Source organism: Populus trichocarpa, chromosome 10, assembly GCF_000002775.5.
Source record: "Populus trichocarpa isolate Nisqually-1 chromosome 10, P.trichocarpa_v4.1, whole genome shotgun sequence".
Lineage (NCBI taxonomy): Eukaryota > Viridiplantae > Streptophyta > Magnoliopsida > Malpighiales > Salicaceae > Populus > Populus trichocarpa.
This window is the reverse complement of record NC_037294.2, coordinates 17,119,715-17,256,277: the sequence shown is the minus strand read 5'-3', so window position 1 is coordinate 17,256,277 and position 136,563 is coordinate 17,119,715. Positions and strand designations below refer to the sequence as shown.

Sequence of the window (136,563 nt, the reverse complement as noted above, 5' to 3'; positions counted from 1 at the left end):
CTGTGTGTCTCTAAACTTTTTTTTTTTGTTTATCTCTCTCCTTGTAATTTATGGATATAGAGAAAAAAAAAACTTCAGAGATACACCAAAACTATGATAATGATACCACTAGTAAAGTTTGAAAGATCTTTACGAGACTAATCCAAAAACATCAAGGAATGTCATCAACGATGACTGGAGTATACCACACAAGCTATTCGAATGCAAATGAGTTCTGGTACATTTGGATAACTCATGTGGCCTACTCTGGTCACCGTTTATGACATTTCTTGGTGTTATTGAATTTGTCTTGTTGATATTTTTTTAACTGTATCGGTGGTGTCATTATCAGAGTTTTGATGTGTCTTCGGGCTTTCCCCCCTTGTTTTTCCCTCTGCTCTCTTGTTTTTTTTTATTGTAAATTATGTCAGTTTATTTTTGAAATTGAAGTAAATTGTATATGACACTTACGACCATCTACGACTCTTTAAATTATATTATTTTTTTAAATATTTTTTGTAATGTGTTATTTTATTTATTTTAATGCTTCATTTTAGGCGAACATCATTTTGGTTACACTGTCAAACACCTCCCTAAAATATAATCTAAAGTTTGAATATTTAATTTATGTTTTTGTTTCAAGGGTTTTTTTTTAATTTGTGATTTTTTATTTATTTTAAGTAATGGTTGTCGTTGTTGCGTGATTTGGAATATGTTTGTTTTTTCAAGTGTTTTTAAATTTTTTTAAATTTAAATTTTTTATATTTTTAGATTATTTAAAAAGTGTTATTGAAAATTTTTGAAATTAATAGTTTTTATGTTTTAAAATTATACTAGTATAGAAAAATAAAATTTTAAAAATAAAAAATATTATTTTAATATATTTATAGATAAAAAATACATTAAAAACAATTGTTATAATCACCAATTATTTGAATTACTGGGAAAGCGTAGGAAGTGCATGATGGGTTGTTGGGTCAGGTGAGTGGCTAATCTGGGTAATTGAGTTTTCGGACAAGGGAAGGAAAGGGGAGAACGACATGGTCTAGTCACTTCCGTATCTCTTGTCGGATTAGACACGTTATTTCGGTGGAGGAGGACGCAGGTGATTTTCGAGACCATCTCAGGACATTTTTGTCATTTTGTTTTTATTATAGTAGCTGTTACGATGGTAGTCTGATAAAATGATGACCAGGTGTTTAGCTGCACCTTTTTCTACTGGCTTCTAGATGCTTCTATCACGTACGCCGGCTCATTAATTATTATCTTTGGATAATAATTTATCCAAATTACTTGCTTTAAATCCAATGCTATATTGTTCTTGACAATTGTATTTATCTATGTATCCACTGGGGATCGGAGATCATTTTGAAGATGTCAATGGGGTATTTTACCATTAGAAAAAAAATATCAATTATCCTAATCAATTAACGTGCTTTTATTTATTTTGTTCTGAATGCAATGATTTATCTGATCAGTGGGCCGCTAGACGGCATGTGTTTGAAGTCAGCTCTTCCTTTTAAAGGCCCAAAAATGCCAGGCCATAGGCCCTTGCAAAATATATGTATTTTTTTTTGTTATTATTATTATCTTTTTTAAATGAATCTGGTTGAGTTTTTGAGTTTATGAACTGGATCGCAAGTTTGATGGGTTAGGTCACTATTTTTTTATGTGTTTAATGCAATTTTGTTTTTTAATTTTAAAAAAAGTAATTTCACTTTTTTTTTTATTAATGATTTATTTTTTATTTAAATTTAAAAAATACAACTCATTATTATCAATGATTTACTTTTTCTATTTCAATATCAGGTGCCTGTATGGTTTTTTTCTTTCTTAAAAAATATTTCACATAAAAGAATTGTCACACACTTTATTGTCTTATAATTAAATAAAAAACTAATATCGAGATTACCTTTTCAAATTCATTGTTAAACTCTATTTTCGCGGGAGATGTGTTAGTAATTGCTTGATTATATTTTTTAAGCTTGAATTTTTTTTTAAAATCTTAATCCGAAACATATAACGGGTACGTAATATAGAGTAAGGTTGGGAAGAGTAATACCATTACAGGGTTCAACGGTACTGCTATCCAACAACTCCAAGATGCTAACAAGGTAATCTCTGGAAAATCAGCAGGCTTCTATTGGAGCATGATATTGATCCAGCTAAATGCCGGACTCTTCCTCGCACGTGCAGCTGCACCCCACTTTCGACGTGCATGTGTGAAACCTGATAACAAGTCGCCACCATTTTACCCTCTCGCAAATTCAAGGCTTGGTGAATCACGGCGGCGCCAAACAGAGCTCGCCCGTGTAGTTTGCATTTAAGAGCGAAGGTAGATGTTATTTAGAATTGCGTTTCCAACCATGTTTCATATAAATTTTAAATTTTATTTTTAAATTTCTTGAATTATTTTGATGTGTTAATGTAAAAAATAACTTTTTAAAAAATAAAAAGATATTATTTTAATATATTTTTTTTAAAAAAAATATTTGCTCAGTATATTAAATGAATGTATTTTCTGCAGCAATGGCGATGGCCACCTACATGCAATATCTAATTAAATTGCATAAAAAGGAGAGAATTACGTGGTAAACGTATAGGATAATGCATGAGTAGAGGCCATATTCAATGAATCTGACGATGAGCCAAGATCCGGAGAGCTAGGGCAGGGTTGTGGAGAAGAGTCTTGGAACGTCCAAAGCGGCGTGTTACAATGACCAAACTTGATTAACTATCTTTGCTCGACTCTACGGTCTTGAGAATTCTTGTGCTAGTTTCATGTCAAATAAAATTAGATTTATTTTTTTCCTTTGATTCTAAGAATATATAAATTTTTAGAATAGACTGAAATGTTCGTGAAAATAACCATTTCTAGAAGTTGACCTCAAGATTTAAATTTTAAAAAAGAAAAGAGCAAATCTCCCTGGACACCAATATTAATATCTCAAGAAATTAAGCACATCAACTACAAAGCGATCCGCATGTGCTTCATCAATTGAGAGAATTTACGCCCTCATCCTCAAGACCCCCGCAGAAGCACAAAGGACACCGAAGATACGACCGGTGAAGTTCACAAGACAGTCGCGTGATTAACCAGTGGATTTTTTTTTTTGTTTGTTTTTTTTCCTGTGGCCAAGACTACAGAGAGTGATAATTGAGCTGTAAAGACGCAAGTTGGTGATGTTTGAGTTACACGAGACCAAAGCATGAGTTTATGACAATCTTAAGTAGGTGCTCTGTTTCTTACGGTGGTGTTTCAGCTCGTTAATCAGTGAATGCGATCACGGGATTGCTAATCTTGACGATACCTCATCTGTCTCTGTAAGATATATAATATATGTACAGTAATACACAGACAAACCACCACCAAGAACTTGCTAAGCCAACTGTTTTGAAAAGGACCACAAACTACCACTAGTGGTTTATGAGTTCTGATCGTATCGTATCTTTCCATTACCAGAAGTTAAGGAGATGCATTTTTTCCTGGGCCATCTTGCGTTGTGACAATTCTGTCCAGAGAATGCATCAACAAGGACATCCATGAGCGAATCAGTGCTTGTGGGCTCCTTTCTCCACTTCCTATCGAACAAGGAAACGAAGACGTTTGTCTGTTTCTAAGATGAGAAGCCTGAATGAATTCAATAAATCTGGGTTTAATTTCATGAACACTGAGTTATTTTTTAAAATGTTTCTCTTTTTGGAAATATATCAAATTCTCAAAAAAAATTCTAGGCGCCCGTGAACCAGAAAAAAGAGAGAAGGAAAAAACATGCTGCGCATCGTAGTCTATACGCAACAACTCTACTAATCAAACAGAAAACCACTTTCCAGCTTCTCTTTGTTTTATTTCTTGCAACTTCCTTTTACTGTGATTCAAAAACCAGCAATATAAAGTTACAGTTACGTAGAGATCTCAATTGCATTGAGAATTCTTGTTCACCAGTAATACAGGAATTTACTAAAATAACTAAAAAATCAGTAATAATTCCTCAAATTTAGATTTTTATCAAAACATCAAATCAGGCTGTAATTAAAGTCTTTATTTGATATCCGTGGATGATATACATGTATCCCTGGTCTTACTTTTGTGAGAGAGAAGGAGAGGTTTAAGTTCAACATAGTCTAGGAAAAGGTGATCTACTGTAATTATAAGGGGGAGTACTACTCATGACATTGACATCGTGCCTAACAACCTTTGAGATCCGACCCTTCATCTCCCTACATGCGTTCTCCAACTCCATCACCCTACATTGCATCCTCTGTATGTTCATTCTCATTTCTTGGGTCTCCTGTGAAAGCCTCTCAACGTTATCACTGTGCAAGACCATGTGGCCGGAGGAACTGCTCGTGCTTGGACCCTCAACGTCTTTGACAGAGAAAGGGCAATCACTTAGTGGTATTTTAGAATGTTGTGACTTGAGTGCCTGAACTGCAATATTTGGAGGGATTCTTGGATTCTTGGCAAGGTCTTTGCATGCTTCAAAGCTCATCTTCCCGAAGTTTAGGCAGCTGCATAATCTTGATCGCTCCTCAAATGAAAGTGTTGGGTGAGACTGCAAATTCCCACAAATAGAATGAATCAAAAGATTTATATTTACACAATCGGGTCACACTGACTTCAAGATTCATCGTAATCAATCAAGGAACAAATTACTATATATTTTGCTCAATCCCAACCATTAGGTATATGGGGCGATTCACTCATAAAATAGATGAGGATTTTCCAGAAATGATTTTTTCTCGGTACAATTAGCATCACAAATGTTCAAAACAAATTCTCTTGTTTATGGGATTATTTGCTAGCCTATATAGCTTTGAAGTGAAAGAATAGCGAAAACTCCTTAGACAAGCTAGCAAACCAGTAAGCCATACCATACCAGGTTCAAGTGACTTAGACTTCAATTTATCAATTTGGCACAAGGTAAAGAATTTGGGGTCCATAATGTACCAGGCAAGCATTTCTACGTTCCTGAACACTAAACTATGAGTAGCATGGCCCTTGGAGAAGTAAGAGATTAGATTGTTCGTTGCCAGTCCATTGTTTGAAAAATCTGTGAGTTCTTGTCTGTTTAAGTACACGACAAATGATCTTGATGGTAAGCAGAAAGAGTCGCCGTGAGTTACACGGAATTGAAAAGGGAAAGAAACAAAAGATTTACAGCTGAGAAGAAGAACGTGCACAAACTTATATGTGGTCGGCCGGGCCATAAATAATTAAGTTATCATCCATTAATTCTGGATTGGACAACCATAGGTCGGCCCGTCCCTATGTGACAAACCACCTTTATTATGGAAAAGAACACATTTAGCCACTGGTTAGAAATCTTTTCACAGAAATAGCAGAGTTTGTGCTGTGTTTTTTTCCTAGTAAACTGGGTTTCGTGTAGGTAAGATGTTTTGTTCATGGCATGAATGGTTCATTTCATCCAGTCTAGCAGTGCTAATGCCTTAGTTGCTACAAAAAAATTTAACACACACACACTACCTGAGTCTGGCTTGAAATGACAAGTTACGGATTTATTTTTCGATGTTATTGAAGGGGTAAAATGCTGTATTTCTCCCCAGATGATCAGCTAAGGGAAAAAACTCAAGAAATTAAAGCATGATTTTAATTAAATTAAACTAATGACGACACTAATTACAGATTATTGGGCGATTTTGTCTCAGCTGTTAAATTTTTCTTTGTTGTTTCACTCCTTTTTATCCGAACCATCAATTTTTTGGCCATCTTCGTTAAGAAAGACAAAAAAGGAAGAAAGGGTTTTCAATTCTTACCTCTAGGTAGATATCAATGGCTCTGTAGACCCCATCAAAGCAATCTCTTGCAGAATCGGGTAAGCTTTCTGCAACTCCTAGAAGTTTTGAGGTCTCGAGGTTTTGATCAGGAGATATTTCACACAAGTACTTATCAATCAATCTGCCAACCTTCTTCAACTTCTGTGAGGACAGAAAATCACTATTAACAAATATTCTCATCAATCTTATTACCAGATTAACATCAAAAACACCCCTATCATCATGCCCAGAGATCAGCAAGTCATCCAATGTTGCTTGGTCAAGCATCCCACCAATCAATCTCTCCAGCTTGGCTCTGCAATCTCTGCTCAGACCACATCCAGACACTATCCTCAATACTGAAAACAGGCCTCTGCAAGAAAATGAATTTCTGCTCACCCCATGGACAGCTGTGCCTGCAAGACCAGCGTAGTCTGCTCTTGAATACAAAACAGTGCTTTTTGCTCCACCTTTGCATTGAAGTACGGCATTTTTCAGGTAATGGAGTAGGAACTTTGTGAGGATAAAGCTATTGTTATCAGTTCCACAAGCCCCCATATTTGCTATTATCTTTTCAATAATCATTGGGGGTAATATGATCAAATCATCAAACCACCATTGTTTGCTCGATGAACCTGGCTTAGTTGACTCAGGAGTGGTTTTAGCTGAGGAAGAAAACCTGAACCTAGATGCAGTTTCGGGAGAAGATGAAGAGGAAGAAGAGGAAGCAATAAGAGTTGCAATATCTGAATTCTGTGCAAGCTTTTCCAATAGTGAACGAATGAGCTTTTCTACAAGTCCAGATGTATCTGTACATGTGAAGAATGACTCACAGCTTTTGAGACTGGCAATTATATCATGCCAAGACCAGTGAATCATTCCATCAAGAAATGTCTCTGTCTGTTTCAATAGATTGCCCGGGGATAAATTCTCAGTCATGCCAAGAAAGACTGCACAGCAATGGAGAAGAGCCACATTTGAAACTGTGATTTTGATCTTGCCATGATTGTAACAGAATCTTGAAACCATCTCAAACCCATCTGGGCCTCCGGGGAAGTTATCAATTCCAATACTCAAATTCTTAATCTGGGATTTTCTCTTTTCTTTCCCGATGATCTTCTTTAGCTTTCCTGAATAGGCTGATAGAATCTTCTGCAAGATTGAACTGTGAACAATCAGAAAATTTTGCCTAGAAAGTTTCAAAGAAGAAAAGAAACTAGCAGTTACTTAACAAGATTTTGTATGCATTACCTGATTTAGAAAGAATATTTGTTGACCATTAACATGAATTACAAGATCACACAGCTGCGGCATTGTTGCTTTGCATTGGATGTAACCAAGAAACTTGTGTTTGTCTGACGGTGAGAAGTGCTCAAAGGATATGCGATTACAGTAGACAAGGAAAGACACACAGCATATATATAGCATACAATTATCTCATGGAATAATTTTATGATACCCCTAATTAGGAGCTTCACGGTTGATAAATATTGCAGTAATTTAAGCTCCATTTGACAGTACAGTTGGTTTTCACTGTGACGTGGTTGAGAATAGAATTGTGACGGTGAAAGATGTTTATATATGCAAGCAGTTGAAAGTGATTTTCATGCCATTACAAAAAAAAATCCAATATTTACTCAGAAAAAAACCAACATAAATAGAATTGAGGAATAATATATATATATATAGGAGCATAACTTGTTGCAAGAATAATGAAATTATAGTCCTTTTTGCTCCAAGTAGCGGATGATTCTTCTTTAAAAATAATTAGAGGCAAAGATGGGAAAAAAAACTTGGAATTTACGAAGCTAGCTAACAAAAAACATGTTGGTACTATAAGCAAAAAAGAAACACCATGTTGGTACGCCGAAGGGAAGAGAAGACACGAAACTTTGTCCGTTAAACGTAGTTAGAAGACAAGAGTAGTTGTCTGCAGGTCAATAAGATTTCTCTTTATTATTGTATTGTGCTGTTACCCTCTTGTCTCACGCATGCATATGCAATCTGTTGGTTTCTGTATTTGGCTCTGGCTTGGTACTCCCACGGGAGTTTTTAGGCTTTTGGGACATGCAGAGAGGGGCCCGGCAGAGACGTCTGACCTAATAATAATAACAATTCATGTGAAAAGAAGATGAAATATATATATATATATATATATATATATATATATATATATAGAAGAAGCAACACAACTATGTCTTGTAACTAGCTATTTATGGATAAGGCGTGTAGTAGAATTGCTTGAAGCCAAAAGGGGCTCTCAAATTGCGTTAATAACAGCACCCCCACCCTCCTCTCTGTGCGAAGAAATTATTATGGACCAGAAAGAAAAGGAGGTGTGAAAGGCTAGCAAAAAGTTGCGAAGAAATACTGAGAGACACGAGAGGAAAAGGAAAGGGTGGAAGCGGAAAGAGGAGGAAAGGTTATCAGATGCTGCAGCGGAGTGCTAGAGCCCGTATGTGTTGTTGCAGTACCAATTTGGACACTTCACTGCTTGACCTTTGAACGTTAAGATGTTGGTAATTCAAATCTAATCTTTCATTTATTTTAGCTCTCTTACCAAAGAATTGGTAATCTTTTTATTTTTCTATGATGGCTTATTTTTTATTTACACTATAAAAAACATTTTATTTTATAGCTAATATCATGGTGATCATGAAGGTCTTGTAAATCTCTTAATACATGTAAAAGCCAAGGATTAATGTGATATATATATATATATATATAAATATAAAGACTTGACAACCTTTAAACGAGTATAATTGAAGGTGTGCACCAGTAAGTCAAGAGTCCACTGTGGACTTGCTAATATTTGATGAGCGATAAGGTATGATGAAACACATTTGATGGTGGTAAATATAAAATTTCGGTATTGATGGTTTTCACTTTATTTTATTCATGAAATTTATTATTTTCTATTTTCTACATAAAATATATTTATTTATTAAGATATTTATTTGTCTTTTGAAATAAAATTAAGAAATTAGCTATCAAACATTAAAATAGCCATCAAGAATATATATAAAATGACATAAAACCTCACTGTGGTATTGGCTTAGTGGTGGTAGGGGCTTGTTCACTTTCTCTGTATCCGGGTTCGAACCTCACTATGCACGCCTGTCACCCCCGCGGTGCTTTACATGCTCACTGAGTTTGCAGGATGTTCAATGGGTCGTGGGATTAGTCGTGGTGCGCGTAAGCTGGCCCGGACACCCACGTAAATAAAAAAAAATGACATAAAACCTTTAATCAATTTTTTAATATTTTTTACTTTTTAAAATAAAGTTTAATTTTTTGATAGTGTAAATAAAAAGAAAAAAAGAAAACAATAGCCAGCATGAAATATTTTTTTAGTAAATTATTTGGGATTTTTTTTTTAATTTTTTGAACTATTGTTTTTTTAATTTTTCAATAATTTTTTTAATCAGAACCAATAAAAAAAGAGAGTCATGTATCCTCTTGGAACTCGAAATTAATAAAATATAAGATTGATTTGAATGAAGGGACAACAATACTTTCGAAATATCAAATGCCAAACTGGGATTAAGTATAATTAAACCTAGAGATTAGAAATTATAGTTATAAGTTGATCCGAGAAACCTGAAAGTTGAACTCGTCTAATCTCATGGGTTGCTTCGAGAAACCCAGTATTCATAGCCCAACTACAATACTGTTGCTACTTAAACCAACCCAACTTTGACTTTACAAAATTTATTCCACCCGGGCGTTCGTTATTTGTAAAGCCTGAGCCACCGATTATCGAACTTATATAAATAATAAAATTTTACAGTTTTTTTGTTTTTTATTTTAAAAGTATTTTTTATTTAAAATATTTTTAGATCATTTTAATATATTTATATTAAAAATAAATTTAAAAAAATAAAAAATATATTGTTTTAATTGTTTTTTTTTAAAAAGACACTTTTAAAAATTATTAATATCACACCTTTTTTAGATCGAAAAATATTCAGTCCCAGGAGCTTAAAAATTGCAACGTAGGAGGCAAGAACTCTTGAAGACGGAGAACCAAATGCAAGTTACAGTCAGCAAGAGTCCTGCCATTCTCGAGGTGCTTTCCTGCAAGTATTAAAGTCTGGTTACTTCTTAGATTATATCTTGTACAAATTATGAAATTTTTTATATAGAAATTATAATGTTATAAACCCATTTAAAAAACTATGATATTTAGATATAAAGATACAATAAATTAAATTTTAGAATATAATATATCACTCTTGTCTGTAAGAATATTTTTATAAAATAAAAATTTTCAAAGTTATTTTTTATAATAGATAATTTTTTATTTGTTAGGAAAGAAAAGGTTTAAACAAGACTATATTTCTTTTATTTTTACACTATTGATGCTATTGATCGAAGAAAGAATCAATGAATATAAATGATTGTGAGGCATGTATTAGTGAATAAATACAAGGGTATGCAATGAAGAAAATAAGAACTGAAAATTCGAAAGTATTGTAAAATTGTATATATAATTTTACCTAATTTTACATGATTTCAATCTAATTTTATTTTTTTTTAACATAATTTTATATAATAAATATATATTAACTCGTAATCATGTATAGTATCCTAGCCTTCCACCTCCAAAGTGATGGTTTTTCCTGGTAGCGTCTTCATAAAAAATTTGCATTTCACCTCGGAGGCGAAAGACCAAGTGAAGAGTGGGACTCCTTTTGGATACGGGCCGCTTTCAAGCTGTTTCCCTGCGAAGATAAGCCTTTGCTGATCCGGTGGGATCCCTTCCTTGTCCCAGATCTTGGCCTTGACATTATCAGAGCTTTCGACCCCCAACATTATAAAAATAGACAGAACGAGTGAGAGAATCATCGACGAAGCCAAAATCGAAAATCCATAGAAGAAAAGAGCTGGGATGAAATTGGATGAAGGGATCTGAGAAGATCCGATGTGTTTATCGGAGGCAAGAGGCAGATAAATTTGTTGGCTTCTTCTTTCTCTGATACAGATACAGATACAGATACGTTCGCATAGCCTAGTATTTCTTTCTTTTGATGTAAATTCGTTTGAGAATGATACGGTGAAAGTGTCGATTTGCAATCAAAAGATTAACAATGCCAGAAGTGAGGGTTAACGAACTACACTCGAACTTGATCTTGCAATCCATGTGGGCTGTAAATCAGTCATATAATCTTAGTTCATTGTTGCGAAAATACAAGTATAACAGCAAATCAATTTGGTTTAAACCACACCAACTGAATCTCACAAGTAAACAATTTTTCGCTCATCGAAAAATAATGTGGCATTATTGATTAAACCACTGCAAATTTATGTGGAGCTTAGAGGGGACTCAAATGAAGGAGAAAACAATCATATAGCACTGTAATCAGTACATGATGAGCCATTGGCCAAATATCATCAATGTTACTAGCATGCCATAACACCAAGTGATGTTGAGCTCATGATCTTGCCACCACCGGAAGTTTTCTGCCATTACTTCCAAGCAAGGAGCATTTAAGAACACCAGTCAGATTTTAACTTTGGATGACATTAGAAACGATTTCAAACCAGTATATTTAACACCAAGAGCTTGGATGACCCAGTTCCTAGTTCCATCAATGGTTGCAGTGGGGAGAATAACTCAACAAAGTTACATAGCAGGAGAAAGGACAAAAATGCCAAGCAAACCAAGCTTCATATCAAATGGCAGTAAAAGCAAACTTCATATCTAATGGCATCCTTCGCATCAAAAGAAACCAAAACAACTGAGGACAAAAGCTGAGAACCTTTGCTTCTATCTTCAGTATCGGTGCCGGTGCCGGTCCCGCCCATATTCTCTGTCTCGACCATACTCATAATCTCGATCTCGATCTCTTCCTCGATCCCTCTCCCTACTTCGACTAAGGCGCCTGTCCCTCTCATCATGCTCCCGAGTCTTGCTGCTTTCCCTATCATCCTGATCCCTCCCTCTTTCTCTGCTCCTCTCTCTCCCGTGTTTATCAACAGCACCTGGCAGTGTATCTTTTTGTTAGAGGCACCAATAACTTGGTCCAAGCAAAATTGTAATACTCCAGTGTCTATCCAAATCTAATGGATAGAACTCCAGCCCGTGAATAATATATATGAGCATATAAGATCAAAGTGCTTTATTTCAACACATTTTTAAAATAAAAAACTAAAAGATAACATGATGCTCACATACCTAATTCCTCAACCTCCCAACCTGCACGCCCAGCACCCAGAAGCACCCTGCCAGCTTCAGCTTGTTGAGTTTTGGCCCGAAATTTTTTCTTCAAATTTCCAAACTCATCATACAACTCTCCATCATCCTGTTATTGGATCATAAAGACTATATAATAAGAATCAGTTGAAATATATGAAAGTCAAAACATCGCAAGAAGATCTCACTTCTTCAGCTTCTTTTCGTCGTCGCTTAGTTTCCTCTAATTCTTCTTCATCGAGTTCTTTATAACCACCAGCTCGTCCTCCTCTGTGTGATTATAGATATGAACATATTTTTAGCATTATTTGTACAAGATATCCAAGGCTTACCCAACATATCATGTTGAAAATGTAACATGTGTGGTCAAAGGAGAGAAGAAAAGCAGTAAGAACTGGAGTTCACACAAAGTAGGGAAGCAAATACGATTCAGTTATCGCTTAGCCATCCAACTAAGGTACAGTAAACCAAATTTGAGTTTTAAAATAATTTATGACTCTAAAGACAAAACTTATGAGTATGCAGTTCGCTGCTAACACTGCAATACTTTGTTTAAGGAAGTTATGGGTAATTCTTAAAATCAAAGTCAATCTTCTCTTCAACAAATACAACATGATTTTAATCGTTTTTGTCTATTATCTTCTTGCGACTTGAGTCATTTTAATCACGAGTCAGCATCATAATACCTTGACTGCTGAAGATACCTTTTTTATCCTAAACCCATCTATCACATTTAGTAAGCATGCAAGCGTTCAGGGATACTTTCTTAGTATTTGTACTTTTCTCATGATGCCTGGTTCGAATGTCTCCAATACCCAGTTCATAACCAAGTAACCCTTGTAAAAGGAAAAATAATGAAAGAAGAAAAAATATTTACCACCACCATTTTTAGATTGACAAAGAAAGTTGACAATTTTCTACATCACGCAGTCCATATGATGTGTTGAGAGAATTCAAGTCAACGAACTAGGAGTCATATAATACCTCACACCAGCCTCATTGTGACCGGGTTTATTGGTGTTGCAAATATTGCACTTCATGCGTTTTGCCCAGTTGATATTGCCACACCTGCAATAGAAAAACAAAAAAGAAACACAAGTAACACAGAGAAAAAGAGGCTGAATATTGCCTACAATATGAATTTGAAGGTGTCAACTGGCTGCCAACAAAGAATATACCCACATATCTTCTTCAAGATAATAGCACCACCGATGGTTTTACAATGAACAAGTCTGAAGCACAACATTTACCAACTAATCTTATTATAGAATCAGTACATTAAAGTAGCATCAACTACGCACCCTCGACTGAACAGCAAGGAACTTTGGAGCGTTCACCCACATACACATGTTCCACAAAATTCAGCATTCAAACACAATCATGCCATCAGCACAAACCCATTTTTCTTAAGCTCATCACTTGTTAGTTAGATAGCATAGGTACATGGGAGCTACACTTCAACGAACTTCATCAAATCAAGCATCATAAATCAGTCCATTGCATATCCAGCTGGTATTCATGCTCATAGTGTCAATTTTTGGATCCACCTCAAAAAAAAAATATTACAGAAGGCATTATCCATTCTGCTTAGTTTAGACTAAGCCTCACAATCTTCTCCTGCTGGTCAGTGCTTTAGATTGTATAATGAGATACAGTGACATGACCATCACCCATCACTTCATTTAATGGTAGAGCAAAATACAGAGGAAATGAACCAAGTTTGATCACGGTCAGAGACTAACATAGCAAGAGGCATGGCACTAAAGAATCATTGAATAGCACAAGAAAGCAAACAAATTATGAAATACTGGCAAGCAGAAGCTTACATTGGACAAGGCCAGTCATTTGGGCCAAAAAGTCCAGTAGGGGCACCAACTGACCGGCCATGGGCCCCAGAGTCATTGGCACCACGGCCCCTCCCACGACCACCACCTCCAGCAGCACCGCCAGATGGACCAGAAGGTCGAGCACTTCCACAGAGGTTGCACACACCACGAAATGCAAAATTTACATTGGAACAACTGCTACAACAATAAAGCATAAGGAGCTATTTGCATATTAGATACCATAGAAACCCCAAAAAATCCAGACTAGAGCTAAAAAAGAGCAAGAAAGAGCTGCTCACCAATATCACATCACAGACCTTGTATTCGGACACAACCAGTCTCCCTCCTGTTGCCATGCTTTCCCTGAAGCATCACCCCGTCCTCTACCTCTTCCCCCGCCCTCATTCAAATCCTTGGCATTTTCCTCAAGAACGCCAGAATCATTTGGATCATCCACAGGGTTAAACGCCTGGTCATCTTTGCTCTTAGACTGTGCTATAAATACTCCAATTGTATTACCATGAAAATCCTTGTTGTTGAACCACTCAACAGCAGCTAGAGCAGCATGAGGGTCCTCATAAGTAACTGTAGCGTCACCCTTCGGCTCATTTGTCATTTTGTCACGGTACAGCCATATCTTAGGCCGACCAGTTCGCTTGTCTTTCTATTCAGTACAACAGAGCATGAAAATAAATAAGAGCATAAAAAACTAGCAAAGCCCTCAACAGAAAATGAAGCAAACGGTAGCAGTAGATTCTAAAAGTGAAAAAAACAATAGTGCCCGGGAAAAACCCATACCTTTAACAACCCAATAGTGCCAAAATGTTCAGCCAACATAGAATCATCAGTCCCTTCAGGTAAATTACTAACATATATTGTCCCATTAGAAGGGGCTCCTTTACCTGTATAGCTTGCCATGTCACTCCAATCTCATGAAAATTGAGACAGCAACAAAAATCCCTGGCAAAAAAAAAAAAAAAAAACGACATCAATTCCTCGCCTAACAAATACACAAAACATTAAATTAGGGCTATATTTCAATTTTACTCATAAACAATACTATAAATTATCAATTCACGGAAACAAGAGGTATAGGATCCACATATACTAGTACAATTAGGGTAGGTTAAAATTTAAACACAGATTCAACCAATATATAGAAAAATGGTAATGGAAAAAATAAACCCTAATTAATGCACCTCTAGAGAAGATGGTTCGAGAATCGAATCGAATTGAGCCGTTTTCAATATCACGATCTATTGATTTAAAACTAGGGTATCTTCTTGGTCGATTCACTTCCACTACAGTAATTTAGCAAAACCGCTAAATAAAAGGAGAAGAGACGAGAAGCTTTGCTGATAGCTGTTTGTCTGTTCTGTTTCCAACTCCTCCTTACCTTTTTCTTTCTCACTCCGGAGGGATTTTATATGGAGTGAGCGAGCGAGCGCTTCCACAGTAGCTACAAACCCTGATCTCTTTTCTTTTCAACATAAAAAATAAAAGAAAAAAATCCTAGACGAGAAAGAAAACGCTGATAAAAAAAATAGAAAAACAATAAAGCTAAAGAATATGATTGGAAGAAAAAATAATCATGATAATATTTAAAAAAAAAATATTGGTATACTTATTAAATCAAATCAAGTTATTATATTGTGATAATTTTATAAAAAACAAAATAATTTTATATAAATCAAAATAAATATATTACAAATATTAACTCAAAACAAGCTAAATATTTTAAAGAAAATTAAAATGATATATCTTAAAAAATATATTTTTAATAAATATATTTTTTTTAATTTTTTACCTAAATATTGATAACAAAAATAAAGTTATTTTGTGTTAAATTTGAATCTCTAAGTAATTAATACTGAAGTTTAAAAAAAAAAAGTAATTAGTGGCAAATCTTTTATTAGAGCCAGGAGGCCGGCTATATTTATGGTACAATTAAAATTATATTGTTCTTTATTGAATCAACCCATGTTAATTAGGAATTTACTAGATAATTCCCCGTTATATGTTATAGCAAGTTAAAAAAAAAAAATTACATGTAAATAACGTATAGGTTAAGAGAAATTTTTTTATATAATATCATTACACTTAGCTCAACAAGTCAGATCTAAAAACTCTCGATTATACTTCTTATCTAGCTTAAATTTCAAATTAAATTGTATAAAAATTATCACAACATAACTAAGTTGATTTGAAGGGTTAAAAAAAACTTAGATGATTGGTCAAAATATAATCTAGTTTTAAAAATATTTTCAAGATGACATATTTTCTTAAAAATAATATTGAAACGATAACACATTGGATTAACTCATGTTAATTTATCAAACTCACGATCTGAGTTATGAATTCTACTGTATTTAACAACCCTGATTTATTTTAAAATATTTTTATTTAATTATATGATAAAAAAAACAGACGCTTGCAAAACCGAAGACAAACTCATTACCGTGATGTTTTTTCGAGATCACAATAACCCCATAAAAAATAAAAAATAAATGAAGATAAATCACGAAACTTAATTATTAATAATTATGTTTTTTATAATTATTTTTATTTAATAATATGATTTAAAAAATAAATGCTTAAAAAACCGATCATCAGCTTAATGCTAGTATAAGATTCATAAAAAATAAATCAAAATAAATTATAAAACTTAGTTTATAATAATACATATTTTTAACTATTTCTTATTTAATAGAATGATATATTATTTTCTTATTTAATAATATGATATAAAAATATTATACAATCATGAAATTAAACATTAATCTAACATCGAGATTTTTTTAAAATTATAATAACCCTGTATATAAAAAATCAAAATAAATAACAAAATTTAATTTTTAATAAATTCAATATAAAAATGAGAAAAAAAACAACAACATGAAAAAAGTTATTATTCTATAAACAGTAACACGTGAGAAGAGTGCATGGAAGTTCAATAAATTGAAGCTTTAACCACTCAGCTACTAATGATTATTAATCATTCATCCTCGAATTTATATTTCAAGCCAAACCTTGTTTTCTACAAAATAAAATGGATAGCATATAGCCTGTTGTTGCAAGAAAATTAGAGATGAAGATTTTTTAATCCAAAACCTATTTTTTTCAACCATATTTATCTGAAATATACATGGAAGATATTACAAAAATTCAAATAAATCTATTGGCGGTAAAAAAACACTTAAAATATTAATATAAAAACCAAAAGTCAACCTGATTTTCAAAACCTTTCCGAGATACAAATACTAGAAATATTAAGAGATTTGGATGGCAATGAAAATTTGCAGATTGCCCCAGAGACTGAAAGAATCTATCAGTCACAGGAGCCGTTACGTGTAATGGATTCAAAGATTTCAGAGATCTTAGAAATATTAAGGAGGCATTTCTCATGTAGTCATGATTCTAGGCATATTCCTGGGCTTAAGTTTAGAATATCCTGCCATTTGAGATTTGAATCTGAGCCTTTCAATCATATATGGGGAGATAATTCACCTACTAGTCAGTAGGGATGGATTGCATGCTTTTCCTGCCTTATATGCAACTGTCCTAAAATTTTCATCCTCGGCACCATATGGATATATCCCATCACATCGTATACCTTTTCTTCTTGGTGAACCTCCCAGGAATGATGATATTAGTAGTCAGATTGTTTCACTAGACACCGTTCCTGTTGAAAATGATGCCAGAGAAAAGGAAAGCTGTAGAGCTCCTGTAACAATTGATTTAGAACCACGGGAACCAACACCTGGTTTAGTTGATTTTTCCATTGAAGCAAATGCAGAAAATGGTCAGGTCATCCATTGTCAACTTCAAAGTATCATAATAGGTATAGAGGATATGTTTCTCTAGGCTATTGCCCCACCTGACATTGCAGAAGATGGAATACCTGCTTTTTATTCACAGTTATCCGATGCTCTCGGGAGGCTTGTGGTTCTCCTTCCAACATAGGGCGGGAGACATTCCAATTAAAGTGGTGGAAGTGCATGGCAGCAAACAGCAGAGCCCGATCAGTCAAGCTGCTTGAAGTCCCTGCAGACTTTCTGATCCAGGCCACTGAGCAGTATCTGGCACCCTTTGTTGTTAGTGTGATTGGTGAACCACTTGTTAACATGGTCAAGGATGGGGGAATAATCAGAAACATCATATGGAAGGGTTCTGCATCAGATTCTTTTCTTGATAGCACTACCTCAGCCACTGCTTTAGAAAGAGGTCCCCTTCATCTTACTTATGGTGATGATAAAGATGGGAGTGGAAATTGAGTAAATTTTAGTAAAAGTAACATGTGCTGCTTTCTTGTATTGATATTTCTTCCACCAAGGTTCCATCTCCTTTTCCAAATGGAAGCAGGGAGAGGATCTTTTTTTTTTTTTTTTGAGTCAGAATTCTTTGAAAGAGAAATTTACAGAACTTTTCTTCTTAATGCAAGCTATGGAGTTACTTCATGCAGGAGAAGAGATTTTCTTCTATTTTGAATATCAGGTAGAGAATTCTAGGGAAGTAATAGAAAAAATATACGAGTAGAAAAGGTCACTACCTGGACCAGCAAACCCGCTAGCTCCTAGTATTCCGATAGAGCTTGTTTGAATCTGATTTGAGGATTCTGAAATGAACCGTGCTATTCCGAAATCACCAATATGGGCAGTCCTGTGGCTGTCAAGGACATTACTTGGCTTTCAAGTCACAGTGGACTAATGGTGTTTTCACAATGGTGATGAAGCTGATAGTCCATTGCATTGGTCTCATCAATATATAGCAATGTTCAATCTTTCAAAAGATTCAAGGAGGGTTGACCTTGTTGTGCATCACCTGACTCCTGAAATGGATGCAACCAAGCATCAAGGCTACCATTAGGCATGTACGAAGTAAACTTAAACCCTTGAAAATGGCAGGAATTCGTCAACATTCTGACAAGATTTCAATGTTGAATATTTTCAAGCCTCCACCCTCTGCAGTAAAACTCTTGGATGCTCCTCCGTGTCAGAGGTTTAGTTTCTAATGATACCGGACGGCGCCACCTTGTACTGAAGGATAATACTGGAGTCTAGAGTCGAATGACGAAGGAACTCTACCAAGGATATGTCCGGTACACCGAATGTCATGGGCAGACCTCACCATCACCAGCACTCGTTAGCTCTTCCCAAAACATAAGCATAAAAAAAAAAAAAAGAGGATCGAATCCACTTTTTTTTTTGTTGTCACAGGATAAAGCGATCTCAAGGGGCACCTGGTCCCAAGTCTCCACCGCTGGAATTTGCAAGGACAGAAGACCCCACGCTATCAAATTATGGTGCTGAAAGGTGCATGGCCATATCTGACTGATGAATTTGTTGAATATTTGAATGAGAATGGCATGATGCAAAAGGGTCAGCCAACTGATAGGAGCCGGCCGGAAACGGTGATGGCCTACGGGAATCCTCTGATGTAGCCTGTAGGTCGTGGATTTTTTACCTTTTTTTTCTTAGTTGCCGACCAAAGCAGGAGTATTAGGTTGGATGATCGTATATATAACAATACAGGCATTTTTGCTGAATTCCATCTGATAACCTGGAAAGCAGCGGTCACGTGAGAAGACAGAGCGATATGCTCTCTTGTTTGCAAGAGCATCTAGCAAGGAAGTTACCGCACGTGGATGAAGACGGATTAAATATTTATATGGTATTGGTACCCTAAGAACTTTTTTAAGAGTGATAAAAATAGATCTACCTTAATAATTCACTAGTTACTTCTTCTTTTTTAACGCAATTGTGTTTTTGATGTCAACAAAAAAAATTAATTGTAAATCAAAAAAATAATGCATCAATTAAATTAAATAGATTAAGAATTATATGTCATTAAAAAGTAAAAAAAATAGTTAGCACTAATTAAGACTAAACTTGTTAGATAAATATAAATCAATATATTTAATTTTACAATATAAGTTATGCACTTGACTATATTTGATAATTTTATTTTAAAAAATACTTTTTTATTTAATTAAAAATAATAAAAATAAATACACCCATAAAAATAATTGAATAAAATTCAAGTAAAAAATAATAAAAAATATCTATTTTCACTTAAAAATATCTTAAAATATATTTATAATGATAATAAACAAATAAATCAACTCAAAATACTTCTAAATTCTTCTAAAATTACAAAATTAAACCGAAAATAAAATCCTCTCTTAACCTTGATCTATTTTTCAGACAATATAAAAAGCCTCTTAACCTCGGTCTACTTTTCAGACAATATAAAAAGTCAAAAATACCTCAATAAAACTTTAACACCAAAAACAGTTTTTTTTATGGCCACAATATAACCAACCAATAGACTGGACCCATCATTTTGCCATGTTTAAATTTTAATCCTCTCCTCATATTTAATCGTGTTTTTCTATAGCAAATTATAATTAATTAGTAATTAATTTGATGACAAAAGCATGTAATTGAAGAGAGAAAAAGATGAAGAATCAAAATTTTAAAAAACATCCCATATGATGTGTGTGTGTGTACAGGGCGTGGAACGCCTTTTAGCTTTTTTTGTTAATTTATTGAAGGCAAATCATTCACCGCAGATAGTGCACTACAATATGTTATATTTCAACTTCAAATCCCACTGCAATGAGGGGAGGGAGGGAGGAGGATGAAGGGAAAGAAGAGATTCCTAAAATCATCTTTGAACCAGATAAATAAATAAAAAAGACCTTGCACCACGAGCAAAGCGTACAAGGTTAAATGCAAAACCAGAAATGCCAATTATCAGACCAAAGTATGAACAGGTGAATACAATATGGGTAAACATTACTCGCACCTAGAAGTTCAAGATGCCTCAATCTGTGGAAATATTTTGCAGAAGATTCGAATTGACAAGAGAACTACTAGTAGCATACCTGTTTACGACACTCATCATCGCCCCCAGATGAACGAGTCTTGAAGCCCAGAGTACCCCAAGAAACACAATTCTGAATAATTATCATTCTAATACAGCGCTGGTGCCTGACACTACCAAGAAGAGAGTGATTTTCACATAATAAGAAAATGGTGCTGCGATGCTTTTCCTTGAATGAAAAAAAGTTTCAGTTATACTCGAATATGATACAGCACTCACAAAAAGTATATTATAACCTGACCTCTTAACAGAATAGGAGAAAGCGGGGAGACCAACATCACTAGCAAAGTAGCAACCAGTAAATTCTACCAAGAGCCTAGTTCCTAACCAAAAAATAAAATGAGTTATCCAAAATTCAGTAAGTTATCTTCGGTCATTTGTTCTCCTCGATCCTGAGTGGTATCTTCCAGAATCATTAGCGCTTCTATTTTTTGAATCCGTGTGCTTATCTTCCTTCGGATCTGGTTCAAACTTTTGCTTTCTCAACATCTCCTCGGCATATCGACGCCACAAAGTTTCCCTCTCTTTTCGAGGCATCTTGTTATACCTAGGATCAGGCTTTATAAGTCGTTTAGCTGTTGACCATGAATCAAGGACTGTTTTCCCATCATCTGTCTTCTGGGCTGCTGTTTCAGCAGTTATAACTTCAGCTAACAAAGCTTTGAAATCATTTGTACATCGCTGGGATAACATAAAAGAAAAAAAGATAAATAAATGTGTCAAAAAGTGAGTCGCAATCACAACATAGATCCACAAGTCAAATCCATTTGATCATATATACATTGAGTACTTTCATTTGAGAATTATTACCTCATGCAGCATCTTCATGTGCTCCCGGAAGAGCTTCTCTGTATCAGATGGATCTAAATCAGGATGTGTTGCACGTCTTTGTGGATCCTTATCCAACTTTGGTTTCGACTCAGTCCAAGATGCCTAACAGTTAAGCCAAATGGTCAGCACTATAGAAGGAACAAAACAAACTCAAACCCCATGCAACAATGTCCATGAAAAGTTTGGTCAAAATCTGAAGTAAATTTTTACTATCAGAATCTCAAAGACTTCGTCTAATTAGTCAAAGTATAGCAGCATTGTGGACTTCAGTATTCTGGGGCAAACATAAAAAGAAATAACCAGGAATGACATCCATTTTTAATTTAAATTGTAAGAGTATATTTACTAACTGATGAAGAAATTGCATGGTCTATGATGCTTTCAGTGTTTAGCCAGCACCGCATCATACACAGGGATCAAAGGTATCATTTAAACTATTAGTTAGGTGTGACATTAGACCCATGCAGTCAACTAATTCAGCAAAACCTTAGATGGAAAACATATGCAACAAATTTTTAAATTATCTTGGAATTGGTATGGATGATTTTTTGACATTGATATGTCTAGTACCACCGAGAATTTGATCAACAGTTATCAAAAACCAACCTGAGGGTCCTTGAGTGTTTCCACAAGCAAAGCTTGAAAAGATGCAACTGCTTCTTTCCTCCGAACTTTCACACGCACCCTTTCCATTTCTTGTTCTTCTCGTTCCTTCCGTTTTCGCAACTCTCGCTCCCTCTCCTTCAGCTTGTCCTGAACTGAGCTGGAAAGGAGCTGGACACATTTACACCACTCATATCAATATAAATTTCCACATATTATTATAAATTATCTGGAAGAAAAATGAATATTTCAATATTTGTTCCAAATGCCCCACTAAAAAATCCAAGCCACTGTACCACAACTAGAAGAGATCAGAATACAAGTTCTATGGAACATATAAAATTATATGATGCATCTAAGCTTGTCTAATCAAACACAAACATTTTGATCTGACTTCCTTTCTTCTTTTTCGTCTTCTTCCTCTTTTTTTTTTTTTTTTTTGAAAATAGAGTTGAAGAGCATGTTATTGGAAGAGTAGAAAATCATCCATACAATAAGAAGAACAACGAATTCAAATATGTGTGAAATCAAACACTTCCATGCACAAGGATACAAATTTCAAACAGCACGCATCTAGTCACCTTTAATATATCACCTTGTTTATCACCTACATCCTCATTATTTTCTGCCAATTTACCCTCTTTTACATAACAACAAACAGCAACTAGTGGCTTAATTGATGAAGTTCATAATCAATTTTGCAGTATTTGACAACAATACATAACTTGAATGTTTTTGGTGACCTGAGATATAAATATGTGGTAATCCATATACCACACACACAGAGACCAGCACATGAATGCTTAATTTCTTGCTTTAGAAATCAAATTATGTTTGCCTCTTTACAATTGCTGTCAATAGATCAATATAAACTGGACGAGTCATTGTCTTTTTAGGGTACCATTTAAACAATGAGCCAGATTCATAGATTTAAGGCTACTTAGTCAAAAGCCCCCTGAACTTTAGGTCAAATCCAACTTAAACCCTGACCTTTCAACTTTCTGATTTTGACCTCTTGTACTATCAGGTCAAAACAATGTAGGGCCTCACTAGGTTTCTGTTCATTCAGCCCGTTAGAAAGCCTGTGAGGGGCACATGCAGACCTATTAAAACTGAACATGTGCAAACTGATTTAAGGAAAAAAATCATACCTTATTGATTCAATAATAAGAAAATAAATTCTTTTTTTGTTTGTAATTATAAAATATTCAGAAAACAAAACGTATTTTTTATATATAAAAAAACTAAAAAGATAACATGTTTTAACTCTCCCTCTCATCACCGTCTCCTTCTCTTCTAATGTCACTCTTATCTCATCTATCGCCACCATGCCAAATACCATAACCTTCACCCCCAACTAGACTCATCTGATCCAAAAACCAATGCACAAAGAAACGCTCCTTCCTCCTTGGAGCTGCTTCAATTGTGGCGTCAATCCTCTTCCTTGTCGTTGTTGAAGCTGACTCCTAATTAGTCGGCGTTGATGCTTTCCCTCACCAAAATTTGTTCAGTTACAGAGCTGATGAAAAGGAAATCCGGGGTTTGAATGGGGATTCAAGAGGGTTTTGCATATGGGATGGGATCAATGATGAGTTTGGGTTTTTTCAAGATCAGAGAACAAAAAACCTGTGGTTTGATCATTCGAGGGTAATTATTTAGTGCCAGGAATTTGATATTTGTTCCTTTTGATAAATAAAAAATAAAATTGTTAAAATGGATATCTGGTATTCTAGATAGGTTTTCAAAGAAGTTTGTTTTAGGACAGGACAGTTGAGTTTTTTTTTTTCTTTAAATTTGTTTACACCTGTCAAGTTGTAGCAGGTTATGAGGTTGTTTTTTTGGAAAGTTATGAAAGGGAAAGGAGATCACACGTCCCTCACGTGCATGTAACAGAGAATATTGAACGGAAGCCTAATGGAGGCATTGAATTGCTTTAACCTATAGTTTGGGGGACCAAAAAAAAAGTCAAAAGGTCAAGGGTTAAGTTGGGTTTGACCAAAAGTTCCGGGGGGCCTTTTGACCAATTAACCTGGATTTAAACTTTTCCTATGTTCCAAAAGCAGAACACAGTCAAACGACAATTGCAATAATTACTGAGACTATAGTCAAGCATGAGAGAGTAAGCAGTTTCCAAGATGTGCACACCCAACAGTCTATACCTGCTCCTCTGTTTTGCCTCTTGCATCTCGCTCTGCTTCCTCTGCAGCTTTTAATTCATACAGATACTCATTGAAGAAAACCTCTCTATCCTCATGCTTTACAGATTTGTATCTGGGGTCATTCCTTAGACTATCCTTGACCTACAATTAGCACAAATTAACATCAGTACAAGGTTATTTATCAAAATCTATATGATAGCACAGACATCTGCGTTAATTTAATTTGTAAAAACCCAGAATCATCCCCAACGAATCACTATCTCAGCTTTGTGGTCCAAATGCAAAAATTACCAATATTTCCCACTAATCATTGCTTATGCTGGTTTACTTTCTTCCAATATGAAAAAGTTAAAGCCTCCTTTTACCCAAAACAACTTTTCAGTTCATCATGTCCAAATAAGATTTTTCCCGATTCCTTAGTATTGAATAAGTTAATTTCCATGTCATTCTCTGCAGGAAAGTCCTCTACATCCTACATATCAGTCCATCCAACTATAGTTATACATAATGGCATTCAAGATCCTGCAAACTAGACAAAAATCTAACAACACCCTAGACACATCTTGTTGAAACCCGTCATCACATTAAACCTCACTCCAATATAACATACCCTGGACCAACGTGAACTAACAGTTATGTCTCCTTTATCTCGAAGCATAGACTTGAAACTGGCAGCAGCATAAGCACGTTCAGCTTGAGCCTTTTCCTGTGCTGCCTTCTTCAAAAGATGAATCCTTTCAAAAAAAAATTCTTCAATCAGTGTCATACAAAGAATGTCGAAAACTGAAGGACATTTGCCATGTAATTACAAAGAGCTTTAAGGAATGAAGGGGACCCGAAGTTACTCTAAAACTCTGGTCACTAGCCTACCATCCACACACACACATGCTGGTATAAAGGAGGTATGAAAAAAAATCACTGTCTGCTAGAAAACCAAACACATAAATCTGTAAGGATAGGAGTAAAACAGATTATGCAGAAAACAGCTCTGCAGAGTATCTTGCACCATATATTGCAGAGATACTGACATAGGACATGAATCTGAACAATAAGACACATAGCACTCCTTCAACAAAAAGCTGAAATATAAATACATGTACGCGCGCGCACCCAACTGTACATTCAAAATTCAAATCAATTTTTTCCAGTCACAAGAATAAGGGATCTAAGTCGTAGGGTTAAGAGCACTAGTGCAGTGTACCATCAATATCTATCAAGCATACACATTAATGGTCGATCGTTGCCTGGGTGTTCTACAGCACCCCAGGTTGTAAAGCAAGTAATGGACATTCCAAAAGTCACATGATGCAGCATTGGTAGAGCAGGGCCAAATGAGAACATAAAAAAAAAGGTCATAACAATCTCCAAGCTGGATCTTCTTTCTCTAGTCGCATAAAAAACAGCTGAAAAAGAAGTATTTTGTGAACTGTGTATCAACTACCATGGCCAACTATTCTGCGTAGTATTATATATATATATATATATATATATATATATATATATATATATATATATATATATATATTTTGGACAATTAAAAAACTAAACTAAAAAGCACAAAGAAATTAAAAGTCATAGAGTAAACAATAACTATTATAAGAACAGCAAAATCGAGCGCAAATATACACATATACGTATGGTAAAAGAATGAAGATAATGAAGGAAAGAGATTGTCAACTAAACCAAATAAATTTCAATCTAGAGATCAAAATTGACTTTGAAATTCAATTTACAAATTGATGGCACATTCACATTCACACTCAGTGCAACCATCAGCCATACCAAGCATGGGGCAAAAACCATAGGAATGGATTCTATGAATTAGGGTCCAACTAGACTTCACTGATGGACATCCCCTAAGTGGTTCAAATATGACACAAAACACTTAAAGGTGCCTGATAGACTGTAGTTGTCAACTGCAAAAAGATCACATCCAAGTTGCTGAAAAAAATATCATGACATTTTCTCATATAATACCTTTCATTTAATAAATGCTCTCGATCTTTGCGGTCCAAGGCTTCGAACCTTGGATCATTGCCCCATTTCTTTCTGAAAGTTTGATAATCAGTGTTGTGATCAATGTCCTGAAAATCAAAATCTTACTGATAAATAATTTGCAATCTCCATAGTTTCAAAGCTGGAGAGAGTTTGAAAAAATCACAGGAAAAAAAGGCAATTAAATTGAAGGCGATCCAGGAAACCTCTGATGCTTCCTCCAGCAACTGCTTGAATCCCTCCACTGCAGCCTTCTGAGCTGCTCGCTTTTCCTTGCGTTTCTCCTCAGCACGTGTTTTAACATAGTGTTCAAACAAAGATCTTCTTGCAGAATGGCTTGGAATAGCCTGCAAGAGATCAGAGCTTTCAAAATAAGAAACACAGCAACAAATTAACTTCTGCATATACCATAACCAGAGATGTGATTCAGAGAAGAGATGCATGCGCAATAAAAAACGCAGAAGCTACATCAAGCAGAGTGTTCATCAACTACAACCCCTTTGGTGTATGCAATCTGCATGCATGCAGCATGGAAAGGGAACTACTTTCTAAAATAAACAGTTAAAACACATCAGCATGGGAACAGATTATCTTAGGCACAATTGCCCCTCTCCTCCAGCTACTAGTCATAACTACAAAGGACAAATATGGAAGAAAAGAAGAGCATACAACCTGTTAAATGTTCAAGATAACTTCAAGGTCCTTAATCTTTATAAAAACATTGATCCCATCTTAGTACACAGTGCCAGAAGTTGCATCAGCATACTCATAAAATACCAGGAAAATGAAACAAATAAGAAGATCTTGGTGATGCCATTTTTCTATGATTAAGCTTTATCTACATGGAGGAGCACTGAGCAGGAATGCAATTGAGTAATGAGATGGATTAAGCTCAACTAAACAACAAGAATCCTGCACAAAACAATCATTTAGAAAAAAGAAACTCTGGAGAGGGAGACAGAACAGGCCCAAAGATCTCTGTTTTCACTAGGGAGTGATACAGTGTTTGACACAAAAACAATGAGAAGGCAAATGATAACAGGCTACTAGCCTGGGGGGAGAGTATGCAGCTTTCAAGGGGGCCAGGAGCAAAGATACTTAACAAGAAGATATTGAAGTAAGGGATACACTTGCAAACGAGGGTTGCTATGGTAAGTATATGCCTTCAGCTAAGAACAACCAAGTTATTGTGCAACAAAATAGTGTATAGAATAGTCGCAGATCACTAGATTTTAGAGATGAACTCCAAAAGACAAGTGGAAATGGGAGCTCCATTTGGCAGGTTATTACTTATTATTCCCTAAGAGAAGCATTGATGAAGCTCCTCAACCACCCATGTATAGCCTTCAACTCTAGCCACCAAACCAAAACTTCTAGCTATCCTGCAAGTCATTATTTTTTTTGTTTTTGTTATATTCATGTATGTCATATTGATAGTTCCTCCCCAGCTCCTAGATCCCACTACCAGCTTGGAGGGGATAAGTGGCTTGCTTGGCATATGTAACAAGAGTCTTAAACCATCTTCCACCATAGGTAAACGAGGTAGAAAAAAAAAAGACCCAGAGAATTGGCCCCCTTAAGCCGCTATCTTGACAAGGTGTGTTGATGATTTGTTTTTCCAGTCAAGAGCATCATAAGGGATTTAACAAGTGTTGGTCATTACCAAGTTATTGCGACAAAAGAAAGCACAACAAAACACAAACAAGTTCACCCCATCACAAGTTAGCAAATACATTAATGCAACAAACCTGTTTCAACGAGTTCCAGTTGCAGGAAAGGGGCTTAATTCCTGAACAAAGTAATTCATAATTCTTTAGACTCAACAAACCTTAAAACGCGGATCAAACACTAACTTCGGCAGCTCCTTCTCCCATTTTGAGAATGGTGCCACTCCACGTTCCTTAAGCATCTCCTGTAAATTTCACGGGAAACGAGTGAACACAAAAATAGTGTTTCGAGAGGGAAAATAAAAATGTCCGAGGAAGAAAAACTGCAATTATTAGTGAAATTTTATTTCAAAGCCACCCCGCACTTCCAAACAAAAAAAGAGAGCGAGAGAATTGTATATTTTCCAATGAAATAAAAGTAACAAATTGTATACCTTAAACTGGATAATGCATTCCTCCTTTGATGGCCCGTCATCTTCATCCTCAGAGTCCGTAGAGGAATCAGATATATTACCATCCCCATTAGCATCCTTCAGTTTATCTTTGCTAATCTCACTTGGCAAGCCCTTAGCTGCAGCTTCAACTACTCTTGAGCCATTTGATTCTGATGCTGCTGCTCCTGATGAAACTGAAACAGCAGCAGAAATGGCTGGAGCTCCGAATTCTTGCAGCTTTTTTTTTATCAAATCCAGAGCAGATGAGGTTCCCGGCACACTTAAAACTCTAAGAGCCGTGGCATCACGACCACCAGTATTAGCAGCAGGGGCACTCAAACTAATTGGAGCAGATCCTTTTTCAGTCAAAGCATTAACTTGTGACACTGACATCGCATTTCCTTTTGATACTTCAGCTTCCTGGTTCTTTCTCAATTCTGTCACCTCACTAGGAATCTGCCAGCTGCTTAACTGATGGTGAAAAAAAGGGTAAAAACAGAGAATATAAACAAAATCCAGGAAGTTTATGAATTCAAATTGCATTCAACTATTTATTTTAACCATTTTTATTGCTTACATATGAAAGGTAGTGTTACAAATGGTATCAAAGTCGAGTTGAATCAACCTCAAGTTGCCTTGGGGATATAAAGGTGTTATTTGGGATCTGGCCCATTTCACAGGACCATGTAAAGATGGGATATGCAAGTCCCCTCCGGTATCTAAAACATCAGGCAGCTCTTTTGCTGCTGCTAATTTTCTCTCTATTTTTCCTTTCTCCTAGATAAACAAAAATTAACAGGATTTTTGAAAGCCTGTGATGCTTTGTGGCACTTTTTAGCCTTCTGTTTGGTCCTTTTATCCTGCTAAATGAATTATCCCCATTTCTAAAGCTAGTATATAAACTATCACTCTATCATTCAGTGCTAAGTTTTTATTAGCCGTCAGACTCATGTTGTTTGTGTGGAATTTTCTGATGGTGATACATAAAGCAAATCATTGGTGATTGAGTCCTTATTTTAATTTTAATGCTTGATGACAATGTCACTCTAATTTGTTCTCCCTCTCTCAGCCCTCATGTTATCATCTGAGTGTAAAAGGAATTATTTTTCCTTTATGACAGATCCATGATAGAATTAAAGACTAAGCTTCCCATACTTGGTGACATTTCTACCAGCCTCATCACCCTCCCTGCATCACCTTCATGCCATATCAATTCAATGAAATTATAGGAAGATTCAAACTCCCATTCATATAAAAACCTAGCAACAGCAAAGTTCCTGTTAAAGCATACTTGTAATCAACCTCCAATAAGGGAATCCACTGAAGTTATCTCATTGAAGCTCATAATGAAAAGGGAGGTAAAGATTTTTTTGCAAAACATCAATCAAGGTCAGGAATACAAACCGCCTCCACAAGTTAGATCTTAAGACCCAGAAGATCAAGCTTTAAGAAACTTTACTCCCTCCAACCCCCAACCCATAAGTGGTATTTATATTCTTCCCTGATTCCCCAACAAAAACATTCTTTCAAAATCCTAAATCCTACTGGTAATAACAAGGAATATTTGTAGGTGATGATCTAGTAGGTCCATTGCACCTGTAACATATTTGATAAATGTATTCTACTGCTTGATTTTCTCAATCAAGAGAATATTGCATGATCATGCTAAATTTTACAAATATTACATCAGTTCAATTTCATAAATAACCTCCTACAGGATACAATAACATCATTTAGATTTCATATAGTTTCATAGATATACAAACATGTAACAAAAGCCACCACAAACAAATGTTATTCCCATATACCATGCCTATCATTAGGAACTAGCTTTCACGCAATATTAGCTTAGAAAAATTGAATGAAACAGCTCCATTGACATGGATAGACAAATGGCATATTCTTGTTTACTACCATACCTTAGTTTTGTTGTTGTAGTAATATTTTTTGCTATCATTTGTTGTGATCAACACCCAATCTGTGCCGGCCAAATTCTCCCTAAAGACAAGAAAACATGAAAATTCAGTAATTAGCTTGAAAAGGAGAAAAAAACTCAAAAGATGACAAATATACTGGAAGTGATAGATATATGGCACTACAACCCATTACCAAAATCTACGGATAGGAAGGAGAACAGACTATCCCTCAAGTAAGCAGTTTAAGATTTTGCCAAATGACAAGTCTGTCAAATAAGAACTTAGATGCACCTGCACTTCTGTTTTATTTATTTATTATTATTATTTTCAAGAGTAAAAGTGCACAAATTCTATAAATGAATACAACAATACTCAATGCTGTAAATGAATACAACAATTCTCAATGCTGAAAAATGCAATTTCTTATTGCTTATGATTATATAAAGTAAGACTTCTACCAAAACAATGGTATCAGAAAAGTGGGTACCAGAAGGAGGATTTAGAGAAAGACCAACTTTCAACAGTTGTATACAAGATTGCTTTCAGACTCAAATCATGCACCCTTTTCGTTGCAGTTCCAAGACATTTACCAATACATCATATAATAGCACCAACTTAAGGTCAGTAATCACCAACAAATTGCCTCAGTCATCAGGCCTAGAAGTAACTTCATGTAACATACATGTATATAAAGAATAAGAAAAAATGATAAATTCCACACGTTTTGTTTCTAGATAACAAATTAGGAGCGATATAGGATAAGCCACTAAAAGCAAGACACTTACATTGAAACTGGAGTTGGTTGCACAGGAACCTTCTCAGGCTGCATCCAGAGTAAAACAAAACAGAAACTTAGTATCGATGAAGAGTGTCATCAATAGTGAGGAGGTTAAAGAAAAGCAACTCATGATAGCAAAAAGAACCAGATGGGGACACTGTTTCAGACTCCAATACAAGATGGTAGCAAACAAACAGACAAGTTGATGGGAAAATGTCAAAAACAAATTCCCAAAACAGGAGAGGGGGGTCAACTTAAGAGCCCTAAAAGACCTACTCTATCATACAATTTTACTTGCTTGCATGTTCAAATTAGCACGCTCACAATGTAACATGAACCCACAAATTTACCTGTTAGCTCATAGGTTATCTTCTTAGAATATTGACACTATCATTTTGTGGCATAAATTATTAGAAAAGCAGCATAAATGATAATAAACTGAAATGGGTTTGATCACCAGCTATATAGTTTCCAAAATCCTTGAAAGCAGAAAAAGATTTCCCCAAACTTGAACGACAGTAAAGGAATTTCCCATATTTAACTGTTATCGTGCATACCTCCTTAAACCCAGGTGGTTTCTCATAAGTTGATACTCCAGTTACAGCATTATAATAGTAAAACACTCCTGTGTCAGTCTTGTGTGCAGTCCACGCATGTGATGGTTCGCTAACAGCTGCATTGTCCCTGATGCCACTGTGATGGAGATGGTTGTGGTTATCTGTGAAGCCCGGAAAAAAAAATGGTGAAAAAAGTTCATTCCACGTAACTTCAGTGAGACAGACAACTCTTACAATGTAAATGCATCAGTAACCTAGCATGAAACCCTGAGCATACCAATTCCAGGAGGAGGTAATTCTGTCTGCATCCCTGGAGCACCAGGTAACTGATGAACTGAAGCAGAAGAAGACATGGGAATAGCATATGAATGTCCAACAGGAACAACCCCAGGGGGTTGAGAATCAGGCAACGAAACAGAAGGATATGGCATGCCATGTCCAGGTGGAGGAAAGGATCCAGGAAAAGCAGCAGGATATGACAAAAATGGTTGCCTAGGCATGCCTCCTATGGGTGGGGGATGCATCCAGAGAGCCTGTGGGGAAGCAGCCATGACAGGTAAAGATGGGTAGGTTGGGTAAGTTTGCTGCTGAACTGCATTTGAAGAGGGCATCGTAGGCATGATGGGTCTCTGAACTCCTAGAGGTAAAGAATCAGCAGCTACAGATGGCTGGGTCATTGGTGCAGATGGTACCAATCCTTGGGGGGCAAGTGTGCCAGGAGTTCTGGGCAATCCAGGGGGCAAGTAAAAAGAAGCAGTAGCTGGTGTCTGTGAAGGTGTCGGGCCCAGGTTAGAAGATAAAGATGTGTAAGAACTTGAAGGAGAATGAAGGGGAAATGAAGCAGACTGGGATGCAATTGGTGCCACTGATGGTGCACTGCCTTGGGCAATTGCAGGTGATTTGTCCTGCATGAGTCAAAGAGAATTAAAAAATTGAATTCTTGGACAGTGAACAACCACCCAACCATTCCCCAGGGTTTCATGCAATGGCAAGACATCACCATAGAATATATAAAACAACACCATGACTACAGAAGCTTTTTTGAAAAAAAATAAAAATAAAAATCCTTCCATGTTCTATTTTCATACGAGTACATGGCCATCATCACTGTCAAGATGAAGTCAAGGACAGTTTTATGCATTACTGGGATCAACTCCAATATATGAATTGTCTTCCACAAACACTACCACCTCTTTGGCTACCAGGAAATGGGTACAAGTAGAAAGTCATCATAAAAAACACATTGTCTGTGCAAAATGCCCATCTCAAACTAAAATCATAACTCTCACCCTCAGAAACTATTGCACCATCAACAACTCGTATGCATGTAAGTGAGAGCTAGGCTGGAAACAAAATTCTAAACAAAATAAAAGATAAAGAATTGAATTAACGACTCACAACACTGGATTGTAACTGTTGATTGCCAGGAAAACCAGGCCCGGTTTGAGGAATTTTATATGAAAAGGAAAGACCAACGGATGAAGCCGGGCCAGGAACAGGTACGGGCTGTCCCGGTGGATTAGAATTCAAAGCCTGCACGCATTGCACAAAATCTAACTATAAAAAAAAATGCTGGCAATTAATTAATAGTAACTAAAACGAGGCTGAAAAGGAATAGATAAATAAATACAGGTACTGACCGCACCGGAAGACATATTAGGAGTCACGTTGTAAGTAAATGTCGGAGCCGGAGATGAATAGCTACTGTGTGCATTATTACCAGCTGAATTCTCCGGTGGAGGGGTAGCTGCTGCAACTCCTGATTCTGTGGCAGTTGGCGGCGGCTTTACTTCTCGTTGCGGCAACCAAGCTGGCGATTCCATTATTTAATCTGCTATTGTAACAAAATGGGTGAGAATTCAAATACGGACTGAACTTAGGGTTTTTTTATCCACTTTAATGAAAGTAAAGGGAAAGATAAAAATAACCTTTGAGGGAGTGACACTGGTAGGGGTAGAAGTAACAAATGCCAAACCCTAATTTTATTTTCCTTTGCATGAGACGAAGGAGGATGCTAGAGAGAGGTGGAGATGAGAGGGGTGGTGAAGTAATAAGAAGGGTTGTCGTATCGTCAAGTGGGAGAGGAAAATCGGGGGTCGTTTTGGTGTTTGTTTTCTGGGGCGTTTTTGAAAGAGGAGCGCGTGCTGGAACCGAATTCGTGTGAATGCGCAGGGTTATTGTATTGTAATAGCCTTTCGGCCGGTGCTTCGTTGTAGATCAGTTAAGAAGATAATAATTGCATTAAAAAATCTAAGTGTTGTTATTTTTGTCTACGATAAAATATTTTAAATGAAGATTAAAAATTTGATAAGTATATGAGATAAAATTAATCAATCATCATGAGTCTTAATAAATAAATAAATAAAAGTTAGTACGACTTCTTTAATCTAGCAGTTCAAAAGCGAATTTGTTAACCTGTTTAAATAGCGATATGGTTAAAAAAAATTCACACAGCTATTATTTTAACATTGTTTAATCTGGTATAAAAAGTGAAATAATAAAATAAGAAATTAAAAAAAAAAACAAGAAAGTGAAATAAAAAGGTAACACATCATGTTAATCCATGTTAATCTATTTTTAGATAATATTGAAATTTTAAATAACCACAGTCAAAATACTATTTTCAAATGAAACTCATGTACACTATAATAAACTAATTCAATAATCAGAATATGTGAAAACAACGATTTTTTTTTTCTACACTAGAATCCGACAAAACTCTTTCATTAACAAACAAAAGCTTGAAAAACAATAAAAATAGAATTTTGTATCAAAATTGATTTTAGAAAAACATAAAAAGCTAAATAGGTCAGATTTTCTAATTTAGAGGATCAAGTTGAGCTTTTCACGTCAACTTTAAATACATCATTGTTTTAGCACATTTTCTATGTTGGTCCTATTTCTTTCAATTTTATCCATAAATAATAAATACAAGTAATTGGCTATTAACTTTGCAATTAAAAAACTCACTTGATAAAAATAAAAGTTAAGAGACAGAATAAAAAAAATAAAAAAAATTACTCTAATCCACAGTGTATTCCGAATGTGTAAACGGTGTCTAGCACGGTTCAACATCACCTTTCACATGACCTTCCATTTTAGTATATATTTGTTTATTTGTGTCAAGACGAGTCCAGTCCGGTTGCTCATCATTTTTGCTAAAAAATTATTCTAACTTTTTTTACTGAAATTTTAGAATAGTCTCCTGGGCTCTTATAACTATAGACCTGTTTGTTTCTGCGTTTCAAAAACGCTTTAAATAAAATTTAATTTTTTTTTATTTTTTTATTAACTTCAAATTAATATGTTTTTAGTGTTTTCAAATCATTTTAATGTGCTGATGTCAAAAATAATTTTTTAAAAATAAAAAAATATCATTGACATGCATTTTGGCACGAAAAGCTATTTGAAAAGCAACCGCAACCACACTGTCAAACAAACCCTATATCTATAAGCCTGGTTATCATTATAAAATTCGGTCATTTATTTACTTTTCGTGTCACGTGTGTAGGTGAGATAAAAAAAAATTAAAAGTAAAAATATCTAGATGATGGGTTTTTTTTTAGTGTTGTTATTAAACATGTACAATGAGTAAAACTTAAAAACTCAACATTAAATGTTAGTTATTTGGTTTAAAAAATGTCATCTCGAGTGCCGAGTCGAGTTAAGATGGGTCATTGAAGTGTTAAGGTGATATTAAAGTTAAATCTATTTTTTTATTAAAATTTTAAATTATTATTTTTTTTAATTATTTTAATATGCTAATATCAAAAATAAATTTTAAAAAATAAAAAAATATTATTTTAACGTATTTTAAAATAAAAAATACTTTAAAAAACAATTATATTTTCAAACACCCTTTAAATTTAATAGGTCAAACCAGAAAGAAAATTTATATGAATTAATTTTAAATTTAAATTAAATAAAAAATTACGTTACGAAAATTAAAGGTTGATCTGCGATAAGTTAACTGTAATAACAATATTTAAGTTACTTACAGTGTAGATATTTTTTTTACATTCAAGTACGTGTCAATAAGCTAAAATTAAAAATCCAAAAGCTGTAAAGCTCTTCTCCTGATTTTCATAGCCCTTAATTCATGAGCGCGGAAGGAAGGTAGTCTGACTGACACAGAAATTTTTTTTAAAAGGTTATTAGTTTGAGTTTTATAAAAAATTGTATAATTATTAATTTTAAAATTTATAAAATTAATTGAAATATATATATAAGATATTCAGACATTCATATTAATAAAAAAAAAATAAAAAAAATTCACGCTACAGACTTATGATCAGTGTTTTAAAACCCGGTCCGGCCCGGCGGGTCGACCCGGGCCTGAGACCGGTCCGGGTGGAGGCAAAAACCCGCTTGGGAATTGGCCCGGTGAAACTCGGTCGACCCGGCAGGTCGACCCAGGACCCGGTCCACCCGGTCAAACCCGGGTGAGACCCGGTCAATTTTTTTTTATATTGGCAGTTACTAAACGACGTCGTTTTGGCCTGTGTCACTCAATTTCCTCTCTTCACCATTACCAGCACAACCACCAATATATTTCCTCGTTGGTTGTTCAGGTTTAGGGAGCATGCCAGAGTATCTCTGCCCAGTGGATCTTCTATGGCTAGCGATAACTCCTTTTCCCACATAGCCACTTTCCATTTCGAGCTTCTCTAACCCTCCTGATGTTGGTGATGAATTTACCGAATACTTTCCCTGTACACAGCCCATGGCCTTTCTTGGTCTAATACCAGCCCTTTTTTTCTTGAGAGAGACTAATGGTTCTGTGATGAATAACATAGCCAAGAAAAGACAGTGTCAAAGAGAAAAGACAGTCATAAATATGAATAGAGTTTGACAAAGAGAGTAAATAAAGATTGGGGAAGGCGGAGAGAGGGATTTTGCCGGCCTTGGACGGCTCTTTTGAATTTTTACTGTGTGGAGAGAACTCAAATGATTTTTTTATTCTGCCTTTCATGCTTATTATGCGCAGGATTCTATTTATTTGATTTATAATTTAAAATTGAATTATGTACGTGCTGTAACTAGTTACAGTTATGTGTTTTTTTTATTTGTATTTTTTTTGGGTTGACCCGGGTCAACCCATCTGACCCGTGACCCGATCACGTGACTGGGTCGATGACCGGGTCGGGTTTCAAAACTATGCTTATGACGGTGAGCACCAAATCGAGCCATTCTTCATACATGAGCCCGTCAATTATCTCCTTGCAGCTATTCGTCTAATATTGACGTGATTCCTCGACATCACATTGGATGTAAGATAATGTTAATTAAATTAAATTGTTAATTAAATTTAAATGAAACATGTTGATGCTAGAATAACCCATTTAAGTTGACTAGAATCAATTACATATTTTTAACAATGTTTCATTTAAATTTAATTAACAATTTATTTTTTATATATATATTATTATCATCAACTTCCTTTTATTTTTTTAAATGTATATTGAAAAAAATAAAAGGAAGTTGATGATAATAATATAAAAAAATAAAATAAATTTAGTTTTATTTTATTTTTAGAGGTTAGATTATATTTGAAACTAAGTTCTTAACATTTGATATGATTTTAAATATGAAATTTTATTAAAATATATAAATTAAATTCAAACTTTGCATGATAATATGATCGCGCACCCTAACATCATACTTTACGCGGCAAAATGATAGTTCACTTGAAGTCTTGAACATCTTATCTAGCGGTGACAGTGCAAGCCCCCACATGAACATCTTGCTTCATTTAACGGCGTGGCAATATGTAACGGTAACGTGACAGTCCATGATGATAGTGTGATTGTTAATTATTCCATATAGTTATGTAACAAGTAGATTCATATAACTTATGGGTATATAACACAAAAAAAAAATTGTTCACATTCTCTTATTTAACCTCACTTTATTTATTGCATATTCCTTGTAAATACATAATTTCACGGGTTTTTTTCTTTGTTAAATTGCTATAGTAGTTATTTGTTAAAGTGTATTTAAAAATTATGAATTTTTTTTATTTTATAAAATTTATTTTTCATCTTAATACATCAAAATGATTTAAAGATATTAAAAAAATTATTATTATTTAAAAAAAAAATTAAAACTTACTTTCAAACATTCCCGCATTATCAAAGCATTTTGTGGGCATATCACGAGACTTATTTTACACGTACCCACGAAGCCTCTAATTGAACTACCACCGTAATTTACAAAACCCATCGACCACTAGTAGAAATGCCTACAGTTCAAGGTTGTCAAAAAACTTTTTTTAACACGACACGGAATATATAATATAAACTCGACTTGTAAACTCGAATCGTAAAATCACAAGTAAAAACTTTTAACTAAAAATCATAAAATCGCAAGTAAAATATTTTAACTAAAATCATAAAATCGCAAGTAAAATATTTTAACAATACAAATATCTTAAAATACATAATTCAAATAAAAGTAAAATAAACAATACAAATATCCAAATATCTTAAAATACAAATTGCACTTCTACAGACTGCAGGTACCACTTCAGTAATCAAAGATATCCATGCAGATTGCAGACTATTGAAAGTCATGCCTAAATAAAAAAAGAAAAACAATGTATGTGAAGATATTACAATCTTTTGCCAGGCATTGAAGTCGAACACAAAGGATCTGGAGTCTGGACATATTGAAAGTCATGCCTAACTACTATTTAAAGCATAAAACAATTACTCTTTATTAAGCAAAATCATCATATAAACAATTTCTTGCAGCCAAATCATAATTTCTTGTAGCCAGATTATCACAGAAACAATTGCAATTACAATTTCTTGCAGCCAAATCATCACAGAAACAATTACTCACAATTCTAAGCTGTACCATAAATATGACACTTAACATGACAGAAAATTCAACAATGGTGGCCATGGCTATATATGAGGATGTATAAACTCCCTTAAAAGCTAAAACTTTCCAAATTATCATCCTCTCCATCAATCCAACTCTAATCAAATATGGTTTTAATTCATAGCTCAGGAACTTATCAAGTGCTACGTTATATTCATTCAACAAAGCACTGCAAAAGGCATTAAGAATAAATTACTACTAACGTTTGCAGTTTTCTCTGGAGAATTAAATGTAAAATATAAAAAAACCTTAAAATATTGAGAACCAGCAATCTTACACCTAAATTCACATAATACCTAGATAAATTACACCTAAATTCTTTTCACATTCAGTTTTCTCTCAAAATTTCATATAATTAAGAAGCTTAATTAAAGATAATCTTACACGGTTACACCAGCAATCCTGGAATGCTTTGTTGTCTATGCAGAATTGCGGACTCTGCAACACCATAGCAAGCAAGATCAAACAGAGCATAGGTGAACATTACAAGTAATTACAACACACATAAGCAAAAAATTACCAGAAATTACAACACAGAAGTAAAAAAAATACTAGCAGCAGTAAGATAAACACAGATAATTACCCTCCAATAAAATACCCAGAAGCAAACCAATTAATAGTAGAATACCCATAAGATAAACACAGATTCACAAAATACCCAGATAATTTTTGTCTCTAATCACCACCATTAGACAGAAAAAACAAAGCTTGGGATTGAGAATAAATTCTTACCTTCATCTCGCCAAGAATGCTTCGGATTAGGGGAAAATGCTTTCTTAATCTGCTGGGAAAAGGGGAAAGGAAAAAGGAAAAAGGGGAAGGGAGTCAGGGAGAGTGGGAGTTGGAGACAGGGACGAAGTCTTGAGTCTTGACTATGGAGTAATTAGTGTGGAGTGTCTATGGACTGTGGAGAGTGGACAGTGGAGTGTTGGTCAGTGAGTCACGGGTAGGGTGGGGGTGGAAAGAGACTGCTGAATCAGAGGTCATTTCAAAATTTTTGTATTTGTTGAAACTTTTGGTTTACTCGTGAAAACGATATGTTTTTACTGTTTTTTACGAGTTAACCTGTTTTTATGCGAGTTTGACCGAGTCAACCCGATTTTACTAGTTTTCGAGTTTTAATCCCGATTCTATATTTTTTTGTGTTTTAACAACCATGCTACAGTCCTTCAAAATTTTGTAGGAGTCTCAGCCCGAGTAGTGAATATTTAGAAGTGACTAAGAGGAGGCGATGAATATTTTTTAAAGTATTTTTTATTTTAAAATATATTTAAATATTTTTTTATTTTTTAAAATTTATTTTGACATCAATATATTAAAATGATATGAAAATACTAAAAAATATTAAATTAAAATAAAAAAAATAAAAAAAATTAAATTTTTTTAAAAACACTTTTAAAACATAAAAATAGCTGAAATCATGTGCAGAAGTGAATTTGTGTGGACTGTCCCTTTCGAATCACCCCATCTATGCTCGAGTTTAGTCTATCGAGTCTCCCAAGAGTTTACCGGTTCGAATCTCACAAATCTCAGAACCACTGGAGGTTTACATAGTCGTTAACTTCAGGGTCTGTAAAATTAGTCAAGGTACACGTAAGCTGTCCTGATACGCATGTTAATCTAAAAATAAAAGTTTAGTCTACCGAGCAGTGAGGCCAAGATCAATTAATTCACGTGCCAAAACAAACTCATGATATTTGATTTAGCAGTGAACTTTTAAACCTTTATCTAAAAAAGAAAAATAAATACCTTTCCCCACTCTACCAAAGCCTGTGAGATCTTGATCGTTGAAAATGACACGCCATTATGTTATGTAAAAGTCTAAATGGAAAGCGACCTTAACCAGCATTTTTTTCGTTGCAAAGAAGGGTGTCATGGCTATTGGCTGCTGGTGCGTGTGTTCTCGAGCTGTTATTCTCCTCCACGGATTAAAAAGATAGTGGAGGGTCGGAGCCTGCTTTTCTTCCACAAGTATAGACAGGGATGAGTCATGGGTCCTGAACTCATGACGGCACGGCCTTTTTTTCTTTCCTGAATTAGACGTCGATATACAATGTGAATCATGTGATTATGATTAGCTTAGAGAGGAGGAAGAAAAAAAGGGAAATATGGAGAAAAGATTGTTACGAAAAGAGGTGTGTGTTATTTGATACTATGAAACAAGATTATACATATTTATCAATAAATATGGAATCAATAAAAACATACAAATATAAAGTTTCCTGAATTTTTTGGTGCGTTGGGTTGGCATGCACTAGCACCGAACACGTCCTAGTGGAAGCGCATTGGATCTGGTGTTAATCAGACCTAGCTCTAGGTAAGCTTGGCAGTGTGTCAAACCTAGCTCCAAGTGGGCTTAAATCTATCATGACTGGTTATTTTTTTATTTTTTAATTGGATAAAATGAGTGGAATACAACTCACAATGCAGCTTAAAATATCATAAAGATAAAGTTACACTTCAGCCTTTTTTTTATACAAAATAACAAAACTCATGGGCTATAAATATACAGTGAGATTTTCAGAACAAGAGTTTATAATCTTCATTCTCTATTGCATATATATTTTCAAAGTATCTATTTCTAAAATATTATTGTATTTTTCTTCTTCTAAAATGATACTTATTTAAGTATCAGAGAACCCCACCTCCATCGAAAAAAATCTTTTGCAAGTATTAGTTACAAGCCACATTGACATACCAAATATTAAATACAAGCTATTAACCACCTGGTTAAGAAGAATGTACTAAAATTTTATGATTAATTAATTAATCGACTATCCAACTCGGGAGTCTTGTTTCTAGACTATTTCAATTTTTAGGATTTCATCATGATAATATATTATTTTAATGATATTTAAATTTATACTGATTTGATGTGTTTTAAAATCTAATTTATTCAATACTAAATTTCTCAGAATATTAATTTTAGAATTTAAATTCAGCAAGATAAAAAACAATTTTTTTTTTAGTAAAAAGATGAAATCCCTAAACCTGTCAAGAGAATTGACAAGGTAAAAAAAAAATTATTTGTTTTTATGTTTCGAACTATCTTTTAAGAAGGTTTTTAAATATTAATTTTTTTTAAAAAAGTTTAATGTACTTATATTAAAAATAAAAAATATTTTAAAAAACATATTATAATACAATATCAAATACACACCACACACTGGCACACATATACATATATATACATATTATTTTGTCTGCCTTTTATTCTTAATAATTTTTTTTTTTAATTAGCACTCTATATTTATCAGCTGATTTAATAAGTTATTTTCACTTTCATTTTTTTAATTATTAATCAACCTACCAAGTTAAAAAATTCAATTTAAATTTAAATAGACTAAAATTATGAAACATTGTTATTGACAATTATCATAATTTTTAATTAACTTAATAAAATAAGGAACTATATTGAAATTTAAATAGATTATAATTAATTTTTTAATTGATAATTATTATAATTATTGAGTATAAAACGATAGTAATATTTTGATTTGTAGATGATAAATATTATTTAAAACTCTAAATTAAAGTAAAAAAAATATTTCAATTATAACAACGGAACCTAATGAACTGTGTCACCAGAAGAGAGCAATCCATGTAATTAATATTATTTTTAACAAAACAATCCATTCACCACCCTATTTTTCTAAAACAACGCAACTCATTAACTATTTTATAATTAATTTTTTTTTAAATATGTTTTTTTTTGAACGAGTTTATTTTTTAAAAAATAATCGCACATTTTCTCCATTCACAAAACAGAAGACACCAGAGACAAATCTCTCTCCCCCTAATTTTCACCCCCCACTCTTTAAAATTTCCCCAGTCACACAAAGCAATAAAACACAACACAGACACTCCTCCTCATTCTATATCTCCATCAATATCCTCCACTTTTCTTCTCCTCCTCTCCTTTCCAATTTCCTATGGACTTTTCTACTACAACTCTTCTACTGAGTCTAGCCCATCACCAATGCCCCAAACTCTCTAGATTAAGATTTCATTGAATTTCACTTGCTTTTTTTTTCTTTTAATTCATGTTCCTATTCCCAAGCAATGATCCTTCTTATGCCCTTTTCAAAACTGGGGCACTGATTTTTCCATTTCTAAATGACTCTGCAGTCTTCTTCTTCTTCAACTAACTTCAATTCCTATAAAATTCTCCCTCTCCTCTGCCCATGTAAATCCTCCAATCAAACCAACTACCACCCACCACTCCCTTTCTCCAAAAGAAGACGTAAAAAACTAATCACCAACTTCACTCAACAAAATCTCAGAAGAAGGTTTCTAACTTTCCATGCTTGTGTCATCCCAAACGACACTCGAAATCGCAATGTAAACATTGAGCTTTCAAAGGGCACTAAGGGGTTTGTTTTGAAGCGAATTTCTAACGAATTGGAGACTGAAGAATTATCTCAAGAGCATTCCATTTCCAACTTCACTGGCTTTCAAGAAGACCCAATCGTCGGCAAGTTAAGGACACAATTAGGAGTGATACACCCAATACCATCGCCTCCAATTAATAGAAACATTGTTGGGTTATTTGTATTTTTCTTTTTTGTTGGTGTTGTTTTTGATAAAGCATGGAATTCAAGAAAGAAAGATAAAAGCAATGAGGAAGGAAAGCGTGGTGAGGCGTGGCCGCAAGTGCCCACCAGCTTTTCTTTGTTTCTGGAGAAGGATTTGCAGAGAAAAGAGTCTGTTGAATGGGTTAATATGGTGTTAGGGAAGTTGTGGAAGGTTTACAGAGGTGGGATTGAGAATTGGCTCATTGGGTTGTTGCAGCCTGTTATTGATAATTTGAAGAAGCCTGATTATGTTGAGAGAGTTGAAATTAAGCAGTTCTCTTTAGGGGATGAACCATTGTCTGTTAGGAATGTTGAGAGGAGAACTTCTCGCCGTGTCAACGATTTGCAGTAAGTTAGCTAGCTATTTGAAGTCCTTGTCATCCATTTTAAAAATTTTTGTAATGAATTTTGTCGTGGAAATCCGATTGTTAATTAGTAATAGCTTTTAATTGATTTCTACTGTGCAACGGGGTACGGTAAGTGTTAGGCATTCATTATTCAGATTCATAACATAGAAAACTGATTTATGTTGTTTTTTGTGATATTTAGGTATCAAATAGGCCTCAGATATACTGGTGGTGCTCGGATGCTGCTAATGCTGTCGCTAAAATTTGGCATTATCCCCATTGTGGTGCCAGTTGGTGTTCGAGATTTTGATATTGATGGTGAACTTTGGGTCAAATTGCGGTTGATACCAACAGAGCCATGGGTGGGAGCTGTTTCATGGGCTTTTGTGTCACTCCCGAAGATCAAATTTGAACTTTCACCATTTCGTTTGTTCAATCTAATGGGTAGGCCATTGTTATTGTCTTAAAGGGTTTATTTCATCTATTTCCTGTCTTAATAATACTTGCATCTGGAATCATTCAGCTATAATACACTGAATAGCTAAGAATAATTACTGAAGTTTGATGTCATTTCTTCTTGAAATCTGCCAATCTGTCGATGACGTTTACTAAATCCCATTTGCTTTAGGAGAATGCATCTGCTGATTTCTTAATGATGAAAACTTGACATAAGTAATGGATGATTGGCAAAACTGAACAAGATTTGAGATTGTGGATATACCATAGAGCTCTTCTTTTCTAGTTCCCTGTGTTCTATCTCTTGTATTTTAATACCTGATTAACTTGATACTGGAGATTCTAATGCAAACCTCTTCTTTTCTCATTTTCTATGCTTGCATTGGGCGACACCAGCAATTCCTGTTCTCTCAATGTAAGTGGACTTTTCTCTCCATTCTAGTTTTTAGTTTGCTTTGTATTATTTTTCACTGTAATATTATTGCTCCTAGGCAGTCTCTGTCTTTGAAAAGTCAATTATCCCATAATTTCAAAGTTAATATGGTCAGATGACCTTGAATGCAACCAGATGGTATTTTAGGTTTTAGAAGATGCAGCACAGTACAAATGATAATTGTGCATTCTGTTAAGCAAATAATTTGGTGATTTATTACAAATGCGTGTTTCCTGGAAACAGTAAATAAGTTTGTTGAATTTTTTCACAAGCCATCCTCTGGTTGCAAGCCAATTTAACTTCCGACTTTGAAGCCTATGTTCTCTGATGTGTCTGGAAAAATGTGTTTTGTTTGATAATAATACAATAACAAAATGCATCAAAGGAGAAGGACCATTATAGCTACAGCATATTTTAGGGTTTTTGCTGTCTTTCCTTTCACCTAATTTAAATGGTTCACTGCATTTCCATAGGTTTCTGAAAAAACTTCTCACTGAGGATTTGCCTCGACTGTTTGTTCGTCCTAAGAAGATTGTTTTGGATTTTCAAAAAGGAAAAGCGGTTGGCCCTGTTGCAAATGAATCAGGAGAAATGCAAGAAGGAAACAGGGATTTTGTTGGAGAACTATCAGTCACTCTTGTAGATGCCCGAAAACTTTCCTACGTCTTCCTTGGTAGAAGTTCTTTCTACTTCAGTTTTCTTGAAATCTATTATTCATTAGAATCCTTGCATGCAATTTTGAGTAGTCGAATCTTGCTCAAAATTATTATTGACTGAAAAGGATGCATCTGCTTTAATTTGATCATTTTTTACATCTCTATTGAAGTCATCATATATGATGATGAATATTGTGTCAAACATGTTTCTGCCCAGTGCTTGACACCCGTATGGATGATTTAATAAGTACCAGCCTTTATTCTTCTGAAATAGTAAGGAAAGCAGAGGGCTGCCATGCATTTGTCTTTTAACCCATTTTCAAGTATTTCAGTATTTTGTTCGTTCTGATTCTTTCACATTGATTTGCAATCTTAAAGATGCATCATCCATTTTGTTGATGTTATCAGTTATAAGAGTCACAAGCATAATACTACTGCATCCTCCTAGCCTTATATCTGTCATGCCCATTTGATCATTGGTGTATGACTGTTTGGGTATCTTAATTCTCATATACATTTTCTATTCCACTTGTAGCACTCATTATTTACCTGTTGTTTTTCAGGTAAAACAGACCCATATGTTATTCTGAACCTGGGAGATCAAATTATGCGCAGTAAAAAGAATAGTCAAACTACTGTCATTGGGCCTCCTGGTGAACCAATTTGGAATCAGGTGATTCTTCATGTTCCATGTTTCATTTATTTGCAAACACGTTGTTTACAATAAAACATTCATTGTTGGGTGTGATTTGTACACTTATTGTAAACTTTCATGAGATAATTGTGTTTTATGACTTTGGCCAGGATTTTCACATGCTTGTTACAAACCCCAGGAAACAAAAATTGAACATCCAAGTGAAAGACTCTCTTGGATTCACGGGTTTAACTATTGGCACAGGAGAGGTAAATATCTTATTCCAAACAACTCTTTTTTTGCAAAAGTACAAAGTTGTCCTTAATGTTTTCTTTGGATGTTTGTCGTACTTGATTGGTTGATCACATAGCATATAAAGATTTTTTTATTAGACATAACCTCTTCAGTGGGTTTACTTATATGCATAAGATATGCCTAGAAATTTACCTCAAACAAGTGAGATAACATCAATTTTAATGAACCATTAGGAAGTTTGGATATCTAATCCCGCTGCAAATAAATTTATTATTGAAATCGATATTTTGATATCCAATCAAATGTTTGGTTTTGTGCTTTGTAATGATATCATGTTTTTTTTCTTTACATTTAAACTGGCATTCACACTAGCATTTATTTTAAAAGAATTGATGTTCATAGTAGATTCATAGAACCTGCCTGCTTCAGTGGTATTGGTGAAGAGAAGAAATGAAGGTGGTGGTTGTGCAACAACCAGAACATATTTTTAATGGTCTTGGTATTAGTTGACGTTTCCTTGCAGTGTGGTGACATGGTGATTCTGGGGGATTGAAATAATAGTGGTGCTATAGGTGGTGACAGTGATGGCCAGAGAGGTGGCAATAGCAAGTTTATGAGTTGATGGACCCAAAACTCTCTCTCTCTCTCTCTCTCTCTCTCCTTCCATGATTTTTGTTACGTGAGCTTCAAATTGTAATTTCCCTGCATTTATTGGGCAATTTGTGCAGGAACTGGAAATTTTGATTGTTATTTGTGGCAGTTACATTCTTTCATTTCTCTTAAATATAGCTTTCTAAATTCAACAACATGTACAGGTTGATTTGGGATCTTTGCAAGATACTGTACCAACTGACAAGATTGTGGTTCTGCGAGGAGGTTGGGGATTGTTCAGAAAAGCTTCTTCTGGAGAGATTCTCCTTCGACTAACTTATAAAGCCTATGTTGAGGATGAAGATGATGATAAGAATGAGGTGGAGCATGTTGATACAGGTGCTTCAGATGATGAGATGTCTGATTCTGATGAATCAAATGCTATCTATGAGCCTAGTAGAAGGGGTTCTTCAAATGAGATGGATAAAGAGTCATTTATGGATGTTCTAGCAGCTTTGATTGTGAGTGAGGAATTTCAAGGAATAGTGGCGTCTGAGACAGGAAATAACAAACTTTCCAATGATGCCTCAGGTGCAGGATCTGCTGGATCACGCTCACATACTCTTAATGCTGAATCAATGCCCTCAGATAGCAATAACAGTTCTGAAGGTTCTGCTGGTAATGTTTTTATTTTCTTTTTATCATTAGTCACCTGAACATTCAATATGTGGAAGAACCACATATCTAAGGCTGGTTTAAATTGTCATCTCACATCCACATTTGAAAACTTGTTATCGCAGGATCAATCTTAGTTTGGTTTGCGGTGATTACAAGTATATTAGTTCTAATTGCTGTCACTTTGGATGGTTCAAGTTTCTTCAACCCTTGATCCGAATCGGTAAAGCATACTATGAGCCTCTATGATCATGCAGTTCTGAAAACCCCTTTCCACTTTATTTCAGCTTTGAATTATAATCATAAATCTAAGGTTTCTATCGAAAGTCTATAAGTTCACAAGCAAGTGCCACGACACACTAGAATTCCACAATCCATGGCCAAGCAGCACAAGTCCCCAAACATTTGTGGCATGGCCTACTGCTTGTCATATGATCTTTGAATTTTGATCGTTCAAAATTAGAATGCTATTTAGATGTAGTTGCAGCACCTCTTTTTGTCTCAGATTAAAGAAAGCCCTGTAGATTAATTGGAAGTAAATGATGTAAGAACATGGTGTAGATTAGTATCAATTCAGTTCTCATGTTTATGGGAAATCTCCATTTTGGTATCTGTTTTTGCTTATTTACTACTCCAGCATCTTAAACTGAATTAGACTTCGAAGTTGAGATACCTCATTTTTTTGCAGGTTGGAAAACAACCCCCTTCTCGCGTATCAGGGATGATTTACGAAGTTCCCCCACCCCCCACAGTTCTTTCTCTATGTAAATTCATGGTCTTCAGCAGAGGAATATTCTGTTACGGCAAGAAAGTTTTGGCTTCTCTAATTTGAGGAATCATTAGTGTAATTTACGTAGTAGATCTATACATTGTTCATATATGTGAAAACAATTCATTTTAAATTCTATCATAACAAATTTAATCGATGGAATGAATTGGCTTTCAATCTAGAATATTGTTAATCCAAATTTTATTCGCAACTGATAATATGAAAGAAACATAGCTCTTAACATGTTCTTTTAGAAAGAAGGAAAAAACAACACTAGATCCTGGGCTTCCTAGCTATCAGGAAGGGTTTCAACATAATAAGACATGGCCGTGCATGACCACGATTGCTCCTAAACTTTTATTGGCAAGTAATATAGTTCATCAAATTCTAGTACGTTTTTCACCTCCATTCTTCAACCTTCATGATCATGTTGTTCAAAGCTTTGGCTTCAATACCTCAGCCATGCTACTTCTGTCAGGAAGTTGTAAGAACTGCCAGTCATCATCATCATCAATGCCAGTGAAACAGCGATCCACCATATCTTTGCTGACCAGCTCTAATCTTGAAGGCTCCCACTGGAAAAAAAAAGGAAAAAATGAAAATGAAACTGTTACTCAACATAAAAGATGGAAGAAAGAATGTCGGTTAAGAAGAGTGATGGGTTTTTCTATCATCTATACCTGGGGTTTTTTGTCTTTGTCGACCAGCATTGCTCTTGCTCCCTGTAGATGTATGTTTAATTAACAAGGGAGATGTTAAAAGAATATATAATAACATGGGAATTATCTTGTGCTAGTGAATTTTAAAAGTATATTAAAATATATATTTTTTAATTTAAAATAAAATAAAATAAAATTTCATGAAACTCCAGTTTTATGCTACCATAAACAGCCTCTTAATTTACACCTATTCAATTTATTTTATTTTATTTTTGACGTATTTAATGCTGTATATACATGTGAATTAATTAATTAATTAATTAATCTAAGCATTCAAACAACCAGTCTGTACCTCAAGTGCATCGTTACTAACAGTTGCTCGAATGAAGTTGCAGCAGATAGTGTACTCACGAACGAGACACTGCTTCAGATTCTGCGTTCTTCCTTCTCTTATCTAAGCAGATTAAGCAAGACTTACCCATGCCATTAATGTATAATGGTTAAGAGAGTAAAAAAACAAAACAAAAAAAAGAAATGGTTGAGAACTCTTTACCGATCTAAGAGCAACTTTAAGGCTGATTGGGCTAACTGATTTGATGGATTTTATTGCCACGAGGATCCACTTTTCTGTTCGATTTTCAACTTCATTTTCCTACACCATGCCAAGCAATTAAAGCCCGCTTTAATTAATTCATAATAATATGGAAAATCGCGCGTGCATGTTTCCTTGTGAGAAAATATTAATGACAATTACCAGGGATAGCAAGACTTCCTCAACTGTTTCCTTGGAGAAACACTTGTTAATAACCTCCAATCTGGGCAACCAAAACAGATTAGCTGGGGCTTGTAACACTCAAGATTAATGAAATAAGCAGAGGAGCAAGCGTTGGATATTGATATTCTTTTTCGACCTGCCGTAAGCACTATCATCTTTTATAGTTGGCTTGTGACCAAAATTATTGATTGCCTCAGAAATTGTTGCTGTATCCGATGAGCCTAGAGCTTGGAGCGCATTCTCCAATGCAAGCAAATCCTATAATATAAGCATAATTCCAGTGATTTACTTTGTTAGTCACTGGGTTTATATAGGGATGTTAAAGTAGTCTCAAACAACACTAGGGATTGAATATGGTAGGTACTCTAGAGAGAACGAAATGTGTTGCCAGGCCGCACGCGAGCATTTCCGCTCCATCAAGCCGGGCACCGGTAAGCCCTAGATATTCCCCTGCATAATGGGATTTCACAGAAAATGCACGTATTAGCACCGGTTCTTTTGTGTGTGGGGTTATTAATTACCACTAAACTCATTTCATAATTGTGATTAAGACCATGGCCATCACTGTGATTCGAAAAACAAATGCTAGCGGTATTTCTAGCATCACCCTTCTTATCAACGAAAAAAACAGAAATGAAAGGGTGTCTGGCATAGTATTACCAAAATGCCCTGGGAGCCTGGAAAGAAAATGTGATGCACCAAGATCAGGAAAATGCCCGATTAGTGTTTCAGGCATGGCAAATACCTGGATGAAGAAAAAACGAACCGAAGAACATCAAAGAACTGGATCAGTGGGGGGTTTGTACCAATCATGATGCTTCTCAATCACAGTTCCATTGCAACATCAAGGATTTATTACCGCTATTCTCGGTGGCAATACTTACAGCATTGAAAATTATGCTGAAAGGAGACAAGGAACTTACAGTATTCTCGGTGACAATCCTGAACCTTCCATGCATGGACAGGCCAGCACCTCCTCCCATTACAATACCATCAACCAGTGAAATCTTCAAGGAAATTAAGAAAAAACTAGCATCGAGTGACTGAAAATCATCTCTTGAAAGAAACACATGTAAAATTTAATCCTGTCTCACCAGAGGCTTCCTGTATGTAGCAAGTATGTAGTCTAAGATGAGTTGTTTCTCGTAAAATTTCTCAACATAGCTCCAATGGCCTAAATAATGGAAATAACATTACAGATTGTTAGAACTACAACTATTCCAGTTTGTGCATATAAAATTATAGACATTGATGCTCATGGCAGGAACTCCTGCTGCCAGTGGGTCGTAGGAGGACATTAAGCTTCTGTGTAGCTATCGGCAGCAGGAAACTTCCTGTATCTGAGCAGCAGGAAAATATACTCCCAAACAAATGTTAATTTACCTTGAGTTACAGACAAAAAATTTGAAACAATATCACCACCAGCACAAAATATATTTCCGTTTCCCTGTAAAAAAGATGAATGGTGAGATATCTCTTTATTTTATCTCGTGGCCGACCTAAATCCCATCTCTAAAAGCCCACATTTTTTGGCAGAGGGTTAATGGCACAAAACTCTGCCAATTACCAAATCGCTGTATATATTTTCAAATTGACATTTGTTATCCACTCAAAGAGATCAAGGGAATGTTGAACTGGATAATGCTAAAAGCACCGCTCCAATGTCCAAAAGCTATCGAATTAAGCTCATTTAGATTTGGTTTTTTACTTTTCATGTAACCACATGCTAAAACAGTGTCCCCCCCTGGGCCCCCTCTCTACCTTCAAAATTACAAGTCTAACTGCAGAGTCATTCTCAAAGGCCTTCAAGTTCTTTAGCATTTGAGAAACCTGGAAAGTGGAAGGAAGAAAAAAGGAAAAAAAGTTTAACAATATATTGGTACAAGTGGAGCAGAATGAATGCAACACATAACAAATGCAAAGTAGTAGAAAGAAATCAATGTCTTGATAGCCTGGAGATAGGACAACCTTTCCCACCAAAATAAAAATAAATGGAAGACATAAATCCTGCTCTGCTTTCACATCATTCAAGAAGTAATTCAAAAACGTTAGACGCGTACCATTTCATAATTGAGGATATTTAGCTTCTCAGGTCTGTTCAAGATCACCTTTCTGGAAATTGAATCCCCTTCAAACAATACCTGTTTTTTATATATATAAGAATCAACATGGCATGAATCATAATTCCAAATTAGGACCACAGACATATCACAATGCTTGACAGAACAAAATTACTTTTGACTATGAAAAAGCTTATCATATTTTTTATATATAGTTATTCAGGAGTACGAATATGCAGATCTGCACATCATTCTCATTTGTAAGTCTTGTAGTATCTTGAAGAGTTTCCAAACAAGGAAAAGAAAATGAAAAATAACATATATAACCAAAAATTCCTCCCCTTCTGATAATGTGTTTGGAAAAAATGGCCTAATCACAAAAAAAACATACTCCATGCTCGTAAACGCCATTTAATGTATGTGAGATTATGTTTCCTGCAACAGGACTTTGCTGCATATCAACCTACAGTAACTCCAACACCTACAGCAAGCAAACTAGTGAAGGAAAAAAAATAACGGAGAGACAACATTACCTGATTGAGCTCCTTTCTGTAGCTGAAGAGGGGAGACATATCAAAGTCGTGTCCTTCACTTTTGCAATGGATGATCTCAATCGTTAATGCTGTAAGACCTGTTGGAGTGGGATACAATATAGGGAAGTGCTGTATGGAACACAGATATTCAGATCCTTGTCTTCCTTCCCATGTATATTTATTCTTAAGCTTCAAAGGCACCTTGATGAAGAACATATTTAAGAGCAACGGTATGAGGTAGGTATATTAGCTAATTAATGCCTCAAGTTGGCTGGAGGGTTGAACTTATCCTTTGTTCTGAAGATTCGCTACTGTGGTGTGAGACATCTCTGGAGCACTCTCATACAAAAAATAAGCTTGTATGCTGCATTAATCATGATGAAAACGACAGGCCTTATGGATTCGCACTGGCACTTCACTCACTAGACAAGCAATTATGTGTTCAATTTCCTCTGCTCATTAATTTCATTTGAGGACAGTTCAGGGTTTGGTGAAGGAAGGGAAGTGGGGCTGTGTGGTTAAGATTAACAAGCACACAATTTTCAGTGCTCAATGGAACGACATTGATCTAATTCCAGACCTGACTTTGGAGTAGGGAATTTAATGCATTCAGCTATTTGGAGAAAAACATGCTCGAAGTGGCGAATGCCGCAAGGGGAACTCATAATGAGCACACCCATTTCTGCTCTTTCGGTATCTGTCTGCGACTCAAGTTCATTTACATTTCGGTTTTAGAACGACTGATTGCTGAAATGGGGTGCTTTTCGCATCTTTTATCCAGTGTCGATGCTGGAAGAAGTGGATTATCTCTCATCCAGTGTCAACGTTGGAAACTTGGAACTGAAAAAACATTTTTTTTTTTTTTGCATGGTGTAGTTGGATGGATTTTGGTTGATAATTATATTCTATGTAACTTTTAATATTTTATAAACTGTTAATTCGAGATGTGATATATATATATTATCTTATTGGGTTAAATATATCAAGTTAGAATAAATTTTTATAAATATTATAAATATTGATGGATTAAATTTATATTATTGTTTTTCACGAGTTGAATTTAATTAAAAATATGATTTAGAGTCAATAAAATAAAAGAATTAATTAAAAAAAAACATATAACAACAAATTAAACTTTAAACAACAAAAATTCTCTTCACACCAAAACATAATAGGTTGTCAATATGAACTTGAATTTGTGGTTTTAGTTTGTTAAAGCAATGGCAGAGGAGATTATCATCATTAACAAGACAGAGAGATAAAAGAATGAGCAGCTAGAAAGAAAAAAAAAATTTGAACCGCTCGGGTGGCTAGAACATATGGTTACACTGATTTCATCATGGTGACCGAGTTTAAAAAACATTTAACTCACAACTCGACCTGTAATATTTATTTTTTAATATTCTTAGTTTTTTTTACCTGTTACTATCTATATTATCTAATTTTGATGGGTTAATGAACATTTGAAAGGGGTCTGTCTGCATGTGTTTTATCACACATGGAGGTAAAATCCATATGATGGCGTGGCGTGATTCAAATGCACTTTTGTAGAACATTTTTTAAAGAGAAAACCCTATTAATTTCCACCACTTGCGAACGAACGCGAGAAAATGTTTGAGGTGCAATTACTCTAAGATTCTGACAGCATCTGTTTTTTCAGATCTTTAAGAGGGCCGGGTCCTCTCTCCTTCTCCTTCTCTTTGCTACAGTTACAACTGCTCTTGTTCAAGTTTGTACCACACTCGAGGCATAAACCTTTGCAGCTTGGATCACAGATGACATCAAGGGTAATTTCTACATGCACCATATCTCGGAGGGGCTTTGAAATATCAATTTCCTTATCTTCAGGAGGGAAGTGCAACCGGTCGTCCCACTCGATTGAAGCTTCATCACCGTCTTCTTCCTCAAAAATTGAAGATTTCAATTTATCATTACCAAATACTTTCCCCATATTAATAATCTCTGGTTCTGCCACGGGTTCTTCAGATAGTAAGAGAGAGAAGTTGGAGAAAATGCCCTCAGCAACTGGCTCTCCACACCTTCAACATAAACGATAAACAAGTAGGTTCAATAACAGAAGAATGATAAGGAAGCACTGAGTGTGTTGTGAAACAAAATGCAACATAAAATCTGGCTTACATGGGAAGATTATGTATGACTTGGAAAATTCTTGGCATCAAATCAAAAGATATTGTCATATTATTCTCAACCTTTTGTCAATACTTTTAAATGAAGTTCAAGATGAACACTAACACCCATACCTGATGCGGTCAGACATCAGAGGTAAACAAGAAAATTTGATGAACTGGTTAAATTGTTTTTTCCAGACAAGTCAAAGGTCTTTAATATCAGCTGCTGCATGTAAATTCCAGCAATCGCTATCCTAAAATATATTCTCACATTAAGTGCATTCAACGAGCAAACATGGTCAAGGTATAAGCTACTTATCTCATGAATAACCTACAAAATTCTTGCCAGCATAGATCAAAGCTGGTAGTTCTATTTGGGGCTGGTGACAAAAAAATCATGATTAGCAATTGGTCAAAACTCAAAAGTGCAACATTTTGCAATTTCCCTGAAATATGGTCACACAGCTGTCAGACTCCTATTGTGAGCGGCATACTTTACAACCCAACTCTATGATAATTGTATAGGAACACTACACCACCACATTAAGAGTGGAGTCACTATTTGTAGCTTTTCATAGATGCTATAATAAAAATCACACAAGAGACATCCAGATAATTCTAAAAATAGATGTGTTGAATTGGTTGGATTGGGGCAAGAATTTCCATGAAACCTCTTACAAATTTAATCATATGCAAATAATTTCGAACAGCCAACACAAACACATACAGTAGACAGTGAATCACCATTCTGATTAGCTTTCGATAATCATTCTCAACTAATTGTTAGGTAAAACTGGAAACTAAAGAAAAAAAATACAATACAAATAAATGCAATATGGTAGAAGCAAAAAAGAATTTTAAAGAGTGCGCGAATACTTAGGGCAAAAAAGTTAAGTCCACTGGAAAAGAAGGATCAGAAACTAAAATACCTATAGCAACCAAGAGTGATGACAGTTTTGATGATCCCATCTAGTCTCAACCTTTTCTTCTTCTTTGTCACGTCAATGGAGATTTGAACAGGAGTTCCAAGAGGGTAATCCTTCACGGCCTTCGTGACACGTAATCCCATTACCGAAGCCCTTGATTTTGAAATCTCAGTTGAAAGTTTTCCTAACCCAAGCCTTTCTAAAGTTGTGCAGTACTCCACATGTGAAATTGAAGAATTTCTCTTGTAAATAATAGCACCTTCCCATGGTGATTCCATGTCTTCAGCGTCTTCTTCCTCTTGATCATCCCAATTAAGAGATACATCAGTAAACTTCTGACTGTTAGAGTACACTGCATGTCTTGTAGTAAACCTTATAATACTTTGTGATTTGTTTCTAAAAACATCACATGCACTCTTTCTTACACCCCTTGAAATTTTGCAATCAACAACGGAAAAGCTTGGATTTGATAGAGAAATTTTTTGGGAGAACAAATCATCTACTTTAAATTGGTTAATGTGCGGGGATAGAGCTATTGGGGATGTGAAGTAGACAAGTGACATCTTGGTTCCCTATACTCAGCTAGGAGAAGTTCTATTTGAGAAGAGGCGATGAAGCTCTTTTGTTTATTATGCAAATATATAGAAGTATAAGAAATGCTCCAGATAATAGTTATGCAATTCTTGATCATATGAGTTGGGAGAAATCAAGACGAACTGGAGGGAAGTCAATGGTATTGACTAAATCTGCAAAAACAATGAAAAACAGTTTAGACTGAAAGACATAATAGAAAAAACAGACTAATATTCTACATGATTCTAATGCTCTATTTAACACAGGCAGCTTCTACTTAAAAGTTTTGAATACTCAACATATGGAAGTACATGGCAAATATGAAACTAAAGGGACAGCAATAAGATATTTTCGTATAACATCAAAACAATCAAAGAAGTAAGGAGAAGGGAGAGAACATTTCAACATACTGCTACATGTATCTTGATGGTCTGGCTAATGGTTACATTTTGTAACATCTCATATCACAATTCTCTCAAAGTTTTAAAATATGAAGCTCTACCATAGGTTAAACATAATCACAAAGAGTGATAATAGCTAGTGCATGGCTAGCAAGAAACAGTTCTAAATAGACTTTAATTGAATTGCTGACTCGGAAAGTTCTATAGGAATAACATCTGGAACCGTCTTGAAGAAAAGGAAGAGCTGAATAAAGGCAACTCAAGAACACTGAAGCAACCGCGACTTTTTTGCCTATTCAAGGTAAACCCTTTAGAAATTGAATAGTGTACTTTTCACATCCAGGTTATTTATGAACAATATGCAGCTAATCCTTCCATTCACAAAAGAAAATTTCTTAAATAAATTATAGACAACAATACAAAAGTTTAGAAGAAAAAAAAATGCAAGGACTGAGATTGAAGTTAGAAACCAACAGGCTTACATGGGATTTTAGTGTCCTGAATTGTTGTCCAGTTATTTCAAGATTTCCACTTTCGAACTATATTATAGAGAAGGTGAATGGCTGCAACGCTGCACGATGATTTACGAGGCTAAAACTACATGCTTTATTCAAGACCATGCTCAAACCGGAAAACAAAACAAAGAGCCTAAGTGCTATTCTCTGGGTAGTTATAAGCAAATCTGTCTGGCTAGGAAAAGACACTGAAGCCTTTAAATTGAAATGATTAGTAAATAGCAAGAATCCACATAAACCTCAACAGAATTTGTACTCGGAACATTCTTACAAACAGCTTATAAACATAAAAACTAGACCAACAAAATGCAATTGCATCTATCTACAAGAGTTTTGAGAGAGACCCAGTTACTATAGAGACCAAGAAAAGAAACCCATTACACATAAAAATGATTAAAACAGGGAGGGAGCAGCAAAGAAGTAACACTTGTTCACCTATTACAAACAAGTAGTAATAGTTCAAGAGTGAGTGAAGTTGACAGGTGCAGCAACATAGACACCATAAAGAAGATTGTGTGGCTTAGCTACTTACAGTGACTAAATATCAGCTTCTCGTGTTGAAGAACACTCAACTCAGTTACGGGGAATGAACTGAATACAGCTCTACTGTGCAACTTCCATTAGATTAGATTAGAGCCAATACTTTTGTTCTCATCTCGGCCCAAGTCTAGTCTACAACTAAAAAGGCCGAAGATGGGCCGAATGTGCAGACGGCTAAATACAGAAAAAGATTGGTTTAATCTTAATTTTAATCCCTAAAATTAAGATTGCTTACTATTCGCCCATTCTTCGAATATTCTTATTTATTAGATTAAAACATTTCTTAATGCACTTCATTCATTGTTTAACTCCCAGTAGTCTGGAGCATCTTTGCTGTATAAAAACCTTGCCACCACTTGATAAACCCACAAATACCAAAGCTACTAGCTATTAACATAATTAGGTATTAATGCCAGCCCAAAGATCTCGATTCGAGATTGAGCTAATAGTCTAAACATCAAACACCACTACAGAAGATCAACAGACCAACCCCTCGAGCATCATTGTGGACAGAATCAAGCCATCCCCAGTGTCCATCTTAACAAAGTTTCACGCTGGTTATTTTAGGATTGGCCTATCTCTAGGTGGCCGAGCTTTGTTATTCAAGACACTGGTAATTTCACCAATTGATGACACAGACCCTCTGCACCATATGTTGCGCTGCTCCACCCTGCAGGATTTCTTGTGCTGTGGTCTCTTGCTTTCCTAATCCTTACTTCACTTTCTTTTCTTTACATATTGAGATGCATGTTTTTCTTCAAGGTGGTGGAAACCGAATTCTGGCATCGTGTAGGGGTTAATCATCTGTTTGCTCCGCTCCCTGGATTTCTTGGCTTCTTTGGCTTCAATCTGCACCCTTTGTTGCTCCAAACACTGTGTCCTACCTTGTTCTTCGGTGGGTATTTGCGGTTCCGATAGTGGCACTTGATGTTAAAATTTATGGCCAATGGTTCTCTAAAGGAAAGAGGTTTCTGTCAACTTTTGCAAATCCAACAAGCCAGTTATCAGTAATTGGAAACTTGGTTGGTGCTCAAGCTGCAGCTAAGATGGGGTGGAAAGAGATTGCTATTTTCTTGTTTTCCCCTGGCATGGTCCATTATTTGGTGCTGTTTGTACACTTATCAGCGCTGATCTGATGGTGACAAGCTTCCAGCCATGTTTAAAATGTGGCCGAGACATTGACCGACTTTGGAACTATCATACAGATCTTATTCGTCGAAACTTATAATCCTGTGTCAGGACCTAGGAAAGCTGCTTGAAATCATTGAATACTAATAAATTATATATAAGAATATGGTGCAGGGACCATGAATTAGGGTTTGGTTTTGGTTTTTGCTTTGATAAGTAGGACAAAACCGTACAACCAGTGAAGGTTTGACTATATATTAATTTGATTATGACTATAGTTATGCTGATCGAAACTATATATCTAATTGATTGGTCTGTCGCTGTTTAATTACAAGTTAGCTATTCAGTTTCATTCTCATTCATAACTAGTTTTTTCTTACATGTGAAGCGGATTTGTAGACCTAGCCTCTTCAAGAGATATCTATGAGAAGGTTCAGTGTTGCATGGTGGGCTTAATTGCTCGTTCCCATTGACTGTCCAAGCTCTCGCTTCAAGGGATTATGCAGAGGAAGTGAAAGGGGCATTGCAGATGCTTTAATGCTTCTCCTTTCCGGGACCTCCATCGTGGTCTCACTTATTTTGACAGTATTTATTGTGTTTAACACTAAAAACAGAGAGATAGAGCAGAGTCATGAAGTTGATGGGCGTGGAATGGAGGATTGTTGAATAAATATATTAACCACCCACCATAAGAAACTATAATCTAATTAGAAGCCTGTCCAAATCAACGCATATATCATGAGCTTTTCTTATACATGACTTGATTTGAATACAGATAATCTCTAGCTTTTCTAGGTTTTCAGCTACGTTGATGGCCATCTCAAGCTGGACAGGATACGTTAAATTGGGATAAGAACTTAAGATCGTGGGTGGCGCTATGGGTACACCGTTGGTGACTATTAACCTAACCTTCTCATGGTAAACTCCAAGATTAACCTTCACTCCTCAAGAGAAGAGAAAAAACAGACCGTCGCTTGCGAGGAAAATATTCGCAAGCAAATCAAATCGTTTTGGGGTTTTTCAATTGCAATTAACTTTTTTTTCTTGGAATTATTTTTTTCACAAATAATTAAAAACGTTGAATATACTGTTCAGTTACAGGCTGGAACAGAGAGGGGGAAAAGAGAAGAAATTAACATTTTCACTTTTGAGTGAATCATCATCATCTCTCATTTCTTCTCTAGTGCCAATTACAACTCCACTCAGTAAACAACGGTAACCTGACCTGACTAGACGCGCTCCCCAAGCTACACAACAGTTGCCAAACAACAGATGCCCTTTGCAGGCTGCAGCAGTGTGAAGAGGGCTACAGTCTCAAGACTATCTAGAACACGAGTACGATTGGAAACTACCATCCAAACAAGAGTCTAATCTATCAGCAACAACCAGAAAACGCAAGAAACAGCAAAGAAAGAAATGCTATAGTTTTCACATTTCCAAACTTCACTTCAAAATCAGTCCATTACTAACCAGCCTCAGCATAAGCAGTCTCAAGGTGGGCTTGTTCTGCTTCCTGCACCTCCTTCTCCGTCTTCCTTCCTTTCTTGGATTTGTAGTACACGCTCATGAAGGTTCCCACAGCTCCATATTTCTTCCTGGCGTGTTCATAGAGGTCAGCATCAAACATCCTCCAGAATTTCTTCTCATTCAGCTCAGACACTGCATACTGAGGCTGGAAGCCGTGGTTTTCTATCAACCAGTCCTCCATTCTACGAACTGCATCTGCACCTTCAAACACCTCACCCCTCAACACAGGTCCAGGTGAATAATACACCCCAACATCGGTGTACATCTGGGCATAGGATGTGTCTCCCTGTCTGTGCTGATGCTCAAACCCTGGCTCAGGATACACCATAGTTTTCACAGGAAGCTTGAACAACCTGTGCGGACAAAGCCAAATGGGATATACCTGGAAAAATCAACAACAGTCAGGTCAAAGTCTAAGACACTCAACCCTCATGCAGTCATTTTACATCCTCATGCTATTATAGTATTATGTATTACAACATCAAACACCTGCTATGGTCATGTCCTCTCAAATAGTTTCCTTGCCCAGAGCCCACAAGAGTTCCCGACTAAAGCTAGGAGGATACAAAGTTGACTTAATATTTCACTCAAATCAATCATACGAGGAGAATACTTTTAGCATATGCAAGGAAAAGATGGGAAGTAAAAATTATCCAAAAAAAAAAAGAACTGGAGCTGTAAAAAGAAATGGAACAGAGTAGACCAAGGTTACCTCCATCTCACGGTCGACCCATTCTAGGGCATCCCCAACCTTGTAAAGAGGAACAAGCATATCCTGAATGACATGCATCTCATGGTAATAGTTTCTGATTGCTTCACCTTGAGTAGCCTTGAGAAGAGAAACCTTTGGAGGCATCATCCAGCCTAAGAGAAATCTAAACCACCATTGGTCAGCAAATGGAAGTATGAGCTTCCCCTCCCAGTACAAACACCTTGTGTGCCTGTGGTAATATTCTCTGGTTGGAATGTACTCTACAAACTCCCCTTTCTTTAGGGCTGTCTGCGCATGCTGATAGAACCACGGTTTAAACCACCAACCAACATTGTTAATCACATTTCCCTTCTTCTTGGCCTCTTCTTTGGAGGCATATCTCCCTGTCATCATCACACCATCGGTAGAGTTATAAATCATAGTCTCCACAAAGTCTGGAACCTTGCTCGGGTTATCCTGATCTCCATCTCTGGGTGCAAAAGAGTCTATATAGGCCTGTGCAAGTTCTTTCAGATTACCCACCACAGGTTTGTAGGTCAGCCTCATGTATTCCTTAACGGGAATAAGCTTGATCTCAGCAGAGACAAGAAGCCCAAGTGTTCCCTGAGACCAAGGGATGGCATAGAAAAGATCAGAGTATTCATTGTCCTTGGTGGCTCTAACAACCTGGCCATCTGCCAAAACAATCTCATAAGCCACAACAGTGTCAGAGAACAAGCCATAGATGTGAGAGCTTCCTTCAATCCCATAACCATTAATTAGCCCACCAACAGTGAGATCATCAAGTTCTGCAACCACTGCAAGGGAAAGATTCATTGGGACACTCGCCCTGCTAATCTGTCCCATATTTACAAGTGGCTCAACTCTTGCAACCATTCTCTCTCTGTCAATTTCAAGGATATTACGGAAAGATGATAAATCAACTTCAAAGTGCCGAGCCCGTTTATAGTCAACATTCCGCATTCCAACAGCAATCCAGGGTTTACGAGCAGTGCAAACAAGACCATCCTTGGATGGATTCCTCTCTTTGAGGCGTTTCACCACTTTTTTAACATTTTCATCATGTTCCTTCTGACGCTGTTTGTAGGATTTCATCTCTGATTTGACATCCCCAAGGTAAGTGAGAAAGTAAAGGGTGAAGGAGATTGGGAGAACAACAAAAATAACTAAGATCCATCTGAACTGGACAAAATAGTCTACCCACACCTTCTTCCTCTTTGGGCGCAGGGGGGCCTCGAGATCAGACATTGTGCTTCAGGAAGACTCCTTTCACTACACAAAATATATAAACATATAGAAATTGCTTAAATTCACATTCAGGCTCCAGACCTTCAAGATGAATAAAGTAACATCAGTAAGGATTCTGGGACATTAGCAAAGAATAGGCAGCAAAAAAGAGCACTAAAGTTCAACAATTTCTGCATTCCACTTAAAAATAAAATTTGGGAAAGGTATTGATGACAATGCATCAACATCATATACTTCAGGGAACCTTTAACCGCAACTGTTACACACGACAAAATGCATGTAATAATCTAATATGTTGCAGTTTGCACTGAAGAAATGAAAAGGGTTCTTGAGTTAGTCAATAGGATGAATCTGAAATCAATCAGGTCTTTTCCAAAATTACAGTTGTTTAGGGACAATTGCATCTCTTAAGAAACAGTATGTGAACCTTTTGATGCACATATTGAAGCAGAAAATGTTCTTCAAAGAAAGTTATACTACAGAAAGCTGTAGTTAAAAACATTATACAGCACAGTAGTAGGTAGTAATAAGGTCAACGGATGGCATCATGAGCAGAGAAAGATAGTATCTTAATGCACCAGTATCCAAAACATGCAAAGCACAAAGCCTAAACCTTTAGCCCCAGCAAAACATGAGTCAGTGAGAAGCCACAGGGATTTCCATTATGAATCTGCAACAAGTACAATGGGTGAACTAAAAGTGCCAAAGTCTAACCAAGATAAATAAGTATCCCCTGGGTCTGTGGCATACACCAATCCCTCCCATTGGAACAAATACCCTTGGCAGATTATGTTGAAAAGCACATGCTAACTTCGAATGTCAAGAAAAGAGAGATTAACACACAAAAAAAGACATAGGAAAAGCAGTCATTTAATGTAGCATAAAAAAGTTACTTTAGGACCACAAAAGTTCTTTCCAAAACTAAAATGTTCAATTGAATCACAACTACCAGGAAAACTATGATATGTCCTAAAATTTAACAAGCTGATTAGGTGCATATCAATTCTGCAAAAAGATACATACAATGAAGGCATGCAGATGGCCCTGTCTTTACAAAGCCTTAGACAAACTAAAAATAATAGCTAACATTAAGATACCATTGACATGATGCTCAGCTTTATCATCTACCCAACTGAAGGGAACAATAAAAGAGCGACAAAATTGAGTTCACATTAAAATTAAAATACCATTTCAGAGAAAGTTTCCAAAAGGGAAAAAAGAAAAGAAAAGAAGAAGCTCACACTGCAACCTATAGGTTAATTAAAAATAATTGGAAAAAACCCATTTGAGACTGTTCATATCAAATAGGCAAATTGAACTACAACACTATGTTTGTTACGTTTAGGCAAGATCCAACTAACATTAATTGTTAACAAAAATTCATTTGCTGTGTCAAAGCTTGCTGAGTTGATAAATATTCTCGTTAGGCACAAAATTTCAACTATGAAGCTCAACACAATTTTTTTAAAAAAATAGAAATAAAAACCTAATTCGCAGATTTGGGAAAAATTGGAAAGAGAAGAAAATCTCTCGGTTTATTTACTTAACAACCTTTTTCTTAATTATTTTAAAATTGTATGCCACATGGCTGATATTTTCCACCTGGCTATGCTTTAACATAGAAAATGGATTTATGTTTACAATTGAGATAAGTGGTATATATATATATATATAAAATGAGATTAGTTAGGTTGAATTTGCAAAATCATCCGCACATGGTTCAATAGTCTATAATAAATCTCGCATGCAACCTAGATATTGCTAATTATCCTTTTAGATCTACAATGCATTTCCCCACTGTGATCTGCTTAACATTCATAACCTCAATGTACCTCCATTCCCCTTTAAGGAACAACATTCATACCATAGAAAGCACAAGGAGCGACATTATAAAACCAAAATTTAGAAGATCTAAAGCAAATTATCTTCAACTGCGTAACATTAAATATCATATGCTCACTTAGAGACCCGAAAAGCACAGTTCTTTCAGGAAATCAAGATCTTTTTGACAAGATCACAGAACAAAAAAGGAAAGAAAACGTTGATCTGAAATGGAACCCCTGGGTTTTAAAAACACTGCTAAATGTCAGATCCACTAACTATCAGATCGAGTTCAACGGGTATTGCGAATTTCTTCAAGCAAAATGATGACATAGTACAAAAGGCACTTCCAGAAAGCCCAATCTTCTAAAAATGACTCCACCAAAGAAAGACACTTCCACAACTAAAGATGTGACGATTTTTCACATGAAATTAACAAAGTAGTTAACTAACAGGAAATGAGACCTGCAAAAGAGAAATAAGAGATCCGATCTACCCTTAAAATAAAAAGATTTTGGACAGAAACTAAAATTGAGCGCGAGAAAAATAATTAAGGAACAATAACTGTCTAAAAGGTTTAAGTTTCCTTCATCTTCTCTGCAACCAAACAGATTAGTTTAAAGGACACAAAAATTAACAAAGCCCACTTGGATGACACTCGCCAGAAACCAAAAAAACAAAACTTTCTAGTCATTGTGTTTCAGTGAAAAGGAAAAATGTAGCTTTTAACACATCACACGAATCCAATACCTCCCTTTTCCAACGGATTCCATCATTTTCTAAAACATATAGCTAACAAAAACGCTGAAAAGGGACCAAAGAACCAAAAGACTACAAGATTTTAGAGAAGGAGAAAAGAAAAGCTACCTGAAACACAGGAGGCTCGGGAATGGGCAGATGGGGACCGGATTTTAAGCTTAGAAGCTCAAGTGATTAATATAGTGAGTGAAGTTCACTGGCGACTGGTGAGTAGAAACAGGGTGATAATTTCTTTAGTAAAATACAAAAAATAATAATAAAATAGTATTTTCCTTTTCTTAAAAAAGAAATACTAAAGAGAAAGAAACAAGAAAAATGAAGATATCGAAGACAGATCACAAAAACAACCCGAAGAGATTCGCTGGCTGTCACGTTGGACTCGCCACCATGTGACGACCGTGACAGCTATTTTTTTTAGAGTTCTTTGTTGCGAACATGCACTAATGAAGCATTAACCCCCCAAAAAATTTAATATTTAATCTTGCACTTGCTTTATAAATACTTTAAAGGAAAAGGATAGCCAGGAAAAGATGATTTGATGTGACCCATTATGCTGCTAGGTTCATTTAATTAAATGATGGTGATTTTATTTGATATGATGCAAATGGAGAGGGAGGTGGACCTACCAATATAAAAAAGTGAAATTCGAGAAGGAATTAGACTGACATAGATGCGCACTTTGCATCATCTCCGTAAATATTGTTTTTAAAAATATTTTATATCTTAAAATAATTATTTTTCATATTAATATATTAAAATAATATGATAATATAAAAAATATTTTTTTAAGTATAATTAGACCGTAAAAACAAATACTTTCTTAAATATGGTAATAAAATCTTCGGCATTTATCACACATATTATTTCCAGTTTTTTTTATTTTAAAAAAAAAAACTATTTAAAAAATAAAACAAACTTTATTCCTATACAGTAATAATTGTTTTGTTTTTTTACAAACTCTACACTACATTTATAAATTTTCTATTTTTATACAAACTCTACAATTAAAAATAGTACTTGTAGAGTTTATATAAGAATACAGTAAGTACTTAAGTTTAATTTATTTTTAAAATTTAAATTTTAAAATAGATTTCAAATATATTTTTTTAAGAGAATGACAGATGATATCTATAGTTGTGGGTCACAAATGAGTCTAAACTATGCTATTAAATTTTAAATTTTGAATTATGTTATTTCTTTTAAAAAAAAAGTTTTACTATTATGCGACTTGGAAAAAAAAATTTCTCTCCACATTTGAAATTCTGATATGATTTTTCGATAAAAATAGTTACCTTTTGAGAATTGAATTGATGATTTCGATTCTGATATTCATTTTCTTTTTCATGCGGTTGCTCTATATAGAGAAACGTGTTCCCAGATATAGGCACGGCCCTGACTTGTGGGCGTGTTATGTATAGTTAAAGTATTTATTTTTTATTTTTTATTTGAAAATATATTGAAATAATATTTTATTTTGTTTATTAAAATTTATTTTTATATAAATATATTAAAACAATAAAAAATATTTTAAATATATATATATATATATATATATATATATTTACATATAATATTTTAACCGTGATATTAAACACTCCTATAGTATTCCACATAATATAATATTACTAAGAAAAAGGACAGTAAATATTCTTCAGTACGATAAAATGAAGAAAAAAACAGTAAAAAAAAAATGTTTGAAAGTGTGATTACAGTTGTTTTTTAAAGTGTTTTTCATGCTGAAATATATTTAAAATAATATTTTTATTTTTAAAAAATAATTATTAAAATCAACCCATCAAAATGATCTAAAATATATAAAATAAAATTAATTTTTAATAAAAAATTAAATTTTTATGAAACATGATTTTCACCGCGTTTCTAAACGGTGCCAAACTTAAAAATAGGTTCAGGATCGCCTGTCAAAATTGCCTATAGCTTGCAAATTTCTTCCTTGATTACCGGTTTCATAAATTGCAACCTTTCTCGTAAATGGCATTGTGATAAGCACTGCATGTAATCGAAGTGGAAACGCAAAAAAAAAAGAAGAAGAAGAGACTTTTCAATGTAAAAGGAGAAAATCATTGTGTCTAAGTGAAATATAATATCATTAGAATTTCGTTTTGATATAAATAAATAACATGTCAATAAATTGTAATTTAATAGACACGCTTGCTTCCTTTATTAAAAAACGGAGGGAAAAATAGATTGAAAGTGCATTATCAATCAAAATTTTCCTTTTCAACTTGTTATTTTTTTATATAAAAACTTCCAAAAATAAATTCAAAACTATGACATAAATAATCATCTGAACTATCTAGTAGGTGGCTCAGCAATAAGAGTTTGAGACTAAAAGGTTTGCTCTTTCTGTGGTCTCAAGTTTGAACCTTATGGTTGCTAATATGATGGTCACTAGAGGCTTACATGGTCATTAACTTCAGGGTCCATAGAATTAATTGAGATGCGCGCAAGATGACCCGAACATTCACGTTAATAATAATAAAAAAAACTATGGCATGGAGATAAATAGTATTATAGTTCTATATATATATTAAAAAAAATCAATATATAACATCTTAAAAAATTATCCCACGTTACTGGAAAAGGCAAAGCTCAATCTTATTCAATGTTGTTTGATAATAAATTTTTATTCTCGTCAAGAATATCAAATGATTATTTTTTTGCATGTGAAATTATTTGGGATGGTGGGTTAAGTAGAGAATTAAATTAATTTCCTTATTGTTTTTATAAATATCTTAAAACCATTCTAAAAATGAACGATTGAAAAGAAATTCCTTCCTCGCACCCTCTAAGTTATTGTGTTGAATCTTGAATCTCCAAGCAGATAATATATGAAAAGCAATTACATTAACTTAATTAGAGTCAAATCAAGTAATAATACTATGATAAAAAAAAGTAATTAATGGCAAATCTTTTGTTAGAAACAAGGGGCCGACCATGTTTACGGTACAATTGTAATTATATTATTTTTTATTCTTGATATAATATACGTTAATTAGGAAGTTCTGCTTTAAAAAAAAATACTTAGATTGTTACAATTAATAAAAGGAAAAACCAATTATAAAAAAGGAAAACAAAATTTTCTAACCAATTCCTTAACTAGAGGACCCCCTTTCTTTTTATAGTCACTGTCTTGATTCAACGATCCCAGTTCCATTCCTTCTAATATTACAAAAAAACATAGAGAGGGGTTACTGCTGCCATTTTTAACTTCTTTTTTTTCTGAGAAGTTGTCCCAAGAACTGTAAATGTAATTATCAATTCTTCAACAATGACTTCTCTTCATCTTATTCAATTTCTCAACGCAAAAATTCACATCAATCACAAAATTGTTTTTTTTTTTATTATTAACATGGATGTCTGGATCAGGTTGTGCGTACTTCGACCAATCCCACGGGTCCTAAAATTTACGACCGCGTAAGTTTCCAGTGGCCATCATATTAACAATCATAGGGCTCGAACCTGAGACCACAGGAAAAGCAAACCCCTTGATCCCAGATTTTTACTATTGGATCACCTATAAAATTGTTTTTATTGTAGGTGGTTGGAGAGGTAGCGTGTACCCGTGACAGTGGAATGATTTTTATTTTATTTTGAGTATTTGAAGTTATGGTAGTTGTTATTTTTAAAAATATTTTTTTTGTTAAAATAATATTTTTTATTTTTTAAAAATTATTTTTAATATGAATATATTAAAAAAATAAAAAAATAATCTTAAATAAAAAGATTTCAAAATTTAACAAACCCCCGCTTGAAACTTTAATGAAAAACGGCGGCCTTGACTTTGCAATCAATTTTTTTAAAAGGACAGAGCGCCTTGTCTTCTCGGGCCATGCGCGTTCCTCTGGGACATTGTTTATTATTGTTTTGTTAAGGAGCACATGTCTTTTTGAAAAAAAAGAAAAAGAAAAAAAAAAAACAAGGCGTTATTTGCTGGGTTTGAAAGATGGGGTTATGATAAAGGTGTTGTTGGTTTTTTTTTTGATGTATTTATATAAAAAATATTTTTATTTTATTTTAATAAGGTGTGATTTTTATTTTAAAAAGATTGTACCATTAAAAAAAATCAACCATATCTTTAAATCAAACACAAAATAAACTTAGATTCCTGTCATCATAATTTGGTTGGCTAAAACCTATTTTTTCAATGTTTTGTACCGAAAACAATTCAGAAAATCAGTTTAAAAATGCAAAGTCAACTCAAAACCTAAAAATTCATAATGCTAGATTTAATTTTTCAGGTTATATTAAAGTTAAAAAACACTCGAATAGAACTTTTTTTATTAAAATGAATTATTTAAATCCAAAATCATTTTTTTTTGTTTTGACACCAATAAAAAAAAAATTAATTGAAATTTAGTGATTATCTCTCTCATCTCACAAACCAAGAACTCAAAAAAAATAAAGTTGTGGGCTTAAAGTAAAATTTTTTAAAAAATAAGGAATGAAAACATATTAACTCAAGAGTTGGAGGACAAAAGTTAACTTTTCTCACCGAGTGTTACACCTAATTTCGTGGAGTTTTCTACTTTGATCCCTTTCTTTTATTTTTTTTATATTCTTGATGAATTTTGACATATTTGGCATTAATTTATGCATAGAATAGTGCAATTGAAAAACAAAATTTTAAGGACGAGAAACAAAACGGTGCTGTATTATTTTACCAATGCGTATCATATAATATAATAACTCGAGATACAGATTATTTTTCTATTTAAAGTGTTGTTCCTTTTTACGTTCTATGTTATAGCATATTCCTGTAGATTTAACTATTTTGCAATTTTGCGCTATGTTGCGGGAAAAAAAAAGGTCAGATATTAATAAATTATTTGATATTATTATTAAATTTATAAATATAATTTTTTTTATTTTTTTATATGATTGTAATATTTCTTGATTACAATCAATTATTCTTTAAAAAAATATTTTATGATTTTCAAAGCAAGTTAATAAAAAATATTAAAATAATATGTTGATGTTGTATACTTGATTTGAAGATGAAAAAAAAAAAACACAATAAACATAATAAAATCATATTCAAAATCTATTTAAAAGTTATAAAAATAAAATAAATAATTTTAATCGAATTTCCATGAATAATTAATTATTTGTGTTTTTTTTTATACCAAGTACATAACAATTGAAATTAAATTAATATTCAAATGAAAAATTATAATAACATTTAATAACCAAACTAAAGAATAAGTGAATATTGTAAATATTACCAAATTATAATAATATTTCCATGTGTGTGGCCTTGTACATCAATTATTGTTGTAGATAAATATGTTAGGTTAAATTGAATATGGGAACAATCACCCAGCAGAGTTTCTTCCACCGTTAGATTTTGGAAGACAGATTTTTTCATTTATTAAAAAAAAAGAATCGGGTCTCTTTTAGGTCACAGCAAGTCAGCAAGTCTAATGTTAATCTGGATAGATAAATATTATTCTATGAAAAAAAGAAAAGAAAAGAGAAGAGAGAAATACATCAAAGGTCAGGTCTAATGTCAGGACCGCCAGTAGTAGGCTAGGCGTGCACGCGGTCCCGTACCAATACTGCTCTGGGCAACAGCTGCTGGTACCGATACTGCTTCAGCCTCGTTCGGATGAAAGTTCGGAATTTCAACATCCTTAAATGAAGGATTGAGGATCTCGCTTCTGTAGCATGCGAAGGATGAAGATTGAAAGATAAGAATCAAGAACAAAAGTATATGAAGACTGTATTGTTTTGCCTTGTTACAAGAACAAGATTACATTTTGCCCAGCTCCTTCATTGGATCCTTTACTGTTCAAGAGATTCCCCAGTTTTTTTGGCAGAAGAGATAACGTGCCTGACTTTTTGTCAATGAAAAAATCAACGTACGACCCCGTAAAATGATGGCAATGGATCGGAAGGATGTGTGAATAGCCATTTATTTCCTTTCGAGAAACTTTACAAGGAGTTATCAATGCTCGGTGCCAAAATGTTCTTATCAATGCTTTTGTCGTCGAACATTTATCGTTTGCTTGTGGCTTGGAAGGGGCAGAGTAGAGTCATAATGACATGTTGTTTCTCGAGAAGAAAAATTGCAATCAACACCAAGTTTGCACTTATAAACTATAATTGTCCTTTTGATTCCCTCTTCGTGTTACAATTCTTGTACAGTTTTTATATATATAGGATGCTATTTTTATAAATTGTTTTTTATTTAAAAATATATTAAAATAAAATATATTTTTTATTTTTATAAAGTAGTTTTTATTTGATTTGATTTGGTTTAATTATTTTATCTAACAAACCAGAATGACCAAAGTTTTGTAAAGTATTTTTTAACGGGCTTTTATAAAAATATCAATTTTAATCATAATTTCAAATACAACTCGGCAGGATACAACAATCCTTTCAATAACAAACTAGTCAAATTTGATAGTAACGGTAACTAAATTTATTAATCCTATAGATTCTTACTCTTCAAGAACTCCAGGGCATTTAGAAATTGAAGGAAAAAACATAACAAGAATCCAGAAATACTGGATAAAATGTAGAAAAAAAAACTAAAAATTACAGGTGTATCGATAAATTCTAGAATTTACATATTCGGGAAAAATGCACTAGAAGTTCTAGATATTATATTATAATATCCCTTTCAGTGGAACAATATCTTACATATGATAATTTTTATTTTGTATAGATGTTCAACTAGTTATGTTTTGAGTTTATTTTTTAATAATTATAAATTTAAGTTTTTTTAAAGCCACTAAAAACTTATATAATCATTAATTTTAAGGCCTATAAATTATTTTGAATATCCACATTAATAATAATAAAAAATCATACAACAGATACAACAGATTCGATGAATTATTAAAGACTGGAGATGCTAGAGAAGAGGGATACTGAGATCCTTTGTTTTTTACTAGACGAATATATCTACAAGTTATACAGCTTATGTAAGCACAAAATCAGAGTTCCATTGGCCATAAACGCCATCTAGACATGGAAGCATTGAGAGGATTCTGAACACTGTCCTGAAAGCCATCATTTGACCACCAGATTATGATGCTGACGACTCTTATATACTAACACATGCGCTATACTCGTCAATTATTTCTTTTTAAAATAATATTTAATAATTATTAAAACATCAAATTGAACTCGATTATAATAGACAAACCATAAAAATACAAAAATCAAATTGACCTCCTATGTTACTTTTTTTTTTATTTTAAAGGTAATTTAATCATTTAATTACTATTGAAAAAACTGAAAAGATGAAAAAATCTCTTAACACAAGTTTAAGATTTTTTTGCTTTTAAAACCATTTAAATCATTTTGTCCAAATTAACTTCACAATGATTAAATCATACCACTGATAATAGATTTATTGATTTTATTTCATAATGACTAGGTAGTCTCTACAATGTTCTAAGTAATAGTGATTTGTTAAATTTTTTTTTAATTTAAATATTATTGAAAAGCCCAGGATGACACTTTACAAGCAAGTGGTTTACACCTGTTTAGAAATATAGTTGTGGTTGTTTTTTTTAAAAAATTTTGTACCGAAATATATCAAAATAATATTTTTTTATTTTTTAAAAATTATTTTTGAAATTAATATATTAAAATGATTTAAAAATACTAAAAACATATTAATTTGAAATAAATAAAAAACTAATTTTTTTTAAATTTTTTTAAAAATATTTTTAAAACGTTACTCATGCCTGTTGTTGATGAATGCATAAAGAAAGAAGCATTCATTGACCGATTGAGTTTGTTTGACTTTGACATTATCTTATCTGCCGTCTGTCTTCTAAGTTGCACTTGCTGAGGGACCTGTCTATACTGTATCCATTCCTCTTTTCGTTTTACTTTCGTTCTTAACAAGCAAAGAAGAGTGGAAATGGCTGTGAAGATTACTGCAGATTTGAGGTTCCCAGAGGTGGGGCTACCTTCTTCGCCATTTAGTGGTCAAAGGAGGTTGAACGCAAATTCAAAGGGCGGTAAAGTTTCTGTGATTAGAGCAATCCAAAGCCAAGAGGAAGCAGCAGCTGCAGGTCCTACTTCCACTCGATATCAGGCTAGACGAACGAGACGGCCCCAGAATATAGAAGGAGACTTCTTTGTAGGTAATTTAACAACAGTTTCTCCCCCTCTCGTTTCTTTTTTATAGCAAAATAAACATTTTCAGACCAACTCAGTGTTTGAGTCAATATAGTTTATTTACTTTCTTCTTTGTTTTGCAGATCACACATGCATAGATTGTGATACCTGCCGTTGGATGGCTCCAGTAATCTCTCTAATTGGTTTTTCTTTTCTAGTCCAACTCCAGTCTTTAGATTTTTAGTACCTTTGTTTTACTGGATTAATATTAATCAGGATGGCTTTACATGTTCCATTCAATCTAATGTATCAATGAACTTCACTCATGCGTCTCAACGAAATGAAATTGATATCTCTAACGTTGAAGATTTTGACAGCAAGGTGTTGTGTTAATACATATAATTTTTTTTTATCGTCCAAGCAGCAAGTCTTCACACGAATTGGTGAGATGTCTGCAGTTTTTAAGCAGCCTACTTCTGGGGAGGAACGCCTCAAAGCTCTTCAGGTGCTTTTACAATTTGATTCTTTTGTTTCTGTTTTAGCTAACCCCTGTAGGTCATTTTTCTCGCAGACAACTATTTCCACCGGCCTCTGAATCTATATATATAGCAAATAAGTAGGAAACATTTACAGTGCTAAGCAGAGTAGAAAATAGTCTTCCAAAGTATTGAACCTCAAATCTGATTTAGTTTGTAAGGTGTTGGAAACTGACACCCCTCCCCTCCCCCATCCATAGTTGACTAGTTTGGGAAGCAATTCTCTGCCTTGATTGTTCAAGGAACTATTTTATGATCTTTAAGAGTTCTCTTCTAGGAGAGTTATAAAAAGTTAGTGGGTGCATATGGATTGGCCGCCTTTGGATGTCCACTGGAGTGTGGTTGGGGCACTCTCTTCGTCAAGAAGGGAGAAATGCAAAAGCTTACAAAAATGGATTCTTCTTGTAGGAGAGTCTGGAAAGGGGGACTTTTAAGACTTCAAAGTGAAAATGGTTTTATCGTTATTAATGATCTGGAGTAGAAGTTGTCAACTTTTCGGACCATGTTTTCATCCACATCAATTATACAGTCAATTAAAATCTACATGGAGAATGCGAAGAGTAAGATATGCTTATCTGAATAAGTTGGATGCATTTGAAGATGACTTCTATTTATTTTCTGGATTTTCTGGTGCATTTTTAAGCCAGCAGTTTACTTACCTTGCCAAGTTTGTTCCTTTTTTTTCCTCTAATATTCTGCCCCCAATTTTTGTGTGTAGCATGAAAGTGTTTTTGAAACATAATGTGTTTCAATTGTATCAGCCTAACTGTTGACCTTAAAATGCTTACATCTTCAGGCCTTACTCTCTTGTCCAACAAGTTCAATCCATACTGAGAAACCTGCTTCAGATATTCTTCAAGCTCAGAAAACATTCCCAACACCAATTGATCAGCAGAGAATTCCGGTAGCTTTTCTTCCGCATTCATATTTTGTACATGTATACTATTACTTGCTAATTCAAAAATGTCAGCTAAGCATCCCTGTCAGGTCCTGGTTCTATCATGAAAAGCACCCTGCACTAGTCTTTGTACCAATTGTTCCAATCAAGTTGCATATCATATTGATTTTCATTGTATTGATCCATATATGCATTCAAGCAAAACCTGTTTTCATTTCTTTTCTTCGTCTTGGAAATAACCTGGTGAAAATGCGTGATTGCTGAAAGTAATTATCCTCATATACTGTTGCAAACTGGTGACAAAATTGATCATCAACGAGATGATCTCTGTTTGTAGAATACGCTGCAATTGCAGCTGGACTAGCAGTATAATATTATTATATAGTGTATTTCCTCATAAGCCTAAGGTATGAGGCCAGGAGTCAACCCAAGTAAGTCTGGGAAAGATTTAAGGAATTGTGATTATCTGTCTACATTCCTTTTCTTCTGTGTCCCTGTTGCAGCACTTTGATTACAGTTCATACAAGCAGATCATGCTCAGACATCATTCATTCCATGCCATGACTTTTAAATTCTGCTTGGCTGACATTCAAACCTGTTAATGCATCCTTTCTTGCTTGCTTCTCCAATTCCAAAAAACTCCGTGCTTTATCTTCAAAGGCTTCCAAAAAACTCTGTGCTTTATCTTAAAAGGCTGTGGAATGCTTTCAGGGTGTGTACCACTGTGGATATCATTCAGAGAAATCTTATGGAGCAGCTTCCTTCTTGATTGTCCATCCTGAAGGAAATATAATTATAGACAGGTAACATTATACATCGGTGCACAGTGCTCTCTACACTTTGAGACACCTTAAGGTCCCTGAACCACCATGTTTAGTCTAATATATGAGATTTGTCTGACATATTTTATTTTACATTGTTATGCAGTCCTAGATATACAGAGAGACTGGCTCGTAACATTGAGATGCTGGGTGGAGCACGTTACATGTTTCTTACCCATGAGTACGATGAAATAAACTCATCCCATCATTTTTTCCAGAGCTGTTGCAAACTATACTGAATTATGTTTTGTTGATCAGGGATGATGTTGCAGATCATAGGAAGTGGTCAGAGAGGTTAAGCTGTGACAGAATTCTGCACTCAGTAGATGTACCTCATTACTTTTGCTCCTCTTTCTGATGCGCCTTTTATTTTTATGTGTTCATTGTCATTTCCTACATCTTGCTACAGTATAATTATCCACAAGGAATCGTAATTATTTATATAGTACCTCTTTTTTAGTGGATGAATAACGCATGGCTTGTCATAAGTATCATTACAAGGTACCTTTAGAATCTTTGAGGTAGTGTCTCCCTGCCATATCTGACATGGCTGATGTAGAAAGTAATTCATCGCATGCTCAAACAGTCTGATGGCTTGAACAATGCTAGCAATCTTAAAATATCTCACTGCATCTGTTCTCTCTATCACTAACCATCAGCCAAGGAGGAATTCAATAGTTTGCATGTCTGGTTTATATATGACAAAATGGTAGCTTAACATAGCCACTGAGGCACTAATGATTATTCTCAAGAAAGTTGTGACTAACGCTATTAATATTAAGGTGACTTTAAAGCTTACAGGCAGCTATGCATATTTATCTTGCAGGTTGACAACTCTACTGCTGATGTTGAAACAAAGCTACAGGGTACTGGTCCATGGAACCTTGGAAGGGACGTCCAGCTTATACATACTCCAGGCCACACAGAAGTGAGTTGCTGGATCTCATGCTTATTGTTTTTTTTTCAATTCATACCCTGCTTGGTTAAAGGTTTGTGGTGGGAAGAGAGAGTATGCAGAAAGATTGTTTTTCCCCAGAATCTATTAGAACCTTCTTTCAAAAATGAGAAGCAGTGGAAGGAAAGAAAAGAGATCGCTTCTTTTCCTTCTGGTAAAAAAGTTTTATTATCCTTCTTCCTTTCCTTAATGAAAAGAAAGCAAAATGTACATCATTCCCCTTTCCCTTCTTTTTTCCTCGAATATTTTTTCCTCATCTCACTTGCTGCTCCCTCATAGTCTTGTTGATATCTTACACAGTCAGTTTTTTTTTTTTTGAAAAACAATTCTCTGAAAAATAGGTTGTACCTCTGTAGCAATTACTTCTTGTTCACTTAGCAGCCCTTTTAGCATGTTACTCACTGACATCAATGACAATGACTTTATCTCATGGTTGGTTCAGGGATCAATCTGCTTATTCTACAAGCCACTGAAGATATTATTCACTGGAGACCATCTACTGATGACAGAAACAGGGCTGAGCATTTGCGAGAGATACAATAAATGTTCAGGTAGTTAAATTCAATAATCCAAATGAGAAGGAAAAACTGCTATTGCTGCTATGTTATTTTATTTCGCCCATTTAAAAAAAAAACCCGCAGAAGTACAAAATAATGATACTGACATAGTGTAATAGTGCCCTGAGTGGAATCAATATTTTGGAAAGAACTTTGTCACTGGAGAAGAGTACAGTTTTTTTTCATAAGTATAAATATTCACGAGGACTCTATCGCGGCCAAGGAGATCATTCTTTGAACTCAATAAGTTTATAATAGGTTCTATCTGAAAAATCACCTTTTGTTATCATGCATCATTTCCATGGTTTAATTTGTGTGGACTTATAATATTATTTTGGCAGTTCCAATGCAAATAGATAGCGTCCTCAAGCTGCTAGAAATAGACTTCAACTGGATCATACCAGGTAGGTTTTGTTTTCTTTTCATTTTTACCAATTTTGATGCAAAAGCCTTCTCGCATTTTGCCAATTTGGAATAGTTCAAGTATCATATTCTCATACTTCATATCCAGCTAATGTTTCAATGGCTCTTCCCTGGTGGTTTACGTTGTTGCTTTGAAACCTGATAAACATGCTAAGAATATACAGACTAACCTCATGAATGGTTTCTGTTCATGATTAAAGTGTACTCTTTTCTGTTTATCTCTGATGAAGATTTACTCTTAACATTTATGTATGACATTGATGATCGACTAACCTAAGCAGTGGATGCTTGCTTGTGGACTATTGGTTGCATTTTAAGCGTGCCTTCAAGTCGATAGCTTTTTTATACTCTAATGTCGTAAATTAAAGTCTCTTTGTTCAACTAGATTTTGCACTGTCTACTCTAATCTCGTAGTGGTTCAAACTCCAACATTAATCTGCAGGTCACGGGAGGAGAGTTGAATTCAAGGATCGTGAGGAGAAAGATTCAATTCTGAAAGCCTTTGTGGAGGAGAATTACAGTCAGTGTAGGTGAATAACATAAACCTGTACGGGGAGTATGCCACGCTGGAATATATATATATATATATATATATATACAGGCACTGGCAATTTACATGCAGCTAGCATACAGCAGTGGTGAACATAGATATACACAGATTTGAGTGATAATATTTCCATATTTGAAATGCTGTTGTATTGCACCACCAGCAGGAGTTTGCTTGTATCTGAATGGAGATGAATGCAACCTTTTCATGGTTATCTTACCGTGAAATTGCTGTTAATTAACGATAACTAGTACTATGGTGTTATTGTTGGTGATTTTTATTAAATTTTTCTTCTTGTGATTCTTTAAATAGAATTTTGATGCGTCTCTATTTTTTTTTTGTCTCTTCTCCTTGTTGATGATGTTGTAATTAATTTTTTTTTTCTTCTCATTGTATATAATATATGTTGGTCCATTGATTTTATATTTTGCAAATACCGCGTTTACCGCCAGCAATGTGTTAAGATGTCACGAATCTTATTCGTGACGTGTACTTTTGTCAATTTTTGAGAACATGTAAAGACCTCGTTCCCAGACTGACAACATCCTGATTGCCTGAACATATTACTCAGCAAATCCTCTCATTCCTCCCCATGTTAGAATCATGCAAGATACAGGTGGTTTCACTGGTTTGTATCAGTGTCTTGTTCAAGACACGGCATCGTTTTTGGACTTCAGCCCCCCGTGGGACTTTTCGCGGCCCTCGTTTCAACTTGAAATGGTCGGCTTTCCAAGGACCCAAGGTGGAGTCAATGACAAGACAGAAATTTCCCTCAATTTTGTGTACAATTCTTTGCTTAGACACTGCCTTCAGCGGTTAGCTTTCAGAGGCTCAAACTATCTGTGGAGTTCTCTATAGAACTGGGAGTTTGATCTCGGTTGTGAATGCCCGATTACCACTATAGTTTGCCGGAAGCCATCTTCACTGCGAACGCATTATCTGTGTTTTAAGGATAAATGCTTCCTCAAGCTGCCCCTCCCGAGGTAGGCCATAATATGGCTCTCTCTAAGAGAGATTTGTCTCCGCTGCATTAAGGGTGGTGATGATATTACGAGTGTCGTCTCTTGCTGCCTTTCCATCGAGAAATTTATTAGAAACTGGTGTTCACAAAATAAAAATCGACACACCCGGTCTCCGAACATTTCACTATCATTACTAGACGACGGGGTGCACGTTGATCTGACCGCTGGCAAGAAGAACCTTGAGGTGGGGAAGTTGTCTTCACCTAGCTTAACCAAAAGAGCATGCAAGGACCTCGTTTCCACACTTCTTTCCCTTGTTCTTGCAATATTCTGTCTCGATGAGTTCAAGTCTAGGACTTGAAGACTTAAAAAATCTCCGTTCAAAGACTGGCGGAAGCCACCATTGATTCTCCAAACGTATGCAGCCTCCACAACTGCCTGTTTGAGACTCTGAGTCTACCTGCTCTAAACTTAGCTCAACACAAGCTCGATGCTTGCATTTTCGCCAATCAAAGCTACCTTGGATTTAGAAGCTGCGTTGCTTGTTTACCACCTCTCAATATTGTTTCGCACATAATTTTTTTTCCCATTTTGGGGTTGGGGTGTAACGCGCTCCACTCAACAGTCAACGGTGCAATCCAGCACTCTACAAGCTTCTGGAGTGGAGCGCAGTTCTGACTGGCAAGAAAAAACAGAGGCAGATTCTACATTGCGGCTGGCCTTTATGTATTCACAAAGAGAGTCCTAGTTAACATGGCAAGATCAAATCGGAAAAGAGAGCACTGGTGTTTTGTATGTGCATGGAGAAAAAATAAACAAGCAAAGCTAATTTTATCCAAGGAGAATATAAAGTTCAGAGGCGCTTGAGAAGCAATTTTATGGGAGGACAAACACTAACTCCTTTTTTTTCCCCAGTAAATGGAGTGCGTGCTAAGCATCCGAGAGATCAGCAAGCAGAAATCATACCATTGTACATGATTTTACAAAAGAATGTTTTTTACATTTTATACTTTTTAAGTAATAATAATAAGGCAGAAATTTGTATGCCGTAAATCACTCAAAAACCTCTCTCATCATGGCCAGAAAACCAAAAAAAACTCGCCACTCGATCTGAACAAACAAATAAATTGGAAGACTGGAGCTGTAATTAATAACAAATTGAATAGCGTGATACAAAAATGATGGAAGAAAAGGCAGTCCCTCCACAGAATTAGGGGAGACAGCAGCAGGATCCAAACCTGTGAAAATGAGTGCAACTATGTCAATTTATGCTAGCGGAGCAGGATACTACATATTGGTTAAAAGTTTGTGTAATAATAGACTCTCAACAAATAAATCATTCTTACCTGATATTTGCTTTGGTGTCCTTCCTGAATTTAGCCTTCAACTAAAAGGCAGGCAACACAAGACGTTTTCTTTGAGAAGCACACTCTGTAAAGGATGACATGTAGAAAACCAAGGAAGAAATCACACTTGCCAATTCAATCAGCCATCAGCTTTTGGGGGCAAATGCACCTAAAGCACTAGCATGTGCAGGCGATAGGTTACTTAATAGAGGTTGCATTTGATGGCCATAGAGTGAAATCAGGTGTGCAAAAGCTCTTCCAACTTGAGCCTTGACTTCAGCAGTTTCAACTGGAGAAACCACAACCTGAGCAAAAAGATTGACCAGCTCTGGAACAAGTGCAAGGATCTGCTTTTGCATATATAAATTGAGAGAAACAAAGGGCACAGCATCAGTGATGGAAATAAACCTAAGGAATAAGATTCGCATTTTGTGTGTTCACAATTGTGCAACAGTGCGAGCATGCATGCGTGTGAGGGAGAGGTAGGTTCAAGCATCAGCAGAGTACAACCTGTTACTTCCACCACCTCATAATCATTTCAATGATCTAATCATTTTCACCAAACAATCTTTCAGTTGTAGTTTTTATCCATCTCAATCATGTCTACCCACACACAAGATTACCTGTTGATTGGATGACAAAACGAGAGTAGAGACACAACTGTAGACAGCCATGGACTCTTCATGATCTTCTTTCAGTGGGAGAACTTTCAGGAAAACAGGAAGAACCTGCAAAAATCAACCCAAGTGATATAGATAAGCACCATGGGAATAATTAGTCAAAAGTTACGAGGTAGAAGTAAGCAGAATATTAATGGGACAGAACGGGATGTTAACCTGATTTAATGGGACAGCCTGGGGATGTGCCATTATCATCCTTGCAACTGCACCAGCTGCATTATCCCTAACAGCATCATCTGGCTCAGGCTCTCCAAATAAAGGGAAGAGTCCACGCAATATATCACCATAATATCTGGTGTTGATAAGAGGAAAAATCTCCAGCAACACAAATGAATGGGTTATGCAAAGATGAAATTCAACACCAAAATAGTTGCTAGCACCTTTCTAGTAAACTTTAAACCTTATTAATCACATGCAACAAACTGTAGCACCAAACTCCCCAACAGCCACAACATAAACATACATTACAAAAAATAGAAATCATAATTATCAATGATGGAAATATAGAAAAATGAACGGGAATGGGTCAGTTTATGTGGTTATTGGATACTTCAAAGTTGACTCCCCGCCATTTTTGCACAATTCTCCAACACAAAATGCAGCATTCCTCCTGTTAGTTGCATCTGATGAAGCAAGTTCTTTGATCGCCAAGGGCATCACCCTCTGAAACATGAGACAAGATTTCAGACAAAATATAAGAACTTCCAGATAACCAAAAGTTGAATAAAAAAAGTTTCACATTGCAATAAAATTACATCAACATAACCCGCAATTGGGGCACCCATGTCCTGAGCAACTTCTGCAAGGCAAGCAACCACCATAGTTCGATCTTGCAGAGGGCGTGAAGCTTTCTGCAATTCCAACCATCAAAATGATAAGAATCCAGAACAAGTCTTAGCACAAGATGGAAACTAACTAACCAAAAAGGATCAACTGATAGTGCACCGCAAATTTCATCAAAGGCTCAAATAGGTTAGCAAAGATGGGTGCAAAATGAGAACCCATGGACTTTGCAAATGCAGGAAGAAGATCAGAAACTGCATCCATAAGCACTTCATCATGTTCCGTATCATCATCATCCATATCACTATCATCTTCCAGTTGCTGACAAGCTGACTCCTCTTTAAGTAATACCAAAGTTGCATCAACAAGCCGAGACATATCTGTAATCAAATCACATTAGAGTGTGGCCCATCAAGATGTTCTATCTGCATCTACAAACTTTATTTTTCACAGAAAAAGCAAATACAGCCATGCTTACAAGGTTCAATAGCTGCATAACCATAATCCTTAATGATGTCTGCCACACTTGTACACGCTTGAGCAACTACTTCCTTGTCATCATCTCCAGTCATAGTCTTGATGTAAATATCCATCACAGTATCTGCTTATTATGAAGATATGTTAATTAAAATTTGTTTACCACTAAAAACCAGGATATAGAATCCTGGCAGATACAAACACTCTATATGCCACTATCAAGCCACAGCCCCACCAAGCATTTCTCTTGCTTTTTCCTGTTGGGCCTGCATAACAAGAAGCAAGATAACATTGTATTAGTAGAGCCCAGCAATAGTCACATAATTGAAGAGAAACGTGCATCAGGAAACTCGCTCTAAGCTTTTCCATTTCATCTTATTACAAGGATAGATTGAAATTAACTTGAGAATAAGGTCAGTAACATAAAGAGGGAGGGCCCAACTATTAGGTATTGACCATGGAATAACTCATGCTAACCAAAATGGCTCCACCTATCTATTTTTTTTTTGTCCAAAAAAGGAATAAAATTCCAACCAAAACCAGAAACAAAACTCACATGGCCAGACTGTATGAAAAGTTAGTTATGTAATTGTCATAGGTCATCAGTCCATGGGGTGTGGCAAGGGAAGAATGATGGGGGACATGAAAAGGAAAAAATGTTTCTAAAACCATCAAAAGAAAGACAGGAATAAGTAAAGGGCCAATCATACTGACATTTTGACTCTGGAAGAGTGCATGTGCTGCAGTCAGAATAGCTGCAAAAAATCAAATAATGAGATTAGTATGATTATGGTGAGACTTACAGTATGTTTGTTATCCTAGAATATTCATTCAGTCTCTACTATCTTTTCTATGAGCTGGACAGGCTTACAGGGCTTAAATCCCACTAGGTGAATGTGAACGATAAGACAAGTCTAGCAAGGCAAGAATTAATAGTAATTGCAAACATCATGGCGGACATGCTCAAATTTGCCTTTAATATTTCAAGCTCTTTTCAATTGCAAAGGAAACAAGATACCCCATTTATGTTAAAGTTTCCATCCCCTCTCCTCTCCCAAATTCCTTCTCTTTAATGGTAGCACTCTACTTTGCTCTTTATTTAATATGAGAGCGACAAAAAAATTGACTTGGTTTTCGTATATTTATTGATTGATGTTAAATCTCGTGGTGGCCTATGTCCACTTTGGTTAATGCCTTCTAAGAAACATCCAAAAGAGTTCATATCGAAACATCCAAAAGAGTTCATATTGATAACAGATATCAGATTGAACTAGGAAATTGAGCAATTGGATATACATTAACACAAAACCATCAACAAGCCATATGGTTGTTACTTACATTTCAAAGCAATGATAGCCTGAAGCCGAACATCTTCATGGAAATACCCTGAATGTCTCACCAGAATCTTTAATGTCTGCTCCAAATAGCTTAAAACAATTAAAGAATTCAAGATGTAATACTTCATTCGTTATTTTAAATTCAAACCTCAGTACGGTGATAGAGGAAAATAATTCTTAACAAGGAGAATGAAATGGATACGGGGCATAAGAACTCTTTGTGTGAAGTGCAAATAAGCCAAGTGCTTGAGTTGCAGCTGCCTTTTCATCCAACACTCCTGTTCTAACACTGATATTCCGAACTCTTGGTTCATCATGAGCTTCATCATCAGATGAGACTCCACCAAATCCATTGATATTTTCATCATCAGATTCAATGATGTCCACCGCAGAACCATCATCAAGATTGCAGGAAGCGAATGCCAGGGGTACAACATGAGGAAGATACTGTGCGCAAAAACAGCATTAAACATGAACATGGGATTTATAGAAAGGACCATACAAGTTTATTCCAGGACACTAAGTAAACCTGTGTAAAGCTATCATCCATTATTTCTGCTACATTGCTAAAGAATCCATGAGTATACTCCCGAAGCTCGCTGAACTCCAATCCAAAACCCTGAGAAAATACAAACATAAATAAATTTCTAAATGGACATGCTATAGTTATTGAAGAGAACTGGTAATGTCATTACAGAAATTGCAGCTTCCATGAAAGGGAGAAGAATCGGTTCCATCCTCGCTCTCCCAGCAGACATGGCAACTATTCCTACAAGCTCAGTAGCCCTTGCTCGTGATCGGAGATCCTCATCATTGGTAAGCACCATGAAGGATTTCATTAACTCAAGAACCCTTTCAGCATAAGGAATGAAAGCTTGCTCAGCAGCAGTTGCAACTGAACCAATTGCAGACTGCAAAAACATTACTCGGTGAATTTAAAAAATACAGCCAAAAATAAGGCAGAAAAGTTAATTATTAATTGGTTTAATCGCATAACTTTGCAGGGAGCTCAAGATGCATCTTCCTTACCATGCATGTATCCTGCAAATTACGAGGGCTATTTTGGAGGGCTGCAAGTAGCTTCCCCATCAAAGGATCAAGGAAAGGAAGAATTTCTTCACCCATGTCCTCACAAAATGCTGCTAACGCGTAGTACGACTTTTCCTATTCAGATTCAAATAAAGAAGATCATGTGGAATAAAATAGGTCATTTCATCGAAGTCATACAGTCGTAGAAATGTGATTTGCATAGTACATTGATGCTTTTGTTATGTTTACCTTTACTTCATCAGATGCATCCTCAAGAGCATTTAAAATGCAGGGAAGAACACTTCCATAGTGAGACACAATTTCAGGCTGCAAATGCTCAGCAAATTGACCCAAGGCAAATGATGCAGCCCCTCTAACCATTTGTTCTGGATCCCTCAAAGCCCCTAAAACAATATGAAGAACAGATTCCAATTTATCTTTCATCAACTCCAGACAACCCTCTGAAACAACACCTAAAGCTGTAACAGAAGCTTCCCGGAACTTTGGATTTGCGCTCTGACTGCTTAAGGAAGCAAACTCAAAGACAGTGGGAAAGACATGCTTTGAGAGGTTCAAAGCCATGGTGTCAATGACTTCTGCAGCTGCTCGATCAGGAGCAAGATCATCATCTTCATCAGCATCAGCTGATTCTGCAAGCAAGGGGCACATCACTTGCAGAATGGGGATGACCAGGTTATACTTTTTCAGGGAACCGTGTTTGTACTTTGCCAGCCATGAAATTATCTGAATAGCCTGATATGCAAAAAGTACAGTGAGTGAGGAAAAAATTGAAAAAACAAGACAGAGGTGCAGCTGTCTCAGTTACACATGTCAGTTAGATTTAGAATGTCCAACGACACATAATTTGATGCACCTATCTAACCTGATGACGTGTGTTGGACTCCAAATTTTGACTAGAACAAACTTCAAGAGAGAACTGCACAATGGATTTAACAGAGTCTCCAAGAAGAGGTGCAGGAGATTCAATCAGTTCATCAAAGATTTCGAAAGCAATTATTGCAACATCCTCGTCACCAGATGAAAGGCATTGTCTAGCCACATTTAAAATGCTGGGAATGAACTGGCGAAATTTGATCTGCACACACATATAGCTAAAGTCAACACTTGAAAATAGTGATGAGCAAAAACCAACCTCAGCAGTGACAGAAAAAATAGCCATCTCTTTTTAAATTGTCTTTGCCTAGGATATGTAGAACTTATGTGATCACTGCTGAGATTGAATAATTCCTAGCAGAGTGGAGAAGTTGTGATTGACCTAACTATGGGTTTCAGGGAGGAAGGATGGAAAAACAGTATGGATTCCTTGGGACAGGATTTCTTGGCTTCCTTTGGGTGCACTGTTTTACAGGTCATTCCAAGGGTTTCTTTCAACACTAATAGGGGTTGGAAGGCTCTTCAATGATTTTCCAATATTTTTACTTGCTCACATAGAGATGTATTATTCTCCATTATGTAAATCAGTTCACTTGCATCCTTACTAAGATTACCTGTTATTTAAAGGTGACGATTGAAAGGAAAAAAGTCATTCATTTGGGGCTGTTTGGGGTTCTATGACTGTCTAAACATTACCCATGAGTACCAAGGAGCTAATTTGAACTTTGGTATATTTTATTCCAGACACTAAGAGTCTTAATTGAATATTATGCATTTCATTTTTGAAGCATAGACATATTATGAGCCTTGACAAATACATAATAAGTGTGGTGCAATGCAATGTGAAAAGGTAAATACCATAACAGAAGACGGGAAACACATGACAGGTGCAAATGGAGGAAAAATATAAACCAAAAAATCAAAATATACAAAGTGGTTGTCTAAATTCTGCCACAAGCAAACAAACTGACCGCTTCATCCCCGTCATTTGTAAATTCAATAAAAGATCCCACTGCCCTGATAAACAAAATAAATTTTAGTGAGAAACCACACAGTATTTTTTTTCCTTAATGAAAAGACAAACAACAAAAAATCTAAAAAAACAGTCGTCCATTACTTGAGAGCAGCAACTCTAACACGGTTGCTAGTATCATCCTGCAAACACTTGAGCAAAAGAGCTTGCAAACCAGCAAGATGAGGTTGAAATGCATTCCCAATAGTTTCAGTTAAAGAGCTGAAAAGGATCAATGCCACCTTGCATCACCAAAACAGAACACGATCAATAAGCTACTCTTTCAATTCTTGTAAAACCAGCAGAGACACGTAAATTGTCAGACAGAGGGAAAAAAATTGCACACGCACTTCTTATAGTAAGTAGGATCATGCTCAAGAATTCTTGATCAGGATAATCTTGCATTGCAGAATCAACTAGATATAACAATGAAGAGAAAAAAAAATGGCTCTTACTTCTCTATGATCTTCCTGTGCACTTTGACTACATTGAAACAAAAAGGGCAACAAATCAGGCCATTCTCCAGCCGGAACTGCATATTTCGCAATTATACTCACCACATTCGCACTCGCTTTCCTCACTGGAGGACTACAAGATTACGATAAAAATAATTAAAAGAATCTCCACAAGTATTATTCATCAAATAATTAAAATAATTAATACCTGTGTTCCATGGTGATGCTTTCAATGAGAGATTGTTTGACAAGGAGTTTGAGTTGAGGAGGGAGTTTAGCCCAGTGCCCCGTGACCTTCTTGCGGAGGAGCACGGCGGCGAGCTGGCGGACATTGGGAGTTTTGGCGGTGCGAAGGTGTTGAGCAAGGGCTGGGACCACTTGAGGATCTTTGGCTAACCTCTTAATTTGCTCCTCGGCTTGCCTTCTGGCATCGTTGTCTGGCATCAAGAATTGAATCAGCAGCAATTCAAGTGACTGTGCCATCCTTCCTTCACTTCTTCTTCTTCTTTTTATTGCTTTTCTTCCCTGTGTGTTTTGTGTTCTCTTTCTGTAGAGAGAAGAAGAGAGGGCGGTGGCTATGACTATGTTGCAAAGGGTTTTTGCTTCCCTTTGCTTGGTATTTAAGGGTGTCAGGGTTTTGATACCCCCGGCAACCTTTCAAATAATTTTTTTTTAAGAATAATTTGAGGCAGAGAAATTAAAGTAAGTTATTTTAGTCCCTGGTTTCTCAGCGTGATTATAATTTAGCTCCCTAATTGTTTTTGTGCCAGATGTCTTCTTAAAACATCTTGGTTTCCCTACATAGCACTAAAAAAAGACCTTAAATTGTCATTTGAGATTAGGGGTGAGAAAACAAACCAAAAAATTGAGAAAACCAGAAAAAAAATAACCGAAAAAACCGAATCATGAAAAAAAACCGATTAAAATTTTGAAAAAACCGATCGGTTCGGTTTGGTTTCATTTTAATAAGCCTAAAACCAAACAAATCGAACCGAACCGAACCCAAACAAAAAAAACCCGGAAAAAACCGAGCCAAACCAAAAAAACCGAGCCAAACCGGTTTAAATTGATTTTTGTCCTAAAAATCGAACCAAAACCGGCCAGTTTGAACCGGTTTCGGTTTGGTTTCGGTTTTTTTTTTAAATAAATTTGGTTTGATTATTTTTTTTGATAAAAATCGAACCGAATCGAAAATAATCACCCCAATTTAAAGATGGATTAATTATAAATATCAACTCAGTCTTTTTTCACCGCATACAACGCTAAACATAAAACAAAGAGAGAGCCTGATCAAGACCAAGAAGAAATCCAAAAATATTTGATTTATTAAAAACACAAAACTCTATTATTCTTCAATTTAACCACTGCATCACCTTCGTTATAATAAAACAAGGGTCAAGGAGCATAAAGGAAGTATTTAAATATAAAGGACTGAGTTATAATTTGGTTCCGTACTCAAGGACTAAAGGATAAATTACTCAATAAATTAGTATATTTGTTTTTCGGTGCCGGTACAGAGGAGCGCGACAAGCTCACCTAAACACATGCGTCGCCATGGTAAGTACTGACGTGTCTTAATAATTTTTGCCCGAAATGTCATTAAATTTCACCCACTCGTCCATAATAATTCGACATTGATTTATTAATCCGTCTCTTCTTTTATTTTCATGGTAAAGAATTGGAATAGTATTGCTTAGGAGGAAAATGTGTTAATAATTATTTTTTAAAATGTTTTTTTATTATAAAATATATTAAAATAATATATATTTTATTTTTAAAAAAATTATTTTTGATATAGTATATCAAAACAATAAAAAAAACATAAATAACAAATAGTTTTAAACAAAAACAAATCTTTAATTTTTTAAAAACACTGTTTGGCTCCGTAACCAAATTAAGGGCATCTTCAATCATGGATACTCCATCGATGAAACAGAGTAAAAGAACTAACTACTCATGTTAGGAATAAAACGGCTAAATATGATGGTAGTGACACGAAGAGAAAGCCCACTTGCTATTTGCAAGACAAATCTACGTACATGCATGTCAAGCGAGTTCAATCTGGCAGGCGCTAGAGTTGTCAGGTTCGCAATGGAAACAGCTGGGGTAGCCAGACCTTGTTCTTTATAGTTTGAACTTATTGGCAATAAAAAGGAGAACAGATTGCCCCATTGCCTGAAGCAGGAGTACTACGGTCTCCCACAATCGATTCCCGTAAGTGGATTTCAATTAAGGAACATAGCAAGTTAACAACCCTAGATATCACAGGCAGAAAAGTCATGAAAGAAGCAATGGGTGTTAAATATAGTCGTAGATGTAACACTATAAAGACACTGTCAGCACACTTTGCATGCCTATATGGTATCTATCTATCTATCTATGGAGTAAACAATAAAGAACCAGACTACAAATACGAGAAAGCCATGTTCAAGCCTTCGGCCTCCTTCAGTCTAACAACTGCTATGATAATGAACCAAAGTGTAACCTTAGTTGTTGGATGGACAGGCTCTTCTATCTTTACAAACTGGAACAACTGGCAGAGTAGAATCTGAGTAAATCGTGGCCATATCTACTTGTAAATCCATTCATTTGCTCGGCCTCCAGACTCATCCATGTCTATGAAAATGCTGACTGCCTGTAGCAAGTGTAACAAGAAATACCATGTGAGGTAAAGATTAAACAGAAAGAAACAAGACTAATGCATGGGTATGCAAGTATTTCTTGTTCTTCTTCTTCCTTTTCCATTCAACTCAATCTAGATCATTCATGCTTGTATTCCTCAGATCACAGGACAACTTATATTTCCTGCAAGCATCGTGCAGAGTGAAACATCATTAAATTGCAGATTTACCAGAGAGGACAAGGCATCTGAACACTCAAACTCCCATACTCATAGCAGAATTTCTATGTAGAAATGCTTTTGGGCAAGATAATCCTTAAATATCAAAACGCTTCCCCATATATCTCCCACCTTTGAAGTTAATTTGCATCACACCTTGTGTGCAGCGTAATGTATTAAATGCTTTACGTAAAAATGATCTATCTTCTTCAATAGACAATGACAAGCCAAACATCATGTACTTCCACTAAGATGACTTTACATTAAAGTAATTTGGTTATATGGAGGAACAGACTCGAGTAATCTGCTCATTGGGAAGTTTACAAGTAGAGTTTTGAATTATAGAAAAATGAGTTTATGCTCGTGGCTGAATTGGGATTTGAATTGGTTAAGGATTTTGAAAAGGAAAATAGATGGAATCTGAAAGGCATGTTGTTTAAATTTTTGCAAAGCAATGGATCTCAGATTATAGGTTCTTGAGACAGGGTCTTCTAATGGAAGAAAGGTTTATATACTATGGTATTACAGGTAAAAGAGGAGTTGATGGAATGGGCACAGAAACAACACAGAAGATTTAGAAGGGGCAGGTTTGACGATCCAACTTGCAGTGAAGGGAATGAGAGATGGAAGAGTATGTGTTTGCACATGCTGTGTGTGTGTGAGAGAGAGATTCTCAATATAGCATCCAGATTTTGGAGAGAAAAAAAAAACCTTAATTAAACAATGCAACACCAACTTACCTTCCCTATCCGAGGCCTCTCTTTTGACTTCTCTAAGCTATTTCTGATATGGGAAACAGCTCCCCAGCATTTCAATGTATTTGCCACATCATCCAGCCTCAATATATACTCTTCTTCAGTTAGTGGAAAGGATCTCTAAACAAGAATAAAAACAAAAGAAAGTGAATGAGGAATTAATATATTTAACGATGTAACCAAGGAAAAGAAGAAAATCCAAGAACTTCAGCACTTCCATGATTGTTATTTCCATATGTTTTGTGAAGCAGTTATGCTCAGGATAGACTTCAGGATGTTTATGAGCAATAATTGGGCGGAAGAAAGAGAAATTGGCACAAATATTGCATCAAAAGAAAATTTTCACATCAACATTCTCTCTTCTCCTGAGAATTTTACCATGTAAGTTCTCCATACTTATATCACCGTGGAGTGTAAATTAGTACAATTTCCCTTTAAAAAATCACCTCTACTTGACCCCAGGTCCTTCATATGAAATAACATCACAGAAAACTTTTGTTAATTATACTTTAATAGAGAATCATGAGTGAAGTATTTGCGTGGTTTTTTATAGACTTGCCACGGAAAGCTAACCTTTACATGAGGGGAAGAAAGTATTTGGTGAAAAGAGTGCAATGAAAACCAAGCACGTCTATAATTGGATAAATTAACTTCTTTCACATTTTGATTGAAGCAACCATCTTGCATGCAACATATTTAAAGAAAAAATCACTGCCTGCATACTTCTGATAAGCAGCTTTTCTGTTGCTTGGAAAATCTAAATTCACGGAACAATTCTGATACTTAGTGATGCCATTGGTTGTCATAATGCATCCACAAACCAGATTTTGTTTATCACAAGAATCATTCACCACGAGAATCAGCTCACCTGCTCCCTGTACTTCCACATGACATTCAAAGCGAGGAGATTTCTACCCATGAACTCCTGCATCATGAAATTTGGAAGTAATCTGTGAATTTCCAGAAAAGAAACAAAAATGTTCAGCTGTAAGGGACATGTACAGCACCGTTTGTCTTTATGTTTGAAACATGCTTTTGAGTACATTTCAACAGTGTGTTTGGCTTGAATAAACATCAAATTGATACATCTTTTTAGTCTTTTCTGATGGTTTTGATATACTAATGTCAAAAAAAAAAAAAACCTGAGAAAAAATCATTTTATTTCAAGCGAAAACCATTTTTGAAAAGCACCCTGCACCACAACACCAAACACACACGAACAACAACAACACAATCTAACTGGGAAAAACTTCTTTGAAATTGATTGAGCAACAATCAATTCATTCATCAATGTAAACCTCAAGGAAACCCCAGCAAAAGAGTTGCCAGAAAGGAAAGGGATTATCCCAAGTGAAAAGAAAAGAAAAAATAAACCGAAAGAAATTAGCCATAACATCTATACATCAAACCAACTTAACAAACCAGGGAAACAAAACACCCTAGGGCATGTTCCTGGCACAGTGATGGGCCTGAGGCTCTCTAAGCTAAGAAAGGGACTCTTCTACAGACATGTAATATACATTGACAAAACAACAAGCAGACAAGATGTATCTGAAAATTGCATAAGAAGGATTCGTTCCTAAAACAATGTACACGACAGTTATAAAATGATCTCTCTCAATTGTAGATGCCAACGGAAGAGTAACCAAGTGGATTCCGACGAAAGTACAAGCATTGCTGATTCATTTCTCAAGAAACCAATCCTTCACATGGAAACCAAAGACACCAAAATCTAGCTTTTATACATGCGATTGCAATATAACACACTCATTTTGCAGAAATTTATATAGCATACCTTCTTTATTAGCTGAACATCATAAGACCTCCCATACTTGTTCCTAATCAGAGTTGCGAGGTCTATTCCACTGAAGGCAGAATCATCTGACCCAACAATTCTTTCGAGATTCTCTCTTAGCAATTCGCTATCAATCTGGAAAGAGGACATAACTACAATTTGAGAATTAAATGAAATGTTGCTACTGAACAATACAATCTGGCACTAGCACAAGACACAGTTCTAACGACCATAATTCACAACCCCGTGGTGTTTCTTCATAAAGGGTGATCTTTATTACAACGATGGAACAAACAATAAAAGGAATTCAAAGAAACATACCCCTCCAGTTTCACCCTTGGAAGAATCCTTGTCACGGGCCCCATCTTCTTCCGGGTCATCTTGGTCACGGGGATCATCAACTGTACTGGAAAAAACAGGCCTGTATTTCCGAGTACTTGGGCGATAACAGCTACTGCTGGCGAGGGATTGAGGAGTGGAGAAAATCAATCCTCTGCAAGGAAGACCATGATTATCTCCTGGGCATGGAACCTTGTTGCTGTAGAATCTTCCTCTGCAAAGAAAATGCTCCTGTACCCCTGCTCCTCCAAGTGACCAATTACAGTGATGACCTGATACGATACTCGACATATCCTGAAAAGGCAGTTTGATGGAACTGGGAATCAAAGGCCGCCCCGTCCTGTAACTGGAAGTAGAGGCCCAACAGTTCCTTTGGATATTTTTTTTAAAAATTACTGTTTTAATTGGTATATGTGAATAATGAATGGTTTTCGTTGTGGATAGAGGAGAGGGGCGGACAGAATTCAACCGTGAGTCAGCTGATTGATTGGAGTTTAAAGCAAGCGTGGCCGTTAGTTTTAGGACTTCCCAGTAACAGCCAGTCACGTGGACTCCATATTTACGGGGCAAAAAAGGAAAAATGACGTGTAAAATGTCGTCCTAGCAATTATAGGATTTCTAGCTGTAAAGTTATCCTCGTGGTTTGGTTTATTGAAAAGAATTCGTTAATTCTTGTGTTAATATAAATAATTTAATTATATTTGTTGATTTATATTCACTGGTAACGTAGAGTTTATTTATTCACTGATTAATAAAACATAAAACATTTAATATTTAATAGTAAATTGTTATATATAATAGACATAACTAAAAGTTCATAGAGCTGGCTTGGCCGCCTGAACATCTCGCATTACGTGACAATATGGCCAACGATTTCATAAACTCTATATCAAATATACATATAGCGACCGGGAGCTTATACATCTCTCATTCACCATAACATCATCTCTTACATCTTCCTATCAACACACTCATATTACTTCCCAGGTTTCCTAGTAAATGCCAACTCGTTCTGCAGAAGTCCCACCATAGCTGGAAGCTGACAACCTTAAGAAAGCCGAAGCGTGTTACCCATTCACTCTCCAAGGAGAACTTTCGACTTCTCATTTTCATTCCGCACCTCACGCTACTGCAAGTTTTTCTCACCACGCACCAGTCTGTCTTTAGCTAGTGATTGTTGCGTGGCATTTTCATGCTCTAAAGAGATCTTTGCAGAATGGACTTATGCAATCTGCTGCCTTTTTCTTATCTCTAATCCCATAAAATTGCAAAGAAACAGGTCATAAGCTTCCAAGGATATGTTAGAAACTTGGCATGATCACATCAATCGAGTGTTTCCATCCCAGTTCAGATCTGGGTAAATTCCACTTCTCCTCCATTTTCTTTCAACTGAGCTCACCATCATCATCAACGAATCGCTTCCACCAAATTGCTTGAGCCCAAACCACCAGCTGCCGTCATGTCTGCGATGTCCATGCCTGGAGAGCATGGAGGATTTAAAGGAGAAGATTATAGGTGGGTTAAAGTAACTGAATAAATAAAAAATTAGAGTTCTTATCGATCTGAGGATTTTCTAGGGTTTTTTAAAGGAGAGATTCCAGCAAACCGGGAGAAGAAAAAATTAATTAAAAACAATAAATTTTGGTTTCAATCAGGATCATAGAGATAAATTGTGCATTAAAGAGAGAATTTTTAATCTCAGCATTTTCTAATATTGATAAATTAAAGAGAGGGATTTGAATCCTTGATAAACAAAAATCTGCATAGCAGTTCCAATGTTATAGCTTGAATCACTCGGCCATTTCTTCTACATAATGATCAAGATAATAATTTTAGTTCTAAAAGTTTTTTTTTATTTCAAAAAACTTATAGAAATCACTTCATTTATTGGTGTCAAAATAAGATATGCGGTATAAAAATAAAAAAAAATGTATTTTCTTTTTTTCCAAATAAAAAACAAGATCATAGAAATTGTCCAGTGGCATACTCTCAAACTCTTTGCTTGGGTTTATAATATATTATATATGAGAATAATTTGATTTTAATTTTGTTAAATTATAGTGGGTAAATAAAAAATAAATCAAATTACATCATGTTGATGGTAATTTTTTATTTTTTAAAATATAAAATACGTGTTTAAGATAAAAACAATTATATTTTAACAACACATGAATATCAAACAAAAACCCTCGGTAACTCGGTTATCCTCACGGATGGATTTGGTTTGGTTGTTGTGTCCTTACATGTTAGTTTAGTAAAATTAGTTGAGTTACGGTAGTTTCAACTTCATTAGTTATGTTGTAATAATGGAGTTTATCATTCATTATGCAGCCTAAGGCTCTGTTGGCATAAAACCCTAGAATCTGTTTTTTAAATTATTTTTTATTAAAAAAAATAAATATTTTAATGAGATGGTAATAAAAATACAATATATTTTTTAATTAAAAAATGTTTTTACAAAAATACCTATATAAAAAACAGTCCCGAGAGTAATACAAGAGAGGAATAGAAAAATCACAACCGTCAAAACAATGAGACCGCAAAAATCAATGGCATTACTTTCGTGGCATTTCCCGTAAAGACAAAACCGTCGTCGAATCTATCATTCGCGACTCGCCCTCCCGCCAAAACACAGTAGCAGAGCGAAGCGGAACAAGCAATGGCTGCCTCTTCCAAAACAATAATGGATTTCCTCCAACCCGCCAAGCGCCTTAAACTCTCTTCCTCCTCTCCTTCCCCAATAGACCCCTTAAATCTCTTAAACAAATCACTCTCTGCAAAATCAACCTCCACCGACCTCACTCCTGACCAAGTATCCCGCATCGAACTCAACAAACTACGCGCCAAATCCAAACGCAACCTCAAACTGTGTTCTCAACTAGTCTCCAATTCCAAAGGCAACACTCATCTTCACCAAATCGATTTCAATTTTACTTTCCATTTTTATTTTTCTAGGGTTTTGATTTGTTTGTTTCATCTCAATTCAGGTTCCTCCGGGCATGTGAATTTAGAGGAACTGTTGGTGGAGAACACGTGGCGAGAGGTGCTGCCAGGGGAGTTGGAAAAGCCGTATTTTAAGAATCTGTGTAAATTTGTGGAAAGTGAGATTAGTAACGGGAGTGTAGCTATATACCCACCGCAGCATTTGATTTTCAATGCCTTGAATTCGACACCGTTTAATACGCTCAAGGCTGTTATCATCGGACAGGATCCTTATCATGGCCCTGGTCAGGCAATGGGGCTTTCTTTTTCTGTGCCTCAAGGGGTTAAGGCACCTTCTAGTCTTGTTAATATTTTCAAGGAACTTAAGCAGGATCTGGGGTGTTCCATTCCGTCTCATGGGAATCTTGAAAAATGGGCTATTCAGGTAAATATTCTCCCTAGCAATCATATGTGATTTGCTGTGTTCTTCTTTGTTTAGATGTGCTACTTATTATCAACTTACTTTTAGATCTAAACAGGGGTTTTGATTGATCTGGTTTCTTATCACATTAAATAGACGAATTTGAAGTACAATCTGTTGAGAAATAAAGTTAGTAATAAAAGAAAAATTTGGAGTGAAAGATTTGTTCCATTGTTGCAAAATGTTAAGTTGGATTTTTTTTTGTTTTGTTTCAGGGTGTTCTATTGCTCAACACAGTTCTCACTGGTAAGATTCTTCATCATGCAATTTATTTCACAAATATCTTGTATTTGCTTGATGCCAGTTTATTTCAGGGAAACTTGGGATAAATTCAGTCAGTGGGTGGAAAAGCTCCCATAATCAATGCAATCTGTAATGGTGGAGTTGTTGTATGAGTTTTGAATATCATGGCATGCTATTTGTGTATAGTGGAAGAATTATGAATCATGACAATTGTGACAAGTTTTCCATGTTGGCATGTGAATTTGATGAGGCAGTTGGTAGAGCTTTATTTAGTGAAGCACAATATTTTTGATATTTACATTTTGGCACTTCAGGGTCTAACATTTCGTATCTGAAAATGTTCAACATGAAAGGTTCTGGTTATCTTTTGTTTCTGTTCAGTTAGGAATCACCAAGCGAATTCTCATTCAAAGAAAGGATGGGAGCATTTCACTGACGCTGTTATCAAAACAATTTCACAGAAGAAGGAAGGAGTTGTTTTTCTTCTTTGGGGTAACTCAGCTCAGGAGAAATCCAAGTATGTCTATCATGCAAGCTTGGTTCAGTGCAGCAAATGAATAAGATATCTGCTGTATTAACAAAAGTCTCTCTCCCTGCCTCCCTCCCTTGTCTCTCTCTCACACACACACTTGCGCGCGCGCGCGCGCACATACACGCTACTCAATGGATTGAGTATTTAGTTGATTAACTCCAACATTTTTGGCTTAATAATATAGTTTGAAAGAGACTAGAGTGCATTTGGGTGTTGAATTCCCTAACAGGTATACTGTACTTGAATCAACTGGCTCTGAAGCATGCATAAGGTGGGATATGTGTTCACCAAATGGCAAACACTTCTGTTTGCTGGGTCACCTTGCTGCAAACCTAAATGCTGCGTAACTATGCACACATTTTGGCATTCTAAATGAGTTGACATTCTGTGGAATGTCATCTGCCTTGACATGGAGAACTATAAATTCAAGGAAAAGCAAGATTGAATATCAAAGGAATGTAGAATTATGGTCTTGGTTTAATGTAGAGCCTAACTTGCTAGCTGACCGGGCTTCTTTTGTGGAACTGCCCAACTCCTGCCTTTCAAAAGGCCTGGCACATGCACCTTTTTTACAAAAAAGAAATATTGAGACTTAAAAGCCCCTTTACTCATTTTTTGAATCTTATTTCTCATGTTAATTCAGCTTCTTATGTTATCTTTTGGATGTTCTGAGATTTAAGCATTAAAAGTGTTTCTGTAAGTTCTGGATTTGTTGCACACAAGTAGTGGCTACTCTCTGGTTATCTTATTTATAACCAACTTTATCCTACTACTAGCATTTGTTTTAATATAAGCTTGTCTTTCCTGTTTAGATGTCCTCGTCCTTTTAGACTAGGAACGCTGATAGTCTGTATATAAAGCATCTAACCTGCAATCTTTAGTAGAGATAAAACAAACAACTTTGATAGCCTATTGTGGTTTTCCGAAGCTGTGATGGCCTAGCTCGTTATCCTTGAATTTTTATCATCTTTATGCTCATCAATTTACAACTCAAGTTCCAACTCTAATCGACCATACTCTTTCCCTTAATTTCAGTTGTCCCAAATAGAAGTCCTCAATGTACAATCCTGATCATTTATCCTGCATTATGCCTTATATTTATTTATGCTTGTTCTGGTACAAACTTGGTCATTGTTGAAGATACAATAGTTTCAAATGAAACAATTACGAACGTTTTATATAAGATGACAGGTTCGAGAGAGTAATTTTTCCTTAAAGTTGTAATATGCTCATAAACGGTTTTATGAACCAAAATGACTCAAGTTTTGTTTGATGAATGAATTGAGAGGAATGTTTGCTTTTTATGGATGATTTCATTAACGTTTTTATGACTTAAAATGATTCAGTTTGTGTGATGAATTTGGAGGAATTTTTGCTGGAATTTAGTAGTTTGAATATCCAGTCAGCATGCTTATAAAAGGGCTGTTTCCCAGGTTAATTGACCAGACAAAGCATCACATTCTGAAGGCTGCACATCCTTCTGGCTTGTCTGCAAACAGAGGCTTCTTTGGCTGCAGGTTAGTTTGTTTTCATTCCTAGTAATTGTAATGCAATTTTATATACTTAAAATGGAAAGAAAATCACTATAAGGAATTTATCATTGTCATCCATATAATTTATTAGTTGCTGTTTTAGCCTTTTAGGGTTCTCAGATTTAGAGTAGATGAGTTGTGATGGGTGTTAGGCATGATCAGAAGGCCAAGGGAGTGAGAGGCAGTTAAGGAAGTTAAGTTTCGTCACTTGGGGCTGAATAGTGAGAATCATTTGTCCCTTAAACCCCAAGTTCATGCAAATTGGTATCGAATGCAACTAGATAACAATTCTGACAAACAGTAGGACTTTTTAAGGGACTGGGAACGCTTTAGGCAGTTCAAAATAGTTTTGTTGGGATCCAACAATTTCATCCCCATTTTTTAACTCACAACTGATAAGATAATTCACAAGGAAGAACATGTCCTTTCCTCTGTTTTATTTAATTACGGAATCATTAAGTATCTTGAATTAGTTTTACTTGTGCGAGGTCACATTATTGTTTATGTTAAAATTTGATGTCAAATATAACATTATTTTGCAAACATGTTTTCCTTTCTATTTATGCATCTGATATATTGATTCTCATAAAAAAAAAATTACAGAACTCATGTATCCAATACATGAAGGAAATTCAAATTCATTAGAAGGAAAAGGCAACCTTGTTCCCTTTCGATGAATTCAATAAAATGACAGAACTGTTGACCATTGTTTGCAAATGATGTGATCAGGCATTTTTCTCGCACAAATAAGCTTTTGGCGCAAATGGGAATTTCCCCAATAGAATGGCAACTTTGAATCGATGGACCAGTTACTGATATTGATTTTGGAGCAGGGCTTTGTCAGTATTTCTAGAATCTTCAAGCAAGACAAGTTTTGGGGGCTCTATTTATGTATAAATTGTTGTTTGCCTTTCTGTGAAGAGACTTCCCTGTACGGTCCCAACCTTGGTTGTATCCAAAAACTGCGCACATGACCATTATCCTGTCTTTTTTGGTGATTTTCCTTGTCCAAAAATCTAATGCTAAAGGACCTGTTTTTAATCCTGTAGTGGAAAAGTAACAGCATCTAATCAATATGAGATTCAAATGCAGTATCAAGTTGAAAAGGTTATTGTTTAAGATAAAAGAGAAATTCGATGTAATAGCAGCTCGGAAATTGTTGGACCTTGGAAGTTTCACAAGTTTTTATTCTTTTTTTAACATTTAAGGGTATTTTTTAGTTAGTTTGAGCTTAATATAAATAATGAATTTAATAAATTTCACAACAACATTGGATTAATTATACTTGCTGTATTCTTTATATTATATAGAGTTGTCAACACGGTATTGGCATTGGCCAGTTAATAATTTTTGCCTCGAGTGTATGCTTTGAAATCATATCATCTTCGAGATATGCAACTTGTGTGCTATTCAATTTTTTTTCTAGGGTTCTAAGAGTGTTTTTTTTTTTTTTTATAGTAGAATCAATGTAAAATTATGGTGTATACTTTTTAACTATATCGCACCACTTTTCCAATCCAACCCTAAATAATTGGAACTGTTTAAACTTGATAAAATATTTTTTTTTTCTGGGTTTTGATCAATAGGGGAAAAAAGAGAGAGTGATACCCAACTAAAAAAAATTAGAAATTTAATTTTAAAAACGATATCAAGTCTTTTAAATTATTTTAACGAGGCTAATATATAGTATTGAGATAGGAGAATCATATTACTAATTAGAAATAATAAAAAAAAAAACAATTACAATAAAATCATTCACACTTATTTGATTCCTATGCGTTGAAGTGGATAAGTTTAAATTCGATAAAAAAAAAACTAAAAAAATAACCACGATAAAAAGACATATCGGCGCCCCTATTGACAAAATTGAAAGTTCTTAAGGATGATAGTGGAATTATTTCAAACCTAGAGAGAGTCTTTTTCTGTAATTTAACCTACTCCTCCAATCCAGTGCTCTTAGTTAGCTAGCTGTTCGTTGATATACAACTCCAGTAAATTCTGTCTCTCCACTCTAGTTTTCAATGATACAAGAAAGACAATCTTGTGTGAGCAGCAGCAGCACCTGAACAAATTCAACTCCAAAAATTTCTATAATCGTAAATGGAGCGAGAAGAAGGAGAGGTAAGAAACTTACAATGCGAATCATGCGGTTACATAGGTCTTGAAGAATCCGATGGCTTCTATTACTGCCAGCAATGCGGTGCTCAAGCTCAAGGCATCATGGAAACCGGCGTCGCCGACGAAGACTTTGTTGAGAAAGGCCTTGACGCCGCCGCCCTCTACAGCCACCGCCACATCCGCCGCTCCCAACCCACCCACTGCCCCCAACCCACCGCTGACCCCTCCTCCATTGCCTGGCTCAGCTTTACCCAAGAAGAAGCAGAACCCGACAACAACAATCATACTCAGAATTATATTAAGAGAGAAGATGATTATGGTTATGATTATAATGATGATGGGGTGTTTGGGCCTACAGAGCCTGAGGATTTTGGGGGGTTGAGTAAAGCGAAGCTGAGTTACGAGGATTATTATAATGAGGTTAGGATTAAATATGTTTTAGGGATGGGGTTAATGATTCGGTTACAGTGTGAGGCTTTAGTTGAAAAGTTTAACGTGACTCCATTAATTGTCGGGGTTGCTAGCACTGTTTGGTTAAGGTTTTTGCTTACTACTGGGGTTTTTAAGGATAGCTGGGCTAATGATGTTTTGATTGATTCCGAGATGCAAAAACCAGAAACCACCGAATTGTCAGGTAATAATTATCGCAGTAACTTTTTGTTATTTCTCCTCTGTTGTCTTGAAATTTTTCGTTGAATTTTTCAATTTTTTTGCTGGTTTCAAGTGGATATCGATATGGTTTACATCTATGTATGCGTATGGTCTTATTGGATGCTTCACTAGTTTTAGTTTTAGTGTGTGAGAATGATTACATTTTTTTATTACACGGACATTTTTCGAGTTTATATATGTAATTTTTGTAATCCGTGATCTCAGTGGAACCAGAAGATAAGAGACGTGTTAGGTACCACCGTCATGAACCTCGTAATTCATTTGGTCAGCGTGCAGTGCTAATATGGTTTAGGTATCTGAGAAAGGAAATACCACTGCATTATTCTTTAGTGATCTCGTTTTTGGCTTGTCATGTTGCTAGAGAAGCAGTTTTACCCACAGATATAGTGAAGTGGTCGGTCGAAGGGAAACTTCCTTATTTTGATGCTCATGTTGAAATTGAAAAACACTTTGGACATTCGTCGCCTGCCTGTTGTATAAGTTCAAGTCTAATGTTCAGGCCTGTGCAAGCAGTTCCTATTCAGAAGTTGGAGTCAATGGCAGCCAGCATTGCTGAGTCCATAGGCTTGCATTTGCCTCCAGTGTATTTCTATGGAATAGCGTCTCGCTATCTTAAGCAGTTGTCTCTTCCAGTTGAAAAGATTCTTCCACATGCGTGCCGCATATATGAGTGGTCAATGCCCCCAGATCAATGGTTTTCAACAAATGAGTTGAGGCTTCCTAGCCGTGTTTGTGTATTGTCAATACTGATTGTAGCAATAAGAATTATCTACAACATAAATGGTTTTGGGGCATGGGAAGGAAGTTTGTCTGGTTATACAAGCAGACTAGACTTTCCTTGTAGCTCTCAAATGCGAGTTGATGAAAAAGATTCCGGTTCTCCTCACAAGCTGGATGATTCAGATGAGAAGTCTATTGGTAACAGATCGCATGTTCAGAGGTCTGAGTTAGATTCTGCAGAGCTTTTGCGCAACTTAGATGCTAAATACAATGAGATCAGTGATACCTATGGTAATTATTTCTCTCTTGTTTTGGACGTCAATTGGCATTGGGTTACTGGAACTGAAGGATTCCATGTTCTAGAAGGGTTTTGTGTTTGTAGTACTCTGCCCCACTTATTTATTCTTTCTTGTGCTTGCAGAGTTCACAAGGGACTTGCCATCATATCTCCAATACTGTAATGAGGTGGTATTTTGTGGAGCAGGATCTTCGCATGTGAATCATCGGGAGGATGAGTTAATAAAGAAGTTGTGGGATTTTTATCAGAGTGAAAAGGTAATAAGCAATCTGAAAGTTTCCTATGATCTATTTTTAGGCATATGCTAAGGATTTTGTGCCATGCTGGTGTTTGTTGATTGTAACCTGGATCTCATCAAACTTGGGCTCACATCATTAGATTCCCTTCTAATGTGCTAGATACCAATTGGTCATTTTTTTCAGTATTTTTTTTCGTAAGTTGAAAATTGAAATAGACTTCCGACATCCTTTTATTTTCTTTGGATTTTCGACTTCAAAATGTAACCCCAGGTCTGAGTTCTTATCGTTGTTGTCAATTTGCTATAATTATATCTTCATGGTATTCAAAGTGAACGTTGTTTTTTGCCCCTCATTTCTCTGAGTAAAGAATCATTCTTGCTAAGAAAAAAAAGTAAAATATTAAATTTGGTGTACTGTATGTTTGATTGACTGCATATAAGAGTAAAATCTTTCCTGGTGGTATCTTCAGATTGGTTCACAGTCGTGCCCTGTATGCTGAATATTTTTATTCTATGCTCTTATAATTTGGAATCTAGGTTGGCAGTTTCTTTTTCTGGCGCTTTTTTCTGGATGGTAGATGTGAATGCTGCATGTCAAGGTAGTAAGTGCCAGAAAGCTAGTATTTGTGCTGACTTGTTAATTGTTTCTGTTATCAGTATTCTGATCCGGCAGAAGATGATGGAGCACAAAATAGGACTGTTTTTAATGGAAAAAGATCGAGGAATGACAATGGATTAGCCAGAGATCAGATGGGAAAAAAGAAAATTAGAGAAGAGACCCATGAATGCCTATCCACTGATACCTGCAATTCAACAGGAGATGAAAACAATGATGATTCAACGGAGACTGTCAAAGATAAAGCCATTAGAAAGTTGAAATTAGACATGGCAGAGAATAGGTTCTATTACATTCCACCAAGGCTCAAAATCAAGAGATTTGATTACCTCCACTATGTACGGAGGGTAGGTGATGGTGCGTTAACTTATGTTGCCCATGCAGATTATTATATTTTGCTTCGTAGTTTTGCTAGAGCTGCTCAGGTTGATACCCGGATAATGCATATCGGGGTAATGAATTTTGAGAGAAGAGTGGCTTGGATGGAAAAAAGAATCGACTACTGTTTGCACTTGACACCTCCCAGTTTTACCTGTGAGTATTGTAGAGACGTGCCAGATCATTCTGATGATGACGATGCAATTGGACTTTCGCAGTTGCATTTGTGAAATGTTTTTATTTGATCTCCATCATATAGTTAGTTCTTCTGATACCCTTTTTCAAAAACACATCAAGGGCTGCATCTATAGCTGTTTTTTTTCCTGAAAAGAGAAGTTTCTGTTTTGAATTTTGACAGGTCCTGCCTTGTAAATCCTGGGAATATTGATTATCAACGATTGTTTATGAATCCATGTTAAAGCGAATGGGTAAGGTGAATATGGTGACCATGTTTATGCCTATTCTGTCACCTCATTTTTTAGAGGCGATTTCTTCGGGTTGCATTCTATTGTCTGTTTTTAGCTAGGCAAGTAATTCTTAGTTTCTTAACACTATGATCCGTGGGATTCAATAGCAAGACGCTCACTGTCGACGTTTATTTTCACTAGAAATTACGTCAAATTAACAGGTTTGGCAAAGCTTAAGCCACATTCATGGTCATGTTTGGGTCAATAGATGACACCCATGCCATGCACTTGAGGCCTGAGGACGATAACTTTGTTCTGCCTGGACTGACCTGAAACGCTGGCCAGAGGACGAGAACTTTGTTATGCCTGGACTGACCCGAAACGCTGGCAATTTTCATCGGTATAGCTTTAGGAACAATGGGATATGGATTTAAATTTTGGAGATGGATTAGAAAACATGAAGGATAAGTCATTATTAAGAAAGCCACTTGCACAAGAACCCGATCCTCCATTAGGTGATGTGATTTATGGATGTTTGGGGCCTGAATTTCTTATTAATCAGTGTCGTTTAATAGCGGGCCACGTAGAGGAAAGAAGATGAAAATCTGCAGCATGTGGCAGGCTTTCAAGGCATAGAAGCAGCGATAGGTAATATAATATTTAGTATTAAGCTGTAGCTTAATGCAAGTTGCTTAATTATTTTTAAATTAGGAGCAAAAGAAAACAAACCTTGCGTCTTAATTAATGAACCTACTGAACAGGGAAAGGTGGAAATGCTTTGTTGAGGCCACTGCTCCTGTCGCCTAACACAGATTAAGCAAATCAAAACTATGCTGCTTGCGTTAAAAAGTCTGGGATAACAAGATAACATATAATAATAGTAGATACATGCCACCAAGTTTGGAGCTGGATTCACTGTTTGATTTGTGATCAGAATCCAAATCCAAAATCACCCTCTCCAACTACCCCAGGAGAGCCATTAACCCTTTTAAGAGAGAGGATGCATCCTATATTTATTCTGCAAGATCAGAGCTGCTCCACAAAATGAATAACAGATGACATGTCATTACAGATTGCATATCCAAATTTGATAAACCATGGCTTTAGGGGGGGGGGGGGGGGTTTGTTTCTATTCCCCTTTCCCTTTACTTCAAAAACAGATGGATTAATCGTATCAAGCGAGTAAAGAGAGTTCCCTGGCCAGTTCTAATAAAATGCAAAAAAAAAAAAAAAAAAGCACACCATGCCATGCTATTGCCCAGTAATGACGTTTACCTACGTTTTGGTGATACAGCAGTTAAAAAAGGCTGCAGAATGTTAATGATTGATATCAATAAAATATACTAAAGACAGGTTAACAGAGAACATAATAGTTATGTAAGAAAAGTTACTGCCCTTTTAACTGTCATGCATTCTCCACTCTATTTCTCTCCATGACGACCTTTAATTAGTGATTAGCAATCACTGAACGGTCATCAACATAGCTAAAGAAACTAGAAAACAAAAGAAGAAGAAGAAGAAGAAGCAAAGAACTTTCATGCCCACTAGTCGTCTGTCTGTCGTCTGTTTTTTCTTCTTTATCTAAATCAATACGATGGAGAAGATCCATGGGGAGCCATAGAACCATGTACACGGACTTTACTCTCAATCTGGTACCTATCAAAGCTATCATAGTTGCTCCCATTGTTGTTGAAGCTGCAACCTTTGTTGTCAGCACCAACTCTACCAGCTTCCTCATTAGCATTAAAACCACACTTGTCGCTGCTATTAATACCGTAACTATTATTCAACTTTTCTTTCCTGGACCTATTGTTATGCATCCAAACTTTGAAAACATTTCTAGTAACCCCGATTTCACTGCAAAACTCTTCAACACCTCTATCATTATTGCCTCTCAGCAACCTCCACCCCAACTTCTCAGCAAAAAGATACATCTTCTCTCTCTGTTCTTGACTAAACTTGGTTCTTGCTCTCTTTTTCCCATGTGGGCTTGTCATTGCGAGACTGTAACTCTGTTTCTGGAGCTGGGTTTCATCGAGATGACCAGAATGACCAGAGCTCAAGGACAACAGCATGTGAGGAGCAGAAGGGTAGAAAGACTGCGGGCTTGGTGATGCCGGTGATGTTGGGCTAGGACTTGGGCCTGAACTTGTTGACCCTGGGCTTTGGCTTGAGCTCGTGGTCCAGTTAAGTGCTGGTGGTGGTAGCATGTGAGTGATGGTGGTGGGGCCAGATGGTTCACGGCGGTGGAAGTTGCGGTGGCAGCCACAGGCAGCACATTTGAACGAGGTAGGGTCTTGAGGGGTGGCAGTTGACTTGGGCATAAACTCCCCACAGCCATCCAAGGCTAGTCCACCAATACCTGCAGCATGGTTTTTGTGGCATTCTTTGTAAGACACCACCATATTTTGCTGTTGTGGTGGTGGTGGAAGATGGCGATTTTGGTGGGTCTTGTGTGAGCCATTTGTAAGGGATAAGGCCTTGGTGAGATGGGTTTGGAGTGGGGTTTCAGTATCTGTGTCCGAGTCAGGGGATTTGGTGATGTGGTGGGGGCTTGTGGTTGAGTCCATGGCTTTTTTAGTCATGTAGAGAATTGAGAGCAATTTTTACACACGAAGGATGAAGAAGTTGATGGGAATACAGTGATGATGATATTTATCTGTTTAGAAAGCCAAAATGTCTCACGAGGTAATGGGAAATGGGGTTTGGGAGGTGGAGATAAGATGGTAGATATAGATTAGAGGGATACAACTGTGCAAGGCAAAGGCCAAGGGCACTGCTCCAAGTCCCAACAAAAACCCTAGCTAGTAGTGTTACTTGTATAATATAAACTCAAAAGTTCAATAATATGATTTAGTACTTTGTCGTTAGGTTAGTGTGCGATTTCAATTTTTAGCTGGGTTGGTTGTGGGCAATCAATAAAATTGGTTTTCTACTGTATTGACCAACGAGTTGCAAGCAACGACTAAAGAGCACATTCAATGGAAATCTCTGCCTAAATATTATGCATTAACTAAATGCATGCACCTGTGAAAGAAATATGTCTGGATTAAGGAAATGCCGTCCTGAACGAACACGTGGCTTCATGCTAAGGGTGTACAGTAAAAAAGGACAGTTTGCCCTCACCCCAGGCGCAGCTCATCCCTGCAAAGTAGTACCTGGCATGATTTTCACGACAAGGCATGTTGTTGGTCGCTTTGCCTACACAATAGCCTCCTCCGCTGTTTGCGCATAGGTTTTGGAAGATCACTAGGTTTTTTTGCTTCCATGGCAAGTAAGAAATCGGTGTCGATATGAGAATGCCTGAGATAAACGGCTTACTTAGGATTAGCCGTGACTATTTTTTTGCTCAGGTGAATTCTTTTTAGAATACCTGGACAAGATCTTAGAGATCAGATTGACAAAACAGAAAAAAAAAACAAAAGGCAGCTATGACATAACAGAGGCTGATTTTGTTTGCCATGGGAGGAGATTTCATTTGGTAAGTACATTGATTGCATGATTGTAAATTGCACCGACCATGCATCTAAAGTGCTTAACTTTTTCCGCCCGGAACTCATTGCTCCTACTTGAAGGGTGATCGATATTGAAGAAGAATCTCATCACTTTGATTTAGCTAAAGGTCCACATCATAATCACCATTTTCTCTACCCTTGAAGCATCCTAATGCGGCGGCACGTCATGCTGTCTTTGATTCCTTATTTATTTTTCTGGGTACATGGCAGTAGTCGCCTCTCCTAATCATGTCGCATTTCTTTTCATTTTTAATTTGTTGAAGGAAAACTGCAGCTAGCCCCCATGATTTAAATATTACAATACCTAAATCCTTGCTCAATCCATCCTTCAATTGTTGCATAAAAAAATCATTCAACTACAACTTTTCCCTCGCCTTTATTGCTAAAAATGGTTAGCAGTGTGTGTTTTCTTGGGACACGTACGATCTTAAATGGAAAGTCCTGCATAGCTTATCAAGTCAACTTTGTGGTTTATTAATGGGGTCGAGTGAAATGGTCAGGAATGAAAACTGAGTTTCATGTATTACTACTCAAGGCAGACACCAGCCCTTCCACTGCTGGGTGAAAGATAACTTCATTGAGAAATGATGATAATCGAGGGGAAATTAAAAAGAAAAGAGCCACTGTTGATCAAGACAATCGACAAAAGTCGGAGATGTGATGTTTTGTCCTTTTTACGCTTTAAATTGTGGCTAATCTTCTCCGATCATGCTTTATCAGAATCCAAGAGAGAAAAGCTTGTGCAAGATAAACGCAATTTAGAGGCTTTAAGTCTCCCCTCAGTATTGATAAGACGTGAGATTTAGAGCATGCTTAAGAGGTATAATTAAAGGGTTTGCAAATCCTGCTGTGAGAGGGATGGATACGGGGGAGATGATGCCTATCTCTTTAACTGGGACAAAAATAAATGACAAGATTTGTTTAAATTAATGGATTGTCAATGACACCCCTCGGATCACCCTAAGCCACAAGATCTGGTCTCAAAGAGCAAAGAGTCAAGAAAAACTCCCTCTACTTGATTATACAGAACATTTTCCTGACAATTATGCCATCATCGATAAATGAGACAGCGACTACTTTCTTTTTATTATCACTTCCAGTGATTTTTTAGCCGGGAGTGATTAGTTTTGAATGGTAGACGGCTGAGGGATAGGGTTTCATGTGGGTGGGCTCACCCTGGCCACATGACATGACCTCCATATAATTGTGGGTTCATGCTAGATGATCAGTGAATTAAGACCTCTTAAACTTTATCCCTGATCAACATTCACCAGAACAGCTTGGTCCTTGCTTTTCATGCATTGGCTATAGAGGGAATAGAAGCGAAACTTGAATCTAAAATCTATAAGAAATTTAGGGTTCTTCTCTTCCAAAAGAAAAAACTACTAGGCTTTATTTATCGAAAAAGATGCACGAAAGGAATATAGATCGAGAGGTGCAAGGATTATGATGAAAATAATGGATGATCCATCTACTTGTTTGACTAATAAGAAAAAAAACACAATGAGAGTCCATTCATCTGAATCAATATTATTAAAGAAATAAAAAGGATAACAGTCGATATCCATCTAAATGGAAAATGATTAAGAATTACAAGGAGGAGGAATGCTTTCTTATATCGTTGTCCTTCTCGACACCTCTCCTTTTATCCACTCCTTTTTGGCCAATCCTCCATCCAATATTCTTTCCTGATAACAAGAGTGTTATATAAGATAAAAGGAATATTTTAATCGATTTGGCTAAGGATATTTTTCCCGATGAATATCTCGCTTCAAAATTATTATTTCCTCTCAAGTTGTTTGAAACTCTGGATTACCTGGACAAGTAATTACGAGAACAAAGAGAGCAACATCGGTCGCCGGAGTGCATGGTTACCAAGATTATTATCATTACATCTGTTACGGTGTCATCTTCCACGAGTGTAGAAGATACAGCACATGAGCAAGACGATGACCACTGTCCATTAGCCATGGTAATGACTCAAGAGGACAGATAACCAGGATTTTTTCTGTGCGATTGAGGGCCTGGGGGGAGAAAAGGCCCACTTCTCTAGCCTTATTTCCACGTTGAAAGCTTTGCATTTGCCATTTTTATGATCGAGTGAGCCATACACCCTCCATGGTCCACTGCCCTTAATTGCCGGGGCCCCACCAGATAAGCCACCATGATAGGAGGAGATAGATATGTCACAAACTCAGTTTTCAACTCATTAGGGGCCGGTGGAAAAGTATCCATGAAGGAGCGTTTTTGTTCTTTGAAGCAACATTACTTGGGAAGATGAGATTAAGAAGCGAAGAGAGAAGAGAAGAGACAAATCTCTCGAGGCAGCCTGAAGAATTAAGGATAAGAATTATCCTACTAATGTTATGGATAAATGATAATCACCCCTTTATTATTCTTATTTTCTAAGATTTCCGAGTAAACTAGACGTGTTAAGATTTGGAAGCATGTGACAATTTGGTTATTGTCCTCTTTAAATATTAATGATTGCACATCGAGACTAGACCCGAAACCCCCCCATGCCCTTTTGTCGGCCCATAATCCCATCATGTTTGGGCTGCAAGCCCATTTACTTTTTATCTCTGCAATGCCTGTTAAGCGACGCCGTCTCAGATCCACAGCCCTCTTATTTCCCCGCTCTCTATCCATATCTTCTTCTTCTACATCTAGGCACGTTTTTTCAACCATCTATCATCTGTGTTGAATCTTTAGCCTAGGCTGCTGTCTTTATTGACAAGTTAAGCTACTGACATGCAAGTGAGTTGGAAGCAAGATTGTCAAAGCTCCATTGAATGTTTGTTGACTAGGAGGCAGTCATGCAGGTTATGAAATTGGACACAAAGATTTCGGTTCTGCTGGATTCTTGTTATTGCAGCGCGCGCACTTGTAAGTAAATTGGTTGTGACGTTTGGTACAAAGCTCCAGATCCTGCACCATTGATGCGTTGGAAACTAGACACGAACAACTTTCTGAGGATATATAGCTCGCTCAGCAATTTTAAAACTGAAACCGGACCTGTACGGGCATTCTCAGCTTTGTTGGCTTCTTTGGATTGAGCTCAGGTCTTTTAAGCTTTGTTAAGAACCATCTACTCCAAATCCAGTGGTGAATGTGAATACTGGATTTACTAGGAATGCACCCGCATCAAAACCATGAAGAATTGGAGATGGACATCAGTAGTTGCTATTTTTCCTATTCAATTTCTCACCTGTCATTATGAAGAATAGCAGTTCTACTATCTGAGAGGTGCAAAAATGAGAATATAATAAATTTAAGGGTTTAAATTAAGTTTTCTACTATATATTAACCAACCATGAAAAGTTTCAGTTGTCACAAACAGGTTGAACCGAAGAAAAAGCATAAACAGGCAGCCCCTTGTTTATTTAAGCAATTTCATGATAGTAACCAAATTGTCATGCATGTCTTTGATCCATGGTATTTTTCGTACTGACACAACACAATAAACCGAAGCTAAGCACTTACAAGAGCAATAAGTTTCTAGACTAGTTCTATTTCTACAAGTCACGTCATGTAAGCAAACAAAATCGCATGAATCTCAAGTACTAGAAAAGGTAGGTTCTGAACTTGTCATATTAGTCAAAGATTGATAATTCAATTCATTTACACGCGTATTCTAATTTGAATTTAATCATGTGAATTAAGATTTTACTCTGATATAAGAATTGCAGTAAGTTATCAGTTGAATTCAAATAACATATCGCACATATGATTTGATTTCAATAAATTGAAAGGCGAATCAACTTCGTGGTTAATAAGTTCAACGGCGTAGATTGGTTTTGAGAAATACAGTCTAAGATTGAATATCATCTTTGTTGCTGGTGAATGGTGATAAAGAATTATTCAACCTTCAAGATTACGACTTTACTCGTCTGAAGCTTGCAAGTTGAAGTGAAAAGGGATGCTGTTTGAATGAATTCACTTTCTGGGTATGGTTATTTTCTGTTTTGATAAATGGGTTTGGCTTGTTTCAGTTTGATTCGCTCTTATTTTCTTCTTTGACTCTGTAATTCTGTGGATGCTTTTACTTATTTGTTCGTAAGAATAAACGGGCAGCCTAAATGGTTTTGAGCTATGTGTTATTACTATTAGATAGGCAATGTTACCTGCTTTGTACAAAGTTCCTCATCTTGCCCTTTGTTTTGCTCTTTCATTTTGTCTGCTATCACTTGTATGCATGTATTGATCAAATACTTCAAAACCCATGTAAGCAAACTGTTTTTAGTTGAGTTTCGAAATGGACAGATCGTGTTTGATTGGCACAGGATTTTGGAATTAGTGAGTGTAAGCAGCCTGTAGAGTAGACTTGTCCTGTTTTACTAGTTGTTTCATTTCGATTTCTCAAACTGCAAACTAGTGAGCATGTTGATTTTCTAGGCTTGAATATTATAGCTTTATGATGCGATGCTGTCTTGGAAAAGAAGATGAGAGTGGAAATAGCAAATAGGTTAGTTTAAGGGTTAGTGGTGCTGCTGAGAAACCAAACCCTGCCTCCTCAACTTTTACTCTAATATCTTATCTTTCTTATTCTCTGCTCCAATCCCAATGTGTCGCTTTCTGTAAATATGCTCCGGAACAAATTCCTTAAATAATTCTAAAGAGATGTCTTTCCTTATGTTAATGCATTGTCTTGTTCCTGGTCATTTATAATGAGGAAAAGCAATGATGTTACCAATAATTTTACTTTGGTGGAGACCCAAAGTATTTGAACTGGTACTTAAAAAAGCTTTTGTCAGAACAACTAATGCAAACCACTAATCCTCCATGAATTGCTCCAATCATGCCATGATGAACCCCTGTCCTATGGCAGTGAAGGACACTGAATTTCTATCCGAGTACATATATTTTGCTGCTCATAATCCTGTACATTCAAGCCGCGGCAGCAGTGATATTTAGGCGGAAGTCCAAATGTATGGGTGTAATATTCGACCCTGAACCTGAAGTGGGAAAGATAATTGGAGATTTTACTAAGTCTCTGATAGTTGGGATGATCTAATGGAGAAGCGTCTCTTAGTTTTATCAGGTCATGAGGAGAATCACAGATATTATCTGCCTTGTGAAAGGGAGTGCATCCTTGGTCATAATAGCGATCATCTTGTATGCCAATATCGATATGACTTCTTAGCTTCTCTAGGTAGATACAAGACCTGCCCTGTTTATGTCACATTAAATAAGGTGTGGAGTTTCAGAGTATTTCTGAATGAAAAGCCAAGAAAAACTGTATGTCTTCTTCACAAATATGCATAAAATCAATTGCGAGGCTTCTGGTCTCTGTATGACCGAGTAAGAACTTTATTTAATTAGTGCTTACCTTTGTTGTGGAGTTGTTGATCTTCTGGGTTAAGACATGTCAAGGGTTAAGTTTGAATCAATCAAAGTATCTTGCCTCTCTATGTTAGACTTTTGAACAGACTTTGTTAATGAAGGAATATCACTATAATCTGCAAAGAAGCATATAGCCAAGCAAACAGGTGCAAATTTCTAAGAAAGATTGAGGGGGGGAGAAAAAACTGTCTTTTTCCTTTCTGCGAGCCATACCATCATCTATGCCGTGTTCTTTGGAGGTTGATTATGATCTCAATTTGTAGCACAGAGATGATACTGGCTCTGTGAACATTTTCTCTAATAGCTTTTCTATACACATCTCTCTATAAAAAGACAAACTCTTAAAATAAAATAAAAAGCAAAACCAATCAACCCTTCCTCGTTAGAGTTCTCCAAAAGAAATATTCACCACTGTCTAGTTTTCTCTGCTTTGCTAGAAGCTATTCTTCTTCTTTAGCTGTCACCTTACTTGCTCTTCCTGCCTCTGTTTGAAGAAACAACTCAAATATATCAAGACCTGTTGTGGATAGGATCTGATCCTCTCCGTACTCTTCTTTTGCTTGTTTGACTTGGATCAAATGTCTTGTTTGCTTGGGCTGATTTCTTTGTGTCCATCCCCTGCATGTCGACATCCTTGAGGCTACGTTGGCTGTGTGGCAGTGTCCCGTGAGCTTTTCGGTCGTGTCTGAGGATCACCTCTACACTCGTCAAGCCATAAAGTTTACGAGGTTGAACTGCTATGAACCCAATACATATAAGAAGGATAAGCACTCTACGAGAACAAAAAACCATTGTTTCTGCTCTGAAACAAACAAGAAGAGCAGAGGTGTGATGTTTCTGTTTAGAGTAATGAGATGATAAACAGGTCTGAGAATGTGAGCCTTCTATTGTGATGCTCCATTCCTGTGGATATATGCCTGTTATTTATCCCTTATTGGATTTGGAGGGCGCTTTAAAGCAAAAAAGCAGGGAGGGGCCCCAGAACACCCGGTGGGATTTTTGATTCACCCAAATCATAAGCCTGCATTCTAAACATATTAAGGCTGTTATGGAAGAATCTGACAATGATGAATAAAGGGGTTGGAACAATACCCTTGAGAAGCCAAGTATCTTTTTTCATTTGCTCCCCTACATCCCTATCATTTGTTTTGCTTTTGTCCATTGAAACAGGCCTACCACTCTCTCGAACTCTTTAAATGTCTTGCCACATCACCCGACCATGCTTATGTGGACATGCACTGTGCGGGCTGATATTCATTCTTAGCCGATGGTCTTTCCAGCTAGGGTCTCAGCTAGGCTAGGCTAGGCTCAGCTCAGCTCATAATTTGAGGCAAGCTTTCTACGAATAACAGGTTTGCTGTCGCAGTTAAGTTACAAATATATTCTTATGGTATGAGGATCATGTTTTATGTGGTGGGTATTTTAGGAAATTATCGTTACTTTGGTATTAAGAAAAGGGGAGTTCTGTTTTTTAAGCACAAGCGATGAGGCCACCTAGAACTAGTAGATTGCTACAGTGGCAAGTCATATAAAGAATCAAATACGAGGGGGAAAGAATGAGGAATAGAACAGCCCCCAAAAGAAACAAGCTCTTGCTTTATGCCATTCTAAGATCTCCTCCTCACTTTAGAATTCCAAGCTCTCTTCCCTATGCAACAAAAACAACAGCACTTGGTTTCTTGCGCTATATGTGTTTCTTTATGCCTTTCTTTGGGTTGCTAAGTTCTTAATCTCCCATTCAATGATCCAGTGAAGACCCACTTCAACCCTCCTTCCTCCCTTTCTCTGTGTGGATTAAGCTGTAAATTTTTCTCGTTTGTTTATGAAGACCATCTTTTCCTTTATTCTCTTTTACTTTTCTGTTATTGTTGCTGTTGTTATGATATAAACCACATGCAACTAGGAACATTCTAAAGCATATGTTCTTGTACTTTATTAAATGAATATTTATATTGGTGGTTTAACAACGGTGATTAGTAATGGTCCAAGCAACAAAACCCCAACTTGAATGGGTTGTTAATGTGCTGATTCTTTGCTTTATATCCTCCAGATAAAGCAGAATGGTTAAATCATTCTTGCTTTCTATTCTTCCCTATCTTCCACAAGGATTAAATCCTCCCGTAGTGGGTGCCATGCACATGATCAATATGCCGATCCACTTCGAAGTATTGTTTGCTGCTTGACAGGGACATGAGAGTTTCTAACCACGAAATTGTGTGACGAATTAGACATCCGTATCTGATTCATCACATTTTGAATCAAATTGTTACTGCTGCATTGAACTTGAGCTTGCTCATCCACTGACTGGACTGGGATCGACCATTAGCTCCTAAACACTGTATCTGATGCACAATATTTTCCGACAAGTGTTATCGCCATTTTTTTATATATAGTTTTGTTGCTTTCATGATCAAGTGGTGTCGTTGTCCAGTCAAATGCATATGCAACACCCCCTTCTTTTCCTACTTTTTTTTGAAGAAGGGCGTCGGATTAAAGGCTTCAGTTTCAAAAACCAAAGAAAGGGTAGAAAGGAGAATTTTATTTTCGTGACCTGCTTTACCTGGCTTGAGTCACAACGTTGCATTTGAACTGTATTTTCTTGAAGAAAAGAGCCAGAAGATCCCTCGGGAAGCAAGCACTCCTTTTCTTTTTGTTGTCCCTGGCAAATATTATTTTCTATCGTTTTAAGATTTTGCTTTTTATCTGAAACTCATTTTCCTACAAATTAATACTATAAAAACTATAGTTGTTCAGTGAAGTCATAAAAAATGGTTTTATATTCCTTTAATAAATCATTAAATGTACGTTAGATACTGCGGTTTATTAAAAAAAAAATTCATGAACGGATGTTTTACGTATAAATTTTCAACCTCATTTGACTGCGCTGCCATGTCCATATTAATTAATAGTTGAGGTGCAGAAAAAGATTTTATATTATAATAAAAAGGAGGGGGGGGGGGGGTGATGCACAGACTCATGGGTACTGAACCATAAATGACCGTCTCCCTCCCTCCCTCCCTCCCTCCCTCTCTCTCTCTCTCTCTCTCTCTCTCTGCTTGAAATTTTGTAGGCCAAATTAAAGAGAATTCTTTTCATTCAAACCTTGCCAAATAAGAGAGAGGCTGCGTGGCCTTCTAGTTCTTCTTTAGATTGAGTGGTACGGGAAATGTACTTATTTAGAATAATCTTTCTTGTATTTGTTTTATGTTTATTAACATTGGAATCTTAATTCACAGGCCATGCCCCCTTTGGTGTAAGATAGAATTAGCTGTAGCAATCAAAGGAAGGAAGGAAGGATTCTATAATAATAATAATAAAAGAAGGAAATTTTATTTAATTTTTAAAGCGAAACCCTACGCTGCAAATTGTGGCTTTGTAGATTCTCGAGGCTGGTCTTAAAGTCGGGACTTTTCTTCAGTACTTTCATCAACAAGTTAAAACAATGGAGCCCGCAGGTTAAGCCGTGCAATGACTCGAATCCATATTCCGTAGTCCATCATCTTCTTCTCAGTAAGCCACCAATGCCATGTCAGGACCAACACACATAGGTGGCGAAGGGAGGAAGGTTGCCGGAGTAGTTTCTGTTAAAGGTAAAGCAAATTTGAGTCTGTAACGCTTCCATATCCTCAAAAGAAGACCTGTGGTATGTTGGCTACAACACAATGCAATAGAAGAAGAAAATGAACACCAATTTCTCCTATTAAATTACATGATATTACATTTCCATAGAAACTAGCATCTAGTACTTGATTGCAGACATTGTTGTACGATTGGAGGTCTTTGAGTTCGGAATTTATCAGGATTCTGACTAGTGGAAAGTTTCCTTGATCCCATAGATTGGTCGATAGTTCCGGTGGCCCGGTTTCTGCCTCTATCAAGCTTCGCACCTCCCTTACCACGCTTTCCCAAGAACCCATTTTTCAGGATTCGGCAGGCCCGTCAAAAAATTGGGGATACTTCCCCCAAAAACCAAGGGAGGCGGCAGCCCCCGTCCACGTATCTCTATTTGGAATTGCTTATTGGGTTTAAGTAGGTTCTCTGGTATGCAATCCAGCATGTGACAAGGTGGTTTGTTTTCTAAAATGTATGAAATTGAAGAAAAATGAGTATCCACAGACTGAAATAACACTATAAATCATGACAAGCACCAATTGAAGCAACAACCATATGTGTTGGGATCCAAGTTCATCAGGGCACCCCTCACATATTTTAAATTTTGCTGTTGCCATCTTCGACCAGCCAAAACAAGCATTGTCAATGAAGTCTTGAACCTGATATGATACACCAATTAGGATGTTGATCTGCATCCTTCGAGATTCCATATTTGTTTTTCTCAGGCAGTTCCCGAGAAATTTAGGGGACAAAAAGCCACGTTGTAGGTCAGTGTGTCTTGAATCATTCTCTAGAAACACAAATTGGGAACAACTAATCACTTCTTTAGCATAGGAAGATTCTTGATTAACCCGATTGTAAGTCATATATGTTCTAAAGAGACGCCAAAAAGTGAGAGCTGCAAACAGAATGTTATCGAAATACAAAGTAAAAGGGAGATGCGCTACCTTGTTCAACCTTAAAGATTGTTTTTAGTAAATAATTATCCAACCACTAGTCTGAGAGAACACTAATGCAATTTGGATAAAAAAAAATGAAAGAAAAAATCAAATCGTGAGTAATTCTTTATCGTTCTTATTAAATCATATCCAACATGTGAAATTTAAAAATTTTGGATTCTAACTATTTATTTTGCATGAGTTTCAAATTAAATTGTACGATAATTGTGTTAACATGATTCAATCAATTTGATAGAGTTTAAAAACAATTCGAAAGACCGATAAAAAGCATGATTTTGTTTTTAAAAAAAATTCAAGATTATTATTTTTTTTTTAATATTGAGAATGCGACATATTAGATCTATTCGGACTTTACAGCTTAACCTCCGATCTAGATCATGAACTTTACGGGGTTTAATAACTTTGTTTTTTAAACTATTTTTTATTTAATGATATGATAGTAAAAATAAATGCTCGTAAAATTAAGTATCAACCAAATAATAAAACATTTGTTTGAGATTGCGTTAACCTCGTAAAAAGCAAATCAAAATAAATTATGAATATCAATTCAAAATCAATCAAATAATTAAGGATAACATTGATTAAAAAAAAAATCATAAAGGATTCAATTAAAAGAAAAAAAAATTAGAAAAGGGGATATTTTTATAAAAAAAACTATTTGACATTGTTATTAAACTCGACCTAACGAGTTAACATTAAAACCTTTCGACTTAACTTCCTGCCTAGCCCGGATTTACAATTAACCTACATGGAAGTTGATTTTGACCTAATTGACTTGTTAAGTCCAAGTACAACCTGGAAAACCACTAAAAAATATGGTATGACTTTAAAAAAACTTTAAGATGACATCTTGAAAAAAAAATTAATAATGAAACGACAACATATTAAGTCAAATTAGGCTTCAAGACTTAATTCACAAAACATGCGTTCCGGATCATGAACTCCACGAATTTTTAAAAAAATATTTTTTAAAAATATTTTTTATCTAATGTTATGATAATAAAAATAGATGTTTGCAAAAATTGAATATCAATCAAATATTGGGATATTTATTTAAAATTGCAATAACTTCATAAAATGCAAATCAAAGCAAATTATGATGATTAATTCAAAATTATGATAACCAATTCAAAATCAATAAAAAATTAAAGAAAAAAATTGAAATAAAAATTCTTGATAATAGAACATAAGGAAAAAATTTGACAAAAAAAAACCTAAGGTGCTTCACTGTTCATGTGAACAGTGAAGACCATAAACTTATTCAGTTTTTTTAGTATAGTATGGACAGTGAAGCACCATAAACTTATTAAGTTTTTTTAATAGAGTAGCTGTAATATACCTGATGCTTTATCAACAGTTGTTTTGTGATGTGCAACGCATTTTCTCTCCATCCCCTTCTTCACTTTACAGGATGATGAGAAGATGGAGCCATCTCTGCTGCGATCTACCCTCCTGGTCTCGCGGTTCAAACTTGTGAGTTACATAAGATATCTTTCCTGTGAACCAATGCCAGTTAGATCACGATCCTCCCCTGGAACACATCCACCTGGAGTTTGATTATTCAGAAAACAAATACCCCCAGCATCAACTACTATCAGCTCCTCCTATTCTTCTATTCGGTCTTCCCCAGGGCAGGAACCCTGGCCTGGCCAGATCCTGTTTTGGCTGTTCTTAATTTCAAAAGGAGGGCTGAACCTAATCTTTCTGGTACAATTTCTCCGAAGTACTGGAGCAAGAAGCTTTTTTCAACTTTATAACACAAACAAGATGATCACTGTACTGCATAAAATTATGGTGCCAATCGTAGAAAATAAAACCAGATTCAAAGCACGAAAACTAAACGCTCGAATTAGAAGGAAAAGATTGAAAATTAGCCTTGAAACATAATAAGTTTAAACAAAGTACAAAATACTGGAGGAGACAGACGCTCATGTTTGCCAGCAGATTTTATAATTCTTCTTTCTGTGTTCGCCACGATGTAATGTATTTACACATTTTAAACAGGATAGGGTACCGATTGACAGCATTTTGGCCTTATAAACAGGCCGTTGGACATTTTTCAGGATAAAATTATTCACGGCAGTCTCTTTCATCCTTCCATTACTTTTACAGATCATTTATTTAGTGGTATATTAAACAGGTTCCTGGTGAGGTGTTACAGTAGGTCCCGGTGCTATGGTAAACTGCAGACCCCTCTGTTGCCCTGATTGTAGCACAAAAGCTACTTGTGTTGCTGCTAATGCTGCTGCCTCCTGTTAAACCAAATTATGGTACAAGCTTCAGCACAAACGATACAAATAGGATACAATAGATTAAAACTGAAAGGAAAAACATTGACCTGTCTTTGCCTACGACGCTGCAAGATGCTGATGGCCCAAGCCATGATGTAACAGGGCAAAAGAAAACCAGCTGCTCGAAGCAAGAAAAGCTGTAGGGGATCCACCAGTTCATCAGATTGGTGAAAACATAAAATCCAAAAAACACTAAATGATGAAGAAATGATCATCGTCACCATAGAATAGACGGTAATCCCAATTCAACTTACAGAAAAAAATGCAGATACATCATCTTCTCCATCAGAATCTGTAGCAGTCAATGCATGACGCAAGAGCAGGAGGGCCATCAACTGCAATATGAGTGAGTTTGGGATTAAAACCAAATCTCAATTGAATAGAGAATCAAAGAAAAATGAGAGCTCAAATAAGAAAGCATAGCAAGAGAAATTGTAGATGCAAGTATCCATCAGCATTGAAACTCAACTGGTATGTTCAGGGAACTTCCACATGATCTAGAAGGTAGTTTGTTCAAGCCTCCAAATAATAATCTAAACAGGTTTCTTTATATTGCTAGTATTCTCCAGGTATTGAGAGAATATGATCCTATTATGATTGCAAACAAATACTTCCATGTTAACAGACACATTGGTAAATAGCCTTAATTCATATTACAAATGACCAACTGGACCAATTCACATATGATTTTGAATAAACTTTTCAAGTGGAGCCATGAAAAAGACTACTTTAGATTCCTGCAAATACTATAAGAGGAATTTATGAAATTAAGGGCTTACAATAAGAGCAACTGAGCGGCAAAAAGCGGCTCCGCTAGCATTTGAAGCAGCATAGTCATCATACTCAGCTTCTAGAAAATGACGCTCAGCCTCTGCAATTGCCAATAGGCGAGGATCACGCAAATCCAGTTGAGTGCCAGAGATTGTCCAGCCTCCACTGCAAAAAGGATCAGCAAAAGAATGTGTGATGATGCAAAAATCATCATTGATTGGTAAACGACATGAAAGTTATTTTGACGCACACACCCCTGGTCCAAGTTGAAGTTTTACGTGCGTCAAATTTTATGCAAGTGATAAAAAAAGCCCCAGCAATTCCAGATTCCAGAACAAAGAGCAAATTACAGATAACTAATAAAACAATGAAAATACTAGTTTAAACATACCCAATATCAATACCAGTATCTTCAGAATGAGGTGGACGAGGAGGAGCAGTGTAACCTGGTTGGTAAGGCTGTACATCATAGAGAAAAGATTAACAAGAAAATCAACTATAATCTATTATAAGTTGAAAATTAAAAAAAAAAAAAATTACACAAGTTAGGAAATTTTTCCAGGAGTAGACAGACATGGTATTTGCAGAAATCAGAATATAGTAGAAGCTACTTTCATCTAAGAAGTGTGGCAGAGTCCTGTTCAGACATTTTTCTCTAGATCTCAAAAGAGGAAGCTGAGGAGCAATCTTCTTAATGATTAGATTAGTAATGTTACAAGCACCATGACCACAAGAAGCTAATGATATATTTTGCATGTTGTGTATATTCATCTGTTCAATTTGCTTTTTTTATAAGAAAAAGAAGATTATAGCTTACCACATACCAAAATGTACAACTTTATATTCTAAACATAAGCCAAAAATAATGTCTATCGACTAGAAATACATAAAAAACAAGTACAAATAATTTCAGAACTATTCAACTGCAAACAATGATCCAACATGTCAGAAGTTAAGTTTTAACCACAAAAAACCTCTGAAGAGTTAAAGACAATACTCTTCCTGCCCTCTTGTACTCAGTTCCATGAAATCCAAAAAATTGTCAAAGGTATACAAACCTACATCTCTTTTTCAAATACACAAACGCATCCTCTACATGTATAGCTCCTGATCAATTAAGCCTGCTGTGACCCATTGGAAACCTACGGTCCCCAACATCACCTGTAAGCTTTGGAAGTGTTTATTTACTTGCAATTTGATCATTATGCCTTCCTGCTGCTTTTGATAGCAGGTGAGATTCAAAATTGCCCGGCAAGTTTTCATGAAAGAAATTCACGTAAATTCATGAAGCAGTGCACTCCATACAGATCAACAAGATACCAACCATGCAGCCCACTACAGAGAACAACTACAAAACGATAATAAATGAGCATACCTGATGGCATATTTCACAAGTGATATCACCTTTCTCATTGCACCAATGCTGGACGCACTTCCTATGAGCATACTGGATGAGAGAAATTGAAGCCGTTAATACATATATAAAAAGTGTATATCAAAGACTAACATCAATCTGAAGGCTGCTAGGATCAGATGGCATTTAAAAAGGGATGAGATGGAAAAACAGGAGCTCTCTTTCTTGCCACAAGATTCCATTGAAGCAAAAGTTGCTAGTTTAGTCAAATTATCTAAAATGTATCTCACGGGCTCAAAAAAAAATCACGAGAAACAAACTAATACAATTCTCTGAAACAACAAATTCTCGAATGATGTCTAACAGGAGTAAAACACTAAACAAAGAATAAAAAAAATCAAGCTTTAAATCCAACATAGTAAAACTATCATCCACGGGCACTGGCCGGCCAATCTTGAATTCAATTACATTCGAAATCAAACATTAAAGAGCACAAAATGACATTTTAAAGCTATATTAATTATTACCCTCCTTTTCATTGACCAAAAACCCTCAATTTCAGAATATTTAAAGAGATTAAGATACGAACAAAATAAGAGAAAATAAAATTTGTCAATATTTATTGTACCTTGAGGCTGCCACTGCAGGCACAAGGATTCTCTAAATTGCTAACAGAATCCTCCTCCTGGCAAATGCGACACTCGGCCCCCTGAATCAACGGCTCCTCCTCCCCCGAAATACCATCATCGATTCCATCATTTGCCCTCGAGCAGGAAGGGCCGACATCGGCCTCTTTGACGATCGCCTTATCAGACTCCTCAGCAGGCGCCGTCGACGCTGGCCTTATGAGTTGGTCAACGTCCAACACCACGTGATCACTCATTTGCAATCCCTAATTTCGTTTTCTCCTCTTCAAACTAAAAAAACAAATGGAAAGAACAAATTAGTTTATTTGAAACCCTAGGATCACGCTTCAAAACAGCGGATCGAAGGATCTCGAGAGATAAATTTAAAGAGAGAACCAAAAAACGAATTGTGAAATTTTTTTTGGTTGGGTCACCTGTGAAATTTTCTTTTCTTGTATTTACGCGATGTGTTTTAGGATTTGTTTGGATATTTAAGCGAAAAAACAGGCGAGACCAGAGAGAGAGAGAGAAAGAGAGAGGGCAGGTAAAAAGCGCGTAATGTAGGATTTTGCAAGCTTAGGGCTTCACGATTAATATGATATAATTAAAGATATTGTTTTTAGTATAATAAATAATTATAGTAAGAAGAAGGTTGGATTATTGGGATTTAAGCAACGAGAGAATACCGGGGTTTTTAATTAATGGAGGAGGGGTTCTAGGATGGCTCACCAACTCCCGACCAATTCTGGGGGTGGGGGTTGAGGATAGTTTTGGTATTTTATATAATTTGAATTATAACGTGTTGAAAATTGAAATGACCGAGAGATGTGGACCCCCTAATTATTAGTGTTGGGGTTATCCACGCGTAGGGCTGCCAACCCAGAAGAAATTATCAATGATTAACCGAAAAATATAAATGCAGGAAGATTTTTTCTTAATATTTTTAAAAGCTCTTGTATCTTGTTTGGTGATAAAAATGAGATAATTTTATAAAAAGAAAAGAAAATTAAGTTTAATTCTTAACAAATTAAATATTAAATGATAAAATTAAAAATAAAAATAAATCAAAAAAATAATATGAGTCGGCCTTCAAAATTAACGATTTGATCATGAGACCACGTAAAAAAACAAAATGAACAAAATATGAAACTTAATTATCAAAACAACCAATATTGAAAAGCAAAACTTGAAAAAAAAAGGCAACGAAAACACTCGAATTAGCATGGGTTAACCCTTCAAGTCCGCGACATGAGATTAAGATAACTTAATAGAAATAAAAAAAAACATAAAGAAATTCAATCCTTAATAAACTCAATATTTAATGATAAAATTTTAAAACAACAATTGTAAAAAAAGACTTAAAAGAAAAGACTAGAGTTAACTTGGGCTAATCTTTCAAAATCATGACCTAGGTCATGATATCAAAATCACCCCATGGAAGACAAATTCAAAAAAAAATCACAAAGTCAAATTCTCAATCAACAAAAAGGTAAGGGGTGAAATTGAAAAAAAAATAATAATAAAAAGAATTCAATACAAATCAAATAACAATCAAGAGAATAAGGATTGAATTTGATATAGAAATAAAATGAAACCAAATGTTAAATGGTGAAATTAAAAAAAAAATCATATAAAAATAGAATTAAAAACAAAACAAATAACAGTTAAAAAAATAATTATCATTTTTTATATAAAATTACCGAGGTGTAAAATTAAAAAAAACATCAATTTAAAACAAAACAAATAGGAGTCAAAAGTTCGAAAATCAAATTTGATATAAAAACAAAATGACAGCACACCTTTCAATTTTGACAGGCATAACTCGATTTCCGAAGAAAAGAGGAGGAATGAGAAAAAAAAGATTATTGGTATCAAACCGCCGCCACACGTCGGTACTGGTGTAAGAGCTTTGCGTGCTACTTTCAGTGCCACCATGTGAAAGCAAGCGCGCGGATGTCAGGAGACGCCTATGCTTCGTCTAAACACGATGGACATCTCATACCTGTTGGCATGTGCACCACAAGCGTCAATGTACTTGACTTCCACTTTAGTCCTTATATTTGTTCTATCTTTAATTATGATCCCTTAACGCTTAATTATTCTAAATCATCCCAAATTTGTATAGTTTTGCAAGATCGAGCACCATTTAACCCGAGAATTTCTTTTTCATACTTGAAATAAAACCAAAGTGAACCAATCGAATTAAAAAAACAAACAGTTAAGGGACCAGGATTAAAAAATGGACATGAACTTCTTCCATAACCGTGGAAATCAGTCTCTGATTTTGGCAAAAAAATGGAGTGAACATTTCTTTAAGCTCTGGATTTAGTCCCTAAAATTTTAATTGTTTTAAATAAATTAATTTTTTTTTGTCCAACCGAGTATTAATTGAACAACAAAATGTCTCGTCAACATTAACCACACACAAACATGATAAACAAACAATAAAAAATCAAAGTGATATTAAAGAACCAAATACGAAGACAAATAATTGAGAGATCAAGACGTAAAAAATCCCAGAACTAAAAAAGAGAGTCACTGCCCCTGTTTGATTCACGGAAAGTAGATGTGGAAATTATTTTCTAAACTTTTCTGTATTTGTTTGTTATTAGAAAAGTTGGTCAACGAAAAACACTTTCCAATAAAATAAAAACTTGGCTTGTTTTTTAGGAAAGTGTTTTCCTTTTATTTTTGGCATAAAACACTTTCCAGAAGCTATGAAAAATTTAGAAATATCATGTTATTTGCTGACTTTATCAAATTTAATTCTTAAACTTTTGATTGATATATATTTTGTTTTGATTTTTTTTTATTTTCATCCCTTAGAATTTGATTTTTATATCAATTTTGATTCTCATTTTTATGAATGCCTTTTCTTTCATCTTATCATTAATTGAATTTTTTTATATATTAGATTTGATACTCATTTATTTGATTGTTATTTATTTTATTTGAAATAATTTATAAAATTGTATTTTTTTTAAATTTCATCATCTTTCAACTTTTTATATGTTATATTTGATCTCTATTATTTTGATTGTTACTTATTTTATTTGAGATAGTTTATGAAATCAAATATTTTTTTTCAATTTTATTTTCATTTAACTTTATAATTTATGATTTGTTTCTCGTTATTTTAATAAGTTTGAAAAAAATATTAACAATTTATTTTTCATGATATAGTTCAATACTGGAAAGTATTTTTCAATTTATTTTTTATGATACTACTAAATATCAAAAAATAATTTACTTTTTAGGAATATATTTTTTAAAAAATTCATTTTAAAAAAAAAAAAATTTCAACAAACAAACAGATAGTCGTGAGTGTTTTTCATGTCCCTGGCATTTTCATATTCATTTCATTTCTTTGACCATGAATCTACTGGAGATATTTTTCTCTCCTCACTTCCCGCCTAAGCTAAGCTACCAAGTGCCCGCCTGCCGGACCTATAACATGGACACAACTACTTGGCCTCATGGTTGGGTCCATTAATTTATCTCAAAATATAACCATTTGGCAATTGGGTTTTTTTTTTTTTTCCGTGAAAGACAAATTATATCAATATTAAAACTTTAATTTATGAACAGTGATTGCTGAATGCTAATTAAGCTATGTATAGAAGGAATTGAAGTCTTCCCATATAACCCCCTTGGATAATTTTCTTTTGATATTGTAATAATAATTATTTTTTAAAATAATTTTTTTGCTTTGAAAAATTTAAAATAATATTTTTTTTATTTTTTAAAATAATTATTTGTTATATTATATAAAAACGATTTAAAAACACTAAAAAATAAATAAATAATTTTTTTAGAAATGCTTTAAAAAAGGGAAACAAACAGGCTCGAATTTATGCATATGTAGTGATATTAATCTTATATAATTGTATTATGAAATTTATTTATAAAAAATATCAAGGAAATCTACTTATGTAATGTATGAGATATTTAGAAAAAAGAATAGAATGGCCAGGTTCCATATTTCATCTTACAGGCATGATTGATTCCCGCAACTTTTTACAGAGGAATTACTCCTCTATGAGACCAAAACCAAAAGCAAATTACCATAAAAATAAACCATCCATGGTTGCCATTTTCGTAGCTTCCATTTCAACCCCACACTAGTCCCCGCCATAAATAGAGCCCAAATTTCTACATTTCCCCGTCGCTTTAACAAACTGTTTGGGAACATAGTATAAATCATGTTTTTAAAAAATTTAATTTTTTTTAACTAAAATTTAATATATTTTGTATGTTTTGGATCGTTTTGATGTGTTGATGTTAAAAATGATTTTTAAAAAATGAAAAAACATCATTGACATGCATTTCGGCACGAAAAGTTATTTGAAAAGCAACCGCAACCACACTGCCAAACATACTCAATTTAATTTCTTCCTCACTTCACTGTTCCGAACACACTTTCTTCTTGATTTATTTAAATAAAATACTAAACATATGGGTTTTCTTTTACTGTAATTCATCCACAATACAATTTATCCATAACTACAATAAAATTATATTTTTATTTTGTAATTTTCAAAGCTTTACTTGAAAAGTAAGATGATTTTTGCACACGATTAATTTATCATTTTTGATTTGTTTGGGAGCGACACTTTCCTTTTATTTTTTTTAATAATAGTGCAATTATTGTTTACCGTTAGAGGGTAAACAATCAGAATCTTTGATCTAAGGATTTTATAATAATTTTAATTTTGTTATAAGCAGTTGAATTACACATGTTCCTTACTATATAAATTTGTTAGCATTGAATTTAGAGGCTTGATTATTATTTTTTAATATTTTTTTATTATTGTTATTTAATTCTAGAGGTATTTTTATGTTTTTGTATAATTTTATAAATAATTTAATTACTCTATTATTCTTGTCATTCAAATTTTCTAACCTTTGCTTTAGGAGCTTAACTATAATTTCAAAGGGTTTTTTTTTCCAGCATTGTTGTTTAGTAATAGACATTTTTAGTTTGGAATTGTGTGAAGAACATCATTTTCCAATGTTTTTTAAAAATAATTCTTAATCTTAGTTGTTGTCTGGAATTTCATTCCAAAACAACATTTCATTTCATGAAAATTTATTTTTTTGCGTAAAATCATTAATTATATATTTTTAAATTATTTTAATATGCTAATATTAAAAATTATGTTTTAAAATAAAAAATATTATTTTAATATATTTCAAAATAAAAATCATTTCGAAAACTGCTATTCTACCGATCACCCGTTAATACAGCCCGTAAAGGACCATGACTGGTCGTTTCTGAGGTTCCAAACCATCCAGTTCATCTGATCCGGAATTTAATAAAAATAAAGATTATCCAGAAAGATACTGGGTGGGTTGTCGTTGTCGAAAAGCGGTTGGCACTTGGCACGATGACTTTTCTACAGCAACAGTTATTTTCAAAATCTTCTTGTCAAAAGACCAAACTACCCCTCCTTATCTGTTAGTATCATATCATTACCACGTCCCCCTTCCTCGTATCTCAGGTCCCAAGTGTTTATTATTTTGAATAAAGGATATTTATAGAGACTAGAAAGGCGTTTCATTTTCATTGTAATGGAAAATTCTGTTTTGTTTGTGTATTTTAAAAGTGTTTTTAAAAAAATTTAATTTTTTTTACTTCAATTTTTTTTAGTGGTATTTTTAGATCCTACTAAATTATCCATCCCCTCCAAAAAAAAAAAAATCATTACACATCGAGTAAGCAGAGAATGAAAACCAATAAAGAATAATTTTGTTATAAAAATGAAAAAAAAATCTGTTAAAATTATAACTATTTTATTAGCTGCCACAGTTTATATTTATTTCTGCATTTCAAAAGCATTTTTTAAAAAAAATTAACTTTTTTTATTTTTTTATTAACTTCAAATTAATATGTTTTTAGTGTTTTTAAATTATTTTGATGTGCTGATATCAAAAATAATATTTTAAAAATAAAAAAATATCATTGGTATGTATTTTGACACAAAAAATTATTTGAAAAACAACCGCAATCATATTGTCAAATTAATATATTCAGACTGGCCATGTAAGAGGTTTTGAAAATGATCCCATGTGTCGTAAGAAATTAAAATCATAATCTATAATAGTTACCTTTATATTCTATATTCTTGATAATCTAGCTATAAGATATTGATTTTTATTTTATTTAAATTAAAAACCATCATATAAAATTTATACTAGCTAACTAAGAAAGAACGAAATACTTTATATTAGACTTACAATAAAAGAAATGTGACTTTATGGTACTAACCAAACAGATAATAAAATAATTCTTTTAAATGCTTCACATTGCAAAAAAAAAAAAAGTGCTTGTTTATAAAAAAATATTATATTACTCATCATTTTAATTATTTTTTTCCATAAAAAAAACATGAAAATTCGTGAAGAGAAAACATGAAGAATCTTAAAATTATATTTTTCAAACTTAGTATAAATTTAAAGAAGTGAAATCGCCATTAAATCTCTGTAATCGATTGTAGAGAAAGATGTGGTAATTGACGCGTTCATTGTCTTTGTCTGGCAAGAGGACTAGGAGGGTGATTGACAGTGTGGTAACGGTTGCTTTTTAAATAATTTTTTGTGCTAAAATGCATGTTAATGATTTTTTTTTATTTTTTAAAAATTATTTTTGATATCAGCACATCAAAACGATCCAAAACGTACAAACCATATTAAATTTTAACAAAAAAAAAATTTAAAATTTTTTAGAAACGCGATTTGCACTACATTCCCAAACATGTTCTAGATAGAGCTCGAAGGCACTATAAAAGAAAGGTTACTTAGGTAATATGAAATACTAAAAATGTGCGGCTAAAACATCATTTACTTAAAATTTAATTTTTTTATTTAAAATTAATTTTTAAATATTTTTGAATTGTTTCGGAATGTTAATATAAATAATAATTTTTTTAAAAAATAATAAAATATTATTTTAATATTTTTCTAAACAAAAATTATAATAAATTATTCACTATTCGTTATCTCTCCAATGTTTAAATCATTTTCTTTTTTCATGGAAAACAAATAAAATAAAACAAGGACTAACTACAGCATTATACCAGTAATATCCATGTTTCTGGTTCTATGATAGATTGTAAAAGCATTGTTCTTTGTTTCAAATGATTTTCCAGAAATTAAGTAAACAAGTCAAGGTGTTTTTTTTTTAACATAATTACATGTGAAACAGTGGCCAAAAATCACCTACGAAAAGAGGCCCTTGACTACAAATAATGAAACAGAGAATCCCAACGAAGGCAGGCTATTGTATTCCTGTTTCCCCCCTAATCTGTCCCGAGTTGGAACCGGCGGTCCGGTATTATATTCACCGGAGTCCTGAGATTTTTAATTAGTGAATGGGTATGGACGATGATCACTATTCTAGGACCAGTTCCAATATTCAGGTGATAAATCTGGACCATGCCCTGTACTTTCCCCGTAATAGCAGATGCCTAGCTTGGCAAGATTTGTTGTTTTCGCCTGCCATTTTGGTCTCCAACAGTGTCAATGGGTAGCATTCTTTCGTGCATCACGATATCTTGCATCAGGATAAGGCTGTACCTGCACCTATACCTAAATGGCACGACGTGTTTAGCCATCCAAAGTCAAGCAGAGAAGGCTAGAAGTGAGTAAATACTAAATAACTCATTTTGATACAGCACACTGAACACGGTGTCGAGGTGCAGAACTCCCCCATCTCGGCTGGTAATTCATTAGTTCAGGCCATGGGGAAGCATTTGGTAAAAGTAAAAATAAGGATTTGAATTCCCGCTAGATACATAGTGGGAAACTGATCTTCTATCCTATACCGTTGTTCTTTCACTAGTTACACTGCATTTTTTGGATCCCCACGTAATAATACATCTCACCTTCCCACTGAATTGTCAAGCTTTAAGAGTGGGTGACTGTACAGTGAACAGGGAAGCGTGGAAAATCAATAGATGCTTCATGTAATTTACACAAGCTTCCACCTGATATACAAAGCCAGGAATATGTATTTGTATCCTGCCACAGATGCTATCAACTTTTTCCACCTCGAGTAACTATATACCACCCCCTCTCTAGATCATAAAATGTCTTCAACTGGTGCTTCCCCCACTTCGATATAGGCCATGCAACAAATATCAATACTATGGCTATGCCAATTAGAGAGAGTAGTGTTAGCGGGTCATCACTAATAATAGTCACAATCCAGTCAGAGTGCTCTTCCATATCCAAGGCAGCATTGGTATACAAGATGAAAGCTCCCGATGCCCAATCAAGTGGGATATTACCAACCTGATTAGCAAATCCAATTCTGCACAGTAAAACCGCCAGTCAAAAGAATTTCAACTATGGGGATAATGATAACAATAAACAATTGGGATGTGAACAAGTGTATGCAACATATGCTCAAAGAGTGAAAAGCAATCTGAAACATAAGCAGTTTAATTCCTGGACTAATTTAATAATTCAGCAATTGAAGAAGCATATAATTCTTATTCGTAGAAAACACTCCTTGCACGTGGTGGGTGAGAAATTTACCTTTGGTCATCAATTGCAATTCCAAGGCTGTCATGAAGTAGGGCAACGATATATGCTGCAGAGAAACAATAGAGTGCTAGATCTTCATCCTTGAATGATTGGTGTTTCTTTTTCAACCTTGACCAATCCTCTCCACAAAACTGTTCTCCAGCTATCATGAGATTCAAAAGAAATGCCCTTTGATCCAGTCCAAAGAACTAATCAATCAAAGAGGACAAAACACATAAGAAAGGGATTTGGAAACGTATAACCAGAGCATAATATAAACATGCTGGATATGGTTGCAACCAAAATCAGAACATGATAGGTAACTGTAATTGTTGTTTCTCCTACATGGAACACAAAATACTAAGAAACAGTAAGCTGCAACATAAAAAAAAAAAAGCAAGAAGAAGAGGGGAGGTTGTAAAACCTTTGATGTATGGAAGAAATTTTCTGTGGCCAAGAACTTCCCCTGAAGCTTAGGTACAAATATTGATCCTATGTGGCAATGCTGATAGGAGCATCTCTCTGCATCCAGATAATAAAGAAACTAAAAGGACATAAAATTATGACAAAATATCATGCTACGATTCTTCTGAAAGAATTTCAAACCTTTTCCCTTTTGTAACAGTGTTAGGGCAGCTGATCTGCACTCAGAGAAGTTGCCCCTAGAATGAAGAGTGGATACAAATCTGTTCTTTTCAGTCAAAGAACCTGGAGAGAGCTTCCAAGACTCCACAACATGTGAGTATCCCTTGGGAGTACAAGGGTCCTTAAATATTCCCTTCTCAAGAGATTCAGCAGCTGCTTTATTGGGGAAAAGCAAGAATTTATGTCAAGACATCCCATTTCTAAAACCAATAATGATAGAATGAACTGGTGCATATTGGTCAATACAAACCAATCAAAGATCCTATGATTACAATCAAACAACAGATAAAGACAGTAACTTTAACAATCATTATGCATGACCCAATGAGAGAAAAATATCATATAGCCTGCACCAACGATGACCCTCTACTCCAAGCCCAAGAACTTCAAGGAAGAAGAGAAATTATACCCCAACTTTGTGCAGTTGCAACAACAGTAAAGAACTTAATCCACAACATTCAAACTTATAATTGTATTTAAATCCTTACATATATATAAAAGCACCAAGTCTACCAAAACATTTGAAAGGGGTACACCATCAGTATTTTATGTTTAATTTGTCATTTAGTCATTATGTTACTTAAATATAATAATAAGAAATTCTAAAAGAAATCAAACTCTCCATCCCGCCTCCCGTAACGTCCCTCCAACTTTTTATTCTTAATTTACATCACTGGCCTAAAGAATATAAACATGCACATTAATCATAGATATATAGACATTTGTTCTTATTGCTGTTCCCTTTAATTGGCATGTAAATATTAGACTAACAGAGCACATTGAAAGATAAAATATATAACAACGAAATTTACCATGAAATAGAATAAATATAGCTGTGTTCAGATTTTACTTTTAAATTGATTCTCAAATACTAAAAAAAAAAATCTTAGATTGCATTTAATTCAGATTTAAGCGCTTAAAAAAATACAAGGCACGACATACTTACCCAAATGATGGTCACCTGAGACAAGTGATTCCCTCAATGCTTCAAATGCAGCAATCTGCATAATTAAAAAGTTACAAGCTACCAATACTTATTTTTTTCTTAGCATCCAAGAAGAGATCAATAACCAAACTTCAAAGATCTAGCAATGAAGATATATGCAATTAAAAGCAGTCAGCTGAGATGCAAAAAGTTTTATAAGAGTTTCACATATTAAAATCGATGCAGTTGACACAATGATAAAGATTAAAATACTGCCCACGCAGACACACTTTCATCTAGCTTAATATGCTAGGAATTTTTATTTAAGCTCTTTTTTAGTTTTTCCCTGTTTTCTAGTTGAGTGTTTTTCCATTATTTAACAAACCTTTACCGAAGAAAAAATGGCATTGGGCTTTAATCCTACATGATCCCACATTCTAGCATTCATCTCATTGTTGCAGCACTGTAATCCAGCCTAGAGTACTCCATGAGAAAACTATTCAAGCAAATGAATTAACAAATTTTGGGGCTCACTCTTCCTTTATCCAAAAAAGAACAAAAAAAGGCAAATTTGACAATGGTGGAATATTCAAATTCATGCCAAAAGGCACAAAACCAATAACATTTATATGCAAGTATAAATATCACCCATCCAAGCTATGAAAAATAAAAACCAAATATGTTGATAATCTTGAAAAGCATCACAGCACAAGCAAGAAATACGATAAGAGAAGTCTCAAATGAAGACTGCTATTCTAGAGAAAGATTACCTGTCCCAAATGAAGAAAGCTATGGCTATAGATATTGTAAGAAATATTACCGAACTTAATAGTTCGTGAGAACTCAGGAGGCACTGGCTCTGTTGAAACAAAAGTCACCTGCAACAGCAGCATCAAACAGTAAGCATAGATAACAATTTTGCATTACTTAAAGCATGAAAGAAGATAGCAAATTCAAGCAATATTAACTTCTTAAAAACAATTATTTTCTATAGACCATTAGCAACCAACCAACATGAGGAACAAAAGAAAAGATCCCCTAAATCTAGAAATACAACAAATAACAAGGAGACGTGTTCATACCAAGTGACTCTTAGCACATTTCAAATTTTCATCACCACAATAGAAGGGGTCCTAACATATTCTAAACACTTTGCCCTTGAATGGTCATTCTCCACATTTTCAAGTTAAATTCTCATTACCGACCATCCTACTGCCATATATTCACAAATTTTCAATGGCACAATATAACACAAAAAAAAAAATTAAATTTGAGATGATAAAATAAAACCTGAGCAGAAGCTCCACCAAGTTCAATAATCCCACTAGTTTCCAAAGGATCGCCACCAAGAGCACCCAATGCATAATTCGCAACAACCCAAGCGTACAACCCCTCGTCCGACCCTATCGAAAAAACCGCACAATCACGACCAATGTCAATCCTCTAAGACAATTACCAATAACAAAATATAACTACAAATAATACCAGTAATAACAGAAGCCCAACTGTCCTGAAACTTAAATCCAGACTTCCTCAAAACCCGTCTACACACATTCAAGATCTGATCTTGAACCTCCAAATCAAGCAACCGCACTCCGGCAGTTGCCATTAACCTAACCTCGGTCTCTCCCCACAATTCTCTAGGCACTCTCCCTTTCCCAAACTCCACCAATTCCTCCACCGACCCACCTGCCCCTTCCGGATCCTCCGCATACGCCGATAACCCTGGATTCACCTTCAATGCCCCTTCTTCAAAATCAAACACAGCTTTCCCTCCACTCCCAATTCGGTACCCGAATACATGAATCCGGGTACCCGTACTCCCTCCGTCGATTATGATACCGTATTTTTTAGAAAACGATTTCGTTTTCGATTTAAAGAGATAATAACAAGATAAGAGAACGATTAGGGTTATGATAGTAATTAGTTTGGATTTGATGGATCGGGTATGGAGTTTGATTGCAGGATCCATCTTGTGCTGGTCGGTCTGGTCGGTGGAATTGGAACCGACCCGGTTGCGGACATGAAGGCGTCGCATCAAATAGAAGGAATTGGCATGTGAAGTGAATGCGAGCAATTTAGGGTTTTGAATGGATAAGAGAGAAGAGAGGGCTAACAAAGAGTGAGTGCCCCCCTCTCTCTCTGAAATTCCGATTTGGGTCTGTGTTTCGGGCACTCAGGCGGTGGTGGTGGTATTTGACGCCGATGGCGAGACGCGCTAACGGGAGTTTTTTTAAAAGGGAGGGTAAAAGGTGTTTGCGGTTCGGTTTACCTTACAAGGTCTTTTGGGTTCGGATTGTTGACCGGTCTGAACCTTTTTTAAAAAAAATTTAAAAATAAAAAAAAGGTATTCTCAAATATTGTTTACAAAGTTTAATTTAAGATATTGTTATGTAGAAAAGTTATAAGAAGTGAAACTTTAATTATTAGTTTATATTCATTGTATTTTTATTATTTTTATTTTAATAATGAGTTAAAAACATTTTTGTATATTTATCAACGGATAAAAAGAAATAAAAGAAGTTTATTTAATCAAACCATTTTACCAAGAATTCCTTTAACTCAATAAAATAACAAAACCCCCCCTATTTTCAAAGAACCTACGCTACCTGCTGGAGAAGACACCTGAGATTCCTTGGCTTCAGACTGATTGTTTATGGTCCTACGTACGTACAGATCTAGGCCGTAATTCCTTGTTACAGTTTCTGCTGACGAGACGCCCTTCAAAAAGAAACTGCATGAAGTTCTATAAATTATTTTAATATATTTCCAGATAAAAATCACATGCGCCTCCGAGATACCAAACAGATTATTTCTAATCGTATTTTAAGTTTCCAGACAGCTTGTAAATGCTACGCTGTTACCTGGTGTGGACAGAAAGGGCAAATAGACAAAACCAATGCACGAGGCACATCAAGGGACAGAGGAGACCGATTTTTCATGCAAGGTAGGAAGCTATAGGCCATATAGCCTGTTGTTCAATATACTTTCCCTTCCTGATCAAAACTTGTCTAGCAGGCCAGTGTTTTCTTGTTTGGTTTTTGCCCACCATTGATTTATTGTTAAGTTTATCGGCTATTATACTCTTTTCTGCATTTTTTCCCTGTATATCCTATTCTTTTTTATCCAAATGTTAGGTAACACACAAAAGGTTTGTGACCAACCATCTCAGAAGCAATCGATTTGAATCCTTTTCTTTGAGGGGATAAAACTGGACATATCCATTGTCTCTTGCAGCCCCATTAAATCACTTTGGCAACCAAGTTTTGTTAGCGTTTTCCAGTTGAAGCTGAAGCTGAAGCAGTTCTACTTGTCAGCAATGAAATGATCGCTTCGCTTCATCAATTAATAGAGGATGTAGTAAACTCAGATCTCCACCGTTTCATCGTTTCAAATCTTCCAGTGCACTGATCATACTTCCAATAATGGAGTCTATTTACCTTTTCTTCAGTCAAACAGGATGGTCACGATCTTTATTGCGTAAAAGCGGCTTTAGAATTAGTAGGGTCCATTTTATAACTTTTGTCCAGTTGAATTAATTTAATAATGTCATGGTCATATTTATTTGGAGGTGGACATTGTTAAAGCCACTCTGCCATGTCCCTGTTATGGCTCATCTGATTCAGATGTATAAATAGATTAATTGGATCAAAAAAGAGTATGATCATGATCTATCAAGGAATTGCAGTGTGGCTATGTATTCTGTCTTTGATCCATTTATAGTTCATAAGTTTCGCAGATATAGATGACGAGTGAGATTTGTGACTTCAACACTCTCTTTTTGTGTGCTCTTGGCTATTTCACGGCCACAATACGAGGGATGCCACAAATAATTTTCTTCTAATGATCTTATCTGGTGGAAGTAAAGTGAAAGAATGAAGCTGCTTTCTTCTTCTTCTTTATTTTATGTTAATAATAAGAATCTAGGGTCTTAACATCCAATTTAACCATGCAAATGGTCAGGGTTATTTTACCAAGTCATCTCAGGAGGTAGAGAAAATTCAGCTGCAAAATGTTAATGCAGCTGAAAACCGATTGTGCCTGCTAGTAAGAGAGAAAAAGAATAGAAAAAAAAAAAAAAAAAAACTTCACAGTCTCACAATATTTCAATGTTCTTCTTCACGCGTTCCTGAACCTGTTTAACAGTGGAGATTGGTAGAGGGTGGATTCTCACTTAGATAGTAATTTAAACTTCCAAATGCCTGTAAATATTGTTATGCATTGACAAGTCTTGTCATTAGAAGAATAAAAAAAAACGCTTATTTTCCTTTTTCTCTGTCTAGAAATGGTAAAATACTGAAGGCTAATGAGATATTGGTCTCGTGATGAAGGGCTTAAGCCTCTGCTCTGGTAATACTGTATATTTGAATCTCCCCACGCCATCGAAAGGAGGAAATGATAGCCAAAATAGTAACGGAAACTTTGCTGTTTTAGTTAATTGCTTTGACCTGTATATTTTTTCTTTTAGTTTCTTAAGATTCGAATGGATTTTCCCTATCAATGTTTACAAATCACGGGAAGGAAGTGATAAATCTTTATGCTGAAAAGGAAAGCAGTTGTATATCTTTCACATCGCAATGCTCAGGATGCAACAAATGTGTAAATATAGTTGATGTTACTAATTTCACTTTGCAATGAAATTTGACATTTTTTTTTCTCTCTTTTAAGAATTTGTTGGATGAAAAAAAAAGGATTTGTTTTCCCAAATGTCAGATAGGAATCAAAGTTACAAGGGGCAAAAGTAGCAATAACGCATATCAAAGATTCTGTGTTTATAAAAGTAGTTTGCTTGTAATTAATGGAGTATCAGAACATATGCAACTCAGTGAACTCACAACGATGTTGAGAGTGGAGGAGGGCTAATCTATTTGTTGGTGCTCAAATTTTCTTTTAATTCTTTTAAACTCTTGGTGGAATCATCCTTGTTTTCTTCTCTTTCTGTCCTTTTCTTTTCAATCGATTGTCCTTTTATATAGTGCATTGTCTTTTATTTATTTATTTTTCTTACAAAAGCTAAGCAATATGATTTGGTTCGACTCCACCCGATCAACCGTTGTGGTAAAGAATGGTTTTTGTTACAAAATGCAGTTAAATTCTTGCTGCTACAACAGATC

The 136,563-nt window shown here is 35.3% G+C and overlaps 16 protein-coding genes, 3 long non-coding RNA genes and 1 pseudogene across 32 annotated transcripts; 6 read left to right on the top strand and 14 right to left on the bottom strand.

Moving 5' to 3' along the window:
* Positions 1-4,003: 4,003 nt before the first annotated feature.
* On the bottom strand, positions 4,004-7,368 carry LOC7492951 (BTB/POZ domain-containing protein At1g50280). Its single transcript, XM_002315028.4, has 3 exons — positions 7,009-7,368; positions 5,758-6,909; positions 4,004-4,535 (listed from the first exon to the last, which is right to left on the bottom strand). Exons 1-3 carry the CDS (start codon positions 7,183-7,185, stop codon positions 4,095-4,097), a joined length of 1,770 nt encoding a protein of 589 aa, XP_002315064.2. The 5' UTR covers positions 7,186-7,368; the 3' UTR covers positions 4,004-4,094.
* A 582-nt stretch (positions 7,369-7,950) lies between these two features.
* LOC112328943 (uncharacterized) lies at positions 7,951-10,890 on the top strand. The gene is made up of 3 exons (XR_002984304.2): positions 7,951-8,276; positions 9,713-9,826; positions 10,344-10,890. It is a non-coding gene; the product is annotated as an uncharacterized LOC112328943 (long non-coding RNA).
* Positions 10,891-11,263: 373 nt separating this feature from the next.
* Positions 11,264-15,297, bottom strand: LOC7481594 (transcription initiation factor TFIID subunit 15). Of its 4 annotated transcripts, none has more exons than XM_052456708.1 (8): positions 15,176-15,297; positions 14,578-14,739; positions 14,097-14,443; positions 13,780-13,977; positions 12,938-13,021; positions 12,142-12,223; positions 11,936-12,062; positions 11,264-11,742 (listed from the first exon to the last, which is right to left on the bottom strand). In XM_052456708.1, exons 2-8 carry the CDS (start codon positions 14,695-14,697, stop codon positions 11,534-11,536), a joined length of 1,167 nt encoding a protein of 388 aa, XP_052312668.1. In that variant the 5' UTR covers positions 14,698-14,739; positions 15,176-15,297; the 3' UTR covers positions 11,264-11,533. The 4 variants fall into 4 exon arrangements, with proteins under 4 accessions (XP_052312668.1, XP_052312667.1, XP_002315063.1 ...); XM_052456707.1 differs by having other exon boundaries at positions 14,979-15,291; XM_002315027.4 differs by having other exon boundaries at positions 13,780-13,974; positions 14,979-15,290.
* A 5,506-nt stretch (positions 15,298-20,803) lies between these two features.
* On the bottom strand, positions 20,804-33,783 carry LOC7481593 (pre-mRNA-processing protein 40C). 2 transcript variants are annotated; one of them, XM_024610509.2, is made up of 16 exons: positions 33,533-33,783; positions 33,245-33,435; positions 33,003-33,161; positions 31,882-32,509; positions 31,605-31,765; positions 31,055-31,092; positions 30,273-30,351; positions 28,354-28,824; positions 28,081-28,164; positions 26,459-26,599; positions 26,235-26,341; positions 24,868-24,991; positions 24,258-24,398; positions 22,102-22,269; positions 21,475-21,597; positions 20,804-21,345 (listed from the first exon to the last, which is right to left on the bottom strand). In XM_024610509.2, exons 2-16 carry the CDS (start codon positions 33,425-33,427, stop codon positions 21,028-21,030), a joined length of 2,925 nt encoding a protein of 974 aa, XP_024466277.1. In that variant the 5' UTR covers positions 33,428-33,435; positions 33,533-33,783; the 3' UTR covers positions 20,804-21,027. The 2 variants fall into 2 exon arrangements, with proteins under 2 accessions (XP_024466277.1, XP_024466278.1); XM_024610510.2 differs by having other exon boundaries at positions 33,003-33,137.
* A 4,178-nt stretch (positions 33,784-37,961) lies between these two features.
* LOC112329029 (uncharacterized) lies at positions 37,962-39,477 on the bottom strand. Its single transcript, XR_002984520.2, has 2 exons — positions 39,222-39,477; positions 37,962-38,927 (listed from the first exon to the last, which is right to left on the bottom strand). It is a non-coding gene; the product is annotated as an uncharacterized LOC112329029 (long non-coding RNA).
* Positions 39,478-42,301: 2,824 nt separating this feature from the next.
* LOC7492945 (tricalbin-3) lies at positions 42,302-48,063 on the top strand. 2 transcript variants are annotated; one of them, XM_024611162.2, is made up of 9 exons: positions 42,302-43,411; positions 43,613-43,854; positions 44,263-44,281; positions 44,773-44,972; positions 45,519-45,628; positions 45,760-45,858; positions 46,660-47,113; positions 47,236-47,333; positions 47,799-48,063. In XM_024611162.2, exons 1-8 carry the CDS (start codon positions 42,606-42,608, stop codon positions 47,322-47,324), a joined length of 2,019 nt encoding a protein of 672 aa, XP_024466930.1. In that variant the 5' UTR covers positions 42,302-42,605; the 3' UTR covers positions 47,325-47,333; positions 47,799-48,063. The 2 variants fall into 2 exon arrangements, with proteins under 2 accessions (XP_024466930.1, XP_024466931.1); XM_024611163.2 differs by lacking the exon at positions 47,236-47,333.
* A 19-nt stretch (positions 48,064-48,082) lies between these two features.
* Positions 48,083-52,767, bottom strand: LOC7492944 (3-hydroxyisobutyryl-CoA hydrolase 1). Its single transcript, XM_002315022.4, has 14 exons — positions 51,907-52,767; positions 51,374-51,454; positions 51,075-51,143; positions 50,697-50,760; positions 50,408-50,487; positions 50,237-50,320; positions 49,974-50,058; positions 49,678-49,763; positions 49,450-49,571; positions 49,293-49,353; positions 49,092-49,190; positions 48,891-48,992; positions 48,560-48,601; positions 48,083-48,454 (listed from the first exon to the last, which is right to left on the bottom strand). Exons 1-14 carry the CDS (start codon positions 52,120-52,122, stop codon positions 48,314-48,316), a joined length of 1,332 nt encoding a protein of 443 aa, XP_002315058.2. The 5' UTR covers positions 52,123-52,767; the 3' UTR covers positions 48,083-48,313.
* Positions 52,768-53,435: 668 nt separating this feature from the next.
* On the bottom strand, positions 53,436-57,254 carry LOC7481592 (large ribosomal RNA subunit accumulation protein YCED homolog 1, chloroplastic). 4 transcript variants are annotated; one of them, XM_052456886.1, is made up of 4 exons: positions 56,983-57,254; positions 56,418-56,506; positions 54,965-55,707; positions 53,436-53,945 (listed from the first exon to the last, which is right to left on the bottom strand). In XM_052456886.1, exons 3-4 carry the CDS (start codon positions 55,522-55,524, stop codon positions 53,537-53,539), a joined length of 969 nt encoding a protein of 322 aa, XP_052312846.1. In that variant the 5' UTR covers positions 55,525-55,707; positions 56,418-56,506; positions 56,983-57,254; the 3' UTR covers positions 53,436-53,536. The 4 variants fall into 4 exon arrangements, with proteins under 4 accessions (XP_052312846.1, XP_002315057.1, XP_052312845.1 ...); XM_002315021.4 differs by having other exon boundaries at positions 56,418-57,254; XM_052456885.1 differs by lacking the exon at positions 56,418-56,506 and having other exon boundaries at positions 56,886-57,254.
* Positions 57,255-57,444: 190 nt separating this feature from the next.
* LOC112328972 (S-type anion channel SLAH1-like) lies at positions 57,445-58,121 on the top strand (annotated as a pseudogene).
* Positions 58,122-59,256: 1,135 nt separating this feature from the next.
* LOC7481591 (delta(24)-sterol reductase) lies at positions 59,257-64,615 on the bottom strand. Of its 2 annotated transcripts, none has more exons than XM_002315020.4 (3): positions 64,294-64,615; positions 60,358-61,629; positions 59,257-60,027 (listed from the first exon to the last, which is right to left on the bottom strand). In XM_002315020.4, exons 2-3 carry the CDS (start codon positions 61,603-61,605, stop codon positions 59,584-59,586), a joined length of 1,692 nt encoding a protein of 563 aa, XP_002315056.1. In that variant the 5' UTR covers positions 61,606-61,629; positions 64,294-64,615; the 3' UTR covers positions 59,257-59,583. The 2 variants fall into 2 exon arrangements, with proteins under 2 accessions (XP_002315056.1, XP_024467051.1); XM_024611283.2 differs by having other exon boundaries at positions 60,358-61,686; positions 64,294-64,586.
* A 7,368-nt stretch (positions 64,616-71,983) lies between these two features.
* On the top strand, positions 71,984-77,307 carry LOC7492942 (uncharacterized). The gene is made up of 11 exons (XM_002316106.4): positions 71,984-72,311; positions 72,429-72,472; positions 72,710-72,790; positions 73,618-73,725; positions 74,431-74,522; positions 74,647-74,721; positions 74,799-74,868; positions 75,367-75,468; positions 75,938-76,046; positions 76,394-76,456; positions 76,918-77,307. The coding sequence occupies exons 1-11, from the start codon at positions 72,086-72,088 to the stop codon at positions 77,007-77,009; spliced, it is 1,062 nt and encodes a 353-aa protein (XP_002316142.1). The 5' UTR covers positions 71,984-72,085; the 3' UTR covers positions 77,010-77,307.
* Positions 77,308-78,928: 1,621 nt separating this feature from the next.
* On the bottom strand, positions 78,929-86,631 carry LOC7492941 (uncharacterized). 4 transcript variants are annotated; one of them, XM_002315019.4, is made up of 21 exons: positions 86,206-86,628; positions 85,998-86,130; positions 85,648-85,784; positions 85,502-85,547; positions 84,520-84,732; positions 83,886-84,389; positions 83,637-83,771; positions 83,303-83,518; positions 83,137-83,226; positions 82,810-83,054; positions 82,609-82,697; positions 81,985-82,025; positions 81,506-81,536; positions 81,272-81,394; positions 80,956-81,173; positions 80,766-80,861; positions 80,561-80,673; positions 80,167-80,302; positions 79,954-80,058; positions 79,331-79,677; positions 78,929-79,222 (listed from the first exon to the last, which is right to left on the bottom strand). In XM_002315019.4, the coding sequence occupies exons 1-20, from the start codon at positions 86,478-86,480 to the stop codon at positions 79,477-79,479; spliced, it is 3,147 nt and encodes a 1,048-aa protein (XP_002315055.1). In that variant the 5' UTR covers positions 86,481-86,628; the 3' UTR covers positions 78,929-79,222; positions 79,331-79,476. The 4 variants fall into 4 exon arrangements, with proteins under 4 accessions (XP_002315055.1, XP_024466671.1, XP_024466672.1 ...); XM_024610903.2 differs by having other exon boundaries at positions 80,781-80,861; XM_024610904.2 differs by lacking the exons at positions 78,929-79,222; positions 79,331-79,677; positions 79,954-80,058; positions 80,167-80,302 and having other exon boundaries at positions 81,012-81,173; positions 86,206-86,631.
* A 1,646-nt stretch (positions 86,632-88,277) lies between these two features.
* LOC7481590 (uncharacterized) lies at positions 88,278-92,199 on the bottom strand. The gene is made up of 5 exons (XM_024609493.2): positions 91,708-92,199; positions 91,387-91,521; positions 90,460-90,516; positions 89,577-89,711; positions 88,278-88,632 (listed from the first exon to the last, which is right to left on the bottom strand). Exons 1-5 carry the CDS (start codon positions 92,014-92,016, stop codon positions 88,567-88,569), a joined length of 702 nt encoding a protein of 233 aa, XP_024465261.1. The 5' UTR covers positions 92,017-92,199; the 3' UTR covers positions 88,278-88,566.
* A 2,058-nt stretch (positions 92,200-94,257) lies between these two features.
* Positions 94,258-98,476, top strand: LOC7481588 (uracil-DNA glycosylase, mitochondrial). Its single transcript, XM_002316104.4, has 6 exons — positions 94,258-94,622; positions 94,713-95,092; positions 95,344-95,374; positions 95,753-95,888; positions 97,337-97,420; positions 98,165-98,476. Exons 1-6 carry the CDS (start codon positions 94,385-94,387, stop codon positions 98,229-98,231), a joined length of 936 nt encoding a protein of 311 aa, XP_002316140.2. The 5' UTR covers positions 94,258-94,384; the 3' UTR covers positions 98,232-98,476.
* A 759-nt stretch (positions 98,477-99,235) lies between these two features.
* LOC7492940 (TATA box-binding protein-associated factor RNA polymerase I subunit B) lies at positions 99,236-102,934 on the top strand. Its single transcript, XM_024609349.2, has 4 exons — positions 99,236-100,187; positions 100,430-101,236; positions 101,367-101,500; positions 102,139-102,934. Exons 1-4 carry the CDS (start codon positions 99,536-99,538, stop codon positions 102,703-102,705), a joined length of 2,160 nt encoding a protein of 719 aa, XP_024465117.1. The 5' UTR covers positions 99,236-99,535; the 3' UTR covers positions 102,706-102,934.
* A 1,263-nt stretch (positions 102,935-104,197) lies between these two features.
* LOC7492939 (zinc-finger homeodomain protein 11) lies at positions 104,198-105,895 on the bottom strand. Its single transcript, XM_002315017.4, has one exon. The coding sequence runs from the start codon at positions 105,465-105,467 to the stop codon at positions 104,469-104,471; it is 999 nt and encodes a 332-aa protein (XP_002315053.2). The 5' UTR covers positions 105,468-105,895; the 3' UTR covers positions 104,198-104,468.
* A 2,011-nt stretch (positions 105,896-107,906) lies between these two features.
* Positions 107,907-108,857, bottom strand: LOC127905877 (uncharacterized). Its single transcript, XR_008060359.1, has 2 exons — positions 108,214-108,857; positions 107,907-108,085 (listed from the first exon to the last, which is right to left on the bottom strand). It is a non-coding gene; the product is annotated as an uncharacterized LOC127905877 (long non-coding RNA).
* Positions 108,858-111,828: 2,971 nt separating this feature from the next.
* On the bottom strand, positions 111,829-112,901 carry LOC112328887 (CLAVATA3/ESR (CLE)-related protein 45). Its single transcript, XM_052456534.1, is given in 2 exon segments — positions 111,829-112,063; positions 112,242-112,901. Coding segments are annotated over 2 exon segments (399 nt in total). The 5' UTR covers positions 112,533-112,901; the 3' UTR covers positions 111,829-111,955.
* A 5,259-nt stretch (positions 112,902-118,160) lies between these two features.
* Positions 118,161-122,051, bottom strand: LOC7492938 (uncharacterized). Its single transcript, XM_002315016.4, has 8 exons — positions 121,788-122,051; positions 121,356-121,644; positions 120,749-120,820; positions 119,765-119,832; positions 119,382-119,538; positions 118,857-118,937; positions 118,650-118,739; positions 118,161-118,563 (listed from the first exon to the last, which is right to left on the bottom strand). The coding sequence occupies exons 2-8, from the start codon at positions 121,608-121,610 to the stop codon at positions 118,444-118,446; spliced, it is 843 nt and encodes a 280-aa protein (XP_002315052.1). The 5' UTR covers positions 121,611-121,644; positions 121,788-122,051; the 3' UTR covers positions 118,161-118,443.
* A 6,942-nt stretch (positions 122,052-128,993) lies between these two features.
* Positions 128,994-133,734, bottom strand: LOC7481587 (probable apyrase 6). Of its 2 annotated transcripts, none has more exons than XM_024610862.2 (8): positions 132,935-133,734; positions 132,740-132,852; positions 132,220-132,327; positions 131,471-131,525; positions 130,486-130,680; positions 130,304-130,401; positions 129,892-130,088; positions 128,994-129,664 (listed from the first exon to the last, which is right to left on the bottom strand). In XM_024610862.2, exons 1-8 carry the CDS (start codon positions 133,485-133,487, stop codon positions 129,388-129,390), a joined length of 1,596 nt encoding a protein of 531 aa, XP_024466630.1. In that variant the 5' UTR covers positions 133,488-133,734; the 3' UTR covers positions 128,994-129,387. The 2 variants fall into 2 exon arrangements, with proteins under 2 accessions (XP_024466630.1, XP_002315051.2); XM_002315015.4 differs by having other exon boundaries at positions 130,486-130,677; positions 132,935-133,733.
* Between the last annotated feature and the right edge of the window lie 2,829 nt (positions 133,735-136,563).

Bases quoted from the DNA above. Each gene is read 5' to 3' on its own strand.
- LOC7492940 (XM_024609349.2), top strand. From the start codon at position 99,536: ATGGAGCGAGAAGAAGGAGAGGTAAGAAACTTACAATGCGAATCATGC. The intron at 101,237-101,366 runs GTAATTATTTCT...TTGTGCTTGCAG, and splicing joins TGAGATCAGTGATACCTATG to AGTTCACAAGGGACTTGCCA. The intron at 101,501-102,138 runs GTAATAAGCAAT...TTCTGTTATCAG, and splicing joins ATTTTTATCAGAGTGAAAAG to TATTCTGATCCGGCAGAAGA.
- LOC7492951 (XM_002315028.4), bottom strand. From the start codon at position 7,185: ATGCTATATATATGCTGTGTGTCTTTCCTTGTCTACTGTAATCGCATA. The intron at 6,910-7,008 runs GTAATGCATACA...TCAATCTTGCAG, and splicing joins AAATATTCTTTCTAAATCAG to AAGATTCTATCAGCCTATTC. The intron at 4,536-5,757 runs GTAAGAATTGAA...GGGAATTTGCAG, and splicing joins CCATTGATATCTACCTAGAG to TCTCACCCAACACTTTCATT.
- LOC7492944 (XM_002315022.4), bottom strand. From the start codon at position 52,122: ATGTTCTTCATCAAGGTGCCTTTGAAGCTTAAGAATAAATATACATGG. The intron at 50,059-50,236 runs GTAAGTTCCTTG...TTCTTCATCCAG, and splicing joins GGATTGTCACCGAGAATACT to GTATTTGCCATGCCTGAAAC. The intron at 49,191-49,292 runs GTAATTGTCATT...GGCATGGTGTAG, and splicing joins AGGAAGTCTTGCTATCCCTG to GAAAATGAAGTTGAAAATCG.
- LOC7481591 (XM_002315020.4), bottom strand. From the start codon at position 61,605: ATGTCTGATCTCGAGGCCCCCCTGCGCCCAAAGAGGAAGAAGGTGTGG. The intron at 60,028-60,357 runs GTAACCTTGGTC...TGATTTTTCCAG, and splicing joins GGGTCGACCGTGAGATGGAG to GTATATCCCATTTGGCTTTG.
- LOC7481594 (XM_052456708.1), bottom strand. From the start codon at position 14,697: ATGGCAAGCTATACAGGTAAAGGAGCCCCTTCTAATGGGACAATATAT. The intron at 13,978-14,096 runs GTCTGTGATGTG...TTATTGTTGTAG, and splicing joins TGGTTGTGTCCGAATACAAG to CAGTTGTTCCAATGTAAATT. The intron at 12,224-12,937 runs GTATTATATGAC...ATAATCACACAG, and splicing joins CACAATGAGGCTGGTGTGAG to AGGAGGACGAGCTGGTGGTT.
- LOC7481592 (XM_002315021.4), bottom strand. From the start codon at position 55,524: ATGTCACTTGTCTACTTCACATCCCCAATAGCTCTATCCCCGCACATT. The intron at 53,946-54,964 runs GTATTTTAGTTT...TTTATGTTGAAG, and splicing joins ATCACTCTTGGTTGCTATAG to GTGTGGAGAGCCAGTTGCTG.
- LOC7481588 (XM_002316104.4), top strand. From the start codon at position 94,385: ATGGCTGCCTCTTCCAAAACAATAATGGATTTCCTCCAACCCGCCAAG. The intron at 94,623-94,712 runs GCAACACTCATC...ATCTCAATTCAG, and splicing joins ACTAGTCTCCAATTCCAAAG to GTTCCTCCGGGCATGTGAAT. The intron at 97,421-98,164 runs GTTAGTTTGTTT...TGATGTGATCAG, and splicing joins AGAGGCTTCTTTGGCTGCAG to GCATTTTTCTCGCACAAATA.
- LOC7492945 (XM_024611162.2), top strand. From the start codon at position 42,606: ATGACTCTGCAGTCTTCTTCTTCTTCAACTAACTTCAATTCCTATAAA. The intron at 45,629-45,759 runs GTGATTCTTCAT...GACTTTGGCCAG, and splicing joins GTGAACCAATTTGGAATCAG to GATTTTCACATGCTTGTTAC. The intron at 45,859-46,659 runs GTAAATATCTTA...CAACATGTACAG, and splicing joins TAACTATTGGCACAGGAGAG to GTTGATTTGGGATCTTTGCA.
- LOC7492941 (XM_002315019.4), bottom strand. From the start codon at position 86,480: ATGGCACAGTCACTTGAATTGCTGCTGATTCAATTCTTGATGCCAGAC. The intron at 85,548-85,647 runs GTAATGGACGAC...TTTGTTTATCAG, and splicing joins GTTAGAGTTGCTGCTCTCAA to GGCAGTGGGATCTTTTATTG. The intron at 83,227-83,302 runs GTAATGACATTA...GTATTTTCTCAG, and splicing joins TCATGGAAGCTGCAATTTCT to GGTTTTGGATTGGAGTTCAG.
- LOC7481590 (XM_024609493.2), bottom strand. From the start codon at position 92,016: ATGTCGAGTATCGTATCAGGTCATCACTGTAATTGGTCACTTGGAGGA. The intron at 91,522-91,707 runs GTATGTTTCTTT...TCCTCTTTCCAG, and splicing joins CCAAGGGTGAAACTGGAGGG to ATTGATAGCGAATTGCTAAG. The intron at 89,712-90,459 runs GTGAGCTGATTC...ATTCTTGTTTAG, and splicing joins TGTGGAAGTACAGGGAGCAG to AGATCCTTTCCACTAACTGA.
- LOC7481593 (XM_024610509.2), bottom strand. From the start codon at position 33,427: ATGGAATCGCCAGCTTGGTTGCCGCAACGAGAAGTAAAGCCGCCGCCA. The intron at 31,766-31,881 runs GTATGCTCAGGG...CGGGCTTCACAG, and splicing joins ATTACCTCCTCCTGGAATTG to ATAACCACAACCATCTCCAT. The intron at 21,598-22,101 runs GTTGGTTTTTGA...CTTAACTGTTAG, and splicing joins AAACACTCAAGGACCCTCAG to GCATCTTGGACTGAGTCGAA.
- LOC7481587 (XM_024610862.2), bottom strand. From the start codon at position 133,487: ATGCGACGCCTTCATGTCCGCAACCGGGTCGGTTCCAATTCCACCGAC. The intron at 130,402-130,485 runs GTTTGAAATTCT...ATCTGGATGCAG, and splicing joins ACTGTTACAAAAGGGAAAAG to AGAGATGCTCCTATCAGCAT. The intron at 130,089-130,303 runs GTTTTACAACCT...TTGATTGATTAG, and splicing joins ATTTCTTCCATACATCAAAG to TTCTTTGGACTGGATCAAAG.
- LOC7492942 (XM_002316106.4), top strand. From the start codon at position 72,086: ATGGCTGTGAAGATTACTGCAGATTTGAGGTTCCCAGAGGTGGGGCTA. The intron at 72,473-72,709 runs GTAATCTCTCTA...TCGTCCAAGCAG, and splicing joins CCTGCCGTTGGATGGCTCCA to CAAGTCTTCACACGAATTGG. The intron at 74,523-74,646 runs GTAACATTATAC...ATTGTTATGCAG, and splicing joins GGAAATATAATTATAGACAG to TCCTAGATATACAGAGAGAC.
- LOC7492938 (XM_002315016.4), bottom strand. From the start codon at position 121,610: ATGAGTGATCACGTGGTGTTGGACGTTGACCAACTCATAAGGCCAGCG. The intron at 119,833-120,748 runs GTATGCTCATTT...TATGATGTACAG, and splicing joins CTTGTGAAATATGCCATCAG to CCTTACCAACCAGGTTACAC. The intron at 118,740-118,856 runs GTAAGTTGAATT...GATCCCCTACAG, and splicing joins ATGTATCTGCATTTTTTTCT to CTTTTCTTGCTTCGAGCAGC.
- LOC7492939 (XM_002315017.4), bottom strand. From the start codon at position 105,467: ATGACTAAAAAAGCCATGGACTCAACCACAAGCCCCCACCACATCACC.